Source organism: Stegostoma tigrinum, chromosome 24, assembly GCF_030684315.1.
Source record: "Stegostoma tigrinum isolate sSteTig4 chromosome 24, sSteTig4.hap1, whole genome shotgun sequence".
Classification (NCBI taxonomy): Eukaryota; Metazoa; Chordata; class Chondrichthyes; order Orectolobiformes; family Stegostomatidae; genus Stegostoma; species Stegostoma tigrinum.
The window spans coordinates 12,597,897-12,742,075 of record NC_081377.1 but is presented as its reverse complement, the minus strand read 5'-3'; the positions used below and the strand labels follow the sequence as shown (position 1 = coordinate 12,742,075).

General features: G+C 41.5%; 2 protein-coding genes across 3 annotated transcripts; one reads left to right on the top strand and one right to left on the bottom strand.

Annotated features, from left to right (window-relative positions):
* Nucleotides 1-47,018: 47,018 nt before the first annotated feature.
* gnl2 (G protein nucleolar 2) lies at nt 47,019-109,128 on the top strand. 2 transcript variants are annotated; one of them, XM_048557845.2, is made up of 16 exons: nt 47,019-47,178; nt 55,612-55,690; nt 57,782-57,876; nt 65,814-65,953; nt 73,309-73,493; nt 74,255-74,321; nt 75,022-75,180; nt 79,431-79,544; nt 86,558-86,686; nt 88,833-88,937; nt 94,233-94,391; nt 101,173-101,268; nt 104,545-104,981; nt 106,320-106,402; nt 107,647-107,726; nt 108,942-109,128. In XM_048557845.2, exons 1-16 carry the CDS (start codon nt 47,115-47,117, stop codon nt 109,068-109,070), a joined length of 2,121 nt encoding a protein of 706 aa, XP_048413802.1. In that variant the 5' UTR covers nt 47,019-47,114; the 3' UTR covers nt 109,071-109,128. The 2 variants fall into 2 exon arrangements, with proteins under 2 accessions (XP_048413802.1, XP_048413801.1); XM_048557844.2 differs by having other exon boundaries at nt 101,173-101,280.
* Nucleotides 109,129-113,727: 4,599 nt separating this feature from the next.
* dnali1 (dynein, axonemal, light intermediate chain 1) lies at nt 113,728-136,164 on the bottom strand. The gene is made up of 6 exons (XM_048558134.2): nt 135,515-136,164; nt 133,362-133,495; nt 127,941-128,110; nt 124,876-125,054; nt 120,810-120,974; nt 113,728-115,592 (listed from the first exon to the last, which is right to left on the bottom strand). Exons 1-6 carry the CDS (start codon nt 135,593-135,595, stop codon nt 115,557-115,559), a joined length of 765 nt encoding a protein of 254 aa, XP_048414091.1. The 5' UTR covers nt 135,596-136,164; the 3' UTR covers nt 113,728-115,556.
* Between the last annotated feature and the right edge of the window lie 8,015 nt (nt 136,165-144,179).

The following is a 144,179-nucleotide window of genomic DNA, read 5'->3' as shown; positions in this document are numbered from 1 at the left end:
TGTCGGCGAATCCAAGATAACAAAGTGTGGAGCTGGATGAACGCAGCAGGCCAAGTGGCATCTTAAGAGCACAATTTTCTGATGAATGGTCTAGGCCTGAAACGTCAGCTTTTGTGCTCCCAAGATGCTGCTTGGCCTGCTGCATTCATCCAGCTTCACACTTTATCTTCATTAACTATTTATCAGGTTAGTCAGTAAAGAAAAACTGTAGCACTATTTCACACCAAATGCTAATATGTAATATTCTTCATTTTTTGGCTCATCACAAACTCCTATATAACTCAGAGATAATGGGAACTGCAGCGGTCCCCAAGCCCCCACCCAAGACATTTTTCCATCCCCTCGCCTGTCTGCTTTCCGGAGAGACCACTCTCTCCGTGACTCCCTTGTTCGCTCCACACTGCCCTCCAACCCCACCACACCCGGCACCTTCCCCTGCAACCGCAGGAAATGCTACACCTGTCCCCACACCTCCTCCCTCACCCCCATCCCAGGCCCCAAGATGACATTCCACATTAAGCAGAGGTTCACCTGCACATCTGCCAATGTGGTATACTGCATCCACTGTACCCGGTGCGGCTTCCTCTACATTGGGGAAACCAAGCGGAGGCTTGGGGACCGCTTTGCAGAACACCTCCGCTCAGTTCGCAACAAACAACTGCACCTCCCAGTCGCAAACCATTTCCACTCCCCCTCCCATTCTCTAGATGACATGTCCATCATGGGCCTCCTGCACTGCCACAATGATGCCACCCGAAGGTTGCAGGAACAGCAACTCATATTCCGCCTGGGAACCCTGCAGCCATATGGTATCAATGTGGACTTCACCAGTTTCAAAATCTCCACTTCCCCCCACCGCATCCCAAAACCAGCCCAGGTCATCCCCTCCCCCCACTGCACCACACAACCAGCCCAGCTCTTCCCCCCCACCCACTGCATCCCAAAACCAGTCCAACCTGACTCTGCCTCCCTAACCGGTTCTTCCTCTCACCCATCCCTTCCTCCCACCCCAAGCCGCACCCCCAGCTACCTACTAACCTCATCCCACCTCCTTGACCTGTCCGTCTTCCCTGGACTGACCTATCCCCTCCCTACCTCCCCACCTACACTCTCTCCACCTATCTTCTTTACTCTCCATCTTCGGTCTGCCTCCCCCTCTCTCCCTATTTATTCCAGTTCCCTCTCCCCATCCCCCTCTCTGATGAAGGGTCTAGGCCCGAAACGTCAGCTTTTGTGCTCCCGAGATGCTGCTTGGCCTGCTGTGTTCATCCAGCCTCACATTTTATTATCTCCTATATAACTAGTTGACGTCAGATGTCAGGCACTTCACACCAAGTCCGAGTGATTGAAAATCTTAGCCAAACTTTAAGATTCTCAAATTACAGGTACTGCCCTTTGATGTAATCCACTTAACAAGTTCTCAAATGTAACAAGCACTGAATAATTGCAACATTAATGCAGTGGAAGCTTACTTTCTCCTTTATCCACCTAAATCATTTCATCACAAAAAGACAAGTTATTGATCTGTTTACTGTCATGTAAAGTTACCAATTATGAATTTCCAGAGATACCTACAAGCTTTTCTTCAACTGAGCACATGAACAAAGAAGGGCTGATTCCATTGTTGCAAACCAGTTGCTTCAATTTGATGTTAGCTTTGACTTTTCTTTCTTTAAAGAACCACTTTTCCTAACAGAGCTTAATTGAATGTTGACGTATAAATGGGAATCTTTATTAGTGATTGGAATCCTTCCATTTTGCACTCCTTCAATCAGGACTTTTAGGTTCTGCAAAGCTTGTAATTAGAGGTAGATGGGTTCAGAAAATAATGACATCAGTTGCTTTCCTACTTTCCTGAATCTATTCTTTATGCCAACCATTTTAGCTGTGTTAGGCTTGTGGCCAACAAAGTTAATCAGTCCCATGTGGCTGGCAACTAATCAAGCTGATTGAAAACCTTGTTAAACAGTTGTAGGAGACATTTTCCAATCAATTCCCAGTTTCCTGGCATATGTAGCCATCCAACTTACTGCTCAGAGGCAGACCAAGGAGTAGGGGCCAAGGTTAAGCACTCCTGGTAGATCTGTAGCTCCTTGTCTGCTTAAGCAAACTTGTTGTTAAACATTTCCCTTAAAAAGGATTCATCAAATCCTCCCACACACCCATTATCACCCAAGTCCACCTCCAAGAGTGCTGACCTGGTTGCTTATTAATTAGAAAGGTTTTCTGAAGAAGGGTCTAGGCCCAAAACGTTCGCTTTCCTGCTCTACTGATACTGCTTGGCCTGCTGTGTTCATCCAGCTCTACACCTTGTTATCTCAGATTCTCCAGCATCTGCAGTCCCTACTATCTCTGCTTTTTAATTACATCTTCTAAGGAGTTGTTGAGATCATATCTTTCTATTGACTGGTGCTGCTGGAAGATTGCCAAATGGCCCTCCACCTTCAACAGCTTGCCCATCAACCTTAATGGGATTGAGAACTTTTCAGCTTCGCAATTAAGAAAACGTGCCTCTGTAAAGATCATGAATAGGGCTGGGAGTTGGGCAAGTTGGGGCAGGTTTGGGAATCTACTGAAACAGTCCTGCCTCCTAATTCCAGCCTAAAATCAACATTCAGATCCTTCTCTCCATCTTGAATCATGTAAACTGGCTTTGTATTCTCTCTAATTATTTTAGATTGCAGTGTAGATATTCATCACTCTGCTGGTTCAGATGTGTGAAAGTGCAAATCTCACAGCTCGTTAAATCAAAGCTGTACCTCTGGATGCTAATTTGAAAAAAAAGACTTAAGCATGTGAGAAATTTTCAATACATCATAAATCTCGTCAGTGTGGATTAACCAAGTATCTTCTTTGTTTGATAACGGTACCCAAACACCTTAATTCACTTTTACCATGCCTCATTCTGCATTTTTGCATGCAGTCTATGTAATGTCTCCCAGCAAATTTAAAATCAATAGCTCCTCGACTGTGGCAGCAACGTGAGAAGTTGTTCACAGGTTATTTTTCCACAGAAGATGAACTATAAGTGATTAAATAGTGGAAATCACCTTCAACTGTTTAGGTGCTAGTGTTTGGAATTCCCTCCCTAATCTTCATCTATGGCACCCATCTCTCTCTCCGCCTTTTAGACACTCCATACAATGTGTCTTTTTGACGAAGGGTCTGCTCACATTTTACATGGCTTAATGTCAAATTTAGTTTATAGTGTTCTATTGAAGCATTCCTTCAGACATTTTGCCATGTTAAATGTGCTATATAAGTGCAAGCCATCGTTGTTGTATAAAGCATGGAGCAAGCAATAAATGGTAGTAGTAATTCTGCCTTGATTGTTCAGGTTTCACAGTCCCACCTTAACAGACCTCATAAACAAAGACTGAAGGTCTGAATTCTGAGTTACCATCTCGTAAAAGGAGGCAATGGCCTTGTGGTATTATCTCTAGACTATTAATCTAGAAACTCAGCTAATGTTCTGGGGAACCAGGTTTGAATCCTACCATGGCAGGTGATGGAACTTGAAATCAATAAAAATAAAAAATATGGAATTAGCAATCTACTAATGACCATGAAACCATTGCTGATTGCCAGGAAAATCTGTGTGGCTCACCAATGTCCTTCAGAGAAGGAAATCTGCCATCCTCACCTCTGGCCCACATGTGACTCCAGACCCACAACACTGCCCTCTATGGGCTAGCAAACCACTCAGTTCAGGGACAACTTGAGACAGGCTGTAAATGCTGAGTCAACTGAGTGACATCCGCATCCCATAAATTAATTTAAATAATAATGGGAACATTTGATGTAGAAGGGGGACCCTATACGGCCACACTTGAGTTCTGAGAAGGGACCTTATTGGGCAGACAACCCCCTGCACTGAACCTCCTGTTAGCCTCAAAATCAAGGCTCAGTGTGTAGCAACCAGTCCATGGCATTTAAAGGGCCTCATGTGGAGTGAGGGTGGACAGGTTGCCCTTGGCGTCACCCAGCTCACCAAAAATTATGGACACGACAGATTGTGGGTGGGTGAAGGGCAGGCAGAAGGATAATAAGAAGGTCATCACTGCTGCCAAACCCAGAGGGGGACTCTAAAACTGTGCCCCAAGAGAGGAACAAGAAGATAGGATAATAACAACACAAAGCCCAAATAGGATACATTGTAATGAACTAAGAAATGAATTTATTCTAAGTCATGAGAGTGAAATAATTGTGAATACGATCATGACAGTTTGACAGGAACATTACATTTATTTCAGGGAAAGCACTTTTTTTGGCAGATGCTCCGAAGGAATACTCCTGCAACCTCACAACATCAGTGGCATTTGACAAATCATATCATTTTATAGAATAGAATATTAATAGTGTAATGATGTGTTGCTTTGCACCTGAGAGTTTATGGATTTCTTTTCAATTTTTTTTATGAAGAACAGCTTATTCTAACATGATTCTGGAATAATAAATCAATCTGTGAGGCTGTGGTTGTAGGTTAAACTGGTCTCTTTGAAACTTAGCTGAAAGCAAATTTATTTCCAAATGAGAGATCCACTTGTTTTTCCTTTATCATCCAACAAAGTGTTGTTGTGAATCTAAAGAACCACACCATATAAGAACAACAATATGCTTTCAAGGCAGAATTATAATGCAGACCAATACTTCTAGGTAAAGTAGTGCTTTCTCTCATACAATAGTCAAATACATTTCCATGTAGACTTAAGCATAACTAGCTTTTAGGCTTTTGATTTTGTGCATTCAATTGCACACGGCAGTCTTTAAGCTTGTGAATGTGTTCATTAGGATTTTAAGCAGCCATTTTGAGCACCTCATGCAATTTACTCCCCCAGTGTTGTACAAACATTCTGAGAGCTGTTAAGATTCATTAAGCCCCAGTATTACGTGCATATGAAATATATAGACGAAGCCCGAAGACTGAACAATGGAATACATGAAGCAGAAATTTATTTCTTCACTGAAATGCAGAGACAGGACAATTAAGCAAAAACACAAAAAAAAAATCCATTTGAGTGTGAAGAAAAAAATGATAAATGTTGGATTATTTTTGAATGCACTTGCTAATAGAATGAGTTTGAAATATGTAAGCTTGCTCATGCTATTCCTTCACCATTTCCAGCTGCATATTTGGCATTAAAGGCTGGGAAAGGCAACTTTCAGCTCCTTCTCAGTTTCTCCAAATGTCTTTGTCACTCCTTCTTCCTTTCCTGATGTCATTCCAGGCTTAACATAGTTCTAAACCATGTTACATAACTCTGCAGAGTGAGAGGTTAACTGTACACCTTCTCTAATAATAACTGCTGAGAGTGTGCATAGCAAGCAGAGCAGGACGAACAGAGTAGTGTTCTCTGGTTTACTACCGGTGCCACGAGATAGCGAGGTGAGGAACAGGGAGCGGGCGCAGCTTAACACGTGGCTACGCAGCTGGTGTAGGAGGGAGGGCTTCAGATATGTAGATAATTGGGATGCCTTCTGGGGAAGGTGGGACCTGTACAAGAAGGACGGGTTGCATCTGAACTGGAAGGGGACCAATGTCCTGGGTGGAAGGTTTGCTCGAGTAGTTCGAGAGGGTTTAAACTAGTATGGCAGGGAGGTGGGAACCTGAGCTGTATACCGGAGGAGAGAGTTGATGCAGGTGAGGCAGTAGCAAGAGGTAGACCAGCTAGTGGGAAGGAACCAAGGGATCGGTTAAAGTGTGTTTGCTTTAATGCAAGGAGTATCAGGAATAAAAGTGATGAACTTAGAGCATGGATCAGTACCTGGTGCTATGATGTTGTGGCCATAACAGAGACATGGGTTTCTCATGGGCAGGAATGGTTGCTGGATGTTCCAGGGTTTAGAACATTTAAAAAGAATAGAGAGGGGGGAAAAAGAGGAGGGGGTGTAGCACTACTAATCAGAGAGGGTATCACAGCTACAGAAGCTTCCTTTGTCGAGGAAGATCTGCCTACTGAGTCAGTATGGGTGGAAATTAGGAACAGCAAGGGAGCAGTCACCTCGTTAGGGGTTTACTACAGGCCCCCCAATAGCAGCAGGGAGATTGAAGAAAGCATAGGTCGACAGATTTTGGAAAAGTGTGGACGCAGTAGGGTTGTTGTAATGGGTGACTTTAACTTTCCTAATATTGATTGGAACCTCCTTCGAGCAGAAGATTTGAATGGAGCTGTTTTTGTAAGGTGTGTTCAGGAGGGTTTCCTAACGCAGTACGTTGACAGGCCAATGAGGGGAGAGGCCATTCTAGACTTGGTGCTCGGAAACGAGCTGGGGCAGGTATCAGATCTTGTGGTGGGAGAGCATTTTGGTGATAGTGACCATAACTGCCTCACATTCTACATAGCTATGGAGAAGGAGAGGATTAGGCAAAATGGGAGGATATTTAATTGGGGAAGAGGAAACTATGACGCGATTAGACATGAGTTAGGAAGCATGGACTGGGAGCAATTGTTCCACGGTAAGGGAACTATAGACATGTGGAGACTGTTTAAGGAACAGTTGTTGCGAGCGATGAGTAAATATGTCCCTCTGAGACAGGCAAGAAGGGGTAAGATAAAGGAACCTTCGATGACGAGAGCGGTGGAGCTTCTTGTGAAAAGGAAGAAGGTAGCTTACATAAGGTGGAGGAAGCTAGGGTCAAGTTCAGCTAGAGAGGATTACACGCAGGCAAGGAAGGAGCTCAAAAATGGTCTGAGGAGAGCCAGGAGGGGGCACGAGAAAGGCTTGGAAGAACGAATTAGGGAAAACACAAAGGCATTTTACACTTATGTGAGGAATAAGAGAATGGTCAAAGAAAGAGTAGGGCCGATCAGGGATAGCATAGGGAACTTGTGTGTGGAGTCTGAGGAGGTAGGGGAAGCCCTAAATGAGTTTTTTGCTTCTTTCTTTACGAAAGAAACGAACTTTGTAGTGAATGAAACCTTTGAAGAGCAGGTGTGTATGCTGGAATGGATAGAGATAGAGGAAGCTGATGTGCTGAAAATTTTGTCAAACATTAAGATTGACAAGTCGCCAGGCCTGGACCAGATTTGTCCTCGGCTGCTTTGGGAAGCGAGAAATGCAATTGCTTCGCCGCTTGCGAAGATCTTTGCATCCTCGCTCTCCAATGGAGTCGTACCTGAGGACTGGAGAGAGGCAAATGTAATTCCTCTCTTTAAGAAAGGAAATAGGGAAATCCCTGGCAATTACAGACCAGTCAGTCTCACGTCTGTTGTCTGCGAGGTGTTAGAAAGGATTCTGAGGGATAGGATTTATGACCATCTGGAAGAGCATGGCTTGATTAAATGCAGTCAACACGGCTTTGTGAGGGGCAGGTCATGCCTCACAAACCTTATCGAGTTCTTTGAGGATGTGACTAGAAAAGTTGATGAGGGTCGAGCTGTGGATGTGGTGTATATGGACTTCAGTAAGGCATTTGATAAGGTTCCCCATGGTAGGCTCATTCAGAAGGTCAGGAGGAATGGGATACAGGGGAACTTAGCTGTCTGGATACAGAATTGGCTGGCCAACAGAAGGCAGCGAGTGGTAGTAGAAGGAAAATATTCTGCCTGGAAGTCAGTGGTGAGTGGGGTTCCACAGGGCTCTGTCCTTGGGCCTCTACTGTTTGTAATTTTTATTAATGACTTGGATGAGGGAATTGAAGGATGGGTCAGCAAGTTTGCAGACGACACAAAGGTCGGAGGTGTCGTTGACAGTATAGAGGGCTGTTGTAGGCTGCAGCGGGACATTGATAGGATGCAGAGATGGGCTGAGAGGTGGCAGATCGAATTCAACCTGAATAAATGCGAGGTGATGCATTTTGGAAGGTCGAATTTGAAAGTTGAGTACAGGATTAAGGATAGGATTCTTGGCAGTGTGGAGGAACAGAGGGATCTTGGTGTGCAGATACATAGATCCCTTAAAATGGCCACCCAAGTGGACAGGGTTGTTAAGAAAGCATATGGTGTTTTGGCTTTCATTAACAGGGGGATTGAGTTTAAGAGTTGTGAGATCTTGTTGCAGCTCTATAAAACTTTGGTTAGACCACACTTGGAATACTGCGTCGTTCTGGTCGCCCTATTATAGGAAAGATGTGGATGCTTTGGAGAGGGTTCAGAGGAGGTTTACCAGGATGCTGCCTGGACTGGAGGGCTTATCTTATGAAGAGAGGTTGACTGAGCTCGGTCTCTTTTCATTGGAGAAAAGGAGGAGGAGAGGAGACCTAATTGAGGTATACAAGATAATGAGAGGCATAGATAGAGTTGATAGCCAGAGACTATTTCCCAGGGCAGAAATGGCTAGCATGAGGGGTCATAGTTTTTAGCTGGTTGGTGGAAAGTATCGAGGGGATGTCAGAGGCAGGTTCTTTACACAGAGAGTTGTGAGAGCATGGAATGCGTTGCCAGCAGCAGTTGTGGAAACAAGGTCATTGGGGTCATTTAAGAGACTGCTGGACATGCATATGGTCACAGAAATTTGAGGGTGCATACATGAGGATCAATAGTTGGCACAACATTGTGGGCTGAAGGGCCTGTTCTGTGCTGTACTGTTCTATGTTCTATTATGTTGTCAGATAATATGAAGAATGATGGAAGAAGGCGCCAGTGAAGCCCACCTCTATCAGATTTCTGTCTATAGTTATTGGTAATTAACTGTTTGAACTGACTTTGTGTTCGGCCCTCGCACTTTTCAACAATATTCTTATATATTCTAAGCTCTGCCTTTCACCTTCAATGTGATCTATTATTCTGATGAACTTCTTCAATCTTGCTCCATCATTCACTTCCACCCCTTTTTCTCTTCCTCCACCAAATGTCTAATCCATACTTTGAGATACATTGAAGATAGGAGCAGGATTAGACGTTTAAACCCCTTAAGCCTACTCCACCATTCAATAAGACCATGGTTTGTCATCAAGCTCAATACCCTATTCTGCCCTCACATATATTCCTTGGTCCCTTTAGTCACAAAAGCTGTATCTATCTCCTCCTTGAATCCACATAATATTCTTGCCTCAATCACTTTCTACGGTGGTGAATTCCACAGGCTCACCATTCTCTGAGTGAAGACATTTCTCCTCATTTTTGTCCTAAAACATTTAACACTTATCCTTAAACTATGACCCCTAGTTCAGACCCCTCCATGATCAAGAATAACATTCCTGCATCTAACTTGTCCAGTCCTGTTAGAATGTTATAGGTTTCTATGATATGCCCTCTCATTCTTCTAAACTCCAGTGAATACAACCCTAACCAAGGCATTTTCTCTTCAAATGTCAGTCCGGCCATCCTAAGAATTGATTTGATAAATGTTTGCTGCACTTCCTTTATAGAAGGAGCATCCTTCTTCACGTAAGGAGACCAAAACTGCCCCCAGTATTTGAGGTGTAGCCTAACTAAAGTCCTGTATAATTGCAGCAAGACATCCCTGTACCTGTACTCAAATCCTCTTTGTGCCAATATACGGATTGTGTTCTTTACTGACTGCTGCACCTGCATGCTTACTTTCAGCGAATGGTGCATGAGGACTCTCAGATTTCATTTCCCTCTCGCAATTTAAAGCCATTTTAAATAATAATCTGCCTTTCCATTTTTGCTAACATATGCATAATCTTGCATTAATCCACATTATACTGTATCTATCTTACTTTTGCGCACTCACTCAGCCTATCCAAATCAAATAGCAACATTGCAGAATCTTCCTCACAGCTCACCCTTCCACCCAGCTTTGTATCATCTACAAATTTAAGATATTACATTTTTAGTCACTGTTCTAAATTAGTAACATATTTGTGAATAGCTGATATCCCAGCACCGAACCCTGTGACAGCCCACTAGTTACTGCCTGCCATTCCGAAAAAAAATTCCTGCTCTTCATTTCTTGTCTGCTGAACAGTTTTTATCAATTTGCATATTCTACCCTCAATCCTCCATGCTTTAATTTTATACATTCGTCTCCTATTGCCAAAAATCTTCTGAAAGTAGAAATAAACCACATCCACTGGCTGCATCAATCAATTCTATTAGCTACATCCTCAAAGAATTCCAATGCCGTTGTCAAACAGATTTCCCTTTTTGTAAATCCGTGCTGGCTTTGCCTGACTCTAACACTTTCTTCTAAATGGTCAGCTATAAAATTCTTGTTCATGGACTCTAGCACCTACCCACTACCAAAATCAAGCTCACTGGTCTATAATTTTCTATATTCTCTCTCCCTCCGTTTTTAAATAGTGGGGTGACATTAGCTACCTTCTAATCTGTGGGAACTGCTCCAGAGTCTAAATAATCTGGGAGGATAAGCACCAAAGCATCCACTATTCTAGGCTACTTCCTTAAGTACTTTGGGATGTAGGTTATCAGCTCTGGGGATTTATCTGCCTTCAATCCCATCAACTTTCCAACACCACTTCTCTAGTAATCCAGATTTACTTCAGTTCCTCCCTCTCACTAACCCTGTGCTCCCTGGCATGTTATTCATGTCCTCCCATGAGAATTCAGAAGTGAAGCATGCATTTAATTCATCAGCTGTTTCTGCATTCCTATTACAAATTCACCTGCTTTGGACTGTAAGGGACCTACATTGGTTTTCATCACTCTCTTTCTTTTTACTTATCTAAAGAAACTCTTACAGTCAACTCATATGACCCCCCAAGCTTACTCCCACCTTATTTTTCCCTTTTATTGAATATCTTCATCTTCCTTTGCTGACTAGCATCATTCTCATCCTCCGTTATATTATGAATAACATTCTTCTGTTTACATTATAGACCAACTCATACACTCCACTCATTTTAGGAGCTATTTACTTGACAGTAGTTGAGCAGTAAATGTCATTCATAGTATTACGGATAAAATGGAACCTAATTCTGGAAAGGAAGAGCATGTTGATCTTTTCATGTGAACCAGTACATCAGCTGAGGAGAAATTGTTTACTGTTTAAAATGTTTTAAGCTGACGGTACAGTTCTTATTTGTCAGCATGAATTCTATTACTTGATAACAATAACAGCAGTAACAGCTTTCTTCAATTCATTATGAATGTAATAATACCATTTGAAAGTTAAAGCCATCTTTGGTCAATTTGACCACAATATTGCGTTTTGACCTGTGTCAGTGTTTTTGGTCAATATATTTGATCAGGTGAAAAACCATGTTATTCTGAAAGTTGGATTTCCCACAAGATTAATCCAAATTTTCCAAATTATCAGCGGTCATTGATTTAAATCTGAGAGTCATTTTCTGTCATTTTTCTTTCAACAGGATATTGAACAGTTCTCACTTCAAGCCACAGTACCTAATATATCGAAGTATTGAAGTAGCCAATCACCTGTCTGCAGTGTACATAAGGTTTTTTTTATAATATTTGACATTCACAGGAAGCCTTTGTTACAGTAAAGGGGGGGGGGGTCAACTGAATGAACTGATGATGCAATTATGTAAACAATGTTAATGTTACTGAAAGGAATAAGATACTGAGTACTAAGAAGGAAAACAAGTATTATCCAGGAAATTACAGGCCTGTGAGCCTCACGTCAGTGGTAGGGAAATAACTGGAACTGATTCTGAGGGACAAGATCTATATGCATTTAGAAATAGATGGATTTATTAGAACAGACAGCATGGTTTATTGTGGGGGAGATCATGCACCATGCATTACTAACTTCATTGTGTTTTTGAAGGAGAGACGAAGATGACTGATGAGGGAAACGTCGTTGATGTTGTCTACATGAACTAGCATGAAGCCTTTGACAAGGTTCCTCATGGCAGACTGGCACAAAAGGTGAAGTCACATTGTATCAGGGGTCCGCAGACAAGATGGATACAGAACTAGCCTAGTCATAGGAGACAGAGGGTAGTGGTGGAAGGATACTCTTCAGAACGGAGAGGAGGTTGTGATGAGTGGTGTTCTATGGGGATCATTGCTGGGACTTCTGCTGTTTGTGTTTTTCATAAATAATTTGAAGGAAAATGTAGCTGGTCGAATTAGAAAGGTTGCAGACAATACAAAAATTATCGAAGTTTCAGATAGTAAGAAGGGTTGTCAGAATTCACAGCATGATATAGATCAGTTAGTGGCAAGGACAAAAAAAAAATGGCAGATGGAGTTCAATCCAGGCAAATGTGAGGTGATGCATTTTAGAAGGTCAAGTACAGATGGAAATTATACAGTGAATGTACAACATTTAGGAGTATTGATATGCAGATGGATCTGGGTGTGCAGGTCTATGGATCAATGAAGGTGGCAGTGGCAGCACAGATAGATAAGGTAGTAAAAAAAGGCCTATGATATGTTTGCCTTCATTGGAAGGGGCTTTGAGTATAAGAGGAGACATTGTGGTTGGTTGGCTTGCTGAGCTGGTTCATTGCCCCACAGATGCTTCATTACCCTGTTGGGTAACATCATCAGTGCAGCCTCTGCTGAAGTGCTGTTGTGTTTTTCTGCCTGTTATTTGAACTCTGGTGTCCATCAGGATGGATTACCTCACTTCCAGTTTTCCTTCAAAATGGAGTGTATGTGAGGTCTGGCTCAGTGTGTTTATTGATGGCTTTCTTCATGGACTACCAGGCTTCTAGAGATTTCCGTGCTTGTCTCTGTTTTGCTTGTCCCAGGATTCTGGTGTTGTCCCAATCAAATTAGTGGTTCTCCTTATCCAGGCGGATAGAGATGAGTGAGTATTGATCATGTTTTTAAGGAGAACTTAAATGAGTAAATAAGAGTGAAAAGGTGAGATAAATGTGATAGGAGGTTCATGTGGAACATAAACATTGGCAAAGACTCATTGGTCCAAATGGACAATCTCTGTGCTGCGAACTCCAGGGAAACTCTCCTCCAGATCCACCTCACCAATGTTCTTGATCCATCAGATGTTCCCCATATAAATGTGAAAACCGTGTGAATCTGTGTCCAGTGTGCATTTTAAATCCACTTTAACTGGAGCATACCGCACCTGGAATATATGACTTCAAAAACAGTCAGATCCACCTCCCAGTCATTTTCCTAATTAGTGCTACAGTCATTGGTAGTTACTACAGCTGTATTTAATAATATGCAGCAAGGCCTGCAATTAATTAATTACCAGTTTTCTTACATGACCACTGGTATTAGTATGATGGTACCACCATACACCAGCTGCTAGCAAAACGACTTTGAAACCTGACCTCTTGTAATCATGGTTTGCTGTTCCATTTTATTATGCTCCTTTTTGGTTGTTTCAGGGGCACAGGTTTAATCTGGTATTTTTATATTGTATTGCAGCAGGTAACAATATTCTTATACATTATTGGTTTGCCACAGGAAATAAATTAGTTGAACAGCTTCCAAAAGATCATGCAGTTTTCTCCTCAAGTTGGAGGAAGGTTAAGCAGGGGAAATTAGCTAATAGCTGGCTGACCAACTCGTTCAGCATTTAGCATATTGCAAGTGAAGGGGTGTTTCCACATGCCAAAATGGAATGCCTCAGTCAGGTGAAATCTTTTTGAAATATCTCTGTGAAAAGAAACAATCGTTGGAATTAGCCAAATTGGCAGAGAAGTCTCCAGTTTAATAAGCACCATTCTACAAAATTCCTTTTGCAACTATTTCCTGTCTGTAAGAAGGAAGTTTGCAGCTGAACACTAAAGGTAACATGCTAAAGTTGCACAATAAGAACAGGCAATGCATTGCTTTGAAACAATATTACTTTGTGGTAGATATATCCCACATTCATCCTACTGTACCCACCCATATCTCTGACCCCAGTTGATAAGAGGAAATGTTTGATGGAGTTTAATTTTGAGGTTTTGTGCGTTTCTGTAATTTAAGAGGTGTTGCGTGATTGTATAATTCTATTTTATACATGAATCTTTGAAGAACATTTTTCTTGCTTTAAAGAGTTATGGAGCTATTTATGGAGAAGGATACGATGGCTCAGTGGTAAGCGCTGCTGCCTCACGGCACCAAGGGCCCGGGTTCTATTCTATGAAATGCACTTTTGTTTTACCAAATGCCAGTTTCAGCAAGCCTACCCCAACAGTCCGCTTGGGCCTTTTATTAGAATGTCATTTTTCCCTAGTGACATAAATCACTGGCTGACTGACACCTCACTTTATCTCCTCGAAGTGTAAACTGACCCATTTTTAAGGATATCGTTGGCCAAAAATGAAGCTGCTGGTGTCTCTATGTGGTAATCTTTGGAAATGTGAGTCAAATCCAAAAGCTCAAGTTAAATAAAAGGTAGTCAGATGGCAACACCGTGTTGAGAATATAAACATATGATTCCAGGCTTCCACAAAATACTGAAGCTTTTTTTCCAGTAGTCTTCCTGCTATATGCTTATGGAATGTTTAGTGGTTCTGATTTTTTGGGTTTGATTTAGTGAAAACTGCAAACCACAACATATTTTTTTTAAAAATTCATTAATGGGATAAGGGCATTGCTGACCAAGCGTGATTTATTGCCCATCTCTAATTGCCCAGAGGAGAGTTAAGAGTCAGCCACATTGCCAGGGGTCTGGAGTCACACGTAGGCCAGAACAGGTAAGGATGGTACTTTTCTTCCCTAAGTGACATTAGTGAACCAGATGAGTTTGTTTTCAACAACTGGCAATGGGTTCACAGTCATCATTACACTCTTAGTTCTAGATATTTATTGAATTCAAATTCCACCATCTGCCATGGCGGGATTCAAACCCAGGTCCCCAGAACATTAACAGTCCAGTGATAATACCACTAGGCCATCACCTGCCCAAATGTAAAAGGTATATCACTCAGGTGAAATCCGACAAAGATCTCCTTGCATATGCATCATTGAATATGTAACTTTATTACTTTGGATCAACTATAAATTCATTCCCCCAGAAACCTAAAGATTGTTATGAATCAATGCAATGTCTACTCACACAGCTTGGCTTTGATTAGCTTTATTTCTACTTGTCCTTTTCATACATCATTCATTGTCATATTTTAATGTAAATTGTTACATCCCGAAGAGACCAAAAAGATGTTATTGTGACAAATGGATATGAATGATGCATTGTGCAAATCTCAACGTAACATGGCACCGCAAAGCATTCATTTTACTGATTTTACACTGGCCAAAGCATCAATGTGGAATCACCATGTTGAAACAATGATGGAATCAAAAACTGTTAATCAAAACTGTAGGTGCAGGACACAACTGATTGTGCAAATGGAAATGCAAACTATCTCAGAAAACTGATGAACATCAAATCAACTTCTCTTTTTCAGCTGTTCAGTCCTAAACCATTCTCTTCGAACTGGACAGCACTACCTGTCTGTTTCCATTCCTCTTCCCCACTGGTAGCTCAGGCAGTTGTTGCTTATTTAACCAGCTCTTTGCCTCACTTCTTCGCAAGGTCCATTGATTACATCAGTTCTAACCCAACCTCATATTTAGGTGTATCCCGACACCGGGCTCTCTCAACCACCAGTGTTCTGCTCTCCAGACTCCCTCTTTAATTCCCTCTTCTATCTACCTCCCACTTTGTATTCAAAAACCTTTTTGATTCTGCTTCAAGTGCTCTTTCCATGTTTTCCTATTTCACCTTCTGCTTGGCATCAACTATTCCTTTCCTCTAATGTAAAATTCTTTGAGTAAATTTCCCACACATGGCAAATTCTTTTGAAATCGAAGTCCCTCTTCCAATAAGTATCTGGGAATGGTCACCATTTTTGTTTGCATCTATCAAATAGTATTAAAATACCAAATAATCAATTATATGCTTATATGGAAGCAAAGCACGTGGTTTGGTATGAGATGAGAATATAGGGGGCATGGTTACTAAGTTTGCAGATGACACCAAAATAGACAGCAGAGAAGGTTAAATAAGATTGCAAAGAGATTTTGTTCAATTATGTTAATGTGTTGAGGAGTGGCAGATGGAGTTTAATTTGGACAAATGTAAGGTTTTGCATTTTTGTAGAACAAACAAGAGCAGGATTTAAGTACATAATTCTTTGAAATTTGCATCACAGGTGGACGGGACAGTTAAGAAGGCATTTAGTACACTTGCCTTCACTGCTCAGACCTTTTTGATTATAGGATTTGGGACATCATGTTGAGGTTGTCCTGGACATTGGTGAGGCCTTTTTAAGTGCTGTGTGCAGTTCTGGTCACCCCATTACGGGAAGGATATTATTAAACTGGAGACAGTTCAGAAAAGATCTACTAGGATGTTGCCGGGAATGGAGGATTTGATATTATTAAATTGGTTAGATAGGCTGGGACTTTTTCTAGTGAATGATACCGAGTTAAATACCAAGGCTGAGGGATGACTTTTACTCAGGTTTATAAAATCATGAGGGGCGTAGGTAAAGTGAATAGCAAAGGTCTTTTCCCTTGGGTGGGAGTTCAAAACTGGACAGTATACTTTTACGATGAAAGGGGAAAGTTTTAAAAAGGAAATAAGGGGAGTTTATCTTTCTTACACAGACATGTGAAATGAACTGCCAGAGGAAGTGGTGGATGCAGATACAATTACACTATTTAAAAGACATTTGGATAAGTACATGAAAAGGGAAGGTTTGGAGGGATATAGGCCAAATGTAACAAGTGGGACTAGTTCAGTTTGGGAACTTGGTCAGCACGGACTAGTTAGACCGAAGGGTCTGTTTCCATGCTGTATGACTCTATTATTGCTCGCATATATTCGTGCAGGATTAAATCTCACAATGTAAATGAATACTTGATTCAGGTAATTTAATACATTGATTCCATTTGATATTTAATTATTAAAGAATCAAATGCTGGTCTGGTATAAGCATGCAATACTTTGGCGATCAGAATGAGTACACAGACAGCACTCTCCATGAGCAATGTTTTAAATGAGAAGCTTCAGTAACCTATTTGCACACAGACTTGGTCCCACAAACAGCCATGTGATGGTGTCTAGATAACTTTTAATGGTCCTTGATTGGCCTGGACAATACAAGTATCTATATTAAGTACCAAATCAGCTATTAGTTTGTTATTAAGGCATGGCAGTATTGTAAATGCACTCAACGTCCATATATAGCAAATCATCAATTGCATCCAGGCTCTTAGCCAATGCAATTCTGATGCTACGTAACCACTGTCATAGCATCACAGAATTCCTACGGTGTGGAAGCAAGGTATCTGGCCCATCGAGTTCACTCTGACCCTCAGAACAGCATCCCACACACCTCTTATACTATCCCTGTAACCCTCCATTTCCCATGGCTAACCCACACAAGCTACACATTTTTGGAGTGTGGAAGGAAACTGAAGCGCCTGGGGGAAACTCACACACACATGGGGAGAAGGCATAAACTCCACACAGACAGTCACCTGAGGGTGGAATCAAACCTGGGTCCCTGATGCTGTGAGGCAGCAGTGCTAACCACTGAGCCACCGTGCCATGTTATCATAAGAGTATCTCTAGTACCTGGTAACTTAGTAATAATACCAGTGATGCTTGGACCAGATCTTCTCCCCTAAAATGTCTCAGAGAAAAGGGTGATGCACTAACTGAGTTGAGGAAATAAATTTGAGATACAAATCAAGTGCAAGAAATCCAAACTTTTTAAAGCAAAATGTAAGTTCCATCCTAAAAGTCACTGGAACAGATTTTGCTGGAAAAAAGTAATGAGTGACTGATGTTTGCCATGATAAAAGCAGAAATCAGCCAGAAACTAGTAAGAAGAAGAGAAGCCCCTGAATACAAATTGGTGGACAATTTGTACCATTCTGTGATCAGCTTTGCAAAAGCAGCATCTTTTTTGCAGCACTAAGGACCCAGGTTCAATTCTCACCCTTGGGTGACTATCTCCCCATGTCTGCATGGGTTTCCTCCCACAGCCCAAAAATGTGAAGGTTAGGTGGCTCAGCCATGCTAAATTGCCCATAATGTTCAGGGATGTGTAGCTTAGATGGGTCTGGGTGGGATGCTCCAATGGTCAGCACAGATTTTTGAGCCAAAGGGCTGTTACCACACTGTAACAATACCATGTGAGTATTTTACTCTAAGAGTTGTACTTGGGTATTTGTAGCTAAGGCGGTGCCATTAAAAGGCAGCCATTGTAAAAACTTTTAACCGTCCCTGCCGCACTTCTGTACCGTGGTACAACTCACAATAACAGATATTCAATTTAATTCAAATCAAATTTTAAAAAAAATGAGGAGATAATGCCTCATTATTGGCATTCCAGCCCATGTTCAGCCTCTATTCTCAGTGGGAAAAAAATGACCACATGGTCAACTTCCAATACAAGGAAAAGATGTCACTTACATGAGACAGTACGCAATTCATTCCTGCATCAACAAATATCAGTAATTTACAAACACTAGCTGGAGACTCTCGATGGTTGGCACGCAACAGCATAGATCAAGTCTCCAGCCCAGGTTCCTGCTCCTCTGATGCTGCTTGGCCTGCTGTGTTCATCCAGCTCCACACCTTGCTATCTCCGGTTATAATAACTCTAGATTTATACATGCTCCTCTTGCCCTTTCACTTCCAAGCAAGTTCAATCCACTGAAGGGAAAATGCAGGCCGTCACAACAGAAATAAGGTGTCTCGGATGACAAAGTGTATCCAAACAGTTGTTCGGATTCGGTTAAATGTAGTTAAGAGAAGACTGGGAAACATAAATTTACTTAAATATGAACATTTATGAAGTAAATAAAAAGATGAAAAAGAAAAGGAATAAAAAAAGTCTCACACCCTTCTGCCCATCAGAAACTCCTTGATTGATGGCTGGTAATGACGCTTAGGTTTGTTCCTGGCACCGTTTACCATCTCAGTCCAAGGGGAAGTCTAACGATGCAGAACAAAAGTCTCTTTCGTACAGTGTAGCCAGCGTTAAGTACAGAAAGAGAAGTTCATTTTGCCATCTTCAGCACATGCAGGAATGCGAGTTACCCACCACAGGACTTATTCAAGGCCGTGCAGCTGTTGAATATCATCAACAATTCCAACACATCCCACACATAAGGGATAAAGAAACCAAAGTCAGTATGTAGTTTATGTCTATTTTTAATTCTGACAAATCATGAGTGGACAGTTGGTTCAGTGATAGCGATCAACGGATAAATATTCTCCAGGGAACTGGGAAGAATTCCCATGCTCTTCCTTGTAGTGTGATTGGATCTTTTCCATCTACCTAAGAGGGCAGATAAGAACTTGTTTTAAGTCCCGTCTGAAATCCCAAAGCTCAGCATTTCCTCACAACTGCCCAGATTACATGTGATAGTTATTAGACTGGAACCCATGACATTCTGATTGTGAGATTAATGTATTGCATGGATTCAAGGCAGGATTTACACCTGTATGCAACCAATTATGTACTCAGGCCAGGTCCTTTATCCACATCCATTACACAATGTTTTATAAAGCAACCCAATAGCCCTAAGTTAAAGCCTTCTGAAAATCCAAGTTTCCAAAGCCTACACACCTTTCTTTGTCCATCAATTTAAAAATCATTTTATTAAATCCCTGCAAAACAATGTCAGAATTATGAAGTACAGAACTTAAGACATAGGAGCAGGAGATCACAATCTGACCCATTCCGTAAATTCATGGCTGATCTTTTCCGAGACTCAGCTCTATTTACCCGCCCGCTCACAACAACCTTTAATTCCTTTGCTGTTCAAAAATCTATCTACCTTTACCTTTGCCTTAAAAACATTCCATGAGGTAGCCTCAACGGCTTCACAGGGCAGGGAATTCCACAAATTTACAACGCTTTGGGTTAGCTATTAGTTGTACTACTAAGTATTTTTGAGCTCTGCAGTACCCTTGCTGAAAACAATGAGATGCAATTCGTGTGATTCAGTCCCCCGTGAAATCAATGACAGTCTTAATAATCTTGATTTCATGCCACTGCCAGTTAGACTTAAAAAATAACGGCGATGGTGAGCTGGCAGCAATGCGGCTGCCTTTCTTCAATTCAGCCTCACATTGTGTTTAAAGGACATGTTAATTAGGATGTTGCTGTTTTTCCTCATCAGGACGTTTTATGTACCATGAGCTTTCCAATCAGGATTTGCTGCCAAACTGATTCGTAAAAGCTTTACTTTTCAAGGGCCTTGAGGGCGAACTTCAATGTCATGAATACTACACCAGTCTGTGCTTTCTTTACGATTTTCTTTTCTCTGCGTTTGTTCAGTGTAACCAAAATGAAATTTGAAGAAGAGCCTGAAAACATGAAAGCAGGGTATTTTTTATCTCACTGGTAAAGAAAAAAAATGACAATTAAAGCCCGCTGTAACTTAACCCTCAAGTGCCTTGTGCAACCTCAGTGAAAGATATTGCTTCAGAGATGACAGACTTGCATTGGTGTTTAAGATGCAGGGCACTATCTCTTTCTACATGATGTACGATGTGGTGTCACGACTTCAAGTATAATCATTAGGGGAAAGATTTAATGAGAAGATTTGTTTCGACACATCCGCAGCTTCAAAACAGAGTCAGCTGAGCAAGGAAGAGTGAAGATGGAGATTCAGATTTGTTAGGAAGCTGAAGCCTGTTAGGGGCATTTAACCATTCAGTATGCCCTGTGAGTTTAATTAAAGACAGACTTGTGTTGTGCTTTTATATTGTTGGAAGATCACAGCCAGTCACAAATAAACCATTTTGTTTGTACTCTAGCAAATTACTTTTATTTTCTCGCTCTTTAGCATATTCTATGTAAGGACATGGTTGTATTGACGAATCTAAAATTTATTGCACATCTTAGAAAAAAATAGCAATACAACCATGGCTTGCGGAATTACTTCAGAGGACAGTTTGAGTCAGCCACACTGGTTTGGAAGTGGAGTCATATTTGGACCGTGCTGGATCAGGACTGCAGAAGTGCACAAGTGAACTCATTGGATTTTAACAAAAATCTGACTGCTTCATTGTCACTTTGACTGATACCAGATTTTATTTTCAGAATATTTTTTTAAAAAGCTGAAAACAAATTCTCAAAACTGCCATAAATAATTTAAAACTCACATTCTTTGGATTATTCACCTGGGTCGCTAGATTGTTTGCAAAATGAACAAAGGGTGCACATTGGAACAACCGCCATAATTTGCATTTGTATAGCATCTTTCGTGTAGTAAAACGCCTCATTTGCAGGTGCTTCACTGGAATGTTTTCAAACAAAATTTGACAGCAGGCATGTAGGGAGGGAAAAGCACAGGTGAGGAAATCTCAAAGAGGTGGTTTAAACAGCATCTTGTAGAAGAAAATAAAGGTAGATGGACTGTGTGGTTTAGGTAATTCCAAAGCTTTGGACATGGTCAAGTTAAGGCTCAGTTACCAGTTGTGGAGAGATGCAAAATCGAGAATGTGCAGAAGGCCAGAATTGGAGGAATTCTCAGATATTGCTTACAGGACTGGATTAAGTTAGAGAGGTAGGAAGGATGAAACCATAGAATAGCTTTATAATTTAGACAATAAGAAAGGTAATCTTAATAAATCATTTGTGTTCAAGCTCACATTTGGCTGTCTTAGGCTTTATTTTTGACAGTTGTGACAGTGACAATTGAATCCAACCTCGAAACACAGCTTATTCTCCCAAATCCTGAAAAACTTGCAGATCACATACCTGCTGCCACAATGCACATATTTTCTATGTTAAAGAACCTGATTGGTCTGTTTGACATAAGTTAATACATTGCTTTAAATTGCATGTTGGGATAGAAAATCAAAAAGTCTACAATGATTAAAAAAAGTGAAAAGTGACTTTCATGGTCACTATAAATTCTTTATAGCAATGAAATACTTTTGCAATGTAGCCACTGACTGCATGTTTGAAAAATGTTAACCAATTTGTTTATTTTCAATCAATCATTCACGGGATGAACATTTATTGTCCATCCCTAATTTCCCAGAGGGCAGTTAAGAGTCAACCACATTGCCACTGGTCTGGAGTCACATGTAGGCCAGACCAGGTAAGGATGGCAGTTTCCTTCCATAAAGGACATTAGTGAACCAGTTGGGTTTTCCCCACAATTGACAAATGGGTTCATGGTCATCATTAGATTCTTAATTCCAAATATTTCATTGAATTCAAATTCCACTATCTGCCATGGCAGGATTCAAACATGGGTCCCCAGAACATTAGCTGGGTCTCTGGATTAACAGTCCAGCAATAATACCATGACGCCATTCCCTCCCCAGATGTACATGGCAAGATCCCATGAACAACAATATGGTAATAATCAAATAATCTGTGCTGATGATTTCGATTAAGAGACAAGTACTCACTAGAACACCTGGATGAACACTAGTTTTCTTCAAACTATCTTTAGTATCCATTTGAGAGAGAGACAGAGGGGGAGAGAGAGAGCGCAAGTTGGGCCTTAGTTTAACATCTCATCTAAAAGATAGCAGCACTCCATCAGGTAACTGCATTGACAATCTCAGCTTGGATTTTGTGATCTAGTCTTTGAAGTAAGATTTGAAACCATGACCTAATTCACAAGTGAGAATGCCACACACTGAGCCATGGTACAAAGGAACAATATAAACTCACTGAGATAACAATACTGTGGGGTTAATTTAACCCAGTGATTGAGACTAGTATATCAGTTGTCAAAAACACCTAGGTATAAAGGTTGTTTCAGAGATAGTCGGAACTGCAGATGCTGGAGAATCTGAGATAAGAAGGTGTAGAGCTAGATGAACACAGCAGGCCAAGCAGCATCAGAGGAACAGGAAAGCTGATGTTTCAGGCCTAGATCCTTCTTCGGAAAATGGGCCTTTTCTGAAGAAGGGTTTATGCTGGAAACATCAGCCTTTCTGCTCCTCTGATGATGCTTGGCCTGCTGTGTTCATCCAGCTATACACAGTGTTATCTCTGGGTATAAAGGTATCTAATTCACAAGTAGTCACTGGAGACAAATTTCACTCCATTCTACCATAATTAAAATTGTTTGATTATTTTCATTTTACGAAATTCTGTCTCGTTACAGTCCGCATAAAAATAAAAAGAATCAAATAGCTGTCTGGAAGGATCACAAATTTAATGATGTTTACTGTAACAAACAAATTAGAAGTAACATTTACTAACCACTATTTGGTCATCAAATTATCCTTTCAACTAGAGAAACATTATTACAATGAGCTTTTAGATATTTTCTATATCAACCCATGCCCTGTGTAGAGATGCTTCTACAGCAGGGGTTCACTTGAACCTGGGCCTCCTGGCTCAAAAGGTAGGAACACTACCACTGTGCCACAAGAATCACCTCCCCCCAATCACCAATTAACTTTTCAAACAACTGAAACTCCCCCACAATTGTGTTTTTTCAAACATGCAGTCAATGACCACATCTCAAAAGTAATTCACTGACTGTAAAGCACTTTATAATGGTCGCTTGGGACCAGTCCAAAGTTATTCTTTGTTCCTAATGACCCTAGTTCTCTTTTTTTCTGAGTAGGGCAACTTCCAATCCTAGAGCTAATTTCACTCAGCTTTTCACTGGAGATTCCTTCCACTTAGCCTATGCTAAACAAATAATCAACCCTCTTTTGGGTTCTCACAAACATTTTTTTCAGTCCGTGTGTGACTCCTACCCATGTTCTGATTGGTAAATCATAGTGTCAACATGTTTTTCTATTTTAGATATAGAACTAACTGCCACTTTTTTTTGCTCTCTCTTGGCTTCACGTAGACCTTCTCATTTCCAATTCAATGACAGTATGAATGATATGGGCCTTATACCAAGGAAGAAGTCTGGATATATAAACTTCATTCTACATTGGAATTAAACAGGAAATTTGCAGTATCACCATTTATAAAACCTGTTATCTCACATGAAATGTGCAGACTAACAGTCTAGCCACAGTCATAGAGACTCTTACTACTGTCCAAAGGTGTGAATATGTTGCACCTTTTCAGCAAGAAGCTTGGTTTAGAGCCCTCCAGTCACTATAGCAACCAAGCAAGGCTTGTCAGGCAGAATTTAGAGTTGGTCACATTTTTACATGTTATCTTAAGTTAATGAGATAGTTCCAAACATAACAATCTCTTACCTGAACTCTCTGTTAATAAATAACTTCACTGGTGCAATCTCAGCAGTTGTGTCTTTGTTTTTACCTATGCTATTACTTTAAGGTAACTAAATTTTGTGTTTCCTCATTGGATAAAGATTCAAAGTTAATATTTTCATTGCCAACAGGAGGTGAAGAATTAATGGACCTCTTACATAATCAGTATAGTAATAATACTTACCAGTCTCACTATTATGACCTGAGTTATTGTATTCTATTAAACTGATTCTGATAAAAGAGCTGTGCTGAAAACAACAAAGTGCAGGGTTAAACATTGAAATCTCTGCGAAAAGATGAAGATCTATTAAATGCACCTTTCACTGGTTGTAGCATGACACAAAATTGGAGGTGTTATTTAATCATGAAAGTAATTAATCTACAGGAGGGAAAAACTAAGAATGGTCAGCTTTAGGCTTAGAAATTCTAGCATCCTTCAGGAATGTGGCTTAGTCACTTGTTTTCTATCCTTTACCAATATAGATGCTAAATTTCACATGGAGATTTTTGAACATTTCTTGCCATCACATAGGGGCTTAAATTGTCACCTGAGAAACAAACAGTCACAGGGTGATCAAACTTACAGCCAACAAATTTAAAGTTACGTGTTCCTCCCAACTATATAATACATGCCACATGTCAAAACTATCCATAAACCCTATCCCAAAATGTTATTTTCTGAAGGAAGTGCTTCAACTATGAGTGACGAGAAAGGGGTGCCAGGCATCAGAAAAGAAGGAAATAGAGAAAATTGCAAAGTTGAGCATCGATGTTTGCTTGTATCTATGTTTCAGGAGCGAAATTTGTGGTGGCTTTGGCAGATGTTTAATAGCCTTTCTTAGCCAAAGAGCAGTGCATGTTACAGAGAGGCCTAACAGGGGCCAAAGCAAAGGGGCATACAAAATGAGACAAAATAAATCACTTCAAATCATTAATTGCCAGTTAACTCTAGCAGATGTTTCTCCCCCACCCCCTTCTGTCTCCGTAATGCTCGCTGTCATTCTGCTCCTTACTTAATCCAAAATAAATGAATCCTCAACTTTAAAAGGAGCTCACAGGCATGAGGCAAAATATGGATTTAGTTCACTTTAGAAGTGTCATCATAGAACATTCAAGGAAAGTATAAAAGGCTAAAAACCAATCTGTCTGAAAGCAGTGAGAATGCAACAATTTTCATAACTAGCCAAGCTAACAGGCAAAGAAAAAAAAAGCAATAGAAATATTTTAAAAATCATTTACAGCTGAGTGAAATTCAGCTCAAAAGTGCAAAACACAGACTCTGGTGCCCCCTGTTGGCTCCAGGCTATTTTTCTTTCCCCTGAGAATCTAAACAGAGAAAACACGAGCTCAGCTTGTCTTTAAAGCTAAAAACAGTGAATACAGAAACTGTACAAGTCCATCAACATCTGAAAATGGAAGGAAAGATAGTTTTTGTGGAAGGTACAAGTGCAGAATAGATACAAAATTTGCTGAATGACAGAAAACAGTAACAAATGATTGTGTCTCAGACTGGAAGAACACGTATATAGAATTTCAGTAGGGCTCAATATTCAGATAAATGCTTTTCCTGATAAATATAACCATAACTTAGTCTTGGGTCTATGAGGCACAATTTCAACATTTGCACATGAGTATTATGAATTGTGGGGAGCATACTGTTACACCTTCCAGAAGATGGACTGGGAGGTAAAATGTAATGCAGGCAAGTGTGAAGTGAAGAACAGGACAAGGCAACGCAAAATAAAAGATGGAATTCTAAAGGGTGTGTCGGAGCAGAAAGACATGCAGGTGGATTTGCACAAATCAGTGTAATTCACAAGACTGGTTGAGAAAGCAGTCAAAGGTATGTGGGATCATAATCTTTATAAAAAGGGACATCAGGTACAAAATCAGCGAATTCATGGTGACCCAATCTGTAAAATATTGGTTTGACCTGAAAATTTTATTAAATCCTGTTATGACTGAGAGAAGCAACCAAACCAAATCAGACTCCTATCACTGGATTCACAAGGCAGAGAAATTAAAACATTCAATGACCACTGGAAAAGCTTAATTGTTTCTAACCAGACTTTAATAACAGACCTGGGATGCCAAATTTATAAATTGAACAAAAATTTAATAAATTATTCTTCATAATGTAATTTTAGCAGGACACAGATAAACAACAACCATCTAATTAATATCTATGATCTAAAACCCAATCTTCTTTGATCATAAGCTCCATAGGCACACAAACAAATAGACCGTCAGACATAATTAAGGGATAAATTTAAAAGAAAAGAATTATAATTGCCAGTGCAATAAACAGTTTTAAATCAAGGACACATGGCCTTTATGAAATACTTAGACAGTGTGTTATTCTCAAGCAATTCTGAAGCGACCAGATACTGCAAACAGTTTCAGTAGATTTCCAGAAATATTTACTTATTTCTTACAGATAAGGATTCTTTCCTCAGAACGTTCAGTAATTCAATAACTGGACAGAAACTAGAGAGAGAGCAAAACAAAAGAATCGTAGTCTCTGGAATCTTCCAACGCTTTCTCCTCCCAAACCCAAACAGAGCTGAGTTTCTCATTTTTTTATCTCTTTTCCATCACATTGTCTATGGTTGGCTGCTTAGCATTTGTCCTCCCTAGTTTGAACATTTCAACATACAACCAGCTTCCAGCCCTGAGCATCATAACCACTTGGTGCCAGATCATCTATAGTGACCTGAGATAAGTATTCAAGTTGCATGACTTTCCAGGCCAGTTCTCAACAGAATACATCTGTCTTTGTTCTTTTTCAAAACAAGTTGCTGTTCAAAGTTCAAATCTTAACTGCACTTCACAGTTCCAAAGAAAAACGTGAGAAAAATAGAATAAAAAAGGAATGGTCTCTGCAATCCAGGTTAGGTACGACACTTCTGGAGGATGTGAAAGGCACAGAGAGTACACAGTCAAGATTGACAGAATGTTTCTGAGGACAAGAAATTTAAGTGATATCGCTAGATTGGAAAAACTGGTACTGTTCTCTGTAGAGAAAGGTAAGTTGAGAGAAGAGTTAATAGAAATGTTCAAAACCATAAACGATCTTTTTAATCATACCTCCCACACGTAACTCTCTCTGACTGTTATATACCATGAAAAGAAACAAAATTTAATGTTGTGCCTGTGGAATTGGTAACAGATGCATGTTACAGAGGTTCAAACTTGATTGGAATAAACAATTGCACTGGCAAAGGACTATAAAATTCTCCAACTAATTTTATTGGACTTCATTAAAATTTTATTGAATGACAAGAATATGACGAGTACATTAATGGTTGATGAACAGATGACTGACATCATGTAGAAGCCGTCAATTAGAAAACTGAACTTATAAACTGATCCCTAGCAATTCAATTGTGTTCTCATTTTATAAATACTCCAGAAGCTGAATCTTCCCAATCCAAGACAACAAAATGTGAGGCTGGATGAACACAGCAGGCCAAGCAGCATCTCAGGAGCACAAAAGCTGACGTTTCGGGCCTAGACCCTTCATCAGAAAGGGGGATGGGGAGAGGGAACTGGAATAAATAGGGAGAGAGGGGGAGGCGGACCGAAGATGGAGAGAAAAGAAGATAGGTGGAGAGAGTATAGGTGGGGAGGTAGGGAGGGGATAGGTCAGTCCAGGGAAGACGGACAGGTCAAGGAGGTGGGATGAGGTTAGTAGGTAGATGGGGGTGCGGCTTGGGGTGGGAGGAAGGGATGGGTGAGAGGAAGAACAGGTTAGGGAGGCCGAGACAGGTTGGACTGGTTTTGGGATGCAGTGGGTGGAGTGGAGGAGCTGGGCTGGTTGTGTGGTGCAGTGGGGGGAGGGGACGAACTGGGCCGGTTTAGGGATGCAGTTGGGGAAGGGGAGATTTTGAAACTGGTGAAGTCCACATTGATACCATTAGGCTGCAGGGTTCCCAGGCGGAATATGAGTTGCTGTTCCTGCAACCTTCAGGTGGCATCATTGTGGCACTGCAGGAGGCCCATGATGGACATGTCATCTAAAGAATGGGAGGGGGAGTGGAAATGGTTTGCGACTGGGAGGTGCAGTAGTTTGTTGCGAACTGAGCGGAGGTGTTCTGCAAAGCGGTCTCCACGCCTCCGCTTGGTTTCCCCAATGTAGAGGAAGCCACACCGGGTACAGTGGATGCAGTATACCACATTGGCAGATGTGCAGGTGAACCTCTGCTTAATGTGGAATGTCATCTTGGGGCCTGGGATAGGGGTGAGGGAGGTGGTGTGGGGACAAGTGTAGCATTTCCTGGGGTTGCAGGGGAAGGTGCCGGGTGTGGTGGGGTTGGAGGGCAGTGTGGAGCGAACAAGAGAGTCACGGAGTGGTCTCTCCGGAAAGCAGACAGGGGTGGGGATGGAAAAATGTCTTGGTTGGTGGGGTCGGATTGTAGATGGCGGAAGTGTCGGAGGATGATGTGTTGTATCCGGAGGTTGGTGGGGTGGTGTGTGAGAACGAGGGGGATCCTCTTAGGGCGGTTGTGGCGGGGACGGGGTGTGAGAGACGTGTTGCGGGAAATACGGGAGACGCGGTGGAGGGCGTTCTCGATCACTGTGGGGGGAAAGTTGCGGTCCTTGAAGAATTTGGACATCTGGGATGTGCGGGAGTGGAATGTCTTGTCGTGGGAGCAGATAATCCAATTCATGTTTTACCTTTTAAACTACAGGCCATCGGCTTCTTTCACCAAGAACTTTTGTCTTATTTTAAGCTATAAGATAAAGGCTTTGCATGTCCAGTCTCTTGTGGTAATAGTAACAAAACTGACATATCCACACGTCCTTAGCTTCATCCCTCAATCTTTACATTAAATCACAGGAAAACTGTTGGGGTCTTTCACCCAGACCACTACTCTTCACTCACTGCCTCCAGCTGTCTGCTTGAACAATCAGGGCAATCAAAGATTTACATGTTTCCTGAGCGATACAATACTTTAGACCGTGCTCACACCTTGAGCGCTGAGCAAATGCCCATCAAAAAAAAAAGTAACTCCTGGTAAGTTAAGTGTAGAATCCCTGCAGTGTGGAAACAGGCCCTTCAGCTCAACAGGTCCACACCGAACCTTAGAGCACCCCACCCAGACCCATCTAACCTACACCTCCCTAAACACTACAGGCAATTTAGCATGGCCAATCCACCTGGCCTGCACATCTTTGGACTGTGGGAGGTAACCAGAGCACCCGGAGGAAACCCACGCAGACACGGGAAGAATGTGCAGACTCCACACAGACAGTTTGCACATTCTCCCCGTGTCTGCGTGGGTTTTCTCCGGGTGCTCTGGTTTCCTCCCACAGTCCAAAGATGTGCAGGCTAGATGGATTTGCCATGCTAAATTACCTGTAGTGTTCAGGGAGGTGTAGGTTAGGTGGGTCATAGAGAATCAGAGATTGGTAACTTTCTGCATGATTACACATGTTTTTGACTATTACAAGGCCCCCAAACATTCCAAATGCTTCATGAGCATCATATGGGTGTTACTTCAAAGACCTTACTCCCCCGATCAGATAGGCAACCAAGAAATTAGAAGAGGTATCAAGATTCCTTAAATGAGAATCTTCCTGGCAGTTTCTTGGTTATCATAGGTGTTGGTATCATTGACATGCTTTCTGAATTTGTATTGTTGCAGGCTATTTGGTCATTTTCCGACCTATAAATTCTGCTGCTCAGAATGCACATGTTGTAATTGCTTGCTTCTACAGAGAAATTGCCCATTAAAATTTTTCACTTCCTTAATGCTTTTGTTTCCACTAAGATCAAACTTCCAAATTCAACAGTGGTCAATTTGACTTGATAGGTTGTGCCTTATGCAAAGCCTCATAGCATAACGGGCATATCTATAGTCATGATATACTGCTAAAAATTAATGAGTTACATTGTCAGTTCAAACTGTTTTAACCAAGACGGGAGAACTCCACTGGAAATAACTATCTAAACCTGAGTCTTTAACCATAAAAATATCCCTTACAAGAAAGAAGGTGCAGGCTTATGAACACATAACCAGACATCTTGATTTTAGGCCCAATGTTATCAACGTAGCAGGTATGTAAAAACAGGTAACATCAAATGCACACAGTGAAGGAAGGTGTACGACTCGTATATATTTCAGAAATATTTATTTTAGATTTTTGTATTTTCAACTAAAGGCATATCCACTTTCCATGTTAAAATGTGAGGCTGGATGAACACAGCAGGCCAAGCAACATCTCAGGAGCACAAAAGCTGACGTTTCGGGCCTAGACCCTTCATCAGAGAGGGGGATGGGGAGAGGGAACTGGAATAAATAGGGAGAGGGGGAGGCGGACCGAAGATGGAGAGTAAAGAAGATAGGTGGAGAGAGTATAGGTGGGGAGGGAGGGAGGGAGGGGATAGGTCAGTCCAGGGAAGACGGACAGGTCAAGGAGGTGGGATGAGGTTAGTAGGTAGATGGGGGTGCGGCTTGGGGTGGGAGGAAGGGATGGGTGAGAGGAAGAACCGGTTAGGCCCGAAACGTTAGCTTTTGTGCTCCTGAGATGCTGCTTGGCCTGCTGTGTTCATCCAGCCTCACATTTTATCTTGGAATTCTCCAGCATCTGCAGTTCCCATTATCTCTGATACTATTTTATCGCCTCCACTTTCCATGTGTCTGAAGGGGTTTAATGATTAATTTGCAGGTGTTTTTATAGCCTGGTGATTTTTAGTTTTGAACAGTTTGAGAGAGATAATTCAGACAGGCTCGAGGGGATTTGTTTACATTGAGGTTTTTACAAGCAAATAAAATAAACAGTTGTGCATTAGATTTCCAGTTTAGATTTTTTTTTTCTTTTGACTGGGAGAAACCCATAGCTTGGAAAAAAAATATTTTTTGTTTCAGTTGGCACAGTTTGCAGGAGTGTTGGCTAAAACTGGATGGGTAAAACAGTTGATCATGAGAAAGAAAGGTTGTTCATGTACACTAAGAAATAGGTTACCTCAATGTAAAGGGTTTAGTTTTCAAGTTCCAGACCTGAAGTGTTTGGTTAAAACCCTTAAGGGATTATGTAAAACTTATAATGTTTCAGATCAGTTATATGGTGAATCAAGGAAGAGGATAAGATTTTTATGACCAGGAGTTGAAGCCACAGCTAAGTCAAACCCTTTGATTGAGAGGGGAATTTTTTATGGCATGTGTGTACTGTAATGGAATGCTGTTATGATGATATAATCGTATATTTACTGTGTGCTTCAAAATCTTTAAACTTGTGTTGTGTGTAAAGAATTTTATATATAGTTTATTCTTTTTTATGTAATACACTTCTGTTTTCTTCTGAAAACCAAATCTGATTCATTAAGTGTTTGTGTTTCAGTGAAACAGTTCCTTGTTAAAACTAAAAAAAGCCTACCAGCCTGATTTCAGCCTGTGACTGCACAACAGCTAGGATTATAATAGATTCAATACGTATAGACATGATTGCATACATAGGCTACGTACAAATGCATACAGACCTCACTCTTGCATGCAAAAACACTTACACAAATTACTCACAGATAGCAAGAACTGCAGATGCTGGAGTCTGAGGTAACACAGTGTGGAGCTGGAGGAACATAACAGACTAGGCAGCATCAGCAGAGCAGGAAAGTTGACGTTTTGGGTCAGGGCCCTTCTTCAGAAAGGCCATAAAGAAGGATCTGGACTCAAAATATCAATTTTCCTACTCCTCTGATGCTGCCTGGCTTGTTGTGTTCCTCCAGCTTGACACAAATTACTTATGGGCACATTCTCCCCTCTTCACGCACACATTCAGATCATATTGACATAAACACATCCCATATAACTTACAGACAAACATCAGCGATACTCAAATCTTAAAGGCACTTATCTTACAAATACACAGATAATTCACACACACACTTTCATATAGATTTCACAGACACATGAGCAAAATACACATTTTTTACCAGCTGAAAATATAACAGTAAGAAAGATTAACTAGTCAAAATAATGGAACCAATAAAGAAACCTCAGTGTCATCTGTGGAATTTATTAACTCTTGCAATTTTTTTTTCCTTTATCTTTTCATGAAAGGTGTAATATGGCTTTTAAGGGTTTTTTTTATTCCTTATCTTAAACAGAGTGGCCATTCCAAAGGCAATTGAGAGTTAACTATTTTGCTGTGAATCTGAAGTCAATCAAATAAGGATGACACATTGCATTCTATAAAGGTCATGAGCGAACCAGATGGCTTTTTAGAACAATCGATGACAGTTAACACGGTTTTACCACAACTGAGACAAGCCTTATATTCCAGATTTATTAACTGAATTCAGAGTGGAATTCACAGGCAGCTAAGTGGTTAGCACTGCTGCTTCACAATGCCAGGAAGTCAGGTTCAGTTCCAGCCTCGGGCAACTGTGTGGCGTTTGCACATTTTCCCCGAGTCTGTGTGGGTTTCCTCCAGTTTCTTCCCGGAGTACAAAGATGGTATAGTTTGGGTGAACTGGCAATGCGAAATTGTCCAGAGTGTACAGACTATGTGGGTTAGACATGGGAAACACGGGGTTACAGGGATAGAGTATGAAGTGCATCAGGGAAGCATGCTCTTCAGAGGGTGGGTGTAGACTCAATAGGCTGAATGTCCTGCTTCTGTACTGAAGGGGTTCTATTCTTAATGTTATGGTGGTATTGAATCCTTTTGCCAAAGCATCAAGATTACTGATCTGGTGTGAAAGTCATTGTACTAACACTTTCCCCATTTGTAATTTGGCACGTTGTGTTTTGTCTACTATTGTTAAAGGAAAATTCTTGGCTAACATTGATAAGTCTCAAATATTGTCCATCCTAGCTTTCACTGAAGACAGTAAGTGTCAGCAATGCAGCATGGAACTGGAATCACACGGCATGGACTACCAAGTTCCCCTTTCCGTCTGTTGCTAGTGATCATTTGAGTTTTTACGCTATCTCAGCTGAGTTATTATCATTTGTCTGCTGCCAACCTAGAAATGAACAATTTTCTGAGTTCAGTTTTAAACTTTCCTTTGTGACAGTCTGTACTCCCATCCTCTGGGTTTGTCGCTAAGTACTTTTTAGACTATTTTACTGTGCCTTTACTATACGTGTATGCACGACATGGATTCCAAAGAACAACTTATGCAAGTAACTAAATGCTTGACAGGGGAATGAATATTTTACAGCATATATTTACATTTCTAGTTAATTTGTGAACATTTTGGTGTGAACATTGTGATGTGAACATTGTGATCGTGAAGGTGCTGGAAAGTTGAACAGTCAGTTACATTTCTTTGCATTTCAGCATCAGATATAGAGTAGTGTGACAAGAACTAACAAATATGGAGTAACTGTTCTGCTATCACATTACAACAATTAGCCCCCATTCTAAAGAACTTTATCTCTGTAGTAGTGAAAGTTCTAAAACTACCAGCTACATGCCAAATGGATAGAGTTTTAGACAGCATTTTCTGCTTTCCAACCAGAAACAGCTCTAAAACTACTCCATACCACTTTCCAACAGGACTTTGTAAGCAGGCAGAGTGGACAATGACATTCATGAGCTTGGAGTGGATTCAAAACCTGTTGTCAGAAATTAAATGTATATATGCTTATTATATCACACCAGCTTTTATCTACTGAGCTATATTTAACAGGTGGTTAAATAAATCACTATGATTTTTTCCTACAGCAGTACTATGTGGGAGATATCTGGGTTTATACCGAGGTGGACCTTGTGTGTTCCAAGTCATTACTTACATATGTAGACTTGGTTCAACTGGTCTTGAATGAGACAACTAGCAACAAGACTTAGCCTTCAATCTTAGTCTATCTTTGTCACTTCTACTCCTGTCCAGGTGGTGTCTCACTCTTGAAAGTCCTCCTTAAAATGTACTTCACCAGATCTTATTGGGCTGACCCCACCTTCTCTTCACATCTGGTGGTGCCCATTCCACTATCACTCCGGCACTGCATATGCACGGGAGGCGAAATATGTGTCCTGTTAGTCTCAATCAATAACTAACTGAATGCTATTCTCAATTCCAGTCAAAATTGTGTGTAGTACAGGGAAACTTAAAGTGGGGACTGGAGAGTAGAGGAAGAAATGCCATTCAATCCATAACCCAGAGATGACTATCACATCCCTTTGAGTTTTGATTTTTAGTTGTCAAATATTCCACGGTTTATAACTTTCTTTAAGGAAAGACTTCCCTTTATACTTTGAATCATTTTTGAGTAATGTTGAATTAAAATTATGTCAAGTAGCATCATAAAACAAACAATCATCTGGCCTTTCAGTCAGTTTAGATGTACCCACATTGCAACAATAAGGCTTCTTCAAAAGTACACAATAGGGTGTAAAGTGTTTTGGGGATCCTGGGGTGTTATATAAATGCAAGCGTTTTCAAAACAGAGAAGGGAATCCTTCCAGTATTGTTACCAGCATTTTGTTTCCTCGACAGTTAAACTTAGCAAATTAGATTAGGTTGTCAGATCTTGTTGCATGAAAATTGGTGTAAATGACAAATAACAGCAATGACTAGACTTCAAACATTTTCACTTTTAGCTGTAGAACACTTTGGCCCACTTTTGCTGTAAAACAACTAGCTTAACATTAAAGTAATTTTTCCTCTGTTGTTTCATGTGTGATGAGACCTGGGCCCAGTTGAAATGAAGTGGCAGTATTTGTGCCTTTTATGAGGCCTCTGCAAAAAGAAAAGGTCAATAAGAATAATTTCTTCTTGAGGTGCTTTGGCCAAAAGCAGATCTGACTCACAGTATTATGATCTCCACCATAGGTAGGACAAAGAAGTAGGTGAGAATATGCAACACAGCCGGAATGGGAATTGAACCCTGTACAGCTGGTACTAATGTGGAGTCTCCACTGGCCAATCATGCCAGCTGGCCTTCCTAAGGAGCCCTAGCATTACCATGAGGTATCCTCACTGTCCATATTGTGTTGTCCCTTTATTCAGATTGTTCAAGGTCTACTGCCTCCTAGAAGGCTCATCCTATCACTGGACCATCAATGTGCTGGGCGTGATTGGACAGCTGGAAGATACTGTGCTCCCAATGCTTACAGACACTGCATAAACAGGAAGCTGCAGCAAAGGTGAGCCAGGACCCTGTCTGTCGGCTCAGGGCCAGCGTCTGAGGAGGTACGGGACCAGAGCAGCATGACCATCTCCAACTGGGAGGCGGCTGACATGGAAGCGACAGCACTGTTGGCAGCAGAAAAGGAGCACATTGCCAAGTTCCCAAGGATGTTGTCACATGGCAATAGCTGGAGGAAGAGGGAGGGTGAAGGCTATAGGGAGGGAAAGATGAACTTTTGAAGTTGTTTCAGTTTTAGTAATATCAATTTAATAGCAGTTTACTCAGTAATTTATCATTCATATAATTTATTCTGTAGTCCAAAATGGCACTGGAACATGGCGACATTATACACTTTCCACTGTATCAAGCTACAAGTGACAATATTAAAATAAATTTAAATCTAAATCTTTAGTTACTGTGGCAATAGACACCTTACACCTATGTTGTAGCTTGGACCCATGGACAGTGATGTTGGTGTTACCAATTTCTTTCCATCATATGGCTGATCAGGAATCACTCCCACTCTCATTATCTCCCAGTGGTGTATAGTGGAGGGATGTAGATGTCATTATTCACTCAACTTGTTTAGCCACTTTATGAACATATTTTCCTTGGCCATCAAATCCTGAATAAGGACTTACCAGATTCAACAGCAGGAATATGCCCATTGAGCCACACAATTTCCCAAAAACAATCAATAACTTTAAAGAGCTGAATCATGTACAGCAAACTTAGTCTTAACCAGTACCTTATGAACTGGCATTCTCGATAAATCGGAAAAAATTATAAACTTCATATAAAGCAAAGTTTTCTGCATTATTCAGACTAATTATTATAACTTTTTACAATTTATTTAACGCAACGTAAACATACTTGTTGTTCAATCAAAAGGTCACGTAAAATATCAACTGTTGTTTCAATTTCAAGGCAACTTTTCCTCAAATACCCCAATCTAGGTGTAGTCAGTTGAGTGTGACTGAGAAAGCTATCTGCCTGTAAGTTTTGTTCAAGGCAAAGTTGCATTATTATTTCAGTGATTTATGCTGTAAATAAAGTATAACAGTGATGTGTATGCGCCTTGCATTACACTTCTAATACGGTGTGTGTTTTACACTGATCGTGTGATCTCTTGATTATCCAGATCCCTGATTTACCAGCACACTCCAGGTCCCATAGGTGCCAGTTAATAGAAGGTTTGCTGTATTTCAGGTTTATAAAACATTTTCAACAATTTAAAGCTGATCAACAGGAATGGCAATATAAATTCCTGCAACTCTCTCCTTTTCTGAGGAAGGATGCTTTTGATCTCGAGTGACAGCAGCAAAGGTTTACCAGGCTGATTCTGGGGATGGCGGGTCTGATGTATGAGGAGAGGTTGGCTGGGTTAGGATTGTTTTCTCTGGGGTTCAGATGAATGAGGGGGGAAATCGCATAAATACTTCTAAAATTCTAACAGGACTGGGCAGTATAGATGCAGGGAGGATGTTCCTGATGGTGGGTGTGTCCAGAATTAGGGGGCACAGTATGAGGATTCAGGGTAGACCATTTAGGACAGAGATGAGGAGACCCTTCTTCACCGTGGTGAGCCTGTGGAATTCATTACCACAGGAAGTAGTTGATGCCAAAACATTGAATGTATTCAAGAGGTGGCTAGATATGGCCCTTGGGGAGAATGGGATCAAAGGTTATGTGGAGAAAGCAGGATTAGGCTATTGAGTTCGGCGATCAGCCATGATCATGAAGAATGGTGGAAGAGGCTTGAAGGGCCGAATGGCCTCCTCCTACTTCTTTCTTTTATGCTTCTATGTTTCTTCACCTGCAGGAAAATGACACTTGGACAACAAGCAGATCTGGAAAATTGTGTGGTTTGTATGGGACATTCATAGTTTTTAAGGGTTTTAATTTTAATAAAAGGGAGATAACATAGTGAAGGGAACTGAACTTTAAGTTCCACAAAATAGGACTGCGGTATACAAACAGGATTAGCCATTCGGCCAATGAGATCATGGTTACATATTAACTGTATGTTAACTCCAACTACTCAGCTTAACTCTAAGGGGGAAAAATACTATGATTCTCAGATGTGAAGTTATTAATTGAACAAGCATTTTTTGTGACAGTGTCCCATTTCTAACCCTCACACAAACAATCTAACTTTGAAGTGCATTGCAACGGGCAAAATTGTTGCAGGGTCTGCATTTATCTGTATCCCTGCTTGTGTCCCAGGGATCCACAAGAAGACAGCTTCTTTGGGATTCAACAGGATTCAGAAATATTTTTGTCATGCAAAGGGGACTGGTGGAGCAGCACAGGAAGGGAAATGGAGTGAACAGGAGGTGAACAATGGCAGTAGAGCTTCTCAGTAAAAGCCTATGATTCAAAACCTGATTGCGCAGCAGCTAAACCCAACAGGAACCAAATTTGAAAAGGCTGTTAAAATTCGGAAGAGAGTAATAGAGAGCATATTGATGAGTATTGAGTAAATTGCTTTTTATAGAAATGGCGGAGCAGGCCATTCGGCCCATTGAGTCCACACCAACCCTCCAAACAGCATCCCATCCAGTCTCAGCCCATCCCTTTCACCCCGCATTTCCCATGGCTAATCCATTTAGCAAGCACATCCCTGGACACTATAGGCAATTTAGCTTGAATAATCCACCTAATGTGCACATCTTTGGACTGTGGGATTAAACCAGAGCACCCGGAGGAAACCCACGCAGGCACAAGGAGAATGTACAAACTCCACATAGACAGCTGCCTGTGGCTGGAGTTGAACCTGGATCCCTGGTGCTGTGAGGCAGCAATGCTAATCACTAAGCCACTGTGCTGCCCTAATTTCTCCACTTCAAACCTGCATTAAGGAAACATCAGGGCACTAGATTCCTTTGTAAAAAAATATTTTTCTCCTTGGATCAAAGTATTTTAAAGGTATGGCAAGGGAGATCTATCCCACATATTGCATGACCCAGTATGTGGGAACTCTTAGACACACCTAACAGTCTGAATGACCACATCCGGAGGGCGTACCACCAGGCTGATCAGCCTGATTTCAGAGCTGGAGTGTCCATTAGAGACACAGCAGTGCATCCTGGAGATTGAGAGTTACATTGATAGCACATGTTTAGATGGGGTCAACGTGCAGCTTAAGGAAATGTAGTCAGAGAAGGAATGGGTAACCATCACTCAGATGAAGAGAGGAAAGTGTTGTGACCATCCCAGTTTTCTCTCCTACTTCTCTATTTTGGTTTAGAACTGCAAGCTGAATTTGAGAATTGCACAGTAAACAGTGGTTTGTCCTAAAAAATAAACAACCTGATGTTTGCTTTTGGAAACTGGCCAGGAAAGATTATTGATGTTAATTATTGCTCTAAGAACACTGCAGGTGTTTCGACACGAGATGTGTTTCATTCAAGGACTGGCAGTCAGTTGGATGTTACATTGGTCATTTGTGGGGAGAGAAATTTGGATAAGAAAGCCGAATCATAGATTCAACTGGCTTTGACAGGGTTTTGTGCTTGTAATACAATGCATCGTTCAAGGAATTTCATAAAGGTTTGGTACTCGTTGATGAAACAGATTTCGAACTGGGTAGTTACAATTCTTTCATTTCAATTCCTCTCTTAATGTGTCCTTCAGTCTATATGGGTGTAGGATACAATTAAAGAAGATTGATTTTAAAATTATAGACGTTAATTAGATTACCTTGTTGTTTAGCCTTGCTGTACTAAAAAGTTATAGTACTAATAATTGCCATGTTTTTCTTTAAATTATTCTTAAAATTTTGTTAGGGACAATTGGACAACTTTCAGGGTCATCAAATGCTTTAATTTCACTGCAATGATAATCTAATGTAAGTGAGTCTGATTTAGTCTTGCTTTCTATCCTGCATTGAAACAGGGCAGGGTCAAGAAAGCCTCAGAGTGCATCTCACTCAAAAACACTTTTTCAGTTTTAGAAAATGAGTGCCGGTTTCTCTGAGGAGAGCAACCCAGAGCCCAGGTGCAAAAGGGCGGAGGAGATAGAGACGAAAAGCAATCGTCATAGGAGACTCGATGTGTCTCTGCTGTCTTCATGTGCACACTGAGGAATCCTTCCATTGTATTGTGTAGTGCTGTAAATCTGCAAATGGGCTGGAGTCAGAACATATCTGGCACCTCACAATTGTGAAGATATTTCAAAGCTATAGCGCGATGGTTGAGGTGTCAGGAGTCATGTCTCAGAGTTAGATGTTTCTTGGCTCAAGTTAGGACATGACCACTAAGTCTGCAGACACTATACTGTGGTATAGAAGAGGAGCAGTGTTGTCTTTTAATAGCTTAAACTCAGGCCCTACCTGCTATCTCAGGGATATTGAAGAATCCAGTGTACTATCATCTTTCCACCTTGAACCTTGGAATCCAATATACTTGGTTCCCTATCCCATCCCTAGCTTGCATTCTATCCAACTGGCACCCGAACACTACTCATATGCCACTCTACTCTGGCCTCCTTTCCCATCCTTAGCTGGAACCCTTGCCAACTGGCATCCCTTCTCCCCAGTGCATTTGGTACCGTACCACTACCAACCAACCCTCATTCCCAGCACCTAAATATCACATTTACCTTGCTACTATGAATAGGGTCTGTGGGTGGTTTGTCTTCCTCTGACAGTTCTACACTACAAAAGAATTGTCAGAATGGAAGCACTGCTCCACATTTCGGAGCGAGCCCGGGGAGTTGAATCTCCATTCAGAAAAGCAGATATCCTTTCTTTTACAAAAAAAGATGCAGAAGGCCAGAGTCACATTTTACATGAGATTACCAATCGTTGAAAATCCAGTCCATTATCCATTTGGCTGTACTATTTCCTTTCTGGGAACTTCCTGTGTAACATTGGCAATTGCATTTTAGACAGCACAGCAATAACTACATTTCAAAAGCATTCAATTGTGTGTAAAGTATCCCAAGGCCATGGAGAGTGTATATTTGTTGCATTAATTTATTTTTGTTTCGATTTTCACCCTCGATATCAATAGTATCACACCTGTGTATCACAGCTGGCTACTGGTTTAAGTTGCCTTCCGTTATCAATGGTTTGTACACAGTATTCCACAATATTGTCCACCACATGTTTCCTTCCCATTGCTGACATATGACGCTGGACAGCATCCGCTCTTCACTTCGAACCTTAAAACCAATCCAGTACCCTAACCAGATGTCTTTCCCCATTTGCCAGCTACCACTTACTGACAACAAAGTCCTAAGATTGTCTTGGCTGATCCCACATGCACCAGAATGAAATGTACACTGCGACTCAGCTACTGCAGTAACTACACCAAAAAATACGACCTGGCAGCGTGTGACTACGTCACTTACTCCAGCATTGCATCCACTGGGGTTGAAGTCTATACATGCCCCCTGCTGGTCAGCCGGCAGCGTCAGGGGCTCTCCTCTGTCAAGCCTGCTCACCATGCACCTATTTGAAAGGTAGAGAAAACAAAGAAATGGAGGAGAGTCAGGGACGTAGCTACACAAAGACAATAGACATATGTGTGAAGGATCACACTTGATGACATAGCAATTCCATGCAGAATCCATTAGTAATGTAATAAAACTCTTCTCTAAATCTCATGTAATATTCCTTGCAATGCTACTCTATAACACTCCTCAGTCACATTTACTAATGATCAAATTTAGTCCACAACACCTGGTTTTGGGTCACTTTTCTTATGTGATGCATTCCTGATGACTGCTTGTGAGATCTCCCACATTGTTCAGCACTGCAGAAGTACACAGTGAAATACACTAAGTCAAATAATGTACAAAAGTCATAAAGAGGAAAGAATCAACATTTCAAACTTGACTCTTCAGAATAATTGGCATTTCTTAATGCTTAATTGGATGTGTGTTTTACATCTCTCTCCTTTTAAGTATTACACACTTCACAGTTCCTAAAGTTTTAACTAAACTGCTCAACAAACAAAATGCCTTTTTAAATTCACTGTTACAATGACAGGTTAGAATTCTAAAATATTATGAGTGTTTTTAGCCATTAATTCCAAAAGGGTTTTGTAAAAGAAGCCTGATAGAGCAAAATGGCTGTTGATGCAAATTAAGTGGCTGCCGAGAGAGAAAGTCTGATGGGTTGCAATGCCTAAAGCTATCAAAAAATAGCTTTAACTGGGCTGTGACCTCCTGTGACTACAAAGATAATGAAGGGCTGATGACCGCCTGCTCAACAGTAAGCCACCGCCTGATTATGTCCTAAACTGCAGACACATTTTGTGCACAAGGACAGGGGTGAAAACGTCAGTTTCAACTCCACTAAATTGGACATTGGGACTGCAGAGCTTAAATCTGATCGTTTGGTTGTGGGATCCATAGCTCCATCTATTGCAAGTCGTGTCCACTGTTTGGCACACAGTCGACCAAGTTCCACCAGATTGAGGCCTCATTTTTAGTGCTACCTCTGGCATGCCCTCTGTACTGTTGAGTGAACGAGTGTTGATTTCCCACTGTGTTGATTATTCTGCCAAAGAAAAGTAGGGTTCTGATTTGCAGGCTGGTCATTGCATTCATTTCAAGGACATGTAAGGACTAAACTATACAATCACTATAGTGTGGGCAGTACTCTTTATCTATTTGAGTGTGGTGTCGTTCAGTTTCCATTAACACTTTAGGACGCAAATGTAACCAGTTTTCCTTGCTGCCTGAAGGTTATTCCAAGTATTCTCTTGATGGCATTGCCCTGCAATGGGAACTTTATCATTGACATTACTGCACTTCAACAGTGGTATTGTCATTACTGGCTGTTTCATTCCAGTGAAAGCTGCTTTCTGCTTTGTCCAATGCCACTGCATGTCTTTAGCAGTGAGTTTGAATGGCAGTTCACACTCTAATTCATGACTCACTTGTGTAGAATATTGGAAACCAAAGTTCCTCTATTCTCAGAGTCATTGCAAATGTGAAAATATTTAGTCCAACTACCTAAAGTCTCCCAATTACCTGACTGATTAAATCAGGTTAAAAGAAAAAGCTCATCAGGTTACTATACTGAACAAGAAAATAACATTATGAATGAGGTATTCTTAAGCAATAGCAATTAGCAACATGAATTACTATCTTATAACTCTCCATAACTTAAACTCCGCTCCTTCTGAAATTCCACTTTTCGCAAAGAAAACCATATTATATGAAATTCACATTGTGCTTCACTGAACATGATTTTTAGAACTGCGGTTTCCTTGGTTTAAATGTCTACATCTAAAAGGAATGGAAATAAGACATGGTCTTAATGCTGATGACAAATTAGAAGAATGAGATATATTAGATGAGGTTGGAAGAACTTTGTTACATAGTTCACAAATCCAACAAACTACTGTAAGACTTTCACATTTGTTGGTTGCTGCTTCTCTTCTACAGTTCTCACCTGTCGGAATCCAGGTCAGATTCATTTATCATCAGTTTTGGTATGTACTTCACTTCAGGCATTTTAATTATATCTTGGAAACCCAAGGAAACCTAAACAGATAAATAGAAAGCAGGACATAACACCAGCACTTCGTCAGAGGCTCACTGATGATGTTACCTAGAATGGTGACGAAACGTCTGAGAACTAACCTTCCAGCTCAGCGAGCAAACTCACATCCAGAACCTCAACTTGAGCTACAAATCTTCTCAAAACTCACTAGCTTCCAGTCTGTGAAGATCATCGACTTTCTTCTGCCGTTTGCATTGATATTTGTTTAGAACAGTGAAATGCCAAAAGCATTTGTAACCACCAGTATTCCCATAATGGCAGCCAGAAAGTAGTTAGAAAACTACTGATTTTGTTCATCTTAACTTGCCAGGAACCATTCTAACAAGTGCAGTGTAGACTATTACCTTGGCAAGTCGAGCCAAAATTTCTTCAACGGTTGGCAAGGGGAGTGAGGTCTCTTCAAAGCTTTACTGAAGTCTTTTGGAAATGTGTATACTCTCAGCTTTCTAGATTCATTTACTTATAACATTCTGATAATCCAGTCTGTAGGAATTATCACTTTTTATCACTTTCCAGTTCTTCTATTTTGTCTTTCAGACTGGAGTTGGTGTAGCTGGGAACTTTCCTCAGCAGATGCTGTATTGCTCTCATGTTCTTATGAACCGGACAAGAATGTAAGAACTAGGAGCAGGAGTCAGCCATCTGGTCCCTTGAGCCTGCCCCGCCATTTAATAAGATCATGGTTGATCTTTTTGAAACTCACCTCCACTTACTAACCGGCACACCATAACCCTTAATTCCTTAAGTGTTCAAAAATTTATCTAGCCGTGCCTTAAAAACAGTGAGGTAGCTTCAACCACTTCACCGGGCAGGGAATTCCACAGATTCACACCCCTTTGGGTAAAGAAGTTCCTCCTGACTTCAGTCCGGCATCTGCTTCCCTTTATTTTGAGGCAATGCCCTCTAGTCCTAGTTTCACCTGCTAGTGGAAACAACCTCCCTGCCTCCACCTTATCCATTGCCTTCATAATCTTATATATTTCTATAAGATCTCCCGTCGTTCTTCTGAATTCCAGTGAGTATAATCCCAGCCTACTCAGTCTCTCCTCGTAATCCAACTCTCTCAACTCTGGAATCAACTGAGTGAATCTCCTCTGCACCCCTTCCAGGGCTAGTATATCCCTTGTCAAGTAAAAAGACCAAAAGTGCACACAGTACTCTAGGTGTGGCCTCACCAGGATCCTATACAGCTGCAGCACAGCCTCCCTGTTTTTAAACTCCATCCCTCTAGTAATGACAGACAAAATTCCATTGCATTTTTAATCACCTGCTATCCTACTTTTAGCAATTCATGCACAAGGACACTCAAGTCCCTCTGTACAGCAGTGTGCTGCAATTTTTTTTACCATTTACAACATGGTCCAGTTTGCTGTCATTTCTACCAAAATGGATGACCTCACACGAATGAACATTGTACTCCATCTACCAGACCTTTGCCCACTCAGACTATCTATATCCCTCTGTAGACTTTCAGTATCTTCTGCACACTTTGCTCTACGAATCACCTTAGTGCCATTTGCAAATCTTGACACACCACACTGAATCCCCAACTCCAAATCATCTCCGTAAATTATAAACAACTGCAGTTCCAACACTGATCCCTGAGGCACACTACTAGCCACTTATCCCTACACTTTGCTTTTTACTAGTCAACCAATCCTCTATCCATGCCAATACATTACCTGTAATACTGTGCAACTTAATTTTATTTAGAAGCCTTTGGTTTGGCACCTTGTCAAATACCTTCTGGAAATCCAGATACACCACATCCACAGGTTCCCCATTGTCCACTATACAAATACTCTCCTCAAAGAATTCCACCAAATTAGTTAAACATGACCTACCCTTCATGAACCCATGCTGGGTGTTCCCAATGGGACAATTTATATGCAGATGTCTCACTGTTTCTTCCTTAATGATAGATTCAAGCATTTTCCCCACTACCAAAGTTAAACTAACTGGCCTATAGTTACCTGCTTTTTGTCTACTTCCTTTTTTAAACAGTAGTGTCACTTTGGCTGTTTTCCAATCTGCGGGAACCACCCCAGAGTCCAGTGAATTTCAGTGCCTAATTCATAGCGCATTTGCTTTTTCCCCCAATCACCTCTTTTAATACCCTGCGATACATTTCATCAGGGCCAGGAGACTTGACTAACTTTTGCCCCATTACCTTGCCCAACAATGCCTCCTTAGTGATAACGATAGTTTCTAGGTCCTCACCTGCTTTCAGACAATATTTGCCAAGAAGTATTCTAAGAGCTGGAAAGACATCTTTGTAATCTTCTAAAATCTGTTCAGCAGTCAATAGTTTAGCTGTCTGTGAAATGTTGCAAATCTTTTCAGGTACGTTTACGATTATTAGTCCAAGGTTTAGAAAATGCCTGAGCTGAAATGAGTGGGATTTGTTTAATGTTTGTCATCTAAAATTTCAGACCTTCACTTTTCTCATTGTATCAGGTTCTCAGCTTCATTTACCCTCTTGGGATAGGTATAGTTCCATCATATATCCTTAATCTTACCTTTGAAGGCCTCATTTTTGGATTATCGTCTTAGGTGACTTCACACAGATTTGTGAAGCTGTTGATGTTGGCAAAGAACCACAAATTTCATGTTGACTTGATGCTCTCTTTCTGCAGTCATCACTCTAACAATTGCAATCTATTTATCGCCTCAAGGCCTGATAATATCAACCTGTTATATAGTGCAGTGTAATTTGTAATAATCAGAAGATGACATTTCTCCAGAGCCATCCTTAGAGGCTTTTGCTTCTTGCTAACTGAGCACGTGTCTGTCAAGTAATAAATTTTTGCAGTTAGAGTACTGCTGTCCAGGTTGGACATGCTTCTACTTACATGACATCCTCTGCAAATATTTATATCCTGCCACTGATCTTTCTGTCAGCTTTACTGCAAATATTTCTTCCATTTTCCTAACCTATTGCTTTCATTTGCCCTAAAATGCTTTTCAGAGTGTTGCAAAGTTTTGCCTGTTTCCCCATTAATATAATCAGGCATATGATGGACGATTTCAGGGTGTCTGCACGTGTCAATAGTTGTCCAGATATTAAACTTCTCTGTCAGCACATGTGCTCTCACTGCAGAATCTCTAACATGCAAGACAATCCTCCCTCTGATAAGATCATCTTTCAGTTGTATTAATTTAGCCAATCCAGCTAGATCTCAATCAATCTCCCTCTCCCCTTAAGATGAGATGTTGAGTAAACATGACATACAGCATTCAATACAAGGCAGCATCTGCTGACACCCACAATCACTCATGCATGCTAATCCTGAAATGTGCATGCATACAATTCTAGACACTACATAATTACATAGAATCTACACATGGCATCATACGCAAATGCAGCACTTAATATTTGCATTGAAGCATGCACATGCTTTTGAAACAAGATAAAGCACTGTGGAGTGAGAGTGTCAGATTGGAGGGACTCAGGAAGAGGGCAACCAGGGAAGGGAAAAAAAGCAAGGTGGGAATCAAGGAAGAGAGGAATCAGCAATGAGGATTCTGGGTGAGAGGGAATCTGAGAGGGAGTAAGATTTAGGTAGGAAGGGAAATCAGGGCAGAGCAATCAAAGAAGTGGGATGGGGGGGGGGGGTAGAATCAGGGAACGTGGGATGATTGTCTCAAAAATTTGCTGAGCTCTTTCCTACCATGCAGATATGGCCACGCATCAAGCAGGAGTTCACTGGCTGCAAAGCACTCATCTTGAAGTTGCTACAAAATGCAAATGCCTTTTTTTACATTGAACAATGATTTAGTCCTCAGCATCAAGAATGAGAAAAAGGTAAACAACCTGAAACATTATTTCTCTTTCTGCTGCAGCTGCTGAATTTTCTGTACTTTTCACACATGAAACTAGCTGGAAAAATAAATCCTACACCTCTCACACATGGTCGTTAAATGTGAAGCTGGACAAGCACAGGTCAGACATCATTCAAGGAGCACAGAAGTCAACTTTTCGAACCAAAACCCTTCACTAGGACTGGGTAGGGGAACCCAGAAGTAAAAAGAGAGAGGAGGGTGGGGGACCATAGGTGAGATAGAGATAGATGGATGGATGCAGGTAGGGGGGGTTAATGTGGTTGGCCAGTGGGAAGATGGACAGGTTGGGAGTGGAGAGAGTTTGAAGCTGGTGATGCATGTAAGGGGTTAGTGTGGTTGGACTGTACTCCCCTACCTGCATCCACCTATATCCATCTCACCCACTCACCGCCCTCACTATTTATTTCTGGGCTCCCATCCCAAGGCCTGACGAAGAGTTTCGGCTGAAAACGTTAACTTCTCTGCCCCCCCCGATGCTGTTTAACTGACCTGCTGTGTTTTTCCAGCTCCACGTTCATCCATTGCAGCTTCCACCACCTGCAGTCCTGGCTGTCTCCGAGCCTCTCACGTGGGGTTATCAGAGACCTTTACGTCGCCGGGTGATGACGTGTCGGCAGTGGTCGCAGGGTGATGATGACTGAGGGCCGCGTGAGGCCTGCGTTCGGCGGCGGAGCACGAGTACCGGTGGCAGGGCCAGCATGGTGAAACCCGCGTATAGGGGCCGCGGGACCGTTAACCCGTCCGGATCGAGCACTAACCCCGGTAAGTGGGGAGGGGGCTATTGGTGAGGGCTTGTAAGGGAGGTGTAAGTTGGGGTATTGGGGCGTAGACCGCATTGGGGGGGCGGGAATATTGTAGGGGAGAGGGGGCTGTTGGTGAAGGGGGAGTGATGGAGGGGGGATCGTAGGAGATGGAGGGGTAAGGGGAGAGGGTTGGAGAAGGTGGGATGGAAGGAGAGGGTGGTTGGTGAAGGGGAGGGAGGAATTTGTGAGGGAGGGGGGTATTGGTGAGCAGAAGGAGAGAGAGAGAGAGAGAGAGAGAGAGAGCAGGGAGGATGGTGGGGAGTATAGAGGGAAAAGGATTGGAGGGAGAGACGTGAGAGTGGGATGCGGGGAGGGGGTGGTGCCTGAAAGTGAGGGGGAATTGCGGGTGCTAAGAGGTGTCTTGGGCATATGGGGAGAGGTGGATAAGAGATTAAGGTGGCAGTGAATGTTTGTGGATGTGGTGTAAATCCAATAGGCTGCTGTGCCCTTAACTGTCCAGCTTCATGTTTGCTGTTAGCTGTGCATTCAATCCAGGCAAGTTGAGTTTATTCCTTCGTGCCACTAACTTGACTTGTCGATGATGGACCAAGCTTTGAGGAGTTGAGTCACTTGCTGCAGGCACCCTAGCATCTTATCTGCTGTTGTAGCCCGGACATGACTTGTGTAGTTCAGTTTCTGCTCAATGGTAACCTTGGGATGTTGATAATGGGAAAATTCAGTGAAGGTGGTGTAATTGAATGTCAAGGTACGATGGTTAGATTCTCTGTTATTGGTGATGTTTATTGCCCTCCTACTTGTGTGAAGTGAATGTGACTTGCAGCATAGCAGCTGAAACCTGAGTATTGTCCCAGGCCTTGCAGTATTTAGACGTGAACTGCATCAGTTTCAGATGAGTTATTAATGATGGATATTTTGCAGTCGTCAGCGAATATCTCGCATGTCTGACATGTGATGAAAGGAAGGTCATTGCTGAAAATGGTTGTACCTAGAATACAACTTTGAGTAACTTCTACAATGCTGTCTTGGTGTTGAGACGACAGACCTCCAGCCATCATTTTCCTTACTGCTTGATATAACTCTAACCGGCAGATATTTTTCCTTTCCCAGTTCCCATTTATTCTGAAGAAGGGTGCAGACCCAAAACGTCAGCTTCCCTGCTTTTCTGATGCTACCTGGCCTGCTGTGTTCTCCAGCTCCACAACTTGTTATTTCCATTTATTCTAGTTTTGCTGTAGTATTTTGATGCTATATACAGTCACATGTGGCCTTGACATCAAAGGTAGTCACTACCCACCTCACCTTTTGGAATTCACCTGTTTTGTCCATATTTGAACAAAGTCTGTAATTCGGTCAGAAGCTGAGGATGTTGGCAGAACCTAACTGAGTGCCAGTAATCAGGTTATGGCGAAGTAAGTGCAGCTTGATAGCATTGCTGATGACACCTTCCATCACTTTACTGATAATCTAGAGTAGACTGACAGCCTGGTAATTGGTAGGATTGTATTTGTCTTGTTTCAAATGTACAGGACTCTTGTGCAAAAGGTGCCAGTTAGATACCAGTGCTGTAGTGTTACAAGAACAGACCCAGAGGACACAGAAGAGAACCCAACCTAACTTGAGCACTTTTTCATGAGTTGTAATGTAGAATGTACAGCTTGAATGGGTGGTGGAAGCAGGTTCAGTACTAACATTTAAAAGCAGATTGGATATATGGCTGAAGGAAACAGAACAACAGCCAACACAGACACAATGGACTGGCTTCCTGCTGGACTGTATTACTATAATTTTGTAATTAAGTAGTTTCGGATTTAAAAATATCGGATATTTGAGATATTCTTGACTGTATGCATCTACTAATAAACAGTATGCGAACTGAGGCATGTGAAGAGTGTTGTTGAGCAGAATCTCTCCAAGCTAATGCCAGAATTGTGGGGCTTGTTTCATATAAGACAGTGTATCAACACACACATTTTGTTCAGTTTGCAATGATTAAGCATCCTCTCTCAGCTTGTAATTAACACTGGTCCCATTTTATCCTTCTGCTCAGGAATGCCCTTATCTTTATTTCCCACAGGCAGTCTTTGTTTCACTACAGTTCAGTTTATGGTTTACCCGCACTCTATCTTTTCAGTGAGAACTGTCAATGTGACATCTGTTAGACAATAGACAAAAGGTGCTGGAGGAGGCCATTCGGCCCTTCAAGCCAGCACCTCCATTCATTATGATCATGGCTGATCATCTACAATCAGAATCCTGTTCCTGCCTTATCCGCATAACCCTTGATTCCACTATCTTTAAGAGCGCTACCGATCTCTTTCTTGAAAGTATCCAGAGACTTGGCCTCCACTGCCTTCTGGGGCAGAGCATTCCATATATCGACCACTCTCTGGGTGAAGAAGTTTTTCCTCAAATCTGTTCTAAGTGGCCTACCCCTTATTTTTAAACTGTGTCCTCTGGTTCTGGACTCATCCATCAGCGGAAACATGCTTCCTGCCTCCAGAGTGTCCAATCCCTTAATAATCTTATACGTCTCAATCAGATCCCCTCTCATCCTTCTAAACTCAAGTGTATGCATGCCCAGTTGCTCCAATCTTTCAACACACGATAGCCCCGCCAGTCCGGGAATTGACCTCGTGAACCTACGCTGCACTCCCTCAATAGCAAGAATGTCCTTCCTCAAATTTGGAGACCAAAACTGCACACAAAATTCCAGGTGCGGTCTCACCAGGGCCCTGTACATCTGCAGAAGGACCTCTTTGCTCCTGTACTCAATTCCTCTTGTTATGAAGGCCAGCACACCATTAGCTTTCTTCACTGCCTGCTGTATCTGCATGCTTGCTTTCATCGACTGATGTACAAGAACACCTAGATCTCGTTGTACTTCCCCTTTACCTAACTTGACTCCATTTAGATAGTAACCTTGCCTTCCTGTTCTTGCCACCAAAACGGACCAAAGTTGCCTCAATTTCACTGCCCCTCTCAACAAATCCAAACTATCTTCTTCCAAACTGACTGTACTCAGATCTAACCCGAACTTTGTCATCAAGCCTGCCAATAAGGGTGGTGGTGTCGTTGGCTGGTGTACTGACCTCTACTGTGCACAGGCTGAGCGCCAGCTCTCTCATACCTCCTCCTACCTTCCCTGGACCATGACCCCACCATGGCATATCAGGCCATCGTATCCACTGCAGTTATTTCATTTCATCCGGTGATCTCCCTCCATCTGCTTCCAAGCTAATAGACCCACAACACCGCTCAGCTTGTTTCTACCTCCTGCCAAAAATCCACAAGCAGGACTGTCCAGGTAGACCCATTGTTTCAGCCTGCTCATGCCCCACAGAACTCCTCTCTTCCTACCTTGACTCAGTCTTCTCTCCATTGGTCCAATCCCTACCCACATACATCCATGATTCATCTGACGCCTTACGCCGGTTTCAAAACTTCCAGTTTACCGGCTGCAACCACCTCCTCTTTACCATGGATGTACAATCCCTTTGCACATCCATTCCCCACCAGGAGGGCCTTAGGGCTGTCTGCTTCCTGGAGCAAAGACCTGAACCATCCCAACCCACTACCACCCTCCTCCACTTGGCTGAGCTTGTCCTCACCGTCAACAACTTCTCTTTCAACTCCTCTCATTTTCTTCAGGTAAGAGGGTATGCAATGGGTCCCCGCAAGGGCCCTAGTTATGCCTGTCTCTTCATGGAGTACATGGAACATTTCTTGTTCCAGTCCTATTCCGGCCCCGACCCACAACTCTTTCTGCGATAGATCGATGATATCGTCGATGCTGTTTCCTTCTCTCATCTAGAATTGGAAAACTTTATCAGTTTTGCCTCCAATTGCCACCCTGCCCTCGCTTTAACCTGGTCTATCTCTGCCTCCTCCCTTCCTCGATATTTCTGTTTCCATTTCTGGGGATAGACTGGCCACTAATATCCATTAGAAACCCAATGACTCCTGCAGCTACCTGGACTATACATCCTCACACCCCACTTCCTGAAAAGACTCCATCCCATTCTCTCAGTTCCTCCGTCTCTGTCGCATATTTTCAGATGAGGTCAACTTCAACAAGGGAGCCTCCGAAATGTCGACATTCATCCTCAACTGAGGATTCCCCAGCTCCGTTGTTGACAGGGCACTCAACACACCAAACATACCTTCTAGGTGAAGCAACACTTCACTAGCGCTTCCAAGAATCTAGGCTACTGCATTCGTTGCTCACAATGTGGTCTCCTCTACATTGGGGAAACGAAGTGTAGACTTGGCGACCGCTTCACAGAACATCTATGTTCTGCTTGCAAAAAAGTTCCTGAACTACCTGTTGCCTGCCACTTCAATGCGCCACCTTGCTCCCTGGCCAACATCTCTGACTCCGGCTTGCTACGGTGTTCCAGTGAAGCCCAGCGCAAGCGGGAGGAACAACACCTCATTTTCCGCTTGTGGACCCTACAGCCCTTGGACTCAGTGTTGAGTTCAATAATTTTAGGGCCTAAACTCTCCCATGTCCCACCCACCAGGCCTTGTTACCACATAGCCTGCCACCACACACCCCTTGTTATTAGTCACTAACAGCCCCCATTAACAACTATTCACCCTCCCAGCCTGATCGTTAGCAACTCCTTTGTCTGTCCAACTGTCTTTCTCTCTCTTTGGGTTCCTCCGTACCCCACCCTCCTCCCTATTTTCTGCATATAAACTGAAATTTTCCCAGCCACCATCAGTTCTGAGGAAGGGTCACTGGACTCGAAAAGTTAACTCTGTTTTCTCCTCCACAGATGCTGCCAGACTTGCTGAGCTTTTCCAGCAACTTTGTTTTTGTCTCACTACTCTTTTCCCCCATCCCCATTCCCATCCCCCACCACCTGTTCACCCAGTACTGTTGATTGATTCACTGTCATTGTCATTGCCACTGCAGTCATCCAAGATTAAATTTAACTGCTTGTAGTGGATAAGAATGCCTGATCTTTCAGGAATGTTGCAAAGTCGTGATGACAGCTTGGAATTAGTGAGGAATTAATTTGAGGAGTGGTGGATCCACCTCTCCTCAATTACCAATTAAATATTTGGCCATTCTTTCCTGAGACTCCTAATAGTGAGGGTATGTAAAATGTCTTTTGGGGTGCATTGTTTATGGTCTTTGTAGTCTGACCAAATTCATCTGTGGAAGTGCGTGATTGCTATTTTTGCTTTTTGATAACACTGAAGACCTGTTTATCAATAAAAATTGCATGTTTATATAATAAAACAAAGAACTGCGAATGCTAGCTGTCTGAAACAAAAACAGAAGTTGCTGGAGAATCGCAGCAGGTCTGGCAGCATCTATAACGAGAAAACAGTTAACATTTCAAGTTCTGAAGAAGGGTCAATTGACTTGAAACGTCAACCCTGCTTTGTCTTCATGGATGCTGCTGGACCAACTGAGTCTGTCCAACAATTTATGATGTTGTTTGTTGTGCAAATTTATATAGTTCCTCTAAAGTAATTCATGGTGTTTCCTGAATAAAACGAAACAAAATATGACAAGCCATGCGAGGACATATTTGGACAGATGGCCAAAAGCTTCACCAAATAGCATTGCCGCCAGTGTTGTTGCTCTTAAAATGTGGATTGTACTGGATGCCAGGATTAAAGAACAGTGACGAATTGTGCACTTGGGCAGATGACCGAGAGGGAAAGGTGAGGCTATGGAGAGGGATTTACATTACAGAATTGTTACGGTACAGCAGGTGGCCAGTTGGCTGATCATGTTTGCATTAGCTCTGAATATTTTAACTTAGAGTCAGTCATCCTGCCTTTTCTACTTAACGCTGCATATTGTCTCTTTAAATAATCATCCAAGGCCCACTTGAGTGCCTCAATTGAATCTATTTCCACGACATGCCTAAGCAATTCATTCCACAACCTAACTACTCATTGTGTGGAAACAAAATTCTCACTTTGCATGAACAAATATTTAGTTTCTGTTGAGGGCACAAAAAGTCTTAAAAGCTGTAAATCAGAAGGTGGAAGTGGGGGAGGAGCCTGGTGAGATTCATAACACAAGAGAAGCATTACTAAGCAGACTGTTGGAGCTGTGGGCTTCATCCTGGGCTCTGAAAGGAAGTAGTAGATGCATTCCTGTTAATTTTCCAATATTATCTATCATAGAGTCATAGAATCTCTACAGTGTGGAAACAGGCCCTTCGGCCCAACAAGTCCACACCGAAACTCGGAGCATCCCACCGAGACCCATCCCCCTATAACCCACCTAATCTACACATCCCTGAACACTGTGGGCAATTTAGCCTGGCCAATCCATCTAGTGTACACATCTTTGGACTGTGGGAGGAACCCAGAAGAAACTTTCACAGACACAGACACACACAGACTTCACACAGACAGTCGCCCAAAGGTGGAATCAAACCTGGGTCCCTGGTGCTGAGGCAGCAGTGCTAACCTAGATTCAGAAAATTTTCTATCAGACTGTAAAGTGGCAAATATAACTCTTCAAGATGGCTAGGAAGCAGCAAACTATAGGCCAGTTAACTAGACATTTGTCATGGGAAAGATTTTAAATCAATCTTTAAAAGAGGCCATGGCTGACAGTTGGGGGGGAAAAAAAACACTCATGGCATTTGGAGAGAGGTGACATGGCTTTGTGAAAGGAAGGTTACGTTTAATTTATAAAGACTTCTTTGAAGGAGTAATGTAGACTGTGGAGCCTGTGTTGGATTTCCAGAATGCATTTGATAAGATGTAACATCAAAGGTTAAAGCAGAAATTGAAATCTCATGTTGTAGGGATAACACAGATGCATGGATAGAAAATTGGTTGGCTGGCAGAAAAGAGTATGCATAAATGAGTCCTTGTCTGATTTCCAGGATGTAATGAGTGGGATTCTGCAAAGATATGTGCTGTAGTCCTCAAAATTTCCCAGTTTACATTAGTGACCTGGATGGAGGACCAAAGGTATAGTGACTAGATTTGCAGACATCACCAAAATGGTCATGTTATGAAGTAAACAAAGGGATTGTAGGCTCACAAAAACAGTTTGAGTGAGTGAGCAAATATCTGGCAGATGGAGTACAGTGTGGCAAAAATGCAAAGTTCACTTTGGCAGGAAGAATAAAAAGGCAAATGTAGAAAGATTGTGGAATTTCCCAGAGCAGAGGGATCTGTGTGCATGTCGTACAAAGTACGAACAGGTACAGCACATAATCAAGAAGGCTAATCAGATAGTATCCTTTATTGTAGGAAGGATCGGTGCAAAGTAATGTGTAATGCTTCTGTTGTAAAAGGCATTGGTGAAAACACAGCTTGATTATTGTGTGCAATTTTGGCCTCCTTTATATCGGAAAGAATTTAAATGTGTTGGAGATGATTCAGGGGAAGTTTTAGATTGATATTTGAATTAGCGAATGAATGTCTAATGAGGATAAATTGAACAGGCTTGACTTATTTTCGCTCAGACTGAAAGGTGACTTGCTTTGACGTATTTAGGATCCCAAAAAGTCTTGAGTCAGACAAGGGTGCAGAGAATTTTTTTTTGCTATGCAAGGGTTGTGCTGCTTTAATGAACCCTGCCTCAGATGTCAGTGGAACTAGGTGATCTTTGAATATTTTTAAGGCAAAGATAAATTGATTCTTCTTAGGCATTGAATCAAAGGTTATTAGAGTAGATGAAAATGTTGAATTTGAAATTCAGATAGATCATTTGTGATTTTATTAAGAGGCTACGCAGTCTGACTGGACCAAATAGCCTACTTCTGCTCCTACTTTGTACGACACTGTAGATTTAATGGCGTGCACTGTGTGGCATTTACATCAAGTGGTTTTGGATGATTTCTGTGTACCTATTTTCTTTTTGGTATGCATGAATCTGTGGCATGATATTGCTCTTTATTCACTTCTTTACTTGTCCTTCTCTAAGGTAGTACCACACTATAAAAATTGACAAGTGCTCTGGCAATGTAGTAGATCCCAATCATTAACTAAATCACTGGGATTGTAGTAAGGTGCATGGCAAGTCTCTAAGATTTCTACAGATTTGTTGGAGATACTTTTTTTGATGTAAAAGTCTGAAACAGCAAACAATGCTGTTCTTTAATTTCAAACTTCTGTCCCTTTGCACACAGAAAGCTGCGTTTTGTTGATCCTGCCATTGTGCTAGCCAGTTATAACATCCATAGTAGTTAGAAGACATGTTATGTAGATAACAAATAGCTTTAAAATCTTAATGTCCTACAGCAATTTTTAAATTTAAATGTTACCTAATTCAGCTTTGCTATGTTTACATTTCTTAATTCAAATATTTCAGTAATTTAGAGTTTTTTTGTGAAAAAGTGACCGAATTCGTCAAAAATGGACTTTGATCTTTGTTTTGGGCTGTTTGAAATATTGTGTATCAATTAGTTGTTTGCGTTTTAATGGTACTTTTGTTTCTGAGCAGATCGACCCAAAGATGGAGGCCATACAAGAGACCGGGCAACTATTAAACGTCTCAATATGTACAGGCAGAAAGAACGAAGGTAGATATGCTAACTGTTTGTTAAAAAATTCAGCCGTCTAGCATTTTTAGAATTTCTGTACCACAGTTGATACCTAATCGCCTTATACACAATGATGGTTCAATTCCACAATTTGATAATACCTAAACTTAATTGATCCACTGTGAAGTAGTGATAGAGAAAGGAGAAAAGAGGAGAGTAATGCTAAAAGGACTGGAGTAAACTCTTAAGTTATGACATCAACTGAAATTTTTAATTAGGAGAAACAACCTTCAACTTTTCATGATTTAGTTAGTCACCAATGTGAGATGAAACACTAATGCATGGTACTACAGAGATAACAAGGTGTAGAGCTGGAGGAACACTGCAGGCCAAGCTGCACCAGAGGAGCAGGAAGGTCCATTCTTCAGATTTAATTTATCTTGAAAATTTGAATTTTCAAGTTAATAAGCACATATTGTGTTGTCCAAGGTTCAACTGACTTTCTTTGTGGCTGATGTTAAAATACCGTGCAGCCTGTCTTGGCATGAATCAACATGGCATTAAAGTGATGGCTGGGATCTTCAAGTTGCCAAGTCCATCTAAAAGGTCAAATTAGCCTTTATAATATGTGCATTTATAATGAAATGGTTGTGACACCAACATGCCCCATCTGTAGTACCATGCAGAGATAGTAGGAACTGCAGGTGCTGGAGAATCTGATTATAATAAGGTGTAGAGCTGGATGAACACGGCAGACCAAGCAGCATCAGAGGAGCAGGAAGGCTGATATTTTGGGCCTAGACTTTTCTTCAGAACCTGCATGGTACTACAGATGGGGCTTGTTGGTGTCACAACCATTTCATTATAATGCACATATTATAAAGGGTAACTTGACTTTTTAGATGGACTTGAAGATCTCAGGTGTCACTTTATTGCCATGTTGATTCATTACAAGACAGGCTGCAGTGTATTTTAACGTCAGCCAAAAAGAATGCCAGTTGAACCTTGGACAACACAATAGGTGCTTATTAATGTGAAAATTCAAATTTTCAAGATAAAAGCAGGAAACAAGAAGGACCCTCATGGAATTCCAACTTAATTGTGTTTACGTTATTTTAATTCATTACAAGTTAACATAGTAGCCATCTTAAGTTCACTCCGTGTAAGCCTCTGTGTCACGTTATTTTAAAGATAGAACACCAAGAAGAGCTCAGAATGTCAAAATGAGAGAGGTTCTTAACCAGATGGCAGCAATCTAGCTAAGAGCTGTTGTATTGACCCAGGCTAGGGCCACCATTTGTGTGCTGTAAAGGTGTATTAAACAAGCCTGCAGAAACCATCACAGCTTCTGAATTGCAACTTACAAATTTACAGCCCCTTCACTTTGAGAGAGAATCTTTAAACAAGTTATAAGCTTGCAATGATAATAGACAGCTCTTAAATGCATCATAAAGTATCTTTCAATCTGTGTCTACTTTCAGTCTTTTTACCTAAACTTTGATAAATTGTTGTTAGCAAATAACCATTGATCTTATTTAAAAAGCTAAGCTTTTTGTTTTTATTTTAAATTGGAAAAATTAAAAACAAAAGATCTAAACAACCTATATAAATGCATGGTTCACAGGCAATGCTGGAGACATGCTTAATTTGATTATGACACAAGCTTGATATTACACAGTGCAGGCCTTCGAAATTTAGCAATGATGTTGCATGAAATTATACCAAAGAGTCTGTTGCAGTTAGCTCTCAAAAGTGTAGAGAAATCTGGCAGGTAATTTTGAGTTACATTGAGCCCTCAGCTGTATGATAAAGTGGAGGTTTACAGTTGATGCACTTTCTAATATGGTTTCTGAAATGGTGTCCCTATGATTAAAATAATTTTGCATTTGAATGGGGAAAAATTTAAGCGGTACTCAGTAATTGACTTCTTATGGTTTATCAATTTTACAGTTTTCGCTAAGAATGCTCACACTTTACTGCCCAGACTTTGTGATTGTGCATGTTGAGGAAAGTTGGACTGTCTGTCTGCTGATGACTTGATCTATTAATTGTCCTTTTGTTCTACTTCAAGGTTTACTAATTGTTCAGTGGTGTAGAATCATTTTATACTTAATGGTTTTTTTTTTCAAGAAACAAAGCAGGAAAAGTCATCAAGCCCTTGCAATTCCAGTCAAAAGTTTCATCTGGCACTACTGCCCGTGTGGAGCCAAATATCAAGTGGTTTGGTGAGTTCATATTTTCCATGCAGAAGATAGAGGAAGATAATGGGAATGAGAGATAATGGGAACTGCAGATGCTGGAGAATCCGAGATGATAAAGTGTGGAGCTGGATGAACACTGCAGGCCAAGCAGCAGCATAGGAGCATAAAAGCTGACGTTTCACAAGCTGTTCTGATGAAGGGTCTAGGCCCAAAATGTCAGTTTTTGTGCTCCTAAGATGCTGCTTGGCCTGCAGTGTTCATCCAGCTCCACACTTTGTCATCTCAGATAATGGGTGTGGTTGGTTTGATGCATGTGTTGTGCTGGCATGTGTAACTGACTGCGTTCACTTGGTTTGGGTAGCTGAAGTCAGCAGCAGACTTATGGTCTGGACCTCTGCAGGAACTGCAACAAAAATCTGTCTTTTAGTTTCTTAAAGATGGGAGGGATTTGAAGCAATAGTACAAGTCAAAGGGATTCAGATGAAATGTGAGAACATTTGTTTTCTGTTCAGACTTTTCTGGTGTTAGTACAACCTATAATTATTACAAAGTAGCATTTTCAATCTAAGTATGATTGAGTAATAAGGTATTACACATGTCAATGCCGGGGATATGAGGGTTTTTTTAAGCTTAAAAGTAGCTTAAACCCTGTTGTTTAATATAAACATGTGGAACAAATAAGTTTGAGCATATTTTAGGGTAAACTCACTTTTTTAAAAAAAAAATTGCATTTTGATATATTAGAAACTTAGGAATAGGGGTTACTGGGAGTGAAGGAACATAGGAACAAGCAAAGGCTATTCAATCCCCTCAAACCAACAGCACCATTGTAAATCATTGCTGATTATCAATACTGTGCCATATTCCTGTGCTATCTCAATACTACTTGTTGTCATTGCTAACTAGAAATCTGTCTCCAAGATAATAGGAACTGCAGATGCTGGAGAATCCGAGATAACAAAGTGTAGAGCTGGATGAACACAGCAGGCCAAGCAGCATGCTCCTAAGATGCTGCTTGGCCTGCTGTGTTCATCCAGCTCTACACATTGTTATCTAGAAATCTGTCTCCGTCTTGTACGAATGACTGAATGCCCTCAGCCGTTTGGGTAGAGAATTCTAAAGTCTTACCATGCCCTGAATGAAGATATCCCTTTTCCTTTCTATCTAATGGCTTTTCAATCTCTCATCATGCAAGCAGCACTCTATACCTTCGATCCTCCTCCCAAAATGAATAATGTCTCACTTATCCACATCATATCCCTTTGATTCAGAAACTCTCTCTTTCTGGTTCTAGACCCCAAAACCAGGGGAAGTATCCTTTCTGCATCTACTCTGTCTATTCCTTCAAGAATTTTGTAAGTTTTTATCAGATCATCTCTCGTTCTTCTAAACTCCAGAGAAAACCCTCCCAGTGACCTCCCTGTCTTGTCATAGGGCAATTTCACCATCCAGAAATGAGTCTGGTGAACAAGGTTCATGAGTAAGTTTGTAGCTTGGGTTGTGGCTGCCGTGGTTGGTTTGCTCGCTGAGCTGGTTTCGTTAGTTCTCACGGGCATCAAATTCACGAAGGAAGAAAAGAATGAACAGCTCCCATTCCTAAACATCATGGTAGAATGCAGAGCCAATGGGGAATTTCTGACAAAGGTACACGGAAAGGCCACACACACCGATCAAGCCCTGTATTTCAACAGCAACCTCCCCAGCATCCACAAACAGAGTTGCATAAAGACACTATTTAAACAAGCGGCAATACACTGCAGCAACTTGGAACAATGCCAAAATGAAGAAGAACACCTCCACCAAGTATTTATGGACAATGGATACCCGAACAGCTGAGTCCGACGATGTCTATCTCGCAAACAACAGGTACAGTATGCCCTGACGTACTCGTTGCGTTTCCTTACATCAAGAACATACTGAACTGACCGCAAGACTCTTAGGACCATTGGACATCAGAGTGGCACGCGAATCTAAATCAACCCTACGCCAACTAGTGACTTGAACCAAAGACACCTTACCCAAAATGGACGGAGCCAACGTGATATACAAGATCCAATGCAAAGACTGAAACAAATATTACGTTGGACAAACAGGAAGAAAACTGGCCAAAGAATACATGAACACCAATGAACAACAAAAAGATATGACCAGTACTTGGAAAGATAACAAACTGTGGAGCTGGATGAACACAGCAGGCCGAGCAGGAAAGCTGACATTTCGAGGCTAGACCCTTCATCAGAAATGGAGGAGGGGAAGATGGTTCTGAAATAAATAGGGAGAGAGGGGGAGGCAGTTCAAAGATGGATAGAGCAGAAGATAGGTGGAGAGGAGACAGATAAGTTAGAGGCGGGGATGGAGCCGGTAAAGGTGAGTGTGGGTGGGGAGTTGGGAGGAGATAGGTCAGTCCAGGGAGGTCTGACTGGTCAAGGGGACGGAATGAGGTTAGAAGGTAGGAAATGGGGGTGCGGCTTGAGGTGGGAGGAGGGGATAGGTGAAAGGAAGAACAGGTTAGGGAGGCGGGGCGAGCTGGGCTGGTTTTGGGATGAGGTAGGGGGAGGGGGGATTTTCAACCTTGTGAAATCCACATTGATACTATTAGGCTGCGGGGTTCCCAAGCGGAATGTGAGTTGCTATTCCTGCAACCTTTGGGTAGCATCGTTACAGCACTGCAGGAGGCTCAGGATGGACATGTCCATTCCGAGGAATGGGAGCAGAAGTTGAAATGGTTCGCGACTGGGAGATGCAGCTGTTTATCGTGAACCCAACGTAGGTGTTCTGCGAAGTGGTCCCCAAGCCTCCACTTGGTTTCCCCAATGTCGAGGAGGCCACAACGGGTACAGCGGATGCAGTCTACTACATTAGCAGATGTGCAGGTGAACCTCTGCTTGATGTGGAAAGCCTTCGTCGGTCCTGGGGTGGATGTGAGGGAGGAGGTGTGGGAGCAGGTGTAGCAATTCTTGCGGTTGCAGGGAAAAGTGCTAGGTGTGGTGGGATTGGAGGGGAGTGTGGATCGGACAAGGGAGTCACGGAGATAGTGGTCCCTCCGGAAAGCAGATGAGGGTGGGGAAGGAAAAATGTCTTCGGTAGTGGGGTCGGATGGCGGAAGTGTCGGAGGATGATACGTTGGATCTGGAGGGTGGTATGTGAGGACGAGGGGGATTCTTTTTTGGTTATTATTGCGGAGATGGGGTGTGAGTGATGAGTTGCGGGAAATGTGGGAGACACAGTCCAGGGTGTTCTCGACCACAGCTGGGGGGAGGTTGTGGTCCTTGAAAAACGAGGACATCTGAGATGTACGGGAGTGGAATTCCTCATCCTGGGAGCAGATGCAGCAGAAGCGAAAGAATTGGGAATAGGGGATGGCATTTTTGCAGGAAGGTGGGTGGGAGGAGGTGTATTCTTGGTACCTGTGGGAGTCGGTGGGCTTGAAATGGATGTCAGTTTCTAGATGGTTACCTGAGATGGAGACAGAGATGTCCAAGAAGGTGAGGGAGGTGTTAGAGATAGTCCAGGTGAACGTGAAGTTGGGGTGGAAGCTGTTGGTGAAGTGGATGAACTGTTTGAGCTTCTCGTGGGAACATGAGGCGGTGCCGATACAACCATCAAAGGAATTGAAAGAAAAGTTGTTGAGGGTGAGGACGAGTTCGGCTAAGCAGATGAGGGTATCAGTGGAGGGAACTGTTCAGGTGTGTGGGACAGGAAGAAGCAGAGTGTCTTTCGGCCATCTCCATGGGGAATGTAGGTGTACAGGGGCTGGACATCCAAAATAAAAATGAGGTGTTGGGTACGGAGAATTGGAAGTTCTGGAGGAGGTGGAGGGCGTGGGTGGTGTCACGGGCGTAGGTAGGGAGTTCCTGTACCAAAGGGGAGAAAATGGAGCCCAGGTAGGTGGAGATGAGTTCGGTGGGGCAGGAGCAGGCGGCGACAATGGGTGGACCAGGGCAGGCAAGTTTGTGGATTTTCCCAAAAGACGACATGTCCATCCTGGGCCTCCTGCAGTGCCACAACGATGCCACCTGAAGATTGCAGGAACAGCAACTCACATTCTGTTTGGCAACCTTGCAGCCCAATGGTATCAATGTGGACTTCATAAGCTTGAAAATCTCCCCTACCCCTACCGCATCCCAAAACCAGCCCAGCTCGTCCCCGCCTCCCTAACCTGTTCTTCCTTTCACCTATCCCCTCCTCCCACCTCAAGCCACACCCCCATTTTCTACCTACAAACCTCATCCCACCCCCTTGACCAGTCTGACCTCCCTGGACTGACCTATCTCCTCCCTACCTCCCCACTTGCACTCACCTTTACTGGCTCCATCCTGTCTCTTTAACTTGTCTGTCTCCTCTCCACCTATCTTCTCCTCTATCCATCTTCAATCCGCCTCCCCCTCTCTCCCTGTTTATTTCGGAGCCCTCTTACACTCCGCCATTTCTCATGAAGTGTTTAGGCCTGAAACGTCAGCTTTCCTGCTCCTAAGATGCTGCTTGGCCTGCTGTGTTAATCCAGCTCTACACCTTGTTATCTCGGATTCTCCAGCATCTGCAGTTTCTATTATGATGACCAGTACTCACTCGTTTTCATTGACATGGATGAGAAGAACTACCAGTTTGGTTGGGATAACATCAAGATCAAGCAGAGACAAGCACGGGAATTTCTAGAGGCTTCGTTCTCCACCAAGACGCCCATCAAAAAATACGTAGAATTAGCCCCTATATATGTGCATGTGGATAGAATTGTTAAGGCATATGGTGTGTTAGCTTTCATTAGTAGAGGGACTGCGTTCAAGAGCCGTGAAGTTATGCTCCAGCTATACAAAAGCCTGGTTCGGCCACATCTGGAGTATTGTGCCCAGTTCTCATTACAGGAAAGATACAGAAGCGTTGGAAAAGGTGCAGAGGAGATTTACCAGGATGTTGCCTGGAATGGAGGGAAGGTCTTGCGAGGAAAGGTTGAGAGAGCGAGGGCTTTTCTCTTTAGAACGACGAAGGATGAGAGGTGACTTGATAGAGGTGTTCAAATCATCAGAGGTATAGATAGAGTGGACAGTCAGAGACTTTTTTCTAGGGTGGAGGTAGCTGTTATGAGGGGGCATAGTTTTAAAGTGAGTGGAAGTAGATATAGGGGAGACGTCAGAGGTAGGTTCTTTACTCAGAGAGTGGCCGGGGTGTGGAATGCATTCCAGAGAGGGTAGTGGAGTCGGCCTCGTGAGTGGCATTTAAGCAGCTATTAGATGAGCAAATGGATGATAGTACAAGGTAGGGGTGGAGGTTAGACCTTAGGATTAGGGTAAAAATTCAGCACAACATCATGGGCCGAAGGGCCTGTACCGTGCTGCACTGTTCTATGTTCTATGTTCTATATCTACAACACTGCAAAGAAAAACCAGAAATGAGGTAACCAATTCCAAATTCCATAATTCCTTGTCACCTGCAGACTTTGAAAACTGACAGATTGTCCCTGTAGCCAAACTACTGATATTGATGGTGATCACCTTGGTCCAAGGGGCGGCACGGTGGCTCAGTGGTTAGCACTGCTGCCTTATAGCACCAGGGACCCGAGGTCGATTCCAACCTCGGGCAACTGCCTGTTCGGAATTTGCACATCCTCCCCGTGCCTGCGTGGGTTTCCGCTGGGTGCTCCAGTTTCCTCCCACAGTCCAAAGATGTACAGAGTAGATGGATTGGCCATGCTAAATTGCCTGTAGTGTTCAGGGGTGTGTGGGTTATAGGGGGGTGGGTCTGGGTGGATGCCCCAAGGGGCGGTGTGGACTTGTTGGGCCGAAGGGCCTGTTTACACATGGTAGGGAATCTAGAATCTAAACCGGACCCCAGAGTTTAAATACCAGGCGGTTACCCAGCATGGTAATGAAATGCCTGCAAACTAACGCACCAGCTTGGCAAGTGGACCAACCACAGAGTTTAGTGAACCTCTGCTATTCTTCCAGTTTGGTAAGTATGTCCTTAAGCGTGAAGCCCTGAACTGCACTCAGTCCAGGAGCACGGTAACAAAGTGTGCAGCTGGATGAACACAGCAGGCCGAGCAGCATCTCAGGAGCGCAAAAGCTGAAGTTTTGGGCCTAGACAGCTTTTGTGCTCCTGAGATGCTGCTTGGCCTGCTGTGTTCACCCAGCTGCACACTTTGTTATCTTGGATTCTCCAGCATCTGCAGTTCCCATTATCTCTGATCACAGTCCAGGAGCAGTTGCACCACTGTTTGAGACATGTGAAACAAACCTTCTTTGCTGCTATTCTGTCATCCTGTTGCCATGTAAATTGCTGGCTACACCTGCATACTAGCTTTAATTGACTGAAGAAGAACAACATCTAGGTCCCTTCACACATCAACGGTTTTCAATCTCTCATCATGCAAGCAGTACTCTGTACCTTCAGTCCTCCTACCAAAATGGATAATGTCTCATTTATCCCACATTTATCCGATCTGCTGTGCTGTTGTTAACTTAGCCTGTTTAAGTTCCTTGAAGCCCCTCTATGCGTTTCTCAACTCTCATAATTCTGTGTCACCTGCAGACTTAGAAAGAAAACTGACAGATTGTCCCTGTAGCCAAACTATTGATATAGGTGATGATCACCTTGGTCCAAGCATTGATCCATGTGGTATCTTACTGGTCATTGCCTGACAATCTGAGAATGACCCACTTATTCCATTTCCCAGTTTTTTTTGCCTGTTAACTAATCCCAATATTATAAAATCATAGAATCCCTACAGTGCAGAAAAAGACCATTCGGCCCACTGAGTCTGCATCCACCCTCCAAAGACCATCCCAACCAGGCTCATCCCATTCCCGTAACCTCCCATTTAACATGACTAACCCACCTAGCCTGCACATCCCTGGACACAGGCAACTTTTTAGCATGACCAATCCACCTAACCAAAACGTTACCCTCGACTTCATCTTTCAGTTTCGAATTACTAGCCTCCTCTGTGGGACTTTATCAGAAGACTTCTAAAAATCAGAATGCACCATGTCCTTGTTGGCTTTGCTAGTAATACCTTTATAAAACCTTGGGCTTGTGAAACGTGGTTTCTGCTTCATAAGCCCATTTTAACACTGTCCATTGAGAACAATATCTTCTAACCACCAACAATCAATCCTTCATAATAATTCCCTACTGCTGACATCAGTCTTCACAGGTTGTTGCCAATTTTCTTTCTCCCTTTTTAAACAATGAGGATACATTTTACCACCTTTCAGCCCGTAAGCACCGTTGCACAATTCATAGAACTTTGCAAGATGGTCACCAGTGCAACTTCTGTATCTATAGACATCCCTTTCAACATGGGTGAAGGTCATCAGGTTCTGGGATTTGTCCATTTAAAGTCCCATTCATTTCTCAAATAGTGCAGTTTTTTAAACTATGAGCCGTGCCTACTGGTGCTCAAATGCAAGTCCCTTAAAGGATTAACCCAATGATATTTTCTAATCAACCTGTTCAGAGAATTATTGCGCAACTCTAGAGCAGATGGAACTTGAACCTGGTCCTCCTGGTCCAGTGTAGGGACACTACCAGTGTGCCACTAGAGGGCTCTAAGGGTTGACTAGAATTTTGTTTTATTTAATCTACTTTTCTGATCAACCTGTTCAGAGAAGTTGTTACATACCTCTGGAGCAGGTGGGACCTGAACCGAAACCTCTTGCTCCAGGAAAAAGGGCACTACCATTGTCCCACAAAAGGGCTCCAAGGATTAATCTTGCATCCAGAATTTCCTCATATAAGTCCCTGATCTCAGTTCATCTTTCAGATGAAATGTTGAATTGGTGCAGTGAATTCTGCTGGGACTATTGCCCATCCTATAATAGCTAATCCAAGAGCAGAAACCTAGGCATGTGACCTCTTCATGATCATTTAGTAATGTACCACTTGGATTTCTTTTTTATTTTTTGAAAAACAATCTTCCAAAAGGTCAATAATATACTAGTAAAATCCTTTTGTCTTGTGAACAGCTAACACTCGTGTAATAAAACAGTCTTTGCTGCAAAAGTTCCAAGATGAGATGGGCAATGTGATGAAGGACCCTTATAGAGTAGTTATGAAGCAGACCAAGCTTCCAATGTCCCTCCTCAATGATCGAATCAAGCCTCACGTAAGTTATTTGTTTTCTTTTATTGATTAGGTATAAATTTCTTCTTAAGATAAACCTTGGTCATCAAGGTTGACTTGCGTCCTCACTAGTTCAGTGAGTGCTGAGGTGAATGTAGTTTCATTCTACAAACTCTGCTGTATGTGGGAAAGCTGGGACTTCGCATGCTGGTAGGTGCGTTGTTTTAGAAGTTTGTGCTCTTCCTTATAAGTCTCCACTTCACCTACACAAGTTGAATAATCATCTTTTGTTTGGTGCCCTTTTGCTTTCATCGGCTGCAAGTTTTAGTTAGTTTACAGTATGTTTTACCTCTTAAGGGAAGTTTAGAAGAAATCAGTATGTATTTCCACTGCCCCCCTGGGAGTCTCCAACTGTGGCCAAATTTCAAGTAGAGAAATTGTTTCAGGAGTCTGCTGTCAGCCTAAGAATGACGTGTTCTCTGCAGCAAAACTGGTTTTGTGTGATCAGTACTTCAATACTGATCAAGTTTACTTAAGCGACAGCACTGCTATTGCACCAACTTTCTTGCCACTGGGTGTTGCTGGTGATATTTGTGCAGTACTTTAAAGTAATTTAAAACGTTATCCAACTCTCTGAAGCTGATAGAAGTGTGGGGATCACTGTGGCCTGGTACACAGTAGCCTTAGTTTTGGGTTTGAGATCCTGATTCTTAGCCAAAAACTAAGTTGGCCAAATAGAGGTGATCATGAATTTTTTTATTTGTGTTTCCCTTTATTGAGGGGATGTTCCTGAGGTCAGGAAGATGGCCCATGCTTTACAGTATCTTAACATAATCTTAATCAGAGGTGGTTGAAAAATCTCCTTAGTTTTCCTGGTGTTAATTAAAAGGCCCATTTCTCACGTACTTTGGTCAGGGAATTGACACAACCTGGATTTCGGCTATGACTGCACACATACAACCTGCATGAGCTCACTGAAACGCTTAGAGGTTGGTACTGTTTTAGATTGAAGGCAAGTGCAATCTGAACAGTTTCCTGTCTGTACTAAAAATAATTCTATGTGGCTAATTCGTTGGAGACGAGATGCAACAAAAAAATGTAGAAGGGTTGGTGCAATGGCATGACCTTGCTTTAAGGCTAATGTTTTCATTGAGCTAGGATTTGTGATTACAACTTGGATTTCGTTGCGTAGGAAACTCTTGCCAACTTTGAGGGAGACACTTCATAAGCCTTCAAAGCTGACAGTCGGAGGCTTTTGTACTGTCAAAACAGTGGGCGTACTACTTACTGTTATTGCAATTTTTTTATATAGTGAAGATCATGGACAAATATTGCATTGATCCTTTGAAAGGAGTTCCTCATCCACTGGGATAAGGAAGTGGAGGACAATCCTTACAATTTCAGAATCTGATCAGTTGGTAACCATTGTTAATGGAAACTTGGTTGCTGATTGGAGTTTGAATGCAATGTTGCATTTAACGTGGATAGTATTTGTAGCAGAGATAATGGGAACTGTTTAATGTTGGAGAATCCGATGACAAAGTGTGGAGTTGGATGAACACAGCAGGCCAAGTAGCATCTTAGGAGCACAAAAGCTGACGTTTTGGGCCGAGACCCTTCATCAGAAAAGGGGGACGAGGAGAGGGTTCTGAAATAAATGGGCCCAAGATATGCCTGCCTCTTTGTAGGTTACTTGGAACAATCCCTCTTCGGTACCTACACTGGCCCTAAACCCCACCTCTTCCTCTGTTACATTTGAAGACTGTATCGGCACCATCTCGTGCTCCCAAGAGGAGCTCGAACAGTTCATCCACTTCCACCCCAACCTCACATTCACCTGGACCATCTCCAACACATCCCTCACCTTCCTGGACCTTTCTGTCTCCATTTCAGGCAACCACCCAGAAACTGATATCCGTTTCAAGCCCACCGACTCCCACAGCTACCTAGAATACACCTCCCCCACCCACTTTCCTGCAAAAATTCCATCCCTTCTTCCCAATTCCTTCGCCTCCGCCGCATCTGCTCCCAGGGTGAGGCATTCCACTCCCGTACATCTCAGATGTCCTGTTCTTCAAGGACTGCAACTACCCCCCCCCCCGCAGTAGTCGAGAACACCCTCTACCGTGTCTCCTGCATTTCCCACAACTCATCCCTCACACCCCGTCCCCGCAATAACCGCTCAAAGAGAATCCCCTCATCCTCACATACCACCCCACCACCCTCCAGATCCAACGCATCATCCTCCGACACTTCCGCCATTTACAATCCGACCCCACCACCAAAGAGATTTTTCCCTCCCCACCCTTGTCTGCTTTCCGGACCACTCTCTCCGTGACTCCCCTCCATACCCACCACACCCAGCACATTCCCCTGCAACTGCAGGAAGTGCTACACTTTCCCCCACACCTCCTCCCTCACCACCATCCCAGGCCGCAAGAAGACTTTTCCCATCAAGTAGCTGTTCACCTACACATCTGCCAATGTGGTATACTGCATCCACTGTAGCTGTTGTGGCCTCCTCTACATTGGGGAAACTAAGAGGAGGCTTAGGGACCACTTTGCAGAATGCCTGCGCTCGGTTCGCAATAAAGAACTACACCTCCCAGTCGCGAACCATTTCAATTCCCCTTCCCATTTCTTAGACAACATGTCCATCCTGGGCCTCCTGCAGTGCTACAACGATGCCACCCAAAGGTTGCAGGAACAGCAACTCATTATGCTAGGGAACCCTGCAGCCCAATGGTATCAATGTGGATTTCACAAGCTTCAAAATCTTTCCTCCCCCCGCTGCATCCCAAAACCAGCCCAGCTCACCCCCGCCTCCCTAACCTGTTCTTCCTCTCACCTATCCCCTCCTACCAACTCAAGCCGCACCTCCATTTCTTACCTACTAACCTCATCCTGCCCCTTGACATGTCCATCCTCCCCGGACTGACCTATCCTCTCCCTTCCTCCCCGCCTACACTCACCTGTACAGGCTCCATCCCCGACCTTGTCTGTCTTCTCCACCTATCTTCTACTCTATCCATCTTCGATCTGCCTCTCCCTCTCTCTCTATTTATTTCAGAACCCTCTTCCCGTCCCCCTTTTCTGCTGAAGGGTCTAGGCCCGAAACGTCAGCTTTTGTGCTCCTAAGATGCTGCTTGGCCTGCGGTGTTCATCCAGCTCCACACTTCGTTATCTAGTATTTGTAGGTTTATCACTGTTAAAATCCAAAATCTAGAAATGTTGGTCAAAAAGAAAATTCTCTGGATCTTTTACATTTCAGTTACCTGACATTTGTGTACAATTTCTTGGCAGTGTAAACTCTGAAGATGTTTGCTGTGAAATTCACTGGCAGTGGTGATGCAAATTCTGTACGTACTTCATGCTGGCAATGTACCCTGGAGGGAATGCAGTGTCCAAGATATTTTTAAAATTTCTAAATAGAAATCTAAAATGTCAAGTCATAAACCCTAATTGGAAAAACAGTTTAAATCGCTCTCCTGGGTCAGTCTAAATACTCTGCTGACTGGAAACAATTTAAATTTGTTCTTTCAATCCAGAATACAACTTGTGGCTTTTGGACTGCTGTATTTTTCAATGCATTTTTGTATGAGGCTGTTCCATAGTATCATGTGCTTTAGCCTTGTGACAGTTGTATCTTGTTTGAAGTCACATTCAGCACTAGGTATAACTTGTCTTGAGAAAAACATTTTATCCTGATGCTGTGACATTTGGAATAATTCAAGAGTCCTGCCATTAGAGCTTTTGAGAAGATACATGACTAATTCCTTTTATAGCACAGTTTTCTTTCAAAAGAATTTGTGGGATTATACTTTTAAGATTTCTTTTGCCCTTCAGCATTTGCCGCAATTCAATCAAAAGCATAAATAAGTAAGGCTTTCTAATCCTTTTTGCCAAACCATTCTTTTTTAAGCAGTCATAGAGGTCCTTGCCTCTTGGTAGTTAGAGATCATTTTCAGCCCTGAAAATAGAGCTCACAATGTGATAACCCATATATGGAACGGTTTAAAATACTGCTAGTGAGATTCATTAGCACGTTCCAGTTTTTATTTTCCAGTCATTGTCCAGTATAGCAAAACTGCTCTGGTATTTGTAAAATAATTTCGCACTTCATGCTAATCATGTGAAGGCATTTTAGTTGTGTAGTGAATTTTGTCATTTGACAAATAATGTGATTTTCTGCATTGTGTTTTTATGCATTTTCTTTGCACTTTTCAACTTATTCCAAAAGTGGAAGAATTCTTTTCTTGCCAATACTCAAAATTAGTTACCAAAGATGAGTTCCCTGTAATGTTCAAATAATACTTGATCTGTAGAATAGCCATGGCGCAGAAACCTTTTCTTGAGTGCTACTAAAGTTACTGATCACCAAGTTTGAGGGACCTGGTGTGAGCAGCTGCTCCTCAAGCAAATTTGTGAGCAAGATAGGGTGAAATTTTAAACTATATTGATTTTTCTTTATTCAAATAATTTTTGGTCTAAAGAATATATATGCAGTCACCACATGTTTTGATTTACAGTATTGTGTCACCGAAATTTCAGGTTGGAATGCATGACAAGTTGTCTTTTCCAAGTATTTTACAGATTATCAGATTTTTTTTAAAAAAAATTAACCCATTGTGGATGAATCATTTTAAGGATCCATCCCATTAGTAATTTGCAATATTTTTATTTTTGTGGAAGTACTTGACTTCTCATCATTAGTTTTGAAATGTATTGCTTGGTAACCATATTTGAGAGCAGACAGAGGAACTTGGTCTTGAATGTGTTACACACTAATTAAGGTGAGTTTTGAGAAGATTTGTGGCTCAGGTTGAGGTTCTGGATGTGAGTTTGCTCGCTGAGCTGGAAGGTTAGTTTTCAGACGTTTCGTCACCATTCTAGGTAACATCATCAGTGAGCCTCCGACGAAACACTGGTGTTATGTCCCGCTTTCTATTTATCTGGTTAGGTTTCCTTGAGTTGGTGATGTCACCAATGCAGGAAATGACATCACCAACCCAAGGAAACCTAACCAGATAAATAGAAAGCGGGACATAACACCAGCGCTTCGTCGGAGGCTCACTGATGATGTTACCTAGAATGGTGACGAAACGTCTGAAAACTAACCTTCCAGCTCAGCGAGCAAACTCACATCCAGAACTAATTGAGGTCTGATGGTTAGTCCCATGGCAAGCCATCTATTTGTATTGTGTACTAAAGCTGCACATTTCATTTCAAAAAAGGCTCTCCATCTAAAAAAAATCTGTTTTGGTTTTATGTAGACAGTGTTGCTGGAAACCCGGAATACAGTGGTGTGTAGAGAGAGAGAGATAATGGGAACTGCAGATGCTGGAGAATGCAAGATAATAAAATGTGAGGCTGGATGAACACAGCAGGCCAAGCAGCATCTCAGGAGCACGTGCTCCTGAGATGCTGCTTGGCCTGCTGTGTTCATCCAGCCTATACAGTGGTGTGTACCTGTGATTGTTACAGTTTGTCAATGTTGTTCTCTGGTCTGTCATCAGTGTATTTAGTGAATTTTCTCATGGAGAAAGTGGAGTTTGTTAGAATGAAGTGTTTGCAGAATTAACACACAAAAAAAACGTAACTCAATATTTACGTATCCATGGAGTCTCAAAAATGACCCATGCACAGACGGTTAACATTTATATTTTTTCAAAAATGTGGTGTAGATGTGAGGGTTGAAGTTTGAGTTTGGCTGTCCGTTTTGTAATTTTAGCATTGTAGTTGAGTGTAGATGCAGATTTAAACCATGCAGTTGCTTGAAACTGTTCCACCTTTCATTAGATCAATTATGGTTAATGTGGACTGTGACATGAGAGACCTTGGGGTGTTGTCAAGAGGTCACTTTAGGAGAAAATAACTATGTCTATGCATGTGAAAGGCTCAAGAATTAGATAAGCTTAGAGGAAAGAGGTCAGGGCCTGGATACCAGCTTTCATACACTTCCTTAATAAATCCCAGTGTCTTCCTGAAAATAGTTACGATTATTAGGTCTCTGTAGGTATTAGAGTATGTTTGTTACTTGGTTTGTCTTCCTCTCAGATGAGTTAACGTTGGTTATGTGGCTGAAATTCTATCTTCAATAAATTTCTGACCATCTGTTGCATTTTTACACAGGTATTCTGATTAGGAGCATGCTGTTCATGTCACTCAATCCATTTCTGTTTGCTATTTGTCTTATTTATTGATGCACTTCTTTGTTTAGCTGTCTACATTGACATTTGCCTAGCTTCACAATTGTTCTTTCTCCCAATATGATTTCGAGGATGTGAAAGAATTGTTCTGACTGTAGAAGATATATTTGTCTGTTCATGATTTGAAATGAGGGATCTAAGATTTTTAGATAGCCTGGATGGCTAGTATCTAGAAGTTGTGAAATTTGACTGAAAATGATTGGACCCGTGACATTTCAAGATACCTTTTTTTTAAACTGTTGAACAATGATTCTGACTCAAAATCAATTGCCTAGAATTCCTCAGATATGAGTTGCTGTTTAGCCCCAAAACCCATGGTTAGTGTAAAAATATTTTTCTACCTAAAACGTACTTTATTTTAAAGTTAATAGTCTAAACACAAGGTGATTGTAAGAATCACTTGTGATTGTTCAGGTCAGTTAAAACATATAGAGAAGTATTCAAATTCTTGTGTTCCTGTCGCAGGATTCTCCAATTTACGATTGGTATCTTTGTGTTGTAATTTCCATTAACATTTTTGAGTGTTAAGCTTTGCGTTTGGACTACTCAACTTCTTTATAAAAGCTGGTGACATTTTGTTCACTTGAGGATTTACACTAAATAGAAATGTTTATTTGCAAGATGATAAAAATTAATTAGTTTTTTAACCTCCTTTCACTCCTTGTTCCATTCTCGCAGCTGACAACTTCTGCAGCTGCAGGCATTTCTTGGGTACCTCAACCAAATTCATGTATGAGCTTGAGCGATTTGTTGGCAAGCTTTTCAATGATAAGAGAAGCAAAGCAATCAAGTTCAGTTGTTTCCTCAAATAATGCCCACTTCTACAGTAATCTTAATGGGGATTACTAAATTGTCATCAGGAGTATGAATCTTTCACCTTTTTTTAGTTCTAAAGATGTGAAATTCAGAGAGCTTGTATTGTTTTGATGAATGGAGGATCCATTCTATTCCACTGGATTGCTACTTAGGTAGTGACAGCTAAAATTTACCCTGTTGATTACAGCACATAAATCTCCCAGTTTACCTTTATCAAGATCAAAGGGTTTCCTGAACCACATGACTTACTGCTATGTTTGTGCAGTAAATTGTTCAGTGCTTGGATCAGGCGATCATATTTGAATGTTTATGTATTTGTGTCAGTGTTTATCTGTTTCAAAGTGACAAATGTAGCATAACTATTTGTTTACAGAATTCAAAAGTACATATTCTGGATACAGAAACATTTGAAACAACATTTGGTCCCAAAGCTCAGCGAAAGAGGCCAAATCTGAGTGTATGTGATATGCAGAGCTTGGTTGATAAAGCTGAAACATTGGCAGAAGAATACAATCTAGAAAAAGACCGAGATCTGGTTGTAGAAGATACTGGAGTAAGGTGAGTGACGGCTAAGAAGTTTGGGTGCACAAATGTAGTTTAATTTTGAATATTGCAGATCTATTACTGGGCTTGCCATAGGCCCTGAGGAATGCACTTGTAAAAGTCACGTGTAAAATTACAAAGATGGCACCAAAATCTCTTACCAGCTGTCTCTCTCAAAATTTGGAGACACCGATGATTTTCTGGTATTTCAACCCTTCAGAATGTCTTTTTTTTATCTGCGGAATCAATAAAAGCTGGGATATATTTCACTCATTTCATTTTCAGAATTTGACCTTTTGCCTTTCATGAAAATCATGTTGCTGCTGAGGCTGAAGCGGCTGCTACCACTCCAGCTTAATACAGTGCTTTGTATCATTATCTGGCTAGAGTGGTAGTGCTAAAGTTCAAGTTTCCAAATTCAGTTGTGTGGTTATGGGCAAGGTGCTAACTGGGGCCAGTCCTTTTTTTGGATGGATAGAAAGTGCCTGGGACTCACTTTAAGCGACAGTTGTGTGCGTAACGGCATTTCTGGTGAATGTTTTGAGTACCAAATGGTGATTTGATGAAGGGAAGTGTTCTTGTTATAGTCAGAGATTTGATTCAAACAGTAACCCTTAAGGGAAAAATGCATCGCATGAGTGAGAGTTTTGACCGATCAGTATTGAAAGGGTGGTGACAAATGCCCAAGCCAGTATGGTGTGTGTCTTGGACAGAACATGGGCTGTTAATGTAATATGGTTGGTGATTTAAGCACTGTTAATTTTAATTTTGATCAGGGATGAAGTCAGAGAAGAAATCTTCAAAAAAGGACAGTCTAAGAGAATATGGGGTGAGCTGTACAAGGTATGTATTTTGTTCAGAATCTTATCAATGGGTATCTTCTATCAAGATTTGGCAATTAATGATTTTGAAATGGTAATGTAAATTGAATCATCAAACTTTTCCTATTGGTAAAAAAACTGATAGAAATTATAGTGGACACATGCCATCCATTACTTTTTCATAAGTTTCCTTAAGTTATTCATATCTTTTACAGGAAGGTTTTTTATTTTCTCAATTTTTGCAAATGGGATCAAATGTTTTCCATGACAAACTATTTCCTACTCTCTCTGCATGACAGAATGGAGATGTCATTGCCAGTTTTCACACCAAACAGGTTTCTGATTAAAATTGAATGCTGAAATTAGAACAGAAATTGTTGGAAATACTCAGCCGCATCTACAAAGCAAAAACAGCTCATGCCTCAGGTTCATAACTTGCTAAATACTTCTAACATTTTCTGCTTTTATTAGGGAATTCATTTGTGCCTCCCATAATCTCCACCAACATCTCCCCCCCCCCCCCCCACCATGCCAAAATCTTGTGGAACAAATGTGTAAACATTACATCATTTTGCTTTAGTAATTAGACGTACTTTGATATGACTATTTTAATGGTATGTTATAAATGGCTTACTACTGGACGAGGGTGGACAGGTTTTTGTTTGACATATTGTAAACTTCAGTTTTCTTTGTATTTAACATTAACTATCATTTTTGGTTAGGTAATTGATTCATCAGATGTTATAATCCAAGTACTGGATGCCAGAGATCCAAATGGCACACGATCAGCCCATATAGAGGCTTACCTAAAGAAGGAAAAGCCGTGGAAACATTTGGTATTCGTCTTAAATAAGTGTGACCTCGTACCCACCTGGGCAACGGTAATGTTTTGGTTTTTGCTTTATGATAATCTCCCATTTTCAGCATGGAGAAAGTGTAATCTTCTGATATCTGCAGTGGATAAGCTAAAAATTCAAACTGTCAAAATAGGATTTGTGAAATCAGGTTTCTGCTTTTGTCTTTCCCTTCAATGATATGCTGCTCAAATAATATTGTCCTTCACCAGAATAGTTTCTAGAAAAATTTTCTTTTACTTTGCTTTATGAAGTACGGGTACAGATTTAGTATACAAAATCTGACCCTTGATCTGATTGTAATTCCGTGGGTAACCATATCTAGTGAAAAAATTTGAGTAACTCTCTTCTACTGTTCTTTTTAGCTGTGATATTGTGTAATGGAATGACCTCTGGAAATCTAGTGGACTCATCCATCATTGTCAACAAAAACTGATTCTCACTTTTTGTTTTAGGTAGGGGTCTTACGCAGTTAATTAAGACTCTTGTAAAAGGTTCCTCAAATTCGGGAATGGGGTATTAAAGGTGCTGGTTTTATCACTGCCTTAAGCTTTCTAATTACCTGACACACATGACATGCCTGGCAAAATTCAAATGCGTCCTTATGCAGTGAAAATGTTTTTGTATATTGGCTTGTGTTTTCCTTACTCTTAAGTGACCTCCTACTGGTAATTCATGTGCTACCCGCAACACTACCTTTCTACAACCTACTGGTAATACAACATGATGAATGTATGCCCATTTCTAATCTGCCTGAATATGTTCTGGTCTCCATTACCTCATCAAGACATCATTTTTAAGATAATAACATTCTGGGATACGCTTGGATTCTTTTGTGTATGCTTTCTGATGAAACTGCATTAGTTTTACATCTTTCAGTTGTAACTCAAGTTAATTTTTCTGAACTAAAAGTATCCATTTTGTCCTCCACCTGTTCTTGTTTTTTTCCTCAACCATTCAATCAAACATGGTCTCTGATAATTGTACTTCAGTCTACTTATCTTTATTCTTTGATTTCTCCTCCTGCTTCAACCTGTGGCTTTGTGACCTTGTTATCAGACAGTCAGGAAGATCCCAGGATACACATCCTGTAATACCTCTACCTGATTTCCGCTGGATTTTTAACCACAGTAGCAACGCTCCTTTCTGTGATCCAGCTGTATTGTTACCAAGGGCCAGTTGTATTTCTGAAGCCGAGAGTTCCTCCAGTGCTCCTACCACCACTTCTCCACTTTTCATGGGACACTCCAAGCTCACTTTACATAATGGAACACTTCTCGTCTCACCATGAATTTCACATATTACCACTTTTTCTGGCAATTGTCCTTCTGAATTACATACCTCCTTATCTCTCAACATCAAAGATCAACATGTTCCCGTGGATTTTAAAATCGTAATTTTTTTATCGGCTCCTCCTGGCATCTGTGAATAAACCTTACCCTTCCAGGTAAATGATTTAAGAAGATCTGGCATCTTCACACAACCTCTGGCCAGGTTGTACATTCTGGTGCAGCTTTTTGACTTCCACTGTTCTTTCCTTTACCACTGCACTTCACTAAAATTCACTGGCTAATGCTGATTTCTTACCTCTGTCTTCCCAATACTTTCTCTAAGCTACCAATATTGCAACTTCATGTGGCCTATTTTGTTGCAATGAAACCACCTGAGCTTTTTTTTTTGCATCTCTTTCCCCTTCACAGTTTACCACAGGATAAAAAGGAAACCCATCTTTATTATCTTCACATGACATCTGCTTTTCCCTAACACCTGAGGATTTCTATTTTCCCAAATTTCTATCCCTCTCAGATTTAAAATTAATGTTGGAAGCCAAACTTTGATTTATGAATCAACTTGTAATCATCAGCCATTTCAGCTGTTAATCTGAGATAACAAGGTGTAGAGCTGGATGAACACAGCAGACCAAGCAGCATCGTAGGAGCAGGAAAGCCGACGTTTCGGGCCTAGACACTATTAGCTGTTAATCTTGCAGTTTTAACTCTCTGCTCCTTGGTTTAAGTCCTCAGTACTTCAGGAAGTGTATTTTTGAACTCCTCCAAAATAATCATCTAAGAGCATTATATGTTTGATCTATTTTCAGTACCCTTATCCACCTATCAAAATTTGTTTGATTCTTTCGAACTCAATATATGTTTGACCAGGGTCCTTCCTTAGATCCCTGAAACATTATCTGTAGGCTTCTGGCACTAGCTTATATGCACTTAAGATACTTTTCTTCACTTGCTTATTCTCCCCAGGTACCTCGCCTGATAGTGATATAAATACCTCATTGGCTCTACCTACAGGCTTTGTTTGGATCAAAAAAATCCACGTGGTCACTTCACTTGTCTATCACTTTCTCAAATAAAATGAAAAAGGCATCTACATCCTTATTGTTGAATGCAGGCAATGCTTCGACAAATTTAAACAGATCCCCACTGGGCCTTTTGGCTGTGATGGATTTGCCCGTTATCACTATCCTCCTCACTAAGCCTACCTTCCAACTTAAATCTCCAACCTTATGACTCCACACTCAACTCTCATCACTAATTACCAACTTTCAAAGTTCAACTTCCCCCTCTCGTTTCTTTTTCCGTTTATTTTTATTCGTAATTCAAACTTTGTTTCTGTTTCTTGTTCAAACTGCTTCATCTGCAATTGAATTCTAGCCATTTTCAAAGATTCCAATGACGTTTCCAGCAAATTTAAATGTCAAGCTATTGCTGCAATTACCTCCCCTTTTCTCACAGACAAAAGCAACCCCAACTCCAGCTTGTCTACCAATTACAACAGCTGTGCCTTGCTCACTTTTTGTAAAACTCCCAAAGTCACTTCTTCCACCCCCCCCCCCCACAAAAACTCCTAGCGACGAACGAGCCATTACTACACAAGGCATGCCCTGTTTAAACAAACCAAGTTCAGCACCAGAAATAAAAGACACTTAACATCTACCACTCACCGTCTCTTTCACAACAATCCTAAAGCCATTTTGGAATTGTAGATTTCAATCCTGGCAAGAGCTCCCAATTTGTTATGGAGCAGACCAGAACCCTTCAAATATTTTGAGAAGGTAGCCGAGACCCTTAATGTTTTCCTATTTTTAAAGATAGATGTGAAGAACATGTTCCAGATCTGATGTGACTGATTGAACTACTCAACATTAAGAGAACACAATTCGTTTAAACACTAGACTTAAAATACAAACAAAAGAAAGAAGAAGGTAGAATAACTTAATCACTGGAAAACTTAACCAAATAACAGATACAATACCTGTTACTGATTAACTGTTCCAATATAGTAACATCCCATAAACAGATCCTTTGGCAAAAAGGCAAATTCAGACAGATTCATATATGCAGTTCTTCAATCCAGGAGGAAATATAAAGAGAGATTTCAGGGAAAGTACCAGCCAGGAGACATTCACTAAAGCGCCAGCTGTTCTGGGACCCCAAACAGCTTCTGATTCTAAAGCTTAAAAAAAACTATAAAGCCCGGTCTGAGAGAGATGGCCGCTCCCCTTCCATTGTTTCAACTGTTTTCAAAAAAACCCAAAGGTCTTCTAAGTGATTTTTTTTAAAGCCGTTTTTGGTAGCCAGTTCATAACCTCTGCGTTTACAACCTCTCCAAAAAAAAAAGCCAGGACAAACTAACCTTTTTTAAAGCATTGTGGCACTTTGTTGTGCTTAATATATTTTTGTACAATTTAATCAATCTATATCAGGATGATAATTTATATGACTAATCTAAATATTTGTGTTCTAGATTCAGGAGCTCCTGAGAAAGCAAGGGAGGATTTCAATTCTCGGCATCTTGGTACCATGAGATTAGAAGACTAGTCATAGTCAACATCAGATCTGCAAAGTGATGGGAAGGAATCAAATTAATCACCTGACAATTAACAAAGTGGGAATCTGTGAATACTTATTCTTTGCAGAGGGAATTTGAGATCAGATTTGCATTACTTTGGGGCTGGACTCAGAGTCTCTCACTTTTTGAGCAGACCGTTTGTGGTTGGCAAATTTTTAAAAATCTTTGAAGGCTTCACTGATGATTGAGGTAGTTGAACTATTCAGCCAGTATAGTAATCAATAGGATATTTGTACATATAGGTCTAGAAAGAAGCTGTAATAATAACTAGCTGTGCTAGTTGATAAGGTGTACGTTAAAATGAGGTTTGCTATAAATACTTTTGCCATGAACTGTTGTAAAACATATGCTCCTGCATATTACTGGTTTTTCTTTAGCATTAAAAGTGAACAGTTAAATTTTCTGTGCCCTAGAAACGATGGGTTGCAAGCCTCTCACATGAATATCCAACTCTTGCCTTTCACGCCAGCCTCACCAATCCCTTTGGAAAAGGTGCTTTCATTCAGCTTTTGCGACAGTTTGGCAAGGTAAGAGGCCTTTTCAACAAACCTACTTGATTATGAGCACAAACAACATTAAAAAGAAAACTCACTTAGCAAATCTGTTATGTGAGAAATTATATGGATAAATCATGTTTATGGATCTGCTTTGTCCCTGTGTAGCAGCATGTAACAAAATAAAATTACAATTCGGATTACGCAGTACACAGATTACAATATGTTGCCCCACAATGCCTCGGTATCTGAATTAAGACTGTTTACAGGACAAATTAAACAACAGTGTGGATCAGATTAGCGGGTTGTAATGTCAGATGAACTAATCAGATTTGGATAAATGATTGGTTTTGGTTTATTGAAAAAGATGGCAGGTAATCAGAATTTGCAACTGTTGTAGACAATTATTGAAAGAAAAATGAAGTATAACATTATTGTACAGTTGTGAACTCTAAGGTATACAAATGATGTTGAACCATTACAACATGCAGATCTTAATTTGCGGAATAAAAATGAAAGGTCTCCTTACCATTGAATTCATTAAATTCTCACCATTTACATCCTATTTATGAATGTTATGAAACAGGGAGTTGGTCTGTTTGGTAGGCTTTCTTTAATATCTTATTTGCAGAATTGTCTTTCGTCACTTCCATTGCATGTTTATTTTTATACGATGGCCACAAAAGATGGTGGCAATAGGAGGTGGGATTCAAACATTAACTCTCTCTTTGTGATCACTGCAAGGTTTTGATACGTTATTACGTGTAAATATGTTCTGTTTATCGTATGAACGTCATACATTGAGGCGAACTGTTGGCTGTTATGAAGAATTTACAACAATCTCCAAATAGACTGACTACCTGGTAGTTTAGAAAAATCTATAAAAAACCATGGAGGAAGCTGACAACAACAAAAAACAGTGAGACCTTTCTTCTAAACTAAATTTGCTAAATGTGTAAAATCATTCCCTTGATAACTCGGTATTCAAAGGCATCGTTCGTAGTTTTGTCAAAGCTCAGTTCTTGTTTGTTACGAATGAAATAATCTTCCCTAGAGAAATGTTGGGATTTTACAATTGGACTCAGTGTGAGGGCCGTGGGAGGTGATGGCCTCATGGTATTATCATTAGACTATTAATATAGGGACCTAATAATGTCCTGGGGATGCAGGTTTAAATCCTGCCATGTCAGATCGTAGATTATAAATTCAAAAAAATCTCGGATTAAGAGTCTCATAACAGTCATAGCTGATTGTTTGGTTGTGGTTGACTCTCAACTGCCCTCTGTGTAATTAGGGGTGGGCAGCAAATACTGGCCTGGCTAGTGGCATCCATATCTCCTGAATGAATTTTTTTTAAAATTTGGAAGAATGCAGATTCTGTTCCACATCTGCACGAAATTGTGTTTTAAGTATTGAGGGCAGAATTTGATATTCTCCATTGGGATTTCAGTGATCATCTAGCACCGTTCATTCTCCATAGTTCATAGGATAGAACAAGTTTTCTTTAGTAGGCAGTTGCTATCCTTTGCCCTCATTTAAGTGCAGAATAAAATCCTCAGAATTAACAATGTACCATTCTAGAACATAGAATAGTACAGCACAGAACAGGCCCTTCAGCCCACGATGTTGTGCTGACCGTTGATCCTCATGTATGCACCCTCAAATTTCTGTGACCATATGCATGTCCAGCAGTCTCTTAAATGACCCCAATGACCTTGCTTCCACAACTGCTGCTGGCAACACATTCCATGCTCTCTCAACTCTCTGTGTAAAGAACCCACCCCTGACATCCCGTCTATACTTTCCTCCAACCAGCTTAAAACTATGACCCCCTCGTGTTAGCCATTTCTGCCCTGGGAAATAGCCTCTGGCTATCAACTCTATCTATGCCTCTCATTATCTTGTATGCCTCAATTAGGTCCCCTCCTCCTCCTTCTCTCCAATGAAAAAAATCCGAGCTCAGTCAACCTCTCTTCATAAGATAAGCCCTCCAGTCCAGGCAGCATCCTGGTAAACCTCCTCTGAACCCTATCGAAAGCATCCACATCTTTCCTATAATAGGGCGACCAGAACTGGACGCAGTATTCCAAGTGCGGTCTAACCAAAGTTTTATAGAGCTGCAACAAGATCTCACGACTCTTAAACTCAATCCCCCTGTTAATGAAAGCCAAAACACCATATGCTTTCTTAACACTTAACTGTCCACTTGGGTAGCTATTTTAAGGGATCTATGTATCTGCACGCCAAGATCCCTCTGTTCCTCCACATTGCCAAGAATCCTATCCTTAATCCTGTACTCAGCTTTCAAATTCAACCTTCCAAAATGCATCACCTTGCATTTATCCAGGTTGAACTCCATCTGCCACCTCTCAGCCCATCTCTGCATCCTGTCAATGTCCCGCTGCAGCCTACAACAGCCCTCTATACTGTCAACGACACCTCCGACCTTTGTGTCGTCTGCAAACTTGCTGACCCATCCTTCAATCGCCTCATCCAAGTCATTAATAAAAATTACAAACAGTAGAAGCCCAAGGACAGAGCCCTGTGGAACCCCACTCACCACTGACTTCCAGGCAGAATATTTTCCTTCTACTACCACTCGCTGCCTTCTGTTGGCCAGCCAATTCTGTATCCAGACAGCTAAGTTCCCCTGTATCCCATTCCTCCTGACCTTCTGAATGAGCCTACCATGGAGAACCTTATCAAATGCCTTACTGAAGTCCATATACACCACATCCACAGCTCGACCTTCATCAACTTTTCTAGTCACATCCTCAAAGAACTCGATAAGGTTTGTGAGGCATGACCTGCCCCTCTCAAAGCCGTGTTGACTGCATTTGATCAAGCCATGCCCTTCCAGATGGTCATAAATCCTATCCCTCAGAATCCTTTCTAACACCTTGCAGACGACAGACGTGAGACTTACTGGTCTGTAATTGCCGGGGATTTCCCTGTTTCCTTTCTTGAAGAGAGGAATTACATTCGCCTCTCTCCAGTCCTCAGGTACGACTCCAGTGGAGAGCGAGGATGCAAAGATCCTCGCAAGTGGCGAAGCAATTGCATTTCTCGCTTCCCAAAGCAGCCGAGGACAAATCTGGTCCAGGCCTGGCGACTTGTCAATCTTAATGTTTGATTCTAGTGTTGAAAATTGGTCATTAAATGCGATGTCAACCTTTTACTTCCAATCTTTCTGAAAGATGGAAAATATCTCAACAGACTAATGTTTATATGTCAAATTTACCTTGCAGATTAGGTTACAGGCTACTTTTTCTAAACAAAAGTTGCAATTATACTGTGAGAAATGAATCTGATAGGAGAGTGGGATAACTTTGTTCATTACAGTTGCCTTTGACAAGTGTCTGAACTTCTGAATGGTGTGAGCTTTGGAGACACTGTAAACCTTGATTCATCCATAGAGGTTAAATCTTGCTCCAGGAATAAAGGCTGAGAATAGCACCATAAGACATAGGAGCAGAAGTAGGCCATTTGGTTCATTTTAGTCTGTTCCACTGTTCAATGAGATCATGGCTGATCTGATAATCCTCAACTCCACTTTCCTACCTTTTCCCCCACAGCCCTTGATGTTCTTCCTAATCAAAAATGTATTTTTTACAGACTTCAATATACTTAACGACCAAGATCACCAGATCCAACAGCCCTCTGCAGTAAAGAAATCACCAGAATCCCTGCCTCTGAGAAAAAAAATCTTCCCGTCTGTCCTAACTGGGCTGCCTCTTACTCTGAAATTGTGAAGTCTGGTCCTATATTTTCCAATAATTAAAAACAACCTCTCCACATTAATCCTGTAAAACCATTTAAGAATCTTACATGTTTCAATATGGTAGCTTCTCATTCTTCTAAACTCCACTGAATGCAAGACCAACCTACTCAACTTCGCTTCAGAAAATCTCTCTGTACCCAAAATCAAACAATTGAATCTTCTGTAGACTGCCTCTAATGCCAAGATATATTCCCTTTTAAGGGCCTAAAACTGTTTGCAGTAATCAAGGTATATTCTAACCGATGCCTTGCATAGTTTTAGCAAGACTTCCCTATTTATGTACTTTGTTCCCTTTGAAATTTAAAAAAAAATCATTTGCCTTCCCTATTGACTGCCAAATTTATATGCTAGATATTTGTGATTTATATACATGTATCCCAAAGCTTTTTGTGCCACAGCTTTGTATAGCTTCCTCCATTTAAACAATATTCAACTCCTGTATATTTCCTAAAAAAGTGTGGAACCTCACCCCATTTTCCTACAGTATACACTAGCACCCAAGTCTTCTGCCCACTTAATTAATCTGTCTGCATCTTTTTGCAGATTTTGTGACATCCTCATAATTTGCCTTCCCACCTATTTTTGTCATCTACAAACATGGTGATGGTAAATTCACTTTCTTCATCGAAGTCGTCTTGAAAATGTCCCCTTTATTTCAACTGTCTATTTTCCACTATTTAGCTAATCCTCTGTCCATACTAATATAGTAATATATAGTAACACCATATGTTTGTTATATTACCTTATCAAATGCTTTTTGGAAATCCAACCGTATTATATTGACAATTTCCCTTTATCTATTATGCTTGTTTCCTCAGATGATTTCAGTAAGTTTCCTCCATGAAGCCATGCTCACCTTGCATGATTATAATATGTACTTGTAAATGTTCTGCTATTCCATCTTTTATTGTAGAGTCTAGTACTTTTCCAAGAACAGATGTTAAGCTGACTGGTCTGTAGTTACTTTGTTTTCTTCCCTTTTTGAATAATGATTGTTTCCTTCCCTTTTTGAATAAAAATATCGACTATAAGACCATTTCTTGCTGTTATACTTAACCCATCCCATACTGATAAAGCTACCTCATTATTGTGTCCGTTCAAAAAGTCACATTTCCGTGAATATTTAATGTCCAGCTTTGATCTGCGTGTAAACATTTTTCTATAACAGCTATAAGATCATACCCATTAGCCTTCCTTTCTGCTGCTAATTCATTTATTTTACTTCAGATCCTGTGTTCATTCAAGTAAAGAGCCATTCATGTTGCCATCTCCCCGTTGGACTCAATTTGCTGCTACTTTGCTATCATACAGCTTCTATTTTCCTATCCACTTGGGATATCATTATTCTAATATTTGCCCTGCAGTGTTGCTATATCCTTTTTATTTGGCAAGCTTAGATTTCCCCTCTCCCAAACCCTCCCCATCTCTCATTATTTTTTTAAAGCTTTCTCCACAGTCCTAATATGCAATTGGGTTGGGTACAGCTTCGAGCCCAAAAACTGAAACCCATTCCATGCTCTCTAAACTTTAAGCCATGTATTTAACCCCTTGACTTTAATTGCCCTGTGTCAGTTTGCCTGTGATTCAAGTAATAATTCAGAGATTATTACCTTGGAGGTTTTATTTTAAATTTGGTTAATGTAGTTGAAATTCTTTCAGCAGAACCTCCTTTCTAGTCCTTTCAATGTCATTAATAGCAATGTGGTAACGACAACTAGATCTCTCCTGTCCTATTCCAAGTTCTTCTCCTGCCTTGAGGAGATGTCCTTAACCCAAGCACTTGGCAGTTAACATAATGGCATCTGTCTTCCTACTTATACTAGCCCCCATCGTAATTGTCACAATTTTCTCCCCCAACTTGAATGGTTGTCTTGTTAGCTCGCTCATCCTCCTCGCAGTCGTGTAACACTTGTCCATATAGCTTGTAAGAGCTTTGTAACTGTTGCACAACCATAGGGGCGAGGGTGGGTTCTGGAAGAGCCTCCAGGTCTCCAAAAGTGCCTCACCCGTAGTTGTACCCTCCTGTTAGTAATTGCAGACCAAGTTTGAGCATACTACTCTTTGAAAGATAATGAAGCATCCAGGCAACTTATCCCCCATTCTGATGGTATGCAATGTCTGCAACTTGGCTACCAGCCCCTCATCTCAGATTTGAAGTTCTTTGAGCCGTAAACAACTTCTACAGATGTGTGGTCTCTGGATCACCTTTGTGTCCAGCAACTCCCATGTGGCGTAGCAACAACACGTCACCCATCACTATTATTTAGCTCATTACTTAATTACTGTAGATTCTCTGCTCTTTCCAATTTATTGTAATTTTCTAAATTAAGAACAGCAATATGTATATTTAAGCTATTTTTTAGGGAAGACATGAAGAAAAAGATACGAGATCTAAATACACACTGAAAACATCAATTTTACTTTAAAGACTAGATATATTTACCAACTCTGCGTACCAAATGGCTTCTTTTCATTGCACTTACAAACCACAGCGTGATGCATCATCACGTCAGTATTGATCTCACTGAAAGTAGTGCTCTCAGTAGGGGAAGATATTCTTTCCGGACAATGGAAGGAGCTTTTTTTTTATATACAAGGAATTCTTTGGTTTTCTGGATTTTTTGTTTCTAGTGTGTTGAAAGAATACCTGTGGATTTTGTAATTGTTCAGCACTCTAGTTTATGAAGATTAATGTACTTTTGAAATGAGCCTCTGGTTTCTCCTTGAAATTCACAGTTTCTCTTTTTTGAAAGTTGCAATGTGGTCCATCTTCCAGTCTAAATAAAAGTTCAGCAATTTACATTGAAACAAATTGCACGAGAAACTCATTAGGTCTAGCAGCATTTGCGGAAAAAGATGATATCATTTTATGACTCTTATTTGGACCTGGGTTCAGCTCCCAGAGTTTTTATTTCTGATCTCCTTCCCCAGTATTTTGCTTTTATTCTTTGGTCAATGATAAAAAATATTAGATGTATAAAAAGAGTATAATTTAAACATTTGGTAAATGAATTGATTTACCAAATGTGTAAATGCTGTTCCAATAACCTGCAGACTGGACTTAAGAATTTGAAATATGGAACAAAATTGCAGTTTCAGGGTAACTTTCTGTTTGATATGAAATAAACTGCTAATGCAATAGCATTAACTTTTATTTTTAAGTCCCGGTAATTGTTTTGTCTTTTCTGTCCCACCGCCACCCCTTTGAAAACCATTTGTAAAGTGTAATTATGTTGTGTGTAATTTGCCCTTTGGTTTTAAACAGCTCCACAATGACAAAAAGCAGATCAGTGTCGGATTCATTGGCTATCCTAATGTTGGCAAGAGCTCAATCATTAACGCACTTCGATCCAAGAAAGTCTGCAATGTTGCACCTATTGCTGGTGAGACAAAAGTAGGTATTACAGACTTCAGTGTCTTCTGAAATTCTGAAACTTTGGAAGTATAACAAAGTCCAGTTACTAACTAACTAAATAAACCTGTCTTTATGTACGTGGTCAGTAAAGCTTCTATTTAAGTTGAACCTCCTTTTCATCTATTTACTGTATTTACATCAACCATCCTCTAATTAAAATTTTGTGTTGCATCCTGTCATCTTTGTGTCAGAGAAAATCTTTGAGAAGCCTTCATAACTGAAATACATTTTCTGGCTCTGCCAACCCAGATATTCCAGTAAGTGTAGTAATACTGTATCGTCAATGTAACTTGCTTTCCACTCAAATAACTCTAGATTGCGACTGAATGAGCTGCTTAGGTTTTGTAGATAACTGATCATTTTATAGCCTCAATCTTGTAACAAGCACATGATGAAATAAAACCGTTAAATTCAAAATGCCTAACAGGTCAGGAACAACTGGAGGGAAATCTTGTGTTAACATTTCAGGTCAATGACTTTTCTTCAGTATACTAAAGGCTTCAGTTTTGAGCCCACCTGTTTCAGTGCTATGCACAATGTTGAGCTGTTCTTCTGAGCCCTTCCCCCTCAGTGCCTACTTCTTCAAGCAAGTGATTTTCACTGCTTTATAGATATCTCCACCTCTGTCCAATATTCTCCTACCTTTTGCTCTCTTTGAGAACAATATGACATTAGCTGTCTTAGTTTTCCTTCTTGTTTTACTTGACAACTCTGAACTTGTTGCATTTCATTCCCTGTCTCTCCACCTGCTGATTTACGTCAGCATTTTTTTTAGATTAGATTCCCTACAGTGTGGAAACAGGCCCTTCAGCCCAACAAGCCCACACCGCCCCTTGAAACATCCCACCCAGACCCATCCCCCTATAACCCACACACCCCTGAACACTATGGGTAATTTAGCGTGGCCAGTTCACCTAACCTGCACATCTTTGGACTGTGGGAGGAAACCGGAGCACCCGGAGGAAACCCACGCAGACACAGGGAGAATGTTCAAACTCCACACTGACAGTTGCCCAAGGCTGGAATTGAACCCAGATCCCTGGTGTTGTGAGGCTGCAGTGCTAACCACTGAACCACCGTGCCGCCCTAGTTTCTAGCAATTTCTAGCGTTTGCAGTATTTTTCTTTTGTAGTATGATTTGTGCGCACTCTTTCTGATTGAATGAAAAAATATATTTGGCATCTTAAGAAATAAGATTTAGTACTTTCTCCAGATCCAGTAAGGTCTTATCAGAAGATGAATAGGTTTACTTTGGTTTTTAGAACAAAAAGTTAGTTCATTCACCACTGTATTGATGTTGTGATGCAATGCAGGCAAATTTTCACTGTTGTTCTGAATAAACATAGAAACTCTTGAAGCTGGAAAAGATTGCAGCAGTTGTAATTGACAATGTATTTCTCCCTTTGAATGATAAACTAATTTGATCTTAAAAGAAAAACCGAAAAAACTGTGGATGCTGTAAATCGGGAACAAAAACAAAATTGCTGAAAAAGCTCGGCAGGCCTGGCAGCACCTGTGAAGGAAAAAAACAGTTGATGTTTTGAGTCTAGTGACCCTTCCTCAAAACTGAGAAAGGGCCACTGGACCAGAAACGTTAACTCTGTTTTTTCCCTTCACGGATGCTGCCAGACCTGCTGGGCTTTTCCAGCAACTTTGTTTTTGTTCTTGATCTTAAAAGGTTAAGCTACCTACCTTGACACGTCCCTTGGTATGTAGGCCCACTCAGTGATCGTTTTAGTCATGATTTTATATTCAGTCCCCATCTTCGAAAGATAGTTGATATGAAAAACTAACATATCACACAATAACAAGATTGACATTAGGTGGCGCAGTGAAGAAATGGCTTAAGTGTGTTTCTGATTGCATACATTTAAACCAGGAAGGCCAACCCAAATCTTGGGGCAATTGCTTTATTCTTGAATGTTGCCAACCGTTCACTTTGAGCAGCACGATTTCAACTTGTTATGAATTGATGAACTTTGACCTCTTAGTCTTGTGTGCATTTCTTAGTGATTTGATTCTGTATTTTAAATGGACTTTGTGGCTCTTTGTGTTTTCAGTTTTATTTTAATATGAGAATTTTATAATATGCTACAGTAGTTTGTCTTCTCATTCCATGTTATAGGTCTGGCAGTATATCACACTGATGCGACGCATTTTCCTAATTGATTGTCCTGGTGTTGTCTATCCTTCTGGGGATACGGAGACTGAAATAGTGCTAAAAGGAGTGGTGAGTCTAAAACTGTCTAAACAATAGGGTTATCATTGTGAAGTTAATAGTAAATTGAGCTGCACAATCGTATATCACAGAATCTCTACAGTGTGGAAGCAGGCCATTCAGCCAATCGGGCCTATACCAACCCTCTGAAGAGCATCTAAACACACCCATCCCTGTAACCCCGCATTTCCTATGGCTAATTCACTTAGCCTGCACATCCTTGGACACTTGGCAATTTAGATTGGCCAATCTACCTAACCTGCACATTTTTGGAGGGGTACCTGGAAGAAATCCACACACACAGGAGAATGTGCAAACTCCACACGGGCTGTCACCCGAGGTGGAACTGCACTCAAGCCCCTGGCGTTGTGGGGCAGCATTGCTAACCACTGAGCCATTGTACCCCCTACATGCATTCATTACTTTCACTAAGATTGCTATGACCTAAACAGCAGTAAAAGGTTCAGTGGTTTTCTTTTGGCAGGATATTAATGATGCAGCAGAACTTGTTTTCTTTTATCAATGCAATTTATAATAATTCATTACGGTGAAAAAAAAATTCTTTAGAATTGAGTGTTCCTTCCTTGAAGAAAAATTAACATCTTTGTACTTGATCATGAATTTATCTTACTTTGCTTCTCATTCTATAGATTGGGCTTGCTGTTTTCCAAGTGAAACCTTCTTGTCTCTGTTATGCTATCACCTCATTAGTTTTTTTTGTTTTTACAAATTTGAGATGCTTATATAATTCTGATTGTCCTCTGATTCCCATGATTTTAGGTGTTCTGCATTCTGAATAGGTAGAGCATTCAGGTTTTCTTCATACATAACCTGGCACACCTATCTTTCCTAGGATTGTGCTGCATGTCACTGGATTTCTGTCACTGAGCCCATAGTTCTGTACTCTTTCTCTATATTTATGGAAGAATTAATTAGCATTGAAGTGAAGATTCACTGAGTTGAGATGCTGATTCTCTGAATTTAGAAGAATGACATACTTCCATTGAAATGAACAAGATTTGAAGTGACACGGCAGGGTAGACACTGACATTATTTCCCTGGAAAGGGAAAATGGAACACTGATGGACCACCTCAGGCTAAGGGGACAGTCGTTTAGAACTTCAAATGTAGTGATATTTCTTCACTAGTCATTGGGGATTTCTTTGAAATTTTCAAAGCTGAAGGGTTGTTTTATCGAGATGACAAGGTGTAGAGTTGGATGAACACAGTAGGCCAAGCAGCTTCAGAGGAGGAGGAAGCCTGACGTTTAGGGCCTAGTCCCTTGTTTTAGCCATCATTTTTAGGACTGAGATAGACAAGTTTTTGGTCTTGAGGGAATTGAGGGATACAGCAAACTGTAGGAAAGTGTTCGAGAGTTCTCAAATATTGACTCAATGATCATGAAGGAACAGTGATATTGTTCTAACTCAAGGTGGTGTATGGCATGAAGGAGGACATACAAGCCACGGTGTAGCCATGCATCTGCTGCTTTTGTCCTTCTAAATGGTAGAGGTTGCAGATTTGAGAGTGCTGTTAAAAGAACCTTAAATTTTGGCACTGCATCTTTTATAGCGTAACACTGCTGTCAGGTGATGAAAGGAGTGCATGTTGCACTTGGTGAATGGGGTACCAATCAATCAGCCTTCTTTGACCTGCCTGATTCTGCTTTCTTACGTTGGAGCTGCAGTTGCCCTGGAAAATGGAGGATAGCCTGTCTCACACCTGCCTTGTGTGTTGTAGATGGTGGGCAGGTTGTGGGAAATTAGGATAGAGAGGACAGGGACCGGAAGGTGTAGTAGTGATATCACTGAACTGGTGATCCAGAGGCCTAAGTAAATGCTATGGGAGTATGAGTTAAAATCTGACTGTGGCAGTCAGGGAATCAGGGTTATGGGAGAGAGGCAGGAAAGTGAATTGAGGAATTATCAGCCATAATCTCATTGATTGGTGGAGCAGTCTTAATTGTCTGAATGGTCATCTTCTGCCCCATCTCATTTGGCATGAACTACTCACTGCCGAGTTTCTAGCCTCTGACCTACATTTCTAGTCATAGTGCAGAGTGGGTGATCCAGTACAGTTCCTGGTTAGTTATGTTATGTACAACATTGAAACAGACCCTTCAGCCCAAATCATCCATGCCGGCCAGGTATCCTAAATAGTCCTATTTACCAGCATTTAGCCTATATCTCTCTAAATCTTTCCTATTCATTTACCCATCCAGATGCCTTTTAAATGTTGTAATTGTACCAGTCTCCCCAATTTCCTCTGGCAGCTCATTGCATACATGCACCATCCTCTGCGTGAAAATATTGCCTCTTAGGTCCCTTTTAAATCTTTTCCCTTTCACCTTAAACCTAGTTTTGGACTTCTCCATCCCAGGGAATGACCTTGTCTACTCACTCTATCCGTAGCCCTCATGATTTTATAAACCTCTGTAAGGTCATCCCTCACCCTCCGACACTCCAGGGAAAGTAGTCCAGCCTTTCCCTATAACTCCAAACCTCCAACCCTGGCAGCATCCTTATAAATCTTTTCTGAACCCCTTCAAGTTTCACAACTTCCAATACCAGACGGATCAGAATTGCACACAATATTCCAAAAATGGCCTAACCAATGTCTGTACAGCCACAACATAACTTCCCAACTCCTATACTCAATGCGCTGATCAATAAGGGCAAGAATACCAAATGCTGTCTTCACAGTCCTGTCTACCTGCGACTCCACTTTCAAGGAACTGTGAACCTGCACTCAAGATCTTTGTTCAGCAACATTACCCAGGACCTTACTATTAAGTGTATAAATATTTTATGTTATATCGTTTAACTCCATGCATTTAATTGTATACGCACAGTAGATTATTTATCGCTGTCATTCTCCCTCTGCACAGTTCTCTGAAAATGGGCTCACTAGTAGACAGGACAGTAAAGATGACTTTTGGCACACTTGCCTTCATCAACTGTACGGGATGCTGATGAAGCTGCACTTGGAGTATTGTGTTCAGTTTTGGTCACCTTGCTATAGGAACGATGTTATTAAAATGGAAAGAACGCAGAATAAATTTACAAGGATGTTGCCAGGACTCAAGGGACTGAGTTATTGGGAGAGGTTGGACAAGTTAGGACTTCTTTCCATCCCCACACAGGAGACTGAGGGGGTAGCTTATAGAAGTGTAAAAGATCATGAGACATTGATCGGTTGACTGCACTCAGTCTTTTTCCTAGGGTTGGGGAATTGAGGACCAGAGGGCTTCAGTTTAAGGTAAGAGGGGAAGAATACATGGAAACCTGAGGGGCAATTTTTATTTTCAAAAAAAAGGGTGGTATGTATGTGGAATGAACTGCCTGCGGAAGTGGTTGAGGTACATACATTATCAAATTTAAAAGGCATTTGGATGAATACGTGGATAGGAAAGGTTTTGGAAAGATATGGGCCAAGTGCAGGGAATTAGAGTTAGCATGGATGGACATTTTGCTCAGCATCGACCAGTTTAGACCAAAGGGCCTACCTTCGCACTGTAGGATTCTGTAACTTGTAATGGATAACTACCATCAAGTCATCTGGTCATAGGTCAGATGAAAGATTCCCATGCTTAACTACCCCGGTAGATCAAGTTAAACATCACAACTGTTGGCGGTGGGCAAACCTTATAATTACTAATAATAAGCCATTATCAATTTTCTTAAAATATTAACACAATACTCAACAATAAAGTTGTTAACCAAATACTTTAATCACAAAAATAAAACACTTCATTTTTCACTGTATGCTCACTTCCAGGCTACTGTAAAAAGGTGAGTAAAGATTTTCATGAAGTTCAATGCAAGGATTACATTTAGGAATTTTATACAATTACAGAGTCACTAATACTTTTTTGTAGAGATGTGCTGAATGCAGATAGAGTGACTGCATCATCTGTAAATGTCATACAAGAGTGAATGTTTCTATATGCAGCATGTATGAAAAGTGAGCACAATTTCTTTCCATGGTTTGTAGGAAGAGACGGTGTCTTTAGATAATTTTACAAGGGGTTTTTTGAAATGGTGATATAGAAAAAGCAGTACTAAACTTCTCCTTCTAAATTTACTTGGCATCATGCTGCCTGTATCTGTCAAAATCTCCCAATAACTCAGTCCCTTGAGTCCTGGCAACATCCTTGTAAATTTCTTCTGCGCTCTTTCCAGTTTAATAACATCATTCCTATAGCAAGGTGACCAAAACTGAACACAATACTCCAAGTGCAGCCTCATCAACATCCTGTACAGCTGTTGAAGGCAAGTGTGCCAAAAGTTGTCTTTACTACCCTGTCTACTAGTGACCCCATTTTCAGAGAACTGTGCACCTGAACTCTAGGTTTCCTGTGTTCCACTACTCTCCTTAAGGCCCTGCTATTTACCATGAAACTCCTGCCTTGATATGACTTTCCAAAATGCAACACCTCTCTCTTATCTGTAGTAAACTCCATTTGCCATTTCTCAGCCCACTTCCCTAGCTGTTCAAGATCCTGCTGGAATTTCTGATAACCCTCCTCACTGTCCACGATATTGCCTACATTAGTGTCATCTACAAACTTACTAATCATGCCTTTTATGTTCTCACCCAAATCATTGAGATGGGTAACAAACAGCAGTGGGCCCAGCACTGACCACTGAGGCACACCAATAATCAAAGGCCTCAAGTATGACGAGCATCCTTCCACTATTACTGTCTGCTTCCTACCATCAAACCTGTTGTGTATGCACTTTGCTGACTCTCCCTGGATTCCATGCGATCTAACCTTCCAGAGCAACCTACCACGTGGAACTTTATCGAAGGCCACACTGAAATCTGTATAAACTATGTGTACCACCCTACCCCCCTCAACCTTCCTGGTTGATTTATCAAAGTTTTATTTTTTCCAATTAATTTGTTTTGTGTTGATAGTAGCTGTTGGTGAGCACAGTGTATTCCAGAGCACTGCCACTGAAATTTAACTGTTGTGATGTTGTCACTTCAGTTTGTTTTATTCTATTAAAGGCACTATATAAGTACATTTTGCACTTAATTTGCCAGTTACTTTCCACATGTTCCTTAGATGTTTTTAATCCATCTGCTTAGGCATGTTATGACATGCCTCTGGACCAGGTGGGATTTCAACCCAAGCCTTCTGGCCAAGAGGTGGAGATACTCACACAGCACCACAAGAGCCCCTGTATGAATTTATTTTTTGATTCACTAATGATGTCTTATGATTCAAAGCTTGGTGTTGTCTGACTTTGAGAGACCCGACTTGCTTGAGTCGATTTCTTCTGCTGTATCCTCCCCTTACAGGTTCAAGTGGAGAAGATCAAATGTCCTGAGGATCATATTGCTGCGGTATTAGAAAGAGCTAAATCAGAATACATCAGCAAGACCTACAAGATAGATAGCTGGAACAACGCAGTGGATTTCTTGGAAAAGCTTGCATTCAGAATGGGGAAGCTTTTGAAGGTAAGATTTTTGTCATTCCTTTCAGAATTACATGTGAAATGTACAAAAGTAAGTACTTTAAAATGTAGTCTCTGTAGATGATTGAACACTTCATCTGTTGACTAGACAGACAGAAAAATTGACCCCTCAATTGCCTCTGAAAGAGCAAGTTCAGAGAATCTGGCCACTGGAAAAACATTCAATGTAGACATGAATTGTGGAAGAACAAATTTGAAAACAAATTTATTCCTTTCTTAAGTGCCAAAGCTAAGAGGTTTGATGTTACCAGTATTAAAATATCTTTTTTAGCATAAAAGGACAATGTATTTAGTTACAAACTTCTACAGTTGGGGATATTTAAGTGACTGTTTTGAGTAATAGTAAGTGTCAAGGAGCAGTGATTTATTCAATTTTAAGTATCGCTATTTTTGATTTGCACAACCAAATTGGAAACCGGTTATGGGAGCAGATGCAGGCCTTTTGGCCCATCAAGTCTCTGCCATTCAACTTGATGATAAATGATTTCTATGTCATCACCTACTCTTAGCTTTTAGAAACTTTTCTTTCTGAAACATATTTATTGGCTTTGTCCCCACTGCCTTCAGTGCTGGAGAATTCTACAGATTCACCGGTCTTAATGAAGAATTTCTCCTCATCTCGGACAAAATGGTTTACTGTGTGTTCTGAGACCCCAGCATTCAATCTTGCTGGCCCTGTTAGAATCTTACACGTTTCAATGAGATCACCTCGAATTCTTCTTAATTCGAGTGAATGCAGACCTAGTCAACCTGTCCTTTTCTCATATGACAAACCTGCCACCCATTCCCATATATATTTTCTCGATAACGACCAGAGCTCATGCAGTACTCTGTTATCTCATCATGGCCCGGTACATCTGCAGTACAACTTCCTTGCTCATGTATTCGGGCTGTTTTGCCACAAAGGCCAACGCACCATTTGCCTTCCTCGCTACCGAAATGATCAACTTCACATTTATCCATGTTATATGGCATCTATTGTTTATTTATTCACTTGCTCAATTTGTCTAATTGCCCCAAAGCCTCTTTACATTCCTTCTTATCACTCTCACTCCCACCTAGTTTTGCACTGTTAGCAAGATTAGGAATATTACAGTTGATTCCCTCATCCAAACCTTTGACAATATAGGGCACAAACACTGATTTCTACAGTAACCTATTTGTCACCACATTTCATTCTGAAAACCACCCATTTACTCCCATTGTGTTACCTGGTCTGCTAACCAGTTCTCAATTCATGCCAGTACATTGTCACCAATCCCATATGTTATAATTTTGCACGATAACTTATCTCAAGCTTTCTGAAAGTCCAGATGGATTTTATGCGCTGGTTCTCTACTAGTTACATTCTTGAAAAAACTCCATTAGGTTTGTCGAACACAATTTTCCTTTCATAAATCCGTATTGCCTTTATGTAAAACTATTCGTAAATTTTAATTGTTCTCTTAAAGCATCCTTTGTAATAAACTCCCTCAGTTTCCTGCCAGTAGTGACTAATTGGTCCATAATTCCTGAAATTTCTCTGTCCCTCCTTCCATTTTTTTAAACAGTGAGGTTATATTTACCACCCGCCACACTGCTGAGATTGTTCCAAAATCTAATGATGTTGGATGGTATAATTAAAACGTCTGTTATTTCCACCGCCACTTCCTTGAGTACCCTGGGATGCAGATGTTAGACTTTGCAAATTTATCATCTTTCAGGCATATTAATTTTACCAACTCGCTTTTTTAATACTAATTACCTTCAAATCCTCTTTCCCAAAAGACCCTTGCATCATGAATACTTATGGGAAATATTTTTGTGTAAATCAGAACAAAAATAGTTGTTTAATTGCTCTGTCATATCTTTGCTCACCATTATAGTTCTGTGGTTCCAGACTGGAAGAAGACATCCAGTCACTATACCTCTGCATCCCCCTTACTGATGGCCTAAAAGCCCTCCACTTCTTCCTGTCCTGCAGACCCGACCAGTCCCCCTCCACTGACACCCTTATCAGTTTATCCGAACTCATCCTCATCCTCATCCTCATCCTCATCCTCATCCTCATCAACTTCTCCTTTAATTCCTCCCACTTCCTGCAGACAAAGGGGGTGGTCATGGCTACCCGCATGGGCCCAAGCTACACCTGCCTCTTTGTAGGGTAGGTGGAATAATCCCTCTTCCAAAGCTACACTGGCCCTATCCCCCATCTCTTCCTCTGTTATACTGTTTCGGTGCCGCCTCGTGTTCCCATGAGGCGCTGGAACACTTTACTAACACCACCTACTCCAACCTTAAGTTTACCTGGACCATCTCTGTCACCTCTCTCTCCTTCCTGGACCGCTTTGTCTCTGTCTCTGGCATCCACCTGGAAACCAATATCCATTTTAAGCCTACCGACTCCCACAACTACCTAGAATATTCCTCCTCTCACCCACCTTTCTGTAAAAAGGCCATCCCCGATTCCCAATTCCTTCGCCTCCGCCGCATCTGCTCCTGCGATGAGGCATTCCACTCCCAAACATCCCAGATGTCCTCTTTTTTTCAAGAACCGCAACATCCTCTCCACCGTGATCAAAAATGCCCTCGACCATGTCTCCCACATTTCCCGCAACTCATCCCTCACACCCCCTACCCGCAATAATAACCAAAACAATCCCCCTCGTTCTCACGTACCACCCCACCAAACTCCAAATCCCAACGCATCATCCTCTGCCATCTGCCATTTCTGCCATCTGCAATCTGACCCACTACCAAAGACATTTTTCCATCCCCACCCTTATGTGCTTTCCAGAGGGACCACCCTCTCTGTGACTCCCTTGTCCACTTTACAATCCCCTCCAACCCCACCACCCCCAGCACTTTTCCCTGCAACCGAAGCAAATGCTACACCTGTCCCCACACCTCCTCCCTCACCCCCACCCCAGGCCCCAAGAAAACTTTCCACATGAAGCATAGGTTCACCTGCACATCTGCTAATGTGGTATACTGCATCCACTGTACCCGGTGTGGCCTCCTCTACATTGGGGAAACCAAGCGGAGGCTTGGGGACCACTTTGCAGAACACCTCCGCTCAGTTCGCAATAAACAACTGCACCTCCCAGTCACGAACCATTTCCACAACCGCCACCGCCCAACACCAACACCACCACCACTCGTCGGAAGACATGTCCATCCTAAGCCTCCTGCATTGCCACAGTGACGACACCTAAAAGATGCAGGAACAGCATCTCGTATATCTCTAACCCTGCAGCCCAAGGATATTAATGTGGACTTCACAAGCTTCAAAATCTTCTCTCCCCCGACCACATCCCAAAACCAGCCCAGCTACTCCCCACCTCCCTAACTATTCCTTCCACCTCCCATCTCCTACTCACTAACCTCATCCCGCCCCTTTGACCTGCCATCCTCCCTCGACTGACCTGTCCCCCTCCCTAACTCTCCACCAACATTCACCTTCTCTGGTTCTAATCCCACCTCTTTGACCTGTCTGTCTCCTCTAAACCTTATCTTCTCTTTTATCCATTTTCTATCCACTTCCCTCTGTCTCCCTATTTATTTCAGAATCCCCTTCCCCTTCCCCATTTCTGAAGAAGGGTCCTGACCCGAAGTGTCAAACTTTCCTGCTCCTCTGATGCTGCCTGGCCTGCTGTGTTCATCCAGCTTCACACCATGTTACCTATGGAAGAGGCTTAGACTTGTTTTCGCTAATCTTTCTTTCTGCATGTAGAACCTCTTACATTTCACTTACATTGTCCTTGCTAGTTTATTCTTATATTCTAGTTTTCCCCTCTTAATTGACTACATGGTCCTTTTTTTCTGTTGAAGTCAAAACTGCTTCCAGTCCTTAAGCTTACTACTTTTTTCAGCAATGGCTGTCATACTTTTTAACGAAGTTGTCCAGTCTGTCACAGCCAACTACACCCCTCCCTTCTTTGTAGTTTCCTTTATATAGATTTGGGATCCTGGATTTGGAGTGGACTACTTTATTTTCTATCCCTATAAAGAATCCCATCTTTTATGGTTACATTTTCGTCAAGGACCTTTTGCAACAAGATTATTAACTGCAAACAAATTGCCGGAGGCACTCAGCAGGTCTGACAGGATCTGTAGAGAGAAAGCAGAGTTAATGTTTCAAGTCCAGTGACAGTTCTTCAGAACTAGGCAAACCTGCTGGATTTCTCCAGCAATTTCTATTTTTGTTTCAGATTTCCAAGATCAATGGTTCTTTTTTGTTTTAGGTCATTAACTAACCTCTTCCTGTAGTACCAATGCCAGTTTGTTCGTAGAAGTGCTGTTCCTAAAAATTCATTTTGTTCACACCCTAAGAATTAATCTGCTACTGTACTATTACTAATGTGCTTTGTCTAGCGTATATGTAGATTTAAAATTACTGTATAGCACCCTTGTTGCATATACCTCCAATTTCCTGTTTAATGTCAACTCCCGCCTTGCCTCTAGAAAACTCGCAGTAATATTTTCGGTCCCTTGTAGCTTCTTAACTTCTACCATACTGATTTCACGTCTGGATTTCTTGTTCCAAGATCTTTTTTTCCCTTTCGCACTGATTTCATCTTTCACTAATATTGCTATCCTACTTTTAGATGTTCAATGCCTAGTCTTGTTCACCTCTCGGCTGTGTCTCTTTAATTGCCAGCAATCGTATAAGTAAGTGTGAACTATTTGCATTATTAATTCATCTATTTTTATTGCAAATGCTCTGTGCATCAGATATAGAACCATTCTAATTTTTGAAACTTTTTCAAAACATAATTTTGCATTTGTGGAACCTGGGCCAATGTTTATCGTCTATTCTTATTTGCTTTTGAGATGGTGGTGATGAGTTGCTGCCTTGAACTGCTGCAAAGCACTTCTTTAGTACTCTAGCCACATTTGCTGCTAACCCTTGTTTCCCTTGCCTTCCACTTTTATTCTATGACTTTGAATCTTACATTTCCTCTCTTTGTTTCCCTCAGTCTTGTCTTCTGTTCAGGTTCCCATCCCTCTGACAGTCTAGTTCAAACCTTGCCCCACTGTATCAGCAAATGTCTGTGCGAAAACATTGGTCTCGCTTCTGCTGTGAGAGAACCAGCCTACCTCTAGATAGGACCCCTCGTTCTAACAATCCCTTAGAATAGAATCCCCTGCCTCTTTCAGTTCTGCTCCTATCCTTACATCTCTCTTTAGCAATATCCAAAATGGAAAATCTGTTAAAGAGAGAGATGGTCCCAGAGATCTTGTAGACTAACATTAACTTTAACTTTATCGGGTGATCATCCACTATCTTTATATGAGTGTGCCCTTTGCTTGTGGTGTGGTCACCTCCCGGTGCATACTATCCACAAACAGTGTACCTTGAGCAAACTCTACTGCATATTTTACCATTGCTTCAGATCTGAAACATGGATTTCCTGCAGCTGCAGGTACTTCCAGTATGTTATCACCCTGAATACTGGGATGTCCTTGTTTTACCACACCACATAGAAGGAGCATTCCACTTGTCCGTGTTGTTCTGCCATTGGCTGTTTCTATGGGATCCATACTTATGCTGATCTCTGCTAACTAGCTGTTACGTATCTTCATTTCACTTGCTTCTTATCAGGAGGCTTCACTGTAGCTCTCTGGTTTAGACGACAGTGACATTAAAATCATGCTTGGGTGGTCTGGCACAACTATGAAAATACAAAGCATTTAGACTTGCTTTGTGCTTAATGAGTGTTGGTCTCTTGCTACCAGTGAAACCCAAAAGAAAATTTGCACATTCCACACAGGTTGGCTGCCAAGAATTCTCTTGTCAAGTAGAGTGCTTTTAAAGACTTGATATGGTTGAAGATTTGCAATAATTAGAGTTTTCATATCTCCTAAAAATATCCAGAAGCACTTTACATAAGTGAGCTGCACTTACTGTTGTCATTCTAACACACACAGCCATTTTGCAGTGAGCAAGATTCAAACAGGGAGATTAATTTTATGGATTTTTGAATTGTGATTGATTGTGATCTGTTGCTCAGGACATCTTTTTGAAATGTACCTCCTTCATTAATTTGAATAGGTAGACTAGGCCACGGTTTTGTGTTTCATGTGGATAATCAGGATTGCTGAAATACCACTGCCTTTGTAATGCATCACAATCAGTCTTGATTATATATTAAAGTCTAGGAATAAAATGGAAAATTATCTTTATGTAACTTGTATGTATCTTTATGTACGCAATAAATATTTAGGAAAATTTGAAATTTAGTCTTCTAGTTAGTAGTGCTTATCATACACTACGTTGGTTGTACCACTTCACTTACCATTCAGATTCTATACAATGGCTGTCAACTAAAGAATCCAAATTTGTTATGTGATGACCGTACTGGTGACCAGTGTAGCTATTGATTAAAGCATCTGTTAAGTTGAAAGTTTTAGTTTGCAGTTAGTTGCAAACAGGTGGTAACTAATTTTTCAGTAATACAAGGAAGGGAAGTATATATTGTTATATATTTTGAAGCTTAGTTCATAAAGGCAAGCTACTTGGGTGATCACTAAAAATTTAAAAGTAGTGGGTAAAGCAAAATCTGTGGAACAATTACAATTTATATATTAGTGTTGTACTGTGAATCGTTATTTGATTATGGCTTAAGAAATCTTTGACCATGGTGCAGTCCTTTCAGTCTCTTGATTTGAAAGACAATTTGAACTGAAAAAAAAATGTATTTGCTGACAGAGTTTTTATGTTTACTTTTTATTCCAAAGGTAAGTTTTGATTCCCAATTTTAGTAGGCTTTATTATTTTCCAGGGTGGAGAACCAGACATACAAACTGTGGCCAAAATGGTGCTGAATGACTGGCAGAGAGGAAGAATACCTTTCTTTGTGAAACCGCCAAATACAGAGGTAAACTTGGAGGTAATATGCTTCTGAATTATGAAAGCTCCTCATACACAAGTGTATGTTGATACAGTTTGAACATAGGAACTGAAACCCCATTGACACCTGCATGTTGCTACTTTGATGTTAGGAGACATTGAAATTTGTTTCAGACTATGCTGACAGAACTTGAATATAATTTTGTTCCATCTTTGGTATTACTGGAGGTGTGGGGGAACTTAGATGGATAACAGCCTTTTTTGTAATATTGTAAGAAAATACATTGCATCAGTTATGTCGGGGAACTCTGGGTTCGGCTGCTCAAGCGAATTTGTGGAAACATAATTTTAGAGGTTACCTTTCGAATGTCTGATGTCTTGATGTATTTGTCAAATAATAGCCATGATGTGATCGAGTTCAATGTAGCGTTTGAAAGCAAAATGCAGAATCAGCTACTAGAGTTTTAGGTTTAGATAAGGCTGACTTTAATGAGACAGAGACTGCCCACAGCAAGCTGTGGACAAATCTGCCCATGGGTAAAACAACTGAGGAACAGTGGAGAATGTTAAAGAAGCATTTAACACGATACAAATTCAGTTTATACACCTGAGAAGCAAAAGTGGAAGAAACAGCTTTCGAAAAGTAAAAATGATGAGGAACTAAAAGAAAGGACTTAGAAAAATGTGGAAAAAAAAAACCCAGGTCTTGTTGCATGGGAAGGATACAAAGACAAACAAAAGGCCTTGAAGCAGCTTAAAAGAGCTGGTAAAAATGATTACGAAAGGAAACTTGTCAGGGAAATCAAAATCAATAAGAAATTTTTTACTTACATGAGGGAAAGTGCGTGGTCAGGAGCAATGTTGACCGACTAAAGTGGGAATGTTGTCAAAGACAATAAGGAAATGGCAGTCATATTGAAAAATTTTTAATGGTGTTTTTATTAAAATTTGGATTAATTCTGTGGCTGAATGAAAACATAAAATATCTGTGGAGGCATGATATTTGCCAAATCTATTTATAATTTGAACTTATTGCAGTTGCCACACAATCTGTTTGATTAAAACCATGTAGAATTTGAGTTGTTCATTACACTGCATTAAGTAGACTGAGAGAGCAAATAGAACATAGAACATAGAACAGTACAGCACAGAACAGGCCCTTCAGCCCACGATGTTGTGCCAACCATTGATCCTCATGTATGCACCCTCAAATTTCTGTGACCATATGCATGTCCAGCAGTCTCTTAAATGACCCCAATGACCTTGCTTCCACAACTGCTGCTGGCAACGCATTCCATGCTCTCACAACTCTGTGTAAAGAACCTGCCTCTGACATCCCCTCTATACTTTCCTCCAACCAGCTTAAAATTATGACCCCTCGTGCTAGCCATTTCTGCCCTGGGAAATAGTCTCTGGCTATCAACTCTATCTATGCCTCTCATTATCTTGTATACCTTAATTAGGTCCCCTCTCCTCCTCCTTTTCTCCAATGAAAAAAGTCCGAGCTCAGTCAACCTCTCTTCATAAGATAAGCCCTCCAGTCCAGGCAGCATCCTGGTAAACCTCCTCTGAACCCTCTCCAAAGCATCCACATCTTTCCTATAATAGGGCGACCAGAACTGGACGCAGTATTCCAAGTGCGGTCTAACCAAAGTTTTATAGAGCTGCAACAAGATCTCACGACTCTTAAACTCAATCCCCCTGTTAATGAAAGCCAAAACACCATATGCTTTCTTAACAACCCTGTACACTTGGGTGGCCATTTTAAGGGATCTATGTATCTGCACACCAAGATCCCTCTGTTCCTCCACACTGCCAAGAATCCTATCCTTAATCCTGTACTCAGCTTTCAAATTCGACCTTCCAAAATGCATCACCTTGCATTTATCCAGGTTGAACTCCATCTGCCACCTCTCAGCCCATCTCTGCATCCCGTCAATGTCCCACTGCAGCCTACAACAGCCCTCTATACTGTCGACGACACCTCCGACCTTTGTGTCGTCTGCAAACTTGCTGACCCATCCTTCAATCCCCTCATCCAAGTCATTAATAAAAATTACAAACAGTAGAGGCCCAAGGACAGAGCCCTGTGGAACCCCACTCACCACTGACTTCCAGGCAGAATATTTTCCTTCTACTACCACTCGCTGCCTTCTGTTGGCCAGCCAATTCTGTATCCAGACAGCTTCATATTGTGTAAAATACTACTGGCATTCCATTAGGGCATTGGCAGTCTGTTTCAAGCTGGAATACATTGTCAGTTTTTAACACTATATATTTTATGAATAATTCTGAATTAAGTTGTTTAGGCTTGAGCTAGACATACGTTTGGTTGGTTTTTCAATGGGGGTTTGATATACTTTTACATGATTTGTACCTTTCTGATTTGTGGATTTTCACATACAAATATGTATACAGGCAATACCTAAGTTGCAAACCGGTTCTGTTCTTGAGTCCATTCAATTTGGAACACAATGTAAGACCATACGAAATAGCTGTTTGTGAGTATGAGGAAATACTCATATGTCAGATCTTCAAAATTATACCCCTGTATTAGATCATGTTTATAAGTATGAGTGTTCAAGTTTGGTATCCATAAATCAGGGACCCCCTACATACTGTAACTTCTATCTGGAATACTTGGAACCAAGACATGTCTAAATTATGGCCTACGTTCGGAATGCCTAACCACAAGTATGTGAACTGAACATACACGTGTAGCCGAGATATAACATATAGCATAATTAAGTAATGAAGGTACATGTTGTCAAATCTATTCGTGTGAAAATACATCAAGTGCTCATGCACATGTCCAGAATAAATTTGGGCATTGTCACCATGTCAGTAATACGTTCCTTTTTATAAAGCTCTTGCAAAGCCTAATGCACTTGTGTGACGCTTGCAGTTGCATCAAGTTCTTAACAAATTCCTACCCTCTACTCCAGTACTTTCCACATCCCATCCTTTTTTTAATCTAGTTGCCAGTACCTGTGAAGCAAAGATGTTGGCTTGGGGTAAGGAGTTTGTACAAGCAGAGAGGAAACAATTGAATCACCCATTGAACTTCCCGACTCTGCCCTTCTTTTCTGCTGAACATGTCAATTATCTAATTTTGTTCACTATCAATTTGTTTCAGGACTGGGTGAAAAGAATTCTGGATGACTGTAATCTTTCCAGTCCAGAAATAGTGTATAACATTTAATTTGGATTTTTCACATGGCTTACAGTTGAGCTGTTGTTCCACAAATTGCATGCACAATGTCTGTCTTTTCCTTTAACAACTCTTTTTTTTTTAATCATCTAGCTATTAGATAAACAGCAAATGAATGAAGAACCTGATGACGTTAGTCAAGTTAAGGAGCCATCAGAAGAACTAAATTTGCAAAGTGAACCAGAAAAAACTGAAAACCCCAATGTAACGCAACAATTTGTTGCTCAAGTGAGGCAAAACTTTGGAAAAATCAACGTTGTGCCTGAATTTTCAGATACAGACCTCCAGCCTGTAGACTTTTCTGACGACGAAGAGATGTATTCAGAGGAAGAGGATCAGGAGCTTGAATTGGAGGATTGTGATGAGAAAGAATTAACTGAGGTTAATCAAAATAAACTTGAAAATAGTAGTTTTCAACTGGAGGGCAAATCAAAAAGACCAAAAGAAGTGCTGCAAGATTTGAATGACAAAATTGCTAAATACAAAAAGTTCTTGGATAAAGCCAAAGCAAAGAGATTCTCGGCTGTTAGGTAAGATTCGCCTTCTCCGTAGAAAACAAATAAAACAAAAAACTTGTGTGTAATATTTACCGAGTGTAATGGTATCTCCTCAGGCAGGACTGATTATTTGTAACTTGTGTTATATAGCGTCTTTTAATATCACAAGGCATTTCAAAGGGGTGATCTAGGTGGACACCAAACCAAACAAAAATTAGGAATTGTGAATAATATGAAGAGGGATTCCAGAACTTGGCATCAAGGTAGCTGAATGTATGGCTGCTAATAATGGGATGAAAGCAAGGTACATGAGACTGGAATCGGAGGACAGAATACTTTTTGTTTGGAGGCTTAGAAAAATTGGTATTGATAAGTCTAAGTTTAAATTCGGCTTTGAGTGGGTAGAGGTTCAAAACATGACAGTTCCAAGTTTGTCAGAAAAACTGATATTTCCATTCAAAACTCCTAATCTCACTCAAAACAGCAATGAGCAAGTGAAACTGTGTTTGTTCTCTATAAGATGACCATTTTGTGAAATTTGCCATGGTGTCTTTTGAGCTGATGGAGCAGAGGGAAATGGTGTAATAGGTTGGAGTTTCAGCTGTATTTGCTGCTCCTCAAACTCGTTTTATAATATATTATGTGAACGTTTACTTGTGACAGGCTGTAATTATACTGTATGCTGGATGGGGAGATTGTACTTAATGCTTTAATTAAACTTGGATTTCATTGTAAAAATTCAGCCCTTGCCACATGTAACATTTAGACAAAAATAGTCTTGGTATCATCCACAGCTAGCCAACATTAAATTAGTGGCTTCATGATCACTGTGTTCAAGAAAGAGTTGTGTTTTCTGTTAGATATTAGAATCACCAATGAAATATGGGGAAAAAGAGAACATTTGGCATGAAATGATCAGACTGAATGGCACAGCAGGCTCAGGGTCAAATAGCCTCTTCCTGCTTCTTGCTTTTCAAAACACAAATAAAAGCAAGGCAATTTGTGCATTACTTAAAATATGTCCAAGACAACAACATGTATTGGTCATTTAAAAGTATTTTTCCCCTCCATTCTTTAATAGAGACGAATCTTCCCAGGCTATATCTCCTAATAGTGAATTAGAAAATGGATTTAATTTTCTTTTAAGTTTGCTACAATGGATTATTCTGTCTTTTTGACTCCACCTTAATTTCAATCTTGACCGTGTTATCCTTCAGTTCTAGGCTATATCTAGGCTTTTGGTCATCCAAATGCCAACATCAGAATAAGATGTAAAATTTAAATTTAAAGGTTTTAAGTTTTGGACTTGCTAGAGTAAATTTTGATTTGTATGTTTTCCAAACACACAACTATTAGTTTTTAACCTTTTAGGATTCCCAAGGGACTTACTACAAAACTGCTCACCAAATCGGATCAAAAGTCAACTGATCAAGAAGCAGAACCAAGAGAAAAGGGTAAGTCCACACATCACGGGCTGCTTCACTTTTCTGCAATGCTTTTCAAAGAAATCACTTAAAATAGGCATATGAATTCTGAAATGTAAAATCTATGTAAAGAATTTCTAGTAACTGAACACTCTACGATACTTGTGTGTTTTTTTTTATATTTATAATCCCCACCTCATTAAAAAATATAATTGTCCTAACACCGATTCATGAATGTTGTGCTGGGTGGCTCGCCGAGCTGGCTCGTTGTTGTTCTGCAGACGTTTCATTGCCCTGCTGGGTAATGTCATCAGTGCAACCTCCAATGAAGCGCTGCTGTGTTTTCCTGCCTGATTTTTAAAACTCAGGAGTCCGTTGAGCTGGATTACCTCACTTCTGGTTTTCCTTCACAATGGAGTGTATATGGGGTCGAGTTCTCTGTTTGTTAATGGCTTTCTTCATGGAGTACCAGGCTTTTAGGAACTCCGGTGCCTGTCTCTGCTTTGCTTGTCCCAGGATCTTGGTGTTATCCCAATCAAACTGGTGGTTCTCTTTATCCGTATGGACAGAGATGAGTGAGTTACCAAGCTACAAATCTACTCCAAAACCTTACTGATTCATGAACTCGCAGAAATGTGCTGTATCAATTTTGCTGTTTGCATGATTTTCAAAGTGTCTTTATGCCTTAAATGTGGTTTTCCCTGAGGAATTAGAACTAAACTAATTGAGAATATTTGCCCTTTGCAGTTGTCAGTTTTTTGTGATTTCTTTGCTTTAAATATAAATCCAAAGTCATGGCCTTAACAGTGTTGTGCAGAGTAGATCTCTCCGCTTGTCTTTCTCTGGTCTAATGCCAAATGATTTCATTTTATAATGGTGATGTGTATATATCCTTATCAAAGGATTTGTGCTTTCTCATTCTTGAGAGGTTGTTGTTTGTTAATTTTATATCAGTTGTGGTTATTTATATGTTTTATTAAGTAAGAACTGCATTCCTTGAGAAGGTGGCAGTGAACCAACATCTCGAACTGCTGTAGTCAATTTAATTTATGATTAAGCACTACCTTGCCCCACCCTGACTCATCCCACAGAAGGATCCGAGGAAAGTGGTGGACATTAATTGAGGTCTCAGAGTTGAGATTGAAAATGGGGGTGCATATTCTTACAATGTTTTAATTTTGCAAGACAGTAAATATTGGCTTTAAAATCTTCCACCCAACTGGCTTTCTGAAATCAAACATTTTGTGATGAAACTTCTGTTAAACAATTTACAGGTTGTCCAGTAGGAAAGAGAAAAGCTCAGAACGAATCCGATGATGCACAACCTCCTCCAGCCAAGCTTTCATCCAAAGAGGTAATTATTTTTGTGTTTTACTTTACGTATTACAATGGAGCAGAATGACAGATATGACTTGATTCTTTTTTGACTGTGACGAAGTGTTTCACCTGGTCCAAAATACTCAATTTGCATTGTGACTATTTCACAGATTCCGTTCAAAACGTAACTCGAAATGATTGTGGGTAATGACTTAGTATGTCAACTTACAATCATTTTAAAAGACAATCCTGACAACAATGCAAAACTATTTTAAACCGTATATTGCTGAGATAAAAATCCATCACAAACATGTTAGCTTATGGATAAAAGCCTCAATTTGTGGAAAATAGCAAATTGCCAACTTTTGGTAATTCTAAGGGGGAGGAACTTCAATCTGGGAAACCTTAACAGAGTTGTAATGGGCAGGTTAATCTCAACAAAGGTAAGTACGTTTTGGTAGGCAGAACATGATAGATACTGAAATGTAAGTAAGATAAAGGAGTAGAAGGGTCTACAGGTACTGAGACAAATCACTTAAAAACAACAAGCAAGTTAATAAGGCCATGTTAAAGAAAAGCAAATCAATCACGGGGATTTATTTCTGAAGGGATAATTATTAAAATACAATTAAACTTAAACTAATAGAACTTTGGTTAGATCACATCTGTAATATGTACAGTTCTAGTTTTCATATTGTAAGAAGGATATAGAAGCATGGGGAAAGTACAAAAATAAAATTTGTGGGCTGCTTTTTATAGAGGAGGAAAGATTGAGAGTAGTGTGAAAGGTTTTGATAGGATAGACATGGAGAAAATACTTTCACATGTCTGGGTTGGATAGAAAGGCTTCAAACTAAAGGTCTTAATTTTAAAAGTCACTTACCAATCCAAGAGTGAATTTAGGAAAAAAAACTGTCAAAATATTAATAAGAATTTGTAAACACTGATAGTTAAGGTGAGTGACGTAAGTGCATTTAAGAGGAAGCTAGATGAACATTACTGGAGGGAGGGGGAGTTGGGAAACGCAGAATTAGTAGGGTAATGACAGTACATTTACTTGAGGTAAATGGGGGTTCATGTGTGTAAACATTAGCAAAGAACACTTGTATTTCAATTCGCTGTTACTGTGCTGGGAACTCTAGTAAACCTTGGCAAAGTCACTCTTTGTGAATTTTGTGTAGATGGTCTGTTGGGGGCCATTTAGCTGTCATTGACTAGCTATCGGTGACCAGTGCGATTTTTAAATTTTCAGAAGCGAAGACTTGACCGACTGCAGCACTCAAAAAAGGTTGGCGTTCGATACTATGAAACACACAATGTCAAGAATAAGAACAAGAACAGAAGTGTTTCCAAGTCTCAGAAATTTAAAAAAAATCGATAATGTTGAAACAAAATAACATTTCTCTTTGTGCAATAAAAATAAAAAACATTTTTCTTAACGTGTTGTGAACTTCATACTTTACACTTTGTCAGGGTGATGACTGCTGTAAGAGCAGCCCATCTTTGAAAGACAGAAAATGGCTGACAAGGATTAAAACAAAATGGGACAGCCTAACATTTAACATTCAAGTGAAATATAATGGTACCTTTGAACAAGATTACTCCAAGGTCAACTTGGGGCCCTACATGTAAGCATTCAAGACAGTTTGATAAGAGGATGCGTAAGGATAGACAAGTGATTGATTCCAGTCTCATTAATGAAAAAATATTGTCCCATTAAGTGAATAGCACCAGTTAGAACAAGTGGTGTAAATCTCAGCCCATGAACCAGTCAGACTAACTCCCTATGCAGCTGTAAAAACAAGCACTAAAGTTATTTGGTAGTAATTGGTTCTTTCTTTGAAGTTATTCACACAATATTAAGAAATAGTCTGTAATTAAAGATTCTTCAGATGATCATAAATTTCAACATTAATATGGATACACCTATAACCAAAGTATAATACAAGCATCGGCGGGGGGGGGGAATATATAAACATAGATGTGAAAATTAATTAGTCTCAGAAAACACTTTTTCTTGTCTCTGAAAAAGATGCATGGTACACTGAACGAAAGAGATTGGTCGTAATTTATTAATTACAAAGTGCTAACGGCAGAAGTAGATATAACTTCATACTTTATAACAGAAATTAATACTATGAATCTTAGCAGTTAGTTAAAACCATCTGTCTTTTTCTTAATATACATAATTGGAACAGTGGAAAATATGAGGAATGACTGAATTTAATAAAGGCAGCACACAAAATACACTGAATGACAGAATTCAAACAGTCCTTATGAGATTAGCAAGTCTGAGACAGACCAGGCGTATAACCAGTCACTTTGGAATGCTAATTAACAGGATGCATAGAAAAATCCCAAGATTTGGAGATTAATAATGCCTGTTAAACATTGTTAGATCATGGGAACCTGGGGTTGTCCATTGGAATGCCTATCATTGATGAGATGTTTCACAGGATTGAGTGTATGGAGTCAGAATAAAGGATATTGACCATGGTGTATGAGAGTATTGTAATACAAAATTAGAAAAATGCTGTATTTCACTAAAAATCAGTGTGTCATTGATCTCACCTGATCTGAGCCAAAGATTAAGGGAATAATCGTGTTCTCAAGTCGAGGCCAGATCCTTTGGCCCTCTTCCTTCATTAACCGGTTCTTGCTTGAATAAAAGTCTGCCAGTTGCCTGAATCCTGCCTGCCTCCTGAGTCCTTGTCCCAGTTGAGGGGTACACTCCTCCAACTGCAATGCAATGTCTATTTCCATCATACAAAAATAAATTGATAGTTTAAGTTGAGTTCTGGTTGCCAATGGGATTCACAAGTGCAAATTCCCAGAATTACCTGTCCCTTATTTGAGCTCATCTAATAACAACTGAAGTTATGTTGCTGTGGAGTGGAATCCAGAGAAGGTTAGCTTTTGAGAATGAAAACTTGGCTTGATGAACTGAATTTATACTTCCTGTCAATTGATTATGCACTCTGCCATTCATGTTTCTGCTTTACAATGCTGAACTTCTCAATTATGTTCCAATGGCAAAAGATACTGAGAATTTTAATTTTAAAGTGTTAAATTTCTTGGCTTTGTTTTATTACCATGTGAATCATTTCGACCCATTTCTCTGGGGAGAAACTTAACCTAGCTGATTCAGTCATGAGTTCTTACTTTTTTATTTTCCTTCTGGGGATTACCCATCTCCAAAACTGGGTTCAGTAATGTATTCAATTATAAGCTGATAGTGTATTTTTGTGGTCAATAATTTATCATTGAAAAATGATATTGGCATTTACAAGAGATGGATCATTCTTTAGTCTTAAGGGAAATTAAGTTCACTTAGATGAAACATGGTGAAAGCTTGGGTCTTGAGAGGAATCTGTTTATGAAAATACAGATGTAACACACAAAATATCCTTGAATCAGTGAGTTTAACATGCTTACAAAATGATAATATTGGAGATTCTAAAAATCTAAACTGTAAACAAAATAATGTTTGGAATATTCAACAAGTCTAATGGCATCTGTTGGGAGAGAATCCTCAGTAACATTTCAGGCTGTTTCTATTTCTGCAGATGCTGCTTGACCTGCTCAATGTACTCAACATTTTCTGTTCTTGTTTTGTGTAACATGAGTGGATGCTGTATGTGATAACATTTTTTATATGTTATGCCAAAATCATCCACTTATTCATAACCATTAAATTTAATAGATTAGAATTCTATATTGAGGAGCTAGAACAATTTAAACTTTTTTTGATATTAAGAGCTTTTAATTTTTTTTGTAGGATGTTGATCCTGTTTGTTTTTGTAATCTGTATTAGGTAGGAAGTTCCAGGATTTTGATCAGTGTTGATACAGGAACATTATATTCCCAAGGTGGGCTCGTGCATAACTTGAAAGGAGCCTGGTTGTCTTTGTATATGCTTGTTGCTTTGAGCCCACTGGTTTTGAAGGTACTTTTGAAGGCTGAAACAACAAAAAATACTGTTGTCAGGAATTGACATCCTATTGACTTGTGCATTTAATGTGTCTGAGCAGAAGTATGAAACAATTGGATCGGTGTGTTGGGAGTTGCTTGCAAAATGGTAATTGGACGAAGAGTTAAACCTTCATTATGACCAAGACTTGGAATTTCCCACCTGTCTGAAACCCGGCAGGGTCAACAAAGTGAACACAATGGGGATTGACATGGTTATTAAACTGACAGACTGGATACTTTTAATACTGAAAGATGATAGCTGAGGCCTTGCCTGAATGAAAAGCCTTTGCTCATAGAATTTGTTCTAAGAATCTCTTCATTGGTATAAATGTAATTTTCAAAGTTTTATAACAAGGTAGATATCAATGACAAACATCAGTTTTCTGGAGGCAATACCCCATGTTCTCCTATTCCTCCTTACCCCCATTTTCAACTACTACTGCCAGAAAAATACAATATATGGACACGAGCTTTCTGGACACAGTTAATTAACAATGCCACTGAACAAAGTCAGAAATCACACGACACCAGGTTATAGTCCAACAGGTTTATTTAAAAACACAAGCTTTTGGATCCTCAGTCTTCCTGCAGGTGGTGGTTAGACTTATACATCATGACCTTGCTGAAATTTGTAATCTGCAACAAGACTGCCTTCCATATCTCTGTCAGTCAAGGTACCAGAGCCTTTATTGCTTCACTTCCAGTTTCTGTCAGAGATCTGCCAATTCTTAGCAACATGATTTTAGAATCTGTTGAACAAAGTGCATATCTTGGGTGATCAATACCACTTGCATCTACATTGCTACTGATGCAGCTGGTGTGAATTACAGGACTGTTGAATTTGCTTCAATAGTTGGTTCTTACAGGTTTTTAGGGAGCCGTAAACAGCACACATTGCAATCAGTTCGTTGGATTATGCAGGATATCAGTTGAAAGGCTGACATTGGAAGGTTCTTGGACATGTCAGTTCAGGATAATGTGGAAGCTGGCATAATGCCTACTTTGCCAGTCACATTTCCCACAGATGTTTACACCTCCAAATAGTAACAGTAGATTGAGATAAATGCCACCTAAGGATATGGTTAATGACCTATCGGGATGCAATGGAAAGGCATAACCAAAGACAGATCAATGTGAGCAGTCATGAAGAAAGTGATTGGTTGTTGAAGGTACTCAGTAACTACTAACAAGTGTGTAGAATAGTAGTAGTCCACTAAACCTTGCACAACATAGCACAGCAGGGAGACGAGGATGAAGACGGCTACACATTATGGGAATATGTGGGAAGAGTATCTGCAGTTGGTCACCTAACTGCCAAAGAAGCCTGCAATGGATTGTATGGCTGACCTGAGAATCTGAAATCAAATGGCACACCAAATCAGAACCCACTACCTCTCTTTTCACTGCACTCATGTGAGTACATGTGACAATAAACCTAATTCTAAATTATCTGCAAGTCAAAGCATTACCACATTCAATAGGCCATCTTATTGACCCCCTTTGACCCACTGAGTCTGTACCAACCCAGGGTGGACAATTGTTTTTCATTAAAATGGATAGTTGAGCTTGGTTCATGTTTAAATCAGTGCTAGCGCTGTTTGATATTGATCACATATCAAACAGTAAGAATACAACATTGTGGGCTGAAGGGCCTGTTCTGTGCTGTACTGTTCTATGTTCTAATAAGTTTAAGGTCGATGGCACAATGGCTAACTACTAACACTGTTTTCCTTTTAGATATTTTCTAATCAATCTGTGGAGATGTTCGCCACACACATCTGGAGCAAGTGGAACTTGAACTTCAGCTTTCTGGATCAGAAATAGGGACACTACCATTGCACCAAAAGAGCCCCTTGTTTTTACTGTGATAATGGGAACTGCAGATGCTGGAGAATCCAAGAGAACAAAGTGTGGAGCTGGATGAACACAGCAGGCCAAGCAGCATCTCAGGAGCACAAAAGCTGATATTTCGGGCCTAGTCCCTTCATTGGATGAAGGGTCTAGGCCTGAAACGTCAGCTTTTGTGCTCCTGAGATGCTGCTTGGCCTGCTGTGTTCATCCAGCTCCACACTTTGTTCTCTTGTTTTTACTTTTTCCTTTAGTCAGGATTCCAGATGCAACAATGAATTTGGGTATTATTGTCTATGAAACCTTCTGACGAAGAGGCATTGGAATGTCTCACTCAATTAATGTTGACATTGGGTCATCTACTGGGAAACAAAGAGACAAGTTTCCAGTTTTTTTGTGCATAAGCTTCATGTGCGCGCAAAAGCAAAAAGTGGTATGTGTTATTTTCTGTCACAAACAAGTGTTAAGCATTATTGTTTGCTCATGTATTACTCAAACGTCAACATATTTCATATGGCCATGATGTATCGTGCAAAGACACTTCAGGATAAGTTTTCATTTAGAAAAAAAAACTGAATGTTTCCGAAAGCTTGAAAATATATAAGCCACTTATGATGATTCATGATGGCTTTGGGTAATACAATACTGAATACAAAGTATACACAGCAAAAATAATACCTTCAGTTCCACTTTACTACCCTGGTGTTGTATGGAGATCTGTGGATGCTCAGATTTTGAGTATATTCCAGACACAGTTCAAATTTTTTTTAACCACCAAGGGAATAAATGGATATGAGGTTATTGCAGGAATGTACAGTTGAGGCAAAGGATCGATATTATCCTGTTGAATGGTGAATCAGGCTCTAAGGATCAAGTGGTCACCTCCAGCTCCTGTTTTTTTTTTATGGAGGCGAATCTTCATAATACAATTTATACATGATTTCACAAGCCACCAATCAAATGGCATAAACATCTTTTTAATATTATTGAAAAGCTGCTGTATACTGTTTGCTCTGAACTAAAATGACTTTAAAGTTGCATTTATTTCAAGAAACACGTTCTTTTAAAAGAATGGTACAGGTTATATCTTAAAATTTACAGCACAATTAGTACCGCAATGTTAATTCAGAATTTGACACAGTAATAAAAATACACAAATCCAACATTTATTACTGCAATGTTGTTAAACGAAAGAAAGTATGGAACAGTACCTCAACGTCTAAAGAACTAATAATGGATGAATTTTTTTTTACACCCTTGAAAGCAGTTATAATTTGATCCGTACTTAAGGTTTGTGCTTTTTTTTAGGTTTTCTTGGTTAACTTTTTGTAGGATGCATTGGTATGATCACTTTTTGAAGCTGAATGGAACCTTCAAATTCGCAGGAGATCATATCAGATACCAGCACAGTGGGGGGAAAATGCCACTACAAGCAGCATTTTCCAGGAACAAATAAGTTTGCTGCCACTTCAAATAGCTTTTCTTTCTTTAAAATTAATTTTGTCCTTTTTGATGCTTTTTTTAGTACTTTTTGTTTTGGATTACATATAGGTTTCCCTCTTCCTGTTGAGGTGAAAGATTTACTGAGACCTATAATTAGACAGAACTGAAATAGTTTAATTATCATAATACTTTTAAATTAGAGTTTTAATTAAAACTAGTTCTGGAATTATTACTGTAACGTTTCTTCGTGGCCCTGGAATAGCTTTACATGCAATCTTTGTTAATTGCAGTACCATGGTAAGTAAATGTAAACATACAACATTGTCAGGACCAGAGAATACACCATTCCACGGACCTCTTTGCAGAGAGAACTAACTGCGTATTTAATGGTGTCACTTGTTAAACTAATTATGTGTTGTACTTACATTGTATTTATGCATCCAAAGAGTCTGGGCTGTATTTCTGTTACTAGTCTTTAGAGCATTGAGGTTCTATTCAATAGACAAACCTTTGCCTATATCGTAACTTGTATACAGTTTAAATTACAGTAATAGTGTGAGAGCATAGTATACTTAAGTCTGGATTGGAGAGAAAGTGCATGGTTTCATTTCCTTGGAGATATTATGCCTTCCAGTTGTGCCTAGGATAAGAAGAAGAATCATTTTGTGACTAGTATTCCTGTTAGAAATGACAATCTACTGTAACTGGAGAATAATTATTTAAATTACAAGCATAAACTAAGTACAGAAGTAATGTAGCATGCTAGTATACTACAAATTTTATATGTACATCTACACAGACACACACACTCAAGAATTTATAAGTTCAAAATGGATCAAGATTTACAAATCATTAAATTATTTGAATTGAACTAATGCTTATTTTTAAATGAGACATGGCTGGCAGGGATCAGCCATTATCCGTGCTGAATTCTCCTAAAGAGGGCGAGGATAAGCAGCCTCTCGAATCACAATAATTCTTGGGGTGGAAGTACATGCACAGTGCTTTAAGGAAGAGAGTTCTTGGTTTTGACCCAATGACAAGAGAAAGAACAGTCATGTAGTTTCAAGTCATAATTGTGTGCGACTTGGAGGGACACTTGCAGATGGTGGTGTCTCCTACTCATATTGTTTTAGATGAGCATATTTGGAAAGTGCTGTCAAAGGAAGCTTGATGAGCTACTTCGACTTAGATGATGTCAAACCTCTTGAATATAATTGGAGCTGCTCTCACCCCGGCAAGCAGAGAGTATTCACCACACACCTGACTTGTGCCTTGTAGGTAATTCACATAGAGGTTGCAAGACAATGGGACAGGGTGAACTTCAAAGCTCAAGCCCACTTCAGACAGTCAGAATAGTAGTTACTCTGGAGAATTCTCAGCATCTGACCTGCTTTTGAAGCCATAGTATTTGTAATGTGGGTTCAGATAATGAGTCAATGGTTAATGCCCAGGATGTGTAATAGTTGTGGATTCAGCCGTGGTAATGTAATTGAAAATCAAGAAGAGGTGGCTAGATACTCTGGAGATGGTTCTGGTCTGGGACTAACAATGCAAATGTTACTTATTACATATCAGTCCAAGTCGAAATGCTGTCCAGTTATTGCTGCATGCAGTCAGTTTGCTTCAGTATCTGAAGAGTCGCAAATAGTGTTGAAGCAAGCATCTCCACTTCTGACATTATGATGGAGGAAAGGTCATTGATGAAGCTCCTAGGCTTAGTGCCTTAAGGCAGCTGAGAAACACCTGCAGTAATGTTTTGGGGATGAGATAATTAGCCTCCAAAACCACAACTACCTTTGTTTTACTAGGATGAGTTCAACTAGTGAGAGTTTTATACCTGACTGCCGTTGACTCCTGTTTTATTGCGGTCGCCTGATGTCACATTCAGTGTTAAGGGAATCACTCTCAACTCAATTCTACTGTTCAGCCTTATTGTGTCCATGTTTTAAATGTTACCTGGACTCAAGTGGCCCTAGTGGAATTCAACTGTGCACTGGTGAGCAATTATGCTGCTAAGTTGTTAAATTATTCCGCAATTCTTACTCAGTGCTGCTAGACAGCACTGCTTTCAAACACTTTCCACCACTGTGTTGATGCTTGAGACTAAATGAATTGAGTGGTTCTTATGAAGGTCACTGGACTCGAAACATCAATTCTGCTTTAATCCCATAGATGCTGCTAAGTTTTGCCAACAATTTCTGGTTTTGTTTCACATCTCCAGCATCTGCAGTTCTTTGTTTTATGTCAGTGGTAATTGATTTGATTTGATTTGTCTTGCTTTGAAGACGACATATCTGTGCAATTTTCTACATTGCCAGATAGATGCCAGTATTGTAGTTGCACTGGAACAGCTTAGCTATAAGTATGTTCTGAATCACAAATCTTCAGTAATCCAGCAGTACATCTTCGCTCTTGTATTCTAGTCCTGTTAGAATGAATACTATTGTGGCATTTGCCTTCCTAACTGCCAACTAAACCTGCATGTTAACCTTAAGAGAATTCTGAACTAGGACTCCTGAGTCCGTTTGTGCTTCAGATTTCCAAAGCCCTTCCCTATTTAGAAAATAGTTCATGCCTCTATTCTTCCCACCAAAGGGCATAACCTTACATGTTCACAGTTTTTTCCAACTGCCACTTCTTTGTCCACTCTCCTAGCCTTTCCAAGTCCTTCTTCACCCTCCTCACCTTCTTAACAGTACCTGTTTCTATCTTTGTCATCTGTAAACTTAGCAACAATGCCCAGAGTCCTTTGTCCACATTGTTAATGTATTATGTGAATGTAGTCCCAACACTGACCTCTGTAGAACTCCACAGATACCAACAGCCATCATGAAGAATACTTCTTTATCCTTATTCTCACCTTCTGACAGTCAGCTAATCCTCTATCTATGCTAGTACCTAACCCTAACACCATGGACTCTTATCTGTGCCGCATCTTGTCAAAGGCCTTCTGGAAATCTAAATAGGTTATGTGCACTGGCTCTCCTTAGTCTAACTTGCTTGTTACCTCCTCAAAGAATTCTGACAAATTTGTCAGGCATAACATCCCTTTGATGTAGCCACACATTTCCAAGTACTCCACAATTTCTTCCTTTTACAATAGATTCTAAAATCTTACCAATGACCAAGATAAGCCTACCCAGCCTATAATACCCTGACTTCTGCATTCCTCCCTTATTAAACAGGGGTGTTAAATTAGCTTTTTTTTCCAGTCTTCTGTGGCCTTCCCTGATTCCAGTGATTCCTGAAAGATTACCACCAATGCTCCACAATCTGATCAGATTTCCTATTCAGAATCCTGGGTATAATCCATCTGGTCCAGATAATTTATCCACCTTCAGATCTTTCAGATTCCCCAGCACCTTCGGATCTTTCAGATTCCCCAGCACCTTCTCCTTGGTATGGCCAATAGTCTCGCCTCTGCCCACTGACTCTTGAATTTCTGGCATGCCACTGGTGTCTTTTACCATGAAGACTGATGCACAGTACCTATTCAGTTCCTCTGCTATTTTTCTGTTCCCCATTAATATTTCTCCAGCCTCATTTTCCAATGGCCCAGTGTCTAATCTTGCCTCTCTCTCAGTTTTTATTTATCTGAAGAAAACTCATGCAATCTTCTTCCACATCACAAACTAGCTTGCCCTCACATTTCAGCATCTTCTCCCTTATTTTTTCAGTCATATTCTGGAGGTTTATAAAAACTTCCGAATCCTCAGTCGTCCCGCTAATCTCCACACTGAATGGTCTTTGTTTTTATGCTGTCCCTGACTTTCCTTCTCAGCTGTGACTGTCTCGTCCTTCCCTCAGAATATATGTTCTTCTTTGGAATGAATTTCTGCTGTCCCTCCCGAATTACCCCTAAAAACTTCTGCATTGCTGCTCCATCATCTTCCCTGCTAGGCTTCCATATCTAATCAACTCTGGTCAGCTCTCCCATAACCTCTGTGTAGTTGCCTTAATCAGATAGATTTGATTCAAGCTTTCCCCTCCCAAACTACAGGGTGAATTCTACAGGGTGCGGTCACTGTGTCCTCTGGGTTCTTTCACCTTAAACTCCCTAATCAAATCTGCCTTGTTACACATCACTAAATCCAGAATGGCCTATTCCCCAGTAGGCTTCATCACAAGCTGCTCCAAAAAACCATCTCATTGATATTCCTTTTCTTGGAATCCACAACCAACCTGACTTTCCCACTCCACTTGCATATTGATGTATCCCATGATTATTGAAATAGTCCCAATCTTACATGCTTTTTCTGCCCTATATCCAGACTACTGCAAGAAGACCTTTACACAACTCAGGGCCTTTTTATCCTTTGCAGTTCCTCAACTCCACCAACACAAATTCTTTGCCTTCTGATCCTTTACTAGTCTTGCTATCAATTTAATTTCATTTCGTACTAACAAGGCAACTCCACCACTCTATCCATCTGCCTGTCCTTTTGGTAGGTTGTGTATCCCTGGATTTTTAGTTCCGAGCCATGATCCCCTTGCAGCCTCGTCTCTGTAAATCTCCCAACGTTGTACTGCCAATTTCAATTTGCCCTACAAGCTCAGTTATCATGTTTCACATACTGTGCACATTTAAGTACAACACCCTCAGTCCTGTATTGACCACCTCCTTCTCATAGTTGTCCCCTTGACTCTGGAAATTTTAACAATTTCTCCTGGGCCCCCACCACCATTCCCCACCCCTAACTACTTTAAAGTCCTTTGTTACCACCCTCTATACTCAAGTAATGGTCAATGTCATAAATTCACGTCCTTGACCTTTGTAAAAGAACATTATTTTTTCATCTATTGCGTTTAAGTCAACCCCCAGCTTTTAGCCAAAACTTTGATTACAAATGGCGTACAGCAGTTCGAGAAGGCAGACTGAGGGAATCTATGGGTGGGCAATAAATGCTGGTCAGGCTGGCAATACCTACATCCCATGAGAGAATAAAACATAAAACAAAGTAAGTGCTGCTTAGATAAAACTTGCCTTGATGCAAACCACTGGTTGACAGAATCATTGACTAGCACAACATTGAAGATGACTGTCAAGCTACTCTTGTCTGCAGACACCAATGCATATTGTCAAGGCTACCCTCTCACTGTTGTGGGCTGCATTCTCCAAGGTGGCAAATCTGAGGTTGCAAGATGATGGGAGAGAGTGCACCGCAGTGCCTTGAAGCTATTCCTTGTATCAAAGTCAACTCCTACTTTTTGGCTACAAATTTAGACTTAAAACTTTACTTTTCAAATGAGTATACACATTTGAAAACCTATGCCAGCATATCTGAGTAAAATTAAAGGCAATGAACTTAGAAAGCAAACACCATAGTGAAGAATATCCACACACAAAAACAGGTGGATGATATGAGATTACCAACCAGTTTTTGGTGGAGACCCACGTCAGGAAATTTTAACACTATTCCATCCAATAACAATAACAAATTTTATTTCCTTGTATATATTCATTTAAATTTATCAGACAATTGCTGAATCAGCTGTTGGTGAGTTTATAAAATGGCAGTAAATCCCTACTTCCTCAGTCACTTGTCCACAATTTGGAATTAAGTACATTGAAAATTCACAAAAGACAGAACAAGGTGACCCCAAAACTTAGGAAATGCAAACCCTTATGTTGTATGTTGATATTTAACTAAATTAAGAAAATCTGTTTGTTTCATTTTACCTTGGAAAGAAGATTTACCAAGGTGGGGCTAATTTTATATTGTTACATTTAATAATCCTTACCAACAGATCACTCCAAAGTTGCAAAGGATAACATGAAATGTGTGGATACTTTCAGTAACCAGTTTGAATTAGAAGATACTAACTATAGCTTAAATTGCTTTGCTTTGCTTACCTTAAGTTGCTGATTAGTCCGTTTGAGAAACTGTATTTCTTCTGCATGCTTCTTCTCCTCAACTTGACGTCTTTCATTCTCCCTTTTCTCTATGGCTTCACACTTCGTCTTCTGTTCGTTGAGTTGTCTCTCCAGCTCTTTCTTTTCTGTTTCCAAATCAATGAGCTAACCAGGGTAAAACATGCTCACAAATTTTAGCACAAAATGAAATGGAAAATGAAGTCAAATTCAATTTTGCTTTCATTCATGAGACACCAAGGTTTGTATTTACAGTTTATCCTAATTAATCAATGAGAAGACAGTGGTGTGACAGACGAGGTTATACCTACACTGCTGATCATAAGCCGATGTCCAGGATTCTGACTGACTTTAAGTGAATTGGGCGAAGCTAAGATGGCAGCGGAATAGGACCCCGATCCAGATCACGTCTGCTCCAACCACTTTTACGGGTATTTTCTCGCGTTTTTCTTTTATTTTTAGTTTGTCTTTCCTCTATTTACCTACTGGAGGAGCTTGGTCATGGCTGTGGTGACAGCAGTGGCTGGGGGCCCACAGCGGTCAGCCACAAGGTGGTTGGTGGCTTGGGCTGAACTGTGGTAGCCAGTGGTGTCACAGAAGTAATTGGAGGCCCAGAGTGACACCAGAGCGAGACTCTTGTGGCCTATGGCAAGGCAGCTGGTGAACCCAGATGGCAGTCAGTAGCGATACAACAACATGGAAGTGCAGGGATCGAGAGATCGAGACCAGCACAGGGAGAGATCAAGCCCAGTGAAAGGAGAAATCGGGCCCTCGCAGGGGGAGAAAAACAGCATGGAGTGAGTGCAGGCCTGCAAAGAAGGACTGTAATGCTGAACTTTTAACATATTTCTTTGTTTTTCCAAGATTTTGTACCTAGTTATCTTGTATCTAAGATAGTGCTGTGAATGGTGACAATGTAAACTTTTCGCTGCACTCCTGTATCCATGTTCTTGAGTACACACGACAATCAAACTAATTCTAATTTTGAAGAACAGCTATATATTTCCAATGTAGGGTGGTGCCTGATTAGGGAGATAAGCTCACAAGATGGTGGTGTTCTTACGCTCCTGCAGCCCTTGTAGTACAGGTCATGGATTTGGAATGTGATGCTAAAGAAGCTTAGTGACTTTTTTTTTAGATTAGATTCCCTACAGTGTGGAAACAGGCCCTGTGACCCAACAAGTCCACACCGCCCCTTGGAGCATCCCACCCAGACCCATCCCCCATAATCCACACACCCCTGAACACGATGGACAATTTAGCATGGCCGGTCCACCTAGCCTGCACATCTTTGGACTGTGGGAGGAAACCCACGCACAGAAAGGGGGAGAATGTGCAAACTCCACACAGACAGTCACCCGAGGCTGGAATTGAACCCGGGTCCCTAGCGCTGTGAGGTTGCAGTGCCAACCACTAAGCCACTGTGCTGCCAAATATATTTTGCAGCAAGATACTTTGTAAATGGTTTTAAACACCACAGTCAGAATGCACCAGTGGTTTTTAAAAAAAGTAAACGTTTGACGTAATGAAAGTAGTGATAATCAGAGACATTTTCCAGTATGGTAATAAAGTGTGAAGCTGGATAAAGACAGCAGGCCCAGCAGCATCTCAGGAGCACTAAAGCTGATGTTTTGGGCCTCGACCCTTCATCAGAGAGGGAATGGGGTGAGGGTTCTGGAATAAATAGGGAGAGAGGGGGAGGCGGACCGAAGATGGAGAGAAAAGAAGATAGGTGGAGAGGAGAGTATAGGTGGGGAGGTAATGAGGGGATAGGTCAGTCCAGGGAAGACGGACAGGTCAAGGAGGTGGGATGAGGTTAGTAGGTAGAAAATGGAGGTGCGGCTTGGGGTGGGAGGAAGGGATGGGTGAGAGGAAGAACAGGTTAGGGAGGCAGAGACAGGCTGGGCTGGTTTTGGGATGCAGTGGGGGGAGGAGAGATTTTGAAGCTGGTGAAGTCCACATTGATATCATTGGGCTGCAGGGTTCCCAAGCGGAATATGAGTTGCTGTTCCTGCAACTTTCGGGTGGCATCATTGTGGCACTGCAGAAGGCCCATGATGGACATGTCATCTAAAGAATGGGAGGGGGAGTTGAAATTGTTCGTGACTGGGAGGTGCAGTTGTTTATTGCAAACCGAGCGGAGGTGTACTGCAAAGCGGTCCCCAAACCTCCGCTTGGTTTCCCAATGTAGAGGAAGCCACACCGGGTACAATGGATACAGTATACCATATTGGCAGATGTGCAGGTGAACATCTACTTAATATGGAAAGTCATCTTGGGGCCTGGGACAGGGGTGAGGGAGGAGGTGTGGGGGCAAGTGTAGCACTTCCTGCGGTTGCAGGGGAAGGTGCCGGGTGTGGTGGGGTTGGAGGGCAGTGTGGGGCGAACAAGGGAGTCACGGAGAGAGTGGTCTCTCTGGAAAGCAGACAAGGGTGGGGATGGATAAATGTCTTGGGTGGTGGGGTCGGATTGTAGATGGCAGAAGTGTCGGAGGATGATGCGTTGTATCCAGAGGTTGGTGGGGTGGTGTGTGAGAACGAGGGGGATCCTCTTTGGGTGGTTGTGGCAGGGGCGGGGTGTGAGGGATGTGTTGCGGGAAATGCAGGAGACGCGGTCAAGGGCGTTCTCGACCACTGTGGGGGGAAAGTTGCGGTCCTTGAAGAACTTGGACATCTGGGATGTGCGGGAGTGGAATGCCTCATCCTGGGAGCAGATGTGGCGGAGGCGGAGGAATTGGGAATAGGGGATGGATTGTGTTAGCTTTCTGAAAGTTTTCTGAGCTGAAATCATCAGCCAAATGGACAGTATTTCATCATATTCCTGTTATATGCTTTGTAGATGGTAACCAGGCTTTTGGATCAGGAATTGAATGCTGCAGAATTCCTAGCCTCTCACCTACTCTTGGAGCAACCATACTTTTGTGGCTGATCCAGTTAAGTATCAGTGAACGCCAGGATGTTGACAGTGGGAGATTCAGCAATGGTAATGCTATTGAAAGTTGGAGAGATCATTGAGCTTTTCTTGTTGAGGATGATCATTACCTAGCGCCATTATCTGTGACACAAATACTACTTGTGAAATCAGCCCAATCCCCAATGTTGCCCAGATCTTGCTGCATCTGAGCCCTCTTTTACATCATAATCTGAGGAGTAACGAATGCTGTGCTATCGTCAGTGGAGAGCCCCACTATTGATCTCAGACAAAAGGAAAGTCATTGATGAACCAGTTGAAGACGTTTAAGCATAGACAGTACTCTGAGATACTCCTGGAATGATTGTGGTGGGGTGGGGTGGGGGGGTGGGGGCGAGGAGTGAAATACATTGGTTCTGATAGCCACAATCAGCTTTATTTACAGTAGATAATGACAAATGCCAGCAAAGAATTTTTCTCCTGAGTCTCATTGACGGTCCTTGATGCCACAGTCTAACAAATGCAGTATTGGTCTCAAGGTCAGTTAGTCTCACATCATTTCTGGAGTTCAGCTGTTTAATCCATTTTGGACAAACGCTGTAATGGAATCTGGAGCCAAATGTTCCAGGGAGAACCCAAACTAAGCATCAGAGTACAAGTAATAAATTTCACATAACGCCTTCCATCATTTTGCTGCCGATTAAGAGTGGAGCAATGGACAGAAATTGGCCAGACTGGATTTGTCCTGTTTTTGGTGGATAGATGAAGCTGAACAATTTTTCACATTGTTGAACTGACACTAGTTATGCTGGAACAGCTTACCACTACACTCAGGATAGAGGTTGGGGTCCACAGCCTTTCTGGATTTAGTGCAGTCATCCATTTTCTATCATATGGGATGAATCACATTGACTGAAGACTGACATCTGAGAAGGTGGAGTCCTCAGAGGAGGTTTCTCCTCGCCAATGGTGGTTGCAAGTGCTTCAAATTTAGGTCTTTTGCAATCACGTGGTGGACTCCACCATCAATGAAGATTGGGGCAGTCATGGAATATCTGCCTCCTGTTAGTTGTTTAAAATTACCAACCTACTCACATAGGTACTGAATGATGATTTTTAAATCATCCCAAATGCTTACCTTCTTCTCCATGTCAGTTTTGCCCTCTTCTGCTTGTAAAGCTTTTCTCATCCCAAAGGCCACACTGCTTTCATACAGTGTCTGATAGGCAGAAATGGTCATTCGGATCTCATCGCGGACTCGCAACAACAGTAATCCTCGCTCTGCACAGTTTATGGTTACTTGCCTGATCAGTTCATCTGTGAAAGACAATGAAAAATACAAAACTCAGAAAATATCCTGTGCCTTTCACAGTTAACATGTCACAACATGATATTGTATCACAAAATCATTATAGTTTCCAGTTTTTAAATTAAGTGCATAAGGAACACAGCACATAATTCAAGTGCCTACTGCATATGTGCCTTTTAACACATTAAGGTAGTTTGACTGTTCAAAGAACAGAGAAAATTACAGCACAGGAACAGGCCCTTCGGCCCTCTAAGCCTGCACCGATCAAGAACCTTTGTCTAAGCCTATCATCCATTTTCTAAGAGACTGTATCCCTTTGCTCCCCGCCCATCCAAGTACCTGTCCAGATACATCTTAAAAGACACCAACATGTCTGTGTCTACCACCTCCACTGGCAACACGTTCCAGGCACCCACCACCCTCTGCGTAAAGAACTTTCCGCGCATATCTCCGTTAAACTTTCCTCCTCTCACTTTGAACTCATGACCCCTAGTAATTTGAGTCCCCCACTCTGGGTAAAAGCTTCTTGCTATCCACCTTGTCTATACCCCTCATGATTTTGTAGACCTCATTCAGGTCCCCCCTCAATCTCCGTCTTTCTAATGAAAATAATCCTAATCTACTCAACCTTTCTTCATAGTTAGCACCCTCCATACCAGGCAACATACTGGTGAACCTCCTCTGCACCCTTCAGTTGAGTGCTTTTCTATTTAAGAAGCTAGTTTGGGTTTGGATGTGATGCTCCAGAGTTGAATAGCCTGCTCATTGTCAGAATCCAAGCATGGCATATAGGAGGGTTGTCAGTAAAGATGAAACAGTATAGCAGCACATGAGTGTCTTTCCAAGAGAAATTGGAAAAAAAGAAAGGAGGAATTACTAACATTTGCTTTATTAAACTCGTTAAACAATGTGGTATTATAGATAACAGGTTTATAAATACAAAATTTAACTACTTAACTGTAAACCCCCTCAGTGATGAGCATTAAATCAGCACAGGTGTAAACAAGACCTACTTCATGGCCAAGTCTCAAACCAATTCAGATACATAGATGGCAGGTGAGTGAGTGACCTGATTCTGACATTTGGCTTCTCTCACTGTTGACAGTTGTCCCTTACCAATTGAAAATACAGAACGAAACCATATTCATACCTGAGTGATGGGTGCACTGACGAGATCTGTGACAAGACTGGGCAAATTTCTTAGTAGGCAGCAGCAAGATGCCAAGTGAACATTATTGCTTGTTAGATGCCTTCTTAATGGCATATTTGCCTCATTTATATTCAGCTTCTTATCTTATCAAACACACCAGCATAATAGATGTTAGGTTTTCTTGACACAGAAAAAAAGGACCCTGGGTACCAGCGTGTACCATAGACACTGGCCACACACACCCCACATCCATGGACATTAGCATCTGACATGATAAGAACTCTCATGGGATATCTCCAATCTACTTACAGGACTACAGCGCCTAAAAATACTGCAGTTTGGACTGTACCTAGAAATACCATTCTAATACTGCTGCATGGATACTGTGTCCTCAGGAAAACACACCCAGGTCATGGACAGGACCCGGCTGCATCTGTCTTATAGTGGTCACTCACCATCTGGATGCTCACAGGATCCCTAACTTGCATTGTCTCTTTGCACTTTACCTCCTTAGTGAAATACTACTTCTGCCTTGCCTTGCCATTTAACGCATGCACAAATCCAGGATGCTTATCATGGTTAGCAGCAGTCCACAATTACGCCAGGGGACGTAGCACTCACTTAAACAATCCCAACACAGTGAGTCCAAAACCAGTCCAGAGGTTTAGCCAGTCAGTAATTCGAGGTGGTCAGAGCCACAATGCCCTCTACATAGCAATGAGGAGGCAAATGATGGGCAATGCACACCTATCTTTCTTCACCTTTCTGGGTTGATTTCCCCTGGGATTTCAGGAAGGCAGAATGTAAGTGGGTGGCACAGCTGTTACTTTTGGTGCAAATAGGAAGGAGTCTTGAATGACTGAGTAGCTGGTGCACAGGAAGTGCAGAATTATTGATGTCAGGAGTTTAGAGTGAGTGACAGCAAATGGGAAAGATGTTGCAGGCAATAGTGAAAATGGCAGAGCATGAGTCTTGGTGGGAGACTAATACAGCCATAGAAATAGTGTGTGGTATTGGAGAGAAGATGCTGGCTGAGTGGACCAGGTCATTCTACACTATTCAACATTGCTTTGGACAGCTGAGACTGCACATAGCTGGGTTGTAACCTCAGACAGGCTGGCATGGTCTGGTGTTGTGGCCTCCACAGCTGGTCCTGTGTGAACAGGACATCCACATCTGCATGCTGCTGTTCCGCAGGGCTTCCAGATTCCTGTCTGCACTGTGAGGTGTCAATTTCCCCATTGCCATGCTGAAACAAATGTCAGGGACTGTGCAGGGCATCTGCGACTGCCAGAACTTTCCAAGATGAACAATGGCCTTTTATAAATGGCACAACGCTTGCTGCTCTTAGGGTGGTGTATGGTAGAATAAGGATAGAAGCAAATGAGAGAGAAGCCACAAGAGTGGGGTGGGGAGTTAATGAGGTGAATTTGGTAAGACAAGGCAAGAAATTTCACTTCAGCCTCAGCAGGAACTATAAAAACACTAGATGCAACTTGCACTTAGCGAATAAAAAATAAGATTCATCACAAAATTTTAAATGTGTAGTTGTTTTGCTTCTGCACCCATGGACTGAACTACATTGTAACTGTGTTAAATTTTCTTCTTTATGAGATTCAAAAAGGGATTCTGATGTGAGGCTTTGCAACAAAAAGCAGATCACTGAATTTCTCTGAAGATTTGTTCTTAATGTTTATGCCTATAATACGGATTATCTATATTAACCAGTCCTGCAGAGACTCACCAAAGCATTGAGAGTACAGCTCCCTACGGACAGGGCAAATTCCAGTCTCTCGAGCTTGCCTCTGCTGCAGCTTGAGATCCAGTTGTTCCTGTAGATGGACAACATCAATCCGAGTGCAGGGAGTACTGGATACCTGCTGAATCCACAGCTGAGAATTCTCTGTCCATTCTCTACAACAAAATGTAAATTCACTGAAAGTTACTAATGAACTGGAACTGTGAAATAATCTTTCCTTTTGGAACATGCTGTCCATCTGCTTTGTGCTTTTTTTTCTATCAATAGGATACACTCAACGATTATGTGCTGTTCAAGCCCTGCGTCAGTCTTGTGTTTGAAACAAACAAAGAAACAAAGAAACAAAGAAACCTACAGCACAGGAACAGGCCCTTCGGCCCTCCAAGCCTGCACTGATCAAGATCCTCTGTCTAACCTATCATCTATTTTCAACGGTCTGTGTCCATTTGCTTCCTGCCCATCCATGTACCTATCCAAATATATCTTAAAAGACGCTAACATGTCTGCGTCTACCACCTCCGCTGGCAACGCGTTTCAGGCACCCACCACCCTCTGTGTAAAGAACTTTCCACGCATATCTCCGTTAAACTTTCATCCTCTCACTTTGAACTCATGACCCCTAGTAATTGAGTCCCCCACTGTGGGAAAAAACTTTTTGCTATCCACCCTGTCTATACCCCTCATGAGTTTGTAGACCTCAATCAGGTCCCCCCTCAATCTTCATCTTTCTAATGAAAATAATCCTAATCTATTCAACCTCTCTTCATAGCTAGCACCCTCCATACCAGGCAACATCCTGGTGAACCTCCTCTGCACCCTCTCCAAAGAATCCACATCCTTTTGGTAATGTGGCGACCAGAACTGTACACAGTACTCCAGATATGGCTGAACCAAAGTCCTATACAACTGCAACATGACCTGCCAACTCTTGTACTCAATACCCCGCCCAATGAAGGAAAGCATGCCATATGCCTTCTTGACCACCCTATTGACCTGCGTTATCACCTTCAAGGAACAATGGACCTGAACACCCAGATCTCTCTGTTCATCAATTTTCTCTAGGACATTTCCATTTACTGTATAGTTCGCCCTTGAATTTGATCCTTCAAAATCCATCAACTCGCATTTGCCTGGATTGAACTCCATCTGCCATTTATCTGCCCAACTCTCCAGTCTATCTATATTCTGCTGTAATTTTTGACAGTCCCCTTCACTATCAGCTACGCCACCAATCTTAGTGTCATCAGCAAACTTGCGATCAGACCACCTACACCTTCCTCCAGATCATTTACATATATCACAAACAACAGTGGTCCCAGCACAGATCCCTGTGGAACACCACTGGTTACAGGTCTCCAATTTGAGAAACTCCCTTCTACTACTATCCTCTGTCTCCTGTTGCTCAGCCAGTTTTTTATCCATCTAGCTAGCACACCCTGGACCCCATGTGACTTCACTTTCTCCATCAGCCTGCCATGGGGAACCTTATTTAATGCCTTACTGAAGTCCATGTATATGGCATCTACAGCCTTTCCCTCATCAATCAACTTTGTCACGTCCTCAAACAATTCTATTAAGTTGGTAAGACATGACCTTCCCTGTACAAAACCATGTTGCCTATCATTGATAAGCCCATTTTCTTCCAAATGGAAATAGATCCTATCCCTCAGTATCTTCTCCAGTAGCTTCCCTACCACTGACGTCAGGCTCACTGGTCGATAATTACCTGGATTATCCTTGCTGCCCTTTTTAAACAAGGGGACAACATTAGCAAGTCTCCAGTCCTCTGGGACCTCACCCGTGTCTAAGGACGCTGCAAAGATATCTGTTAGGGCCCCGGCTATTTCCTCTCTCGCTTCCCTCAGTAACCTGGGATAGATCCCATCCGGACCTGGGGATTTGTCCACCTTAACGTCTTTTGGGATACCTAACACTTCCTCCTTCCTTATGTCAACTTGACCTAGACTAAGCAAACATCTATCCCTAACCTCAACATCCGTCATGTCCCTCTCCTTGGTGAATACCGATGCAAAGTACTCGTTAAGAATGTCACCCATTTTCTCTGACTCAGCGCATAACTTTCCTTCTTTGTCCTTAAGTGGGCCAATCCTTTCTCTAGTTACCCTCTTGCTCTTTATATCTGAATGAAAGGCTTTGGGATTTTCCTTAACCATGTTTGCCAGCAATATCTCATGTCCTCTCTTAGCCCTCTTAATCCCTTTTTTCAGATTCGCTCTACATTCCCGATATTCTTACAAAGCTTCGTCTGTCTTCAGTTGCCTAGACCTCATGTATGCTTCCTTTTTTCTCTTGGCTAGTCTCACAATTTCACCTGTCATCCATGGCTCCCTAATCTTGCCTTTTCTATTCCTCATTTTCACAGGAACATATCTCTCCTGCACGCCAATCAACCTCTCCTTAAAAGCCTCCCACATATCAAATGTGGATTTACCTTCAAACAGTTTCTCCCAATCTACATATCTTCAAAGCCTGCCAAGATTGAACACAACCATGTCAAGTTGGTAGAGCACCAAACAGATGCACAAAAATACACTCTTTCTGCTTCCCAAAAAAGTACCTCAAATCCATTTTAGAAGACCACTTGTTCTTCTAGTCAGCCACTTTTGTGCTATTTTGCATGAGGCTGCCAATCCATTAACAGATGGTGAACAGTTCTGTTCTTTTGCTTCATAATCATTGATTTCGAGCTTCAACTCAGTCCCCACTGGATAACATTCATCTCATTGTGGCGATATCTACCATACAAAACCTAGAAGCTCAGGCTAACTTCAACTTGAAATTAAAAGAGAGAAAGCTGGAAACACTCAGTTCAGCAGGCAGTATCTGTGAAGAGTGGAGTTAATAGGTAGGATTTTGAGCTTCTAGAGCTGTATTACTAAGGAAGTAGACATGGTTTTAAGCTAAATAGTGGGGGGCAAGGGATCAAGTGTGGAAATAAATCATATATCACACGCTGGGGAGAAGATAAGACAGGGTCACAGAATGCAGGAAGGGGCTGAGAGAAGATGTACCTTAGGAAAAAAAATCAATTAAAACTAGTTGTTAAAAGATAATAAAGAGACAAAGTAAGAACTCTGTGCCTGAATGTGTGTAACATTCACAACAAAAGTAAACATATTGATGATGACTGACGTTGAAGTGAATAAATATGATTGTATAGCATTATAGACATATGGCTTCAGTATGACAAGGAATGGATCCTTAATATTGAGGGAACATGACATTCAAAAAAAAGGAAGCTAGCCAAGGGTGGAGAGGGTAGCACTATTAATCAGGGATGTCATTTGTGCAACTGTTAGAGGTGACCTTGGTTTAGGAGATCGCAATTTCAAATTTAATGAAGTGTAAATAAGTAATAGTGGAGTAAAGCTACCATTAGGGGGTGTGTCATTCAGTATCTCCAACTGTAACCACAATGTGGGACGAAGTATTCTAGAGGAAATATTGGGTGCTTGTGATAAAAGGATGGTCATTATCATACATGACTTTACATATAAATTTTTAAAAATTGGCAGTTGTAGCCTGCATGATGAATCCATAGAATGCTGATGACATAGTTTCTGAGGGTACCAGGTTTTGGAACGAATTAGAGACCAAGTCATATTAAACTTATTATTGTGTGGTGTTACAGGATTAATTTATTACATCAGAGTAAAGGAATCCCTGGGCACTATCACCTGAAACATGACTAAAATTTTATATCCAAATTGAAAGAAAAAAGACTGGGTCTAAGACTACTAGTTTAAACTTAAAGGCAGCAACGTTGGCATGAAAGCTGAGCTAGCTGAAGTAAATGAGCATACTAGGCTAGGCAACAGACCAATGTGACTCAGTGGCAAACATTTAAGGGGGTATTTCAGAGTACTCAGAACAAATATATTTGTACTATAAAGAAAAATCCTTGTGCAACTAAAAAAAGTTAAGGAAAGAATCAAACTTCAAAATTCATTATATTTTGACCATAGGTTAATCAGGAGGAAGTAATCAGAGAATGAAGGGAAGCTAGCTAGGAGTGTAAAAATAAATCCAGAACTATGCAGCACTGTTTAGAAATTAGTGGTCACCATTTTAGTAGATGAAGAGACATTTCTTTCTCTTTTAAGGGTTTTGGAACTCTCTGCCTCAGCAAGAAATGGAGGCGAGGTTATTGAATATTTCTAAGATAGATTCAAACATTACTTGGTGTAAATGAGAATGCAGAATTTGGAATACAAACAGATCAACCATGTTCTTATTGTATGGAACAGCAGCTCAATGGCCTACTTCTGCTCCTGATTTGAATGTTCATATTAGGAGTTTGTATGTGTACACATAATGTATGCCAATAAAGCTTTTGGAAATTTATGAACTTCATGTACCCTGACATTTCAGTTATTTAACTCAAAAGCAATTGAATGACTTTACAGCCATTGTCCGTCGAATGAAATCAAGGTAAAGTCACCACAGTCCCTGAGGATCTTCGAGTTGCTCTCTCAGTACAGCGATAGGACTAGTGATGGTTTAACCTGAGAGGTTAAGAGTCCTTCATGGTAACCTCAGATGGTGCAGGAATTGAACCCATGCTGTTAGCAGCACTCTGCACTGCAATACAGCTGTCCAGCCAACTGAGATAACTGAACCTCTGCAAGTGAAATAAACTCATTATTATGGATTTATCTTGGCTGTTGAAGTGTGAGTTATTTTTTAAAGGTTTACTCTCCAGTCTTACAAATGTTTAATTGGAAAATATTAGAGCTCGGCGAAGACTGTAAGTCAGATACACTAAAGAGGTCCAGACAGATGCTGATGCACTAATGTGGGCTGTTCTAGTGTATGTAAGGAGCATGATGTCAAGCCTTTAGATGATGTCACTGCAGACAATGTATAGATGAGACATAGGAGGGAGCCAAGGAGAAGCCCAAGCTAAGTGTGTGGAGGTGGAAGGTGAAGCCATTGCAAATTTCCTGGCCAATGCTGGATTCATAAAGTGGAGCCAGGATATGATGGCGCCATTAGCTAGAAGGCAGAAGACAGGTCCAGGCTAGTAGTATGGTGAAGCATGTCAATGACTACAGAAAGGTCAAAATAGATGAGGAAACAAACCAACATCACCAAAAACAGATTTGTTACTTGTTCATCTTATTTGCTCTTTGGAAAACATCTATGTGTAGAAATTGGTCACCATATTTGTGTACATTAGACTTGAGAGACAATAATTTCTTTTGAATCTGGAGTTGCTTCTAATTGTAGTATGTTGACATTGCTGGGAAGTGTACATCGTTTCCACATTCATCTTGTCAAAGCCTTTCAGCATCTTAGTCGTAAAATGAAATGTTATTGTTTTTGTGGGCCAAAATTCCCTGACTAAGTGTCTATTGATTTGGAAGAGAAATCCTGCTGGTTTACCTTGGTGGCAAAATTGCATTTAAAATCTCCTCTGTCTGCTTAGTAACATCAATTGCAACTGGTTTGGCTTTTGGAGGACTTGGAATTGGTGAAGTAGATGTAGGCTGTTGGGCACTCACTTTGAAGGGACGAGCCTGAAATGGATAAAACACAAACTGAATTCTGTAGAACAATGCTGAGCTACATTACAGTGAAGTCTTGAGAATATAAAAAGCTTTAATTCTTCTGCATTCCAGGAATATTGCTTTCAAAACTAAACAAAAAAAACTTGAACCCTTTCTTTCTCAAAATAGTTATTTCACTGTAAAACAAATAAACATGAAGTCCAGAACAGAATGAATTATTTATTTAATACATTTTAGTAATATTTTACAGCACATTATAACAATTTGCACAACTTTAATTGGCTTCTTTATCGTATTTCAACTAACACTGTGTTCTAGGCAACACAGAAGTAAAATCTTTCTCAATCCATACAATACAAAGAAATCTTAGCAATGAACATTTGCTGGCAGTGACAATTTAGCTCAGTTAGTTGTTATCTGGCCTGTGAGTTGAAGCGTGTGTATTCAAGCCTCTTCCTAAGAATTGAGCACATCACTGCAATTGATATTCAGGCTGAATTTTTAAAGGAGCTAGACCAGAAAGTCCTTTGCATCTTGCATGTGCAAATTCAGTATTAACTTACAAATTCACTGACATATGGCCCAGAGCAGAAATTCACACAAAATACCATCATACCTGCAAAGACAAATATGAGCTGACTATCAAATGGCTTATCAAAATGTATTCATAGGCATTTAAGAAATTGATTTCTGGGACTTTCTTGTACCTGCCCAGAAAAATAAAAGTTGGTTTAAACAGTAGTATTAATTAGGGTCCCCATTTTTATTGCAATAAGCCTCTATAAAGACTATTTCTGATCCAGGGATTTTTGAAGCCATTTTTGGCTGATATTGGTGTAGTTTCAGAGAACAGGGGAGTTGGTTTCCTGACTTCTGGCCGCAGTTGCAATAATTGATTCTTTGGCTGTAGAGGGTCAGAAAATATCCATTGAGGCTGTCATGGTAACAGCAAAATCAGATAAGTCAGCAATGACAGGTGAAAGAAGTTGGCAAAGGAATCGCAATGAAGGGGAACTACACCGATAGTTGTTTTCTGGAAATGGGATGTTGTAACTCAACTATCAGTGGACTAGTTTAGGAGGAGACTGTGCTGCAGCAGCAGGCAGTCATTGAATATAATACCTGTTGCAACAAGACCAGAGCCAAACTACACAGCTCTTCTTGCGGCTCTGAAGTAATGGTGGTTTTCATCTTCTGTACCACTGCCTTGTTTCCTGTTGCAGTCAACATCAGTCAATATACAGTTTATCAAGCAGATAACGGCTTCACTTGCAGGATAATGCAATAAGTCAGCTTCTGAACAGGAAGCATTTGGTTTGATCATTGGCAAGCAGTAGATGGTTCTCAGTCATCTACTTCGCGAAGTCAAACCAACTGTTGCTCAGTACTATGATAATTACAGAAGAAAATGGTGCAGAGATAAAATTATCTATCGTCAGCAATCCAAGAGCTTATTCCATGTTTTTATAGAAAATCCTGATAAGGACTGAGAGAGCCATTAATGGAATGACATTCTACGCAGGCACGTGAACATAGCCGTTACGGAATTCATAATGGGTACAATAGTAAAGTTAAGAAATAATGAAGGTAGTTGCACAGATGAAATGTGAACAAAGTCAAAGGTTAGAAAAGTTGAAAAGGCACAGCCTTGTAACCACAGACACACAGATTGTCATTATTTGGTGGGTTTGGCTAGGAAGGTCTCAGTGCCCTGAGAGGACAGAAGCAAGACTTAAGGGGTTCAAATAAGGAGAAATCTAGTTGACAGGTGACAACACTTCAGATTCTTAAATGAAAATGAGATTAGGAATGAGACAGTAGTTTGAGAAGGTGAAAAGGTTGAATATTTATAAAAAGTTGTAAGCATTATCAGCAAAGTCTATGACAGTGGCTCATTGGACCCATGAGTCCAAGAACCCAGTACAGACCAGGCTCAAGTGGGCATTCGGCAGCAAGTAAAGGAGGAAAGCTGTCCCAAAGCAAAGCTATGAAGGTGAACTTCAGGTTAAAACTACATAGAGCCCTCACCTTTGCAGATTTTTTCTCTACATTCCTGCTGACAAGTAGCGGATGGTCATATTTCAAAAGTGAGTCTATTGGAGGTATCATCTTCTGCAGCTCAAGTCCCACCTGGATTATCTTAATCTCCTTATCTGTCCCAGTTCAACTTTGTCTCTCTCCCTATCCCAGTCCCTGTCTGTCTCTATGTCCCTCTCTCTAGCTCCTGGATTACTGCAGTGTCTCTATCACAGTATCCTTCTCTGTCTTCCAGGTTATTCCAGTTCCTCTATCCCAGGCTCTCTCTATCCCTCTCTCTCAATCCCACTCTCCCTATCTCTCTAATGTTCTCTCCCTTCTAACTCTCTCTTTATCCCTCTATCTCACTCTATCCCTCTCTCACTATTCTTCCTTATCTCTTTCTTTCCCACTCTCTACCTCTCCTTCTCTCTCTTTCCCTCTCCCTTCTCCCTCTCTCTATCTCATTCTATCCAACTGTCTATATCATTCTCTCTATCTCTCTCTAGCCCTCTATCTCCACCTATCTCTGTCTCCCCAGTCTTCTCTCCCTCTATACTACTCTCTAGCTCTCTTCCCTATCTCGCTCTCTATCTCTCCTTCTCTCTATATATACCTCTGTATCCCCCTCACTTTAGCCCTCTCTCTAACCCACTACCCCTTTTTTCACTCTCTTTATCCTCCCCCACCCCTCTCTCTCTATCCTCCCCCTTTCACTCTCTCTCTAGCCTCTCCCTTTGTCTCTCTCCTCCCCCTTTATCTCTCTCTATCCTCCCCTTTATTTTTCTCTCTATTCCCCTTTATCACTCTCTATCATCCCTCTTTATCTCCCTCTCTATCCCCCTTTATCCCTTTCTCTATCCCCCTTTATCTCTCTCTATCCTCCCCTTTATCTCTCTCTCTCTATCCCCCCTTTATCTCTCGCTCTATTCTCCCCTTTATCTCTCTATCTATCCTTCCCTTTGTCTCTCTCTCTATCTATCCCCCTTTATCTCTCTCTATCTCTATCTCTTTAGACCCCTTTATCTGTCTCTCTATCCCCCTTTCTCTCTATCTATCCCCCTACTTCTCTCTCTCTACCCCCCTTTCTATATCTATCCCGTTTTTTTTCTCTCTCTCTATCCCCTTTATCCCTCTCTCTCGCTATCCCCCTTTCTCTATTTATCTATCCCTCTTTATCTCCCTTTCTCTCTCTCGGTCCCCCTTTCTCTCTTTCTATCTATTCTACTTTTTCTATATTGGCCCCGGGCACTAACTCCGATGCGCGTGCCGTTTCCATGGGAACAAAACTTGGAAACGGCGCAGTTTAACGTCCAGGTGTCTCAGCATAAGGTGTCCGGAAGGATTGGAACAAATTGCCAGCCGGAACGGACAGTAATTGGAGCTGGACCTGGGAGAAGGTTTCATGGAGCTGTGATAATCGTGGAGGGTGGTGGTGGAACTCAAAGCACTTTATTTTCAACGCTTTACTGAGGAATTACATTAAAGGAGCTGCTTTGATTTTTTAAAAAAGTCAACGGTTCCTCTTGCCATGGTGTAAGAAATTCCATGTATCTTCCAAAGAAGAGTAGAGGGTGTACTGATGTCCTGGCCAACACTTCTCAAAAATGGTTTAATTTCTTCTTGTACAAATTTACTTAATGTAAGTTTGGATTCTATATACCAGTAACTGCATTTTGTAGGGAGCCTTTTGTCCCTAAAATCTGATCACCTAGTCATTATTAAATTACTGTTTGTAGGTCCTTATATTCAGTGATTTACCTACCATTTTTTGGTATTACAGCAAGGTCGTGCTTCTTTGGCTGAAATGAATTCCAAAATGTTCAGCAGTTATGAAGGACGCCACATAAAATTCAAGCCTTTTTGCAACGAAGGAACATTACTGACATTTTCATTCATTCCCACCCCATTTTTTTTCCTCTGTAACTCTGCACATTCTTTATTTTCAGATAATAATCTAATTCTTTTTGAATGATTGAATCTCCATCTGCCACAATCTCAGGTAGTGCATTCCAGATCTTAATCATTTGCTGTGTAAAACATTTTTCCACATGTCTCTTTTGCCTCTCACTTTAAACCTTGACAGCAACCCTTCGTGAGTAGGAACAGTTTATTTTCAAACCCATCACCATTTTGAATACCTCCATCAAATCGCCTATCGGCCTTCTTATCTCCAAGGAAAACTGTCTCATCTGTCTTTGTCACTGAAGTTCCTTATCTTTGGAGGCACTGTCATGAATCATTCCCGCACTCTTTCCAGTGCTTTCACGTTTTTCATAAAATTGCACACAAACTGGAAATAATACCCCAGCTGAGGCTAAATTAGTCCCTTAGTTAATTTCCATATCAGTTACTTATTTTTGAATTCTGTGTCTCTATTAGTAAAACGTAAAATACTATTGGTTTAATTAATCACTCTATCAACCTATCCTGCCACCATTTATGCACGCATACCCCCAGGATTCTTATGTTGTTGAACTCCCTAACTCGATTTAATATTGTTGCTCCTGTGTTCTTAGAAACATCCACAAATTTTGGAATTGAGCCCAATACGCATTAAAGCCATTAATTTTTAAAAAAGGCAAAAACAGATAATGACCTGTCTGGCTGGAGATGTTTATGAATCAAGTTGTTTAAGATTGTGCTACCAATATTTTAGTTATGGAGAAATTATGTGCCATTGCAGTAAATGACTGAAACCTTTTTCCTTAATAGTTTATTTTTCATTTGAGTAAGTAGTTTTCCTCTTCATATTTTCTAACATCTTAAACAAGCACTGGATGGTTCTGCATTGCAGCAGCATATATACTTTCATTTTATTTTATTTAGTGTGGTTATCTTTTCCCGAATTTGTGGACTGCCCATCCTCAATATTTGCATTCTGGTCATATTTTGCTGGCAGCATTAATTGTTGCTATGTCAACTGTCACAATGTGATATAGGCCTTGATTACAAGGTATTTCTGATATTCAACAACATGCAATCATTCTCCCAACACCATCCAGTTTTTTTAGGTGGTATAAAGATTAAGCAATTAAGTCACAGGCAGTACATTCCGTATAATTGCTTCAGTCAGACACTGAGTCTACTTTGCACAGAAGCAAAAAAGCCAGCACTAAGATCCGGCCAGCAACACAGGCATCCATGACAAAATAAAACAAACAGTTCTTTTTTAATTTCCACGTTTTTTTCATAGGATGCATATTATGCCACATTATGTTTTCCTTTGCTTTGTCGGTGCAAAACAAAAAGTTTGCCAATGATTTTTGATGATCAGGTTCCTTAAGGATTATGTGGGCTGTATGTAAGCTTTTCGTCCCAGAAACTTCAGGTAGGCTGTTCCAGTTAGTACATCAATGCCTTGGTGGCACCATCTTCACATCAGAGAAAGGAAGTGGAATCCTGCATGTGTCTGGATTTTCTAATTATTTTTCATCCCTCTTAAATTCCAGACTAAGTGGAGACTATGAGGCCATGGATGTGAGTTTGCTGGCTGAGCTGGAAGGTTAGTTTTCAGACGTTGCATCACCATTCTGGGTAACATCATCAGTGAGCCTCCGATGAAGCGCTGGTGTTATCTCCCGCTTTCTGTTTATCTGTTTAGGTTTCCTTGGGTTGGTGATGTCATTTTCTGTTCTTTTTCTCAGAGGATGGTAGATTGGCTCCAAATCAATGTGTTTGTTGATGGAGTTCCGGTTGGAATGCCATGCCTCCAGGAATTCTCGTGCGTGTCTCTGTTTGGCTTGTCCTAGGATGGATGTGTTGTCCCAATCAAAGTGGTGTCCTTCCTCACCTGTATGTAAGGATACAAGTGATAGTGGGTCATGTCGTTTTGTGGCTAGTTGATGGTCATGTATCCTGGTGGCTAGCTTTCTGCCTGTTTGTCCAATGTAGTGTTCGTCACAGTTCTTGCAAGGTATTTTGTAGATGTCGTTTGTTTTGTTTGTTGTCTGTATAGGGTCTTTTAAGTTCATTAGCTGCTGTTTTAGTGTGTTGGTGGGTTTGTGGGCTACTCTGATGCTAAGAGGTCCGAGGAGACACACACGAGAATTCCTAGAAGCATGGCATTCCAACCGGAACTCCATCAACAAACACATTGATTTGGCACCAATCTACCATCCTCTGAGAAAAAGAACAGGAAATGACATCACCAACCCAAGGAAACCAAAACAGATAAATAGAAAGCGGGACATAACACCAGTGCTTCATCGGAGGCTCACCGATGATGTTACCTAGAATGGTGACGAATCGTCTGGGAACAAACCTTCCAGCTCAGTGAACCAGCTTACATCTGGAACAAAATAAAGACCCATCTTTTGTGGACCAAGAGGAGGAGAGCGCTGTGTTGGAGGTGGAAGGAAGACGTCGGGTTGGCTGTGCACCCTTGCAACCGGTGGATCTTAATGCTGGCTCCAGCCTAACACTGGTTCAGGGGAGCAGCCAACCTGCAACGATGGCTGCGACAAGTGCTCGTGCCCCAGGTCAGGGGGTCCGGAACACCATCCGTGTTTCCGTGAAGAAGCTGGATGAAGGTGCACCTGTGGACCGCACCTTCTTCGTGAAGAGGGTCCTGTTGAACTGTTGTGGGTTTGCTGCTGCGGACATTTACTGCCTGCAGGATTTCCCTGGAGGAGGTTTTTATGATATAACCTTCAGGAGTGCCAAGCTTTGCGAGCGCTTCCTGGAGGTTTTCAAGGACAAAGGAGGTGAGGGCCCCCTCTCTGTATTGACCGCTGTCCTGCTGGTCGTGATGCCAGCGCAGAGGAGCCGTATGGTGACTGTACACATGTACAACCCGCATGTGCCAGCAGTTGATGTCCTGACTTTCCTTGGAAGGTACGTGAAGGTGGAAGGGGACCTAACTGACATCATGGACCCCTTTGGCATCTGGACCAGTAAGAGGCAGGTCAAGGTGATGCTGAGGATGGGCGCGGACGGGAACATTGTACACCCACCGTCCAGCTTCGCGATTGGCGGGAGCAAGGGCTACCTGACCTACACAGGGCAACCTAAAGTCTGCCATGCATGTGGTAGGTCAGGTCACGTGGCGGCCGACTGCAAAGCCACCATCTGCAGGAACTGCAGGGAGGAGGGACACCTTGCAAAGGATTGCCCACAAGAAAAAAGCTGCAACCTTTGCGGGGAAGCGGGCCACCTCTATAGGGCATGTCCGCAGCAGGGGACCACCTCCGCCCAGGTCGTCGTGATGGGCAATGCGGGGTAAGCCCCCCCGGAGGAGAGGAAGGCACCAGGGCCCTGCAAGGGCCCCACTAATGTGCAGGAGGGCCAGGCTGTGCAGGAGGGCCCAGCCCCGCAGGATGGACCCGAGGCCAGCAAAGCGCCCCTGCAGGCTCCGCTCCACCCCGACAACCCGGAGTCGATGGAGGCGGCGACAGGCGACCCAGGGGAGTGGACGACGGCCCAGAAAGCGAGGAGGAAGGCGCGTCGGCGGGCCCAGGAACCGCAACCATCAGGCTGCAGGGGGGCTATAAGAGCTCCTCTGATGAGGGAGATTCGGAGGGGGCCCGCCCAAAGCAGAAGCTAAAGATCTCAAGGGAGAGGGAAAGCAGCACCCCGCTTCCAGGTGATCCAGGCGGGAAGGGGGAAACAGCGCGTCCCCAGCCTGACCCAGAGCCGGACTCTCCTGCCTCCGCACCCCCGACGGGGGGATGCCACCCGGAAGGCAGCACGGACAGTTTCCTGAGCTCGGAGAGCATCCAGCAGTTAGCCCGGGCAATAGGCATGAAGGAACAGATGGAAGGGCTGGACCTTTGACTTTGGGAAGGTACTGCGGTCACTGCCCCCAAAGGGGATATGAGTTGCTAGCATTAATGTGTGCAGCGTCAAGTCCACCGCAAGATGTGTTGGCCTACCTGACCACCATCAAGGCGGACCTCCTGTTTCTGCAGGAGTGCGGGATACCGCACCACAGCAGGTACGGGAAATGGTCCGGCGCCTGGACCTGTCGGCCTTCAATCTGGTCGGGGGGTAACGACTGTCGCTCCTCAGGCCTGGCTATTCTGCTGCGGGGGCGCAACTTCACCATCTCTCAAGTTCAGGAGGTGGTCCTAGTGGCTGATGTCACCTACAGGAACGCTCCCCTGAGGCTGGTCAACGTGTACGCCCCAGCGGTACTGAGTGAGCGGTTGGCCGTCCTGCAGCGGCTTCCACCCCTGCTGGCTACGTCCAGGCCGGTCATCCTAGGCGGAGACTTCAACTGCATCATCGATGCAGATGGAAGATCCGGCGTGGGGACAGCGGGTGGGGGGAGTCAACTGGACGTCACGTCCAGTTTCCTGATGGGCACAGTGAAGGACGCCAAGCTGCTCGACGTCTTCAGCACCCCTGCAGACGGAGCGCAGCGGAGTTACACCTGGTCGCGGCCAGATGGGTCTATTCGCTCAAGGATAGACTTCCTGTTTGTGTCACGGGCATTCTTGGTTCGGTCCGCCGGCGTCGAGCCGGTGTTCTTCTCTGACCACTGCCTCCTGCTGGCCGACTGTCACTTACAGGATGACCAGCCGGTCGGCAAGGGGACGTGGAAGCTCAACACGACTCTGTTGACCCCAGAGAACGTCGAGGAGCTTAAGAGGGAGTACGCCGGTTGGAGAACCGTGAAACCCCTCTTTGAGTCTCCGGGCAACTGGTGGGGGACGGTGAAGGAGAACATCAAGAGGTTCTTTATCCTCAAGGGTGTTCGGAAGGCGAGAGAGAGGTGGGGAAAGCTGTCGCGACTCCAGAAAAGGGTGCAGAACCTGCTCCTTCTGCAGTTGATGGGGGTCGATGTCACGGAGGACCTCCGCGAGGTGAGGGGCCAGCAAGCCTCGCTCTTCGCCATGGAGGCCTCCAGGATAATCTTCCGGTCCAGGGTCCGCTCCATGGAGCAGGATGAGACGTGCTTGCCTTTCTTCTTTCAGAAGGTGCACAAAGAGAGCTCTGTGCTTAGCCGGCTGAAGGAGGACGACGGCTCGGTGATGTCGTCTCGGCCCGACATTTTGAAGATCAGCAGATCCTTCTATGCCAGACTGTACGACACAAAGCCCACGGACAGCACGGCCTCCGAGTCGTTCCTGTCGTCTATCACGGAGGTCTTAGACGACGGCACGAGGGAGTGGCTAGACCGGCCGATATCCCTGGATGAGCTGACCAGAGCCATCAAGTCCTTGGAGAGGAATAAGATTCCCGGGAGAAATGGCTTCCTGGTCGAGCTGTATTCCGCTCTGTGGGACCTGGTCAGCCAGGACCTGCTGGAGGTGTACGATAGTGCGCTTCGGGCAGGGGAAATGTGCAAGTCCATGAGGAAGGGCATCATCACCCTCATTTAGAAGAGGAAGGGGGAGAGGGAAGAAATTAAGAATTGGCATCCCATTTCACTATTGAACATGGACTACAAAATCCTGGCCAAGGTCATAGCCAACCGGGTCAGGTCAGTCCTGGAGTCGGTGATTCACCCTGACCAAACCTGTGCTGTGCCGGGCAGGAAGATCGCTGAGAGCCTCGCGCTCATCAGGGATACAATCGCCTACGTGCAGGACAGGTGGGTGGACACCTGCCTCATCAGCCTGGACCAGGAGAAGGCCTACGACAGGGTCTCTCATGCTCACATGAGGGACGTCCTCTCCAAATTGGGGTTCTGGGAGGGCATCCGCAATTGGATCCGGCTGCTCTACACCAACATCGTTAGCGCAGTCTCGATCAATGGGTGGGAATCGGACAGTTTTCCGGTCAGATCTGGAGTCAGGCAGGGCTGCCCGCCCTCTCCTGCCTTGTTCATGTGCTATGTGGAGCCCTTCGCCGCATCCATCAGGAAGGACGTGACTATCCCAGGCAGCGGAGGCCTTCAGGTCAAGTCCTTCCTGTATATGGACGACGTCGCCGTCTTCTGCACCGATCGTTGGTTGGTGAGTAGGCTGTTGGACATCTGCGGCCAGTTTGAACTGGCCTCGGGTGCCAAAGTCAATAGGGGTAAGTGCGAGGTCATGTTCTTTTGGAACTGAGACGACCGCTCCTTCATCCCCTTCACCGTCAGGACAGACTACCTGAAGGTGCTGGGTGTTTGGTTTGGTGAAGCTGGGGCGTGCACTAAGACTTGGGAGGAGCATATCACCAAACTGAAGCAGAAGCTGGGCAGGTGGACGCTCCGGTCCCTCTCCATCTCGGGTAAGAACCTGGTTGTCAGGTGCGAGGGCCTTTCGGTACTGTTGTATGTGGCGCAGGCCTGGCCTATTCCCTGGACCCGCGCCGCTGCGGTCACCCGGGCCATCTTCCACTTCATTTGGGGGTCAAGGATGGACCGGATCCGCAGGGCCACCATGTATAAAGATCTGGAAAATGGGGGAAAGGGCGTATCGAACGCCACCCTCGCCCTGATGGCTACCTTTTTGTGCGGCTGCATCAAGCTGTGCGTAGATCCTCAGTGCGCAAACACCAAGTGTCACTACTTACTGAGGTTCTACCTGTCCCCGGTGTTGCGAAGGATGGGCCTGGCCTCGTTGCCGCGGAATGCTCCGAGTAGTTGGACCGTCCCGTACCACCTGTCCTTCGTGGAGAAATCTTTGAAAGGAAACACCTTTGACCACAAGGCCGTCAGGCAGTGGTCAGCACGTAGTATCCTCAGGACCCTTCGGGAAAAGGAGACGGTGGATCCCGTCGTGTGGTTCCCCACGCAGGCTGCCAA

Bases quoted from the DNA above. Each gene is read 5' to 3' on its own strand.
- gnl2 (XM_048557844.2), top strand. From the start codon at position 47,115: ATGGTGAAACCCGCGTATAGGGGCCGCGGGACCGTTAACCCGTCCGGA. The intron at 73,494-74,254 runs GTGAGTGACGGC...AATTTTGATCAG, and splicing joins GTAGAAGATACTGGAGTAAG to GGATGAAGTCAGAGAAGAAA. The intron at 75,181-79,430 runs GTAATGTTTTGG...TCTGTGCCCTAG, and splicing joins TCGTACCCACCTGGGCAACG to AAACGATGGGTTGCAAGCCT.
- dnali1 (XM_048558134.2), bottom strand. From the start codon at position 135,595: ATGATACCTCCAATAGACTCACTTTTGAAATATGACCATCCGCTACTT. The intron at 133,496-135,514 runs GTGAGGGCTCTA...TATCCATTTCAG, and splicing joins TAGAGAAAAAATCTGCAAAG to GCTCGTCCCTTCAAAGTGAG. The intron at 120,975-124,875 runs GTAAGCATTTGG...TACCCTGGTTAG, and splicing joins AAACTGACATGGAGAAGAAG to CTCATTGATTTGGAAACAGA.